Source organism: Podarcis cretensis (assembly GCF_951804945.1).
Source record: "Podarcis cretensis genome assembly, chromosome: 7".
NCBI lineage: Eukaryota > Metazoa > Chordata > Lepidosauria > Squamata > Lacertidae > Podarcis > Podarcis cretensis.
Window position 1 is genome coordinate 28521862 of NC_137176.1, and position 143239 is coordinate 28665100.

The 143239-nt window shown below is 42.6% G+C and overlaps 5 protein-coding genes and 1 long non-coding RNA gene across 10 annotated transcripts; 3 read left to right on the top strand and 3 right to left on the bottom strand.

Annotated features, from left to right (window-relative positions):
• Positions 1 to 10448: 10448 nt before the first annotated feature.
• On the bottom strand, positions 10449 to 23546 carry SSR1 (signal sequence receptor subunit 1). 2 transcript variants are annotated; one of them, XM_079983417.1, is made up of 9 exons: positions 23346 to 23546; positions 19757 to 19875; positions 18118 to 18205; positions 17724 to 17986; positions 16615 to 16691; positions 15611 to 15689; positions 14563 to 14656; positions 13888 to 13902; positions 10449 to 11870 (listed from the first exon to the last, which is right to left on the bottom strand). In XM_079983417.1, exons 1-9 carry the CDS (start codon positions 23431 to 23433, stop codon positions 11803 to 11805), a joined length of 891 nt encoding a protein of 296 aa, XP_079839543.1. In that variant the 5' UTR covers positions 23434 to 23546; the 3' UTR covers positions 10449 to 11802. The 2 variants fall into 2 exon arrangements, with proteins under 2 accessions (XP_079839543.1, XP_079839544.1); XM_079983418.1 differs by lacking the exon at positions 13888 to 13902 and having other exon boundaries at positions 23346 to 23544.
• Positions 23547 to 26266: 2720 nt separating this feature from the next.
• LOC307219524 (cancer-associated gene 1 protein homolog) lies at positions 26267 to 34207 on the bottom strand (the record flags this gene model as incomplete). The annotated part of the gene is made up of 7 exons (XM_079982784.1): positions 26267 to 26400; positions 28605 to 28647; positions 29787 to 29855; positions 32158 to 32228; positions 33091 to 33195; positions 34020 to 34115; positions 34202 to 34207. 7 exons carry the CDS (start codon positions 34205 to 34207, stop codon positions 26287 to 26289), a joined length of 504 nt encoding a protein of 167 aa, XP_079838910.1. The 3' UTR covers positions 26267 to 26286.
• Positions 34208 to 34429: 222 nt separating this feature from the next.
• On the bottom strand, positions 34430 to 47349 carry LOC307220832 (uncharacterized protein). Of its 2 annotated transcripts, XM_079984938.1 has the most exons (10): positions 46906 to 47349; positions 46547 to 46684; positions 44698 to 44794; positions 43324 to 43772; positions 42600 to 42803; positions 40576 to 41787; positions 39516 to 39638; positions 38568 to 38717; positions 35594 to 35704; positions 34430 to 34543 (listed from the first exon to the last, which is right to left on the bottom strand). In XM_079984938.1, exons 2-10 carry the CDS (start codon positions 46628 to 46630, stop codon positions 34445 to 34447), a joined length of 2529 nt encoding a protein of 842 aa, XP_079841064.1. In that variant the 5' UTR covers positions 46631 to 46684; positions 46906 to 47349; the 3' UTR covers positions 34430 to 34444. The 2 variants fall into 2 exon arrangements, with proteins under 2 accessions (XP_079841064.1, XP_079841065.1); XM_079984939.1 differs by lacking the exon at positions 46547 to 46684.
• Positions 47350 to 47860: 511 nt separating this feature from the next.
• RIOK1 (RIO kinase 1) lies at positions 47861 to 68708 on the top strand. Its single transcript, XM_079985013.1, has 18 exons — positions 47861 to 47999; positions 49225 to 49341; positions 50914 to 51112; positions 51590 to 51680; positions 53515 to 53584; positions 53669 to 53711; positions 54152 to 54244; positions 55600 to 55712; positions 55831 to 55911; positions 56363 to 56449; positions 57551 to 57688; positions 58545 to 58648; positions 60222 to 60328; positions 61728 to 61793; positions 62465 to 62584; positions 63762 to 63815; positions 66371 to 66520; positions 66801 to 68708. The coding sequence occupies exons 2-18, from the start codon at positions 49271 to 49273 to the stop codon at positions 66909 to 66911; spliced, it is 1698 nt and encodes a 565-aa protein (XP_079841139.1). The 5' UTR covers positions 47861 to 47999; positions 49225 to 49270; the 3' UTR covers positions 66912 to 68708.
• A 1698-nt stretch (positions 68709 to 70406) lies between these two features.
• Positions 70407 to 73893, top strand: LOC307220966. Its single transcript, XR_013841231.1, has 3 exons — positions 70407 to 70860; positions 72360 to 72436; positions 73298 to 73893. It is a non-coding gene; the product is annotated as an uncharacterized lncRNA (long non-coding RNA).
• A 20183-nt stretch (positions 73894 to 94076) lies between these two features.
• On the top strand, positions 94077 to 142192 carry DSP (desmoplakin). Of its 3 annotated transcripts, none has more exons than XM_079984884.1 (24): positions 94077 to 94754; positions 111450 to 111552; positions 113346 to 113494; positions 114287 to 114458; positions 116845 to 116973; positions 117735 to 117785; positions 118516 to 118677; positions 119222 to 119326; positions 120008 to 120103; positions 121098 to 121223; positions 121825 to 121977; positions 122719 to 122873; positions 123728 to 123854; positions 124288 to 124504; positions 125813 to 126024; positions 126881 to 127047; positions 127649 to 127787; positions 128733 to 128926; positions 130044 to 130206; positions 130552 to 130635; positions 131645 to 131752; positions 132550 to 132648; positions 134433 to 136727; positions 138804 to 142192. In XM_079984884.1, exons 1-24 carry the CDS (start codon positions 94537 to 94539, stop codon positions 142008 to 142010), a joined length of 8631 nt encoding a protein of 2876 aa, XP_079841010.1. In that variant the 5' UTR covers positions 94077 to 94536; the 3' UTR covers positions 142011 to 142192. The 3 variants fall into 3 exon arrangements, with proteins under 3 accessions (XP_079841010.1, XP_079841011.1, XP_079841012.1); XM_079984885.1 differs by having other exon boundaries at positions 94078 to 94754; positions 134433 to 135398; XM_079984886.1 differs by having other exon boundaries at positions 94078 to 94754; positions 134433 to 134930.
• Positions 142193 to 143239: the final 1047 nt, after the last annotated feature.

The following is a 143239-nucleotide window of genomic DNA, read 5'->3' on the forward strand; positions in this document are numbered from 1 at the left end:
TGTGGCAACACCAAGATAAGACTGGATAGAATTATGAACTTTGTTTGGACTGATTGGGACTGATTTGGACATTAACGCAGTAATAAGAAGATGATCTGAATTCCCCTTTGGATCTTGAAGTATGGGTTCCCCCAACAAAATTTAAAAATGTGGCTTTGTAATTCGGAATTTATATGATGTGATTTAATTTGATGTGATTGGCCAGTTAATAAAAATTATTTAAAAACAACAGCAACAACAACAACAACAACAATCCTTACAGTAAACCTGAGCACGAATATTAACCCGCATTGTTGGAATTAGCATTTCTATATTGCAGATGAGGGCTGAGTCTTTGTCCTTTCTTTCTTTCTTTCTGTCCTACTTACTTACTTTGGTAAAGGTAATGGCACCCCCGACCATTAGGTCCAGTCACGCATGACTCTGGGGTTGCGGCACTCATCTCGCTTTACTGGCCGAGGGAGCCGGCGTACAGCTTCCAGGTCATGTGGCCAGCATGACTAAGCTGCGTCTGGCAAACCAGAGCAGCGCATGGAAATGCCGTTTACCTTCCCGCCGGAGCGGTACCGATTTATCTACTTGCACTGTGTGCTTTTGAACTGCTAGGTTGGCAGGAGCAGGGGGGAGCTCACTCCGTTGTGGGGATTCGAACCGCCGACCTTCTGATCGGCAAGTCCTAGGCTCTGTAGTTTAACCCACAGCACCACCCGTATCCCTTACTTACTTACTTACCTACCTACGAAATGTGTGCCAGGAGTTTTGAACCACTCCCTCATATGTATCTGAGTCGATTCAACCCTCTACACCAGAATATCCAGGTACCGGAGCAACAGTCCCATGAAGAACTATTGCAATTTATCAGGGATGTATCTACAGAAACAGAGCAAAGGGACATTTATGGACATCATTCAAAATACTACATCTGAATCAAGCCTCTGTCTGGGTCTGTGGATACTTTCATTGAGGCCTAGGCATGTGTGTACACCCCCCTCCCCCAGTCCACTTCAGTTTCTGCGAAAATCTGCAACCAGCTGTCATCTGGTAAATGCAGCTACTTGTGGAGGAAAATAAAGTTAATTCTTTTGAACCAGCAGCTTCTCTGTTGTGAAGGCTCAGGCTGGCAGCATTTCTCAAGCTGCCACTTGGAGAGTACTTAACAATGGCTCGTTGTGGCAGAGTTTTGACAAACAGCTGCAGCAGCAGAGTCCGTGTGTGATTTTTCTTAACGCCCTGTTTTAGTGCTGGTACCAAGGGTCTCTTATGCCCCTGTGTAGGAGTAGGAAACTGAAGAAGAAGTGTGCATAATAAAACTTTAAGAACCTTTGAAGATATAAAGTACTGGGAGTTTAAGGCTGCAGGATTAGTTGGTGCTGCACTGGCCTTTAACCCCGACTCTATAAAAAGCTTAGATCTAGGTATAAATGTCACAACTCTTTGAAATACCCATCTTCACCATCTTAGTCCATGTTGTGGATCTAAATATGCACTTGTCTAAAACAGAAAAAATATGCTAAAATTAGTAATTTTAGTCATTAGTAATACGTGTCCTGCAATCCTAACCAACCTGATTCTGGGAAGACACACTCCTGCCATGCCACTTTCATCATGGCCACAGGCAGAACCTCCAGGAGAATGTTCGAGATCATGCCTTGCAAGTTTAGGCTTTCTGGTTTATGAAGAACCTGAGACCAGTGTAGGCTTGAGTGCCTAGGCTGGGTCTTCTCAGGGTCAGGATGCTTTGAAGTGCTGCCCAAAGTTTCTACAGGTTAAGCAGCTCAGTGTGTTTTTGGGTGGCATAGTTTGTTTGATTCTATTTTGCTACTGCAGGTGCTCTTTCGGAATTTGCCCCTTTCCTGAAGTGTAATTTGCTTCCAGATGGCGCCACTGTGTGGCAACCTCTGATAACACTGGGCAACATTTTTTTACTTTTTGAATGTTGTCTAGATTTCTACAACTGATTTAGGGTATTTTTGCACTGCTGAATCAGGAAATGGCATCCGTTTCTCTCCATCAGGTCAGGTTTTTGTGCTATGTTGATTTGAAGAAAAAAAACAGATCTTGTGACACAATTGATTACATTTTTGTGGCATTATCAGCTGATTTTTGTCAACACATATCATCCTAAATATGTTTTTAAGAGAAAAAAATGTTTTTCCAACAACATATATTGATTACCTGATAGAAACATTGATTACTGTAAACTGAATAGTGGGCATTGATAAAGGTAAGTACACGTAAATTGCATGTTGCTTCACCATTTTTCAAACTTCAGGGCTTGAACTTCCGTTTCTTGGAACTCCTGGAATGCTCAGTGGCAGGGAGGTCTCTCTTCAGAGTCCAACAGTAGTCAGCCATCATGACTGCGTCCCAGCGACCCTGATACCTGGTCTCCATCTCTTTCATGTCCTGGTGGAATCTCTCCCCCTGCTCGTCACTCATTGAACCCAGGTTCTCAGAAAACCGGTCCATATGTGAAAATAGGTAGTGCATCTTGACGCTCATGTTGCAGCCCAGGTTTATAAAAGCAGTCAGCATGTTGTTGACAAGTTCTGCGTAGTTTCTGGCCTTATTGTTGCCAAGAAAGTTATTCACTACCAGAACAAATGCCTTCCATGCTTCCAGTTCCACTTCGTTCATTGAGTTTCCGAACTCTGGATCTCTGATGAGCTGACGGATCTGAGGACCGTCAAAGATGCCAGCTTTCAACTTCTCCATGGTCAATCCTGGAAAAGCCTGGCACAAGTAAGTGAAGCAGTCACCATCCTTGTCCAGAGCCTTGGTGAACTGCTTGATTAAGCCAAGCTTGATGTGCAGCGGTGGGAAGAGTATTCTGTCTCTGTCCACTAGAGGGTCGTTGATGACGTTCCTTTTTTTGCAAGGCACCAATTCCTCCCACACAGGCCAGTCCTTCTTCGTGTAATGCTGAGCACGGTCCCTACTATCCCACGTGCACAGAAAACTTGGGTACTTGGTGAAGCCAGACTGTTGTCGCAACAAAAAGTTCACCATCTTCAGGTCAACACAAATAAACCACTTATGCTGATCATAACCAATTTTCTCCAGCACATACTTCACCGCTTCATAGATCTCCTTCAGTGTAGTTGAGTGAGCCAGGGGTATAGAGGCAAACTGGTTGCCGTTGTGTAGCAGAACACATTTCAGTGAACAGTCTCCAATCTTTGGGTTCGTACTGTGGCACTCCAAGCTTGAGCAGAAGCTGCACAATATTTACACAGTACACCAAGTCCTTCTCTTCCGAGAAAAAACGGAGGTACTCTTGATGCCTGTTGCGGAAGAAGCTGATGCGAGCACTGTCAGAGAAGAGGTTTTTTTTCTTCAATCTGCATGCCAACAGTTTGGCAGAGCCCTTTGACAATTCTTCGTGGGGCGGCTGCCCCATTAACTTAGTTTTGATCCCCCAACTTTATGCTTTGCCGCACCTATTTATGGAAGATTTCGAGGTTTTATGACTTCAAACTGATCCCTTTTCGACATAATCACCCAGAACTATCGGACCTGAATAATTCTTGTCATTAAAATAATCATTTCCAATCAAAACAATTATTCGACATGGCATTTTACCCCCACCAACTTCTTCTAAAATGCTCCACACAAGCACACATGTGAACAAAAACGTTAAAAAAAAGACATGTGGACATAGCTCAAAAACTTGACCTGATTGAGCAAAACCACTGTGATTTTTGGATTCAGCACATCAAATTCATCCTAAATCAACTGAAAAAATGCAGACAACAAATTTGTTGTTGACCAGTGTAATTTACTGTTTTCTGATTGCTTCTGCAAAATGCTGTTCGCAAGCCTTTTTGCCACTTCCTGTGGCCTCTTTTTAGTGTTGGGGGCACTATTTCTATTCTGCTAGTAGAGCTGTTCCTCTCCACTCGGGGAAACACAATGCTGTCGATCCCACTGCTTAATTTCTATAGCCAATATTGAGAAAACCTAATCCGCAACTGGACCTAACGGTCAGGGATCCCTTTACCTTTACCTTTTAATCAGTACAGTGGTACCTCGGGTTACATATGCTTCAGGTTACATACGCTTCAAGTTACAGACTCCGCTAACCCAGAAATAGTACCTCGGGTTAAGAACTTTGCTTCAGGATGAGAACAGAAATCATGCAGCGGCGGCGCAGCAGCAGCAGGAGGCCCCATTAGCTAAAGTGGTGCTTCAGGTTAAGAACAGTTTCAGGTTAAGAACGGACCTCCGGGACAAATTAAGTTCTTAACCCGAGGTACCACTGTATTAGGGGAACTTCTGCATGTTTCTCCTCTCCATTTCTGCCTTACTGCTACAGTTACAAAACAGTGTATTTTTTTTCTGATCCTGAACCCTCTCAGGAGTATTTGCACAGTGAATAGGCGTCTTCTTTTTTGCCCTTTCTCTACAGCAGAGGTCACCAACTTTTTGGGTATGTGTGCACATATAAAAATGTGATGAGTGAACAACCACCAGCTGCTCTCCTTGTACAGTGGTACCTCGGGTTAAGAACTTAATTCGTTCTGGAGGTCCGTTCTTAACCTGAAACTGTTCTTAACCAGAGGTACCACTTTAGCTAATGGGGCCTCCTGCTGCTGCCGCCGCGCAATTTCTGTTCCCAGCCTGAGGTAAAGTTCTTAACCCGAGGTACTATTTCTGGGTTAGCGGAGTCTGTAACCTGAAGCGTCTGTAACCTGAGGTACCACTGTACCCTGAATCAATTCCTCTCACCCCCACAACCTTGGTATTAAAAGTTGTCTGGATACACACACACTTCCAAGGGATCTGAGTCAGATCCAGCAGAATTAAAATGGATCCTCTTGAATTTGCATCATTTTACACAGCGTCTCCACACCCCCCCCGCCCCAACCACCTGCAGATTAACACTTGCTGTGGTAGACTGCATAATAAAAATAGCAGATTCAGTGCTTGCTAACACCACAAAAACACTGATTCAAAGCACAAATCCTTGTGATTTTCACATAGGCCAACAACAAAACTGCCAACAAATTACAGAAAGCACCCATGAGTACAGGTGATCTGCGATTTGATGGTGCTTTTGGGGTGGGGGGGGATTCGTAAGAATCCATGCTGCAGTATTGGGAAGGATTAGTTTCTTTCCAGGAAAAGCACGGCCTTGAAGGAAGGACACCTGGATCTTATGAAAACAATGGCATAGCATCTGTGCAATTACGGCAGGGTGGGGGAGAAAAATCATCTGGAAAAGGTCTCTACATTTAAGGGAATTAGATGGCAAGTGTCAGCAGATCAAAAGACCCAGCTGGCCAGTAGCTCATATGCAACAACGGCCAGAGGATGTATGTTGCAAAAGAGGCATTGCAAAATGAAGCAAGTCAGGCTTGCAAGTCAAACCAGCATTTGTGCCTCCAGCTTAAATATACTTGCACTATTGTTACGTACTCCAGTTTACCTTCTATAGATTTCAAGTGAAATGTGAGCCAGAAAGTCCCTTGAAGTCACCAGGAAGCCTTACACTTTTCCACATCTACACTACTTACTGTAGACCTGCCTCACAGGTCAATGTTTTCAGAATTACTGGGGAAATCTTCACAAATGCAAAAGCATCAAAATAAAAAAATGAAGCCTCTGCTTTTCCCAGTGCTTGTCCAATGTTTATTAGAATTCATATGGAGTGGATTATTTCCAGGATTTGAGCAAATCATCATCATCACATACTACCATGGCAAATATAAAAGTGAGGGATTCCAGAGGAATAGTGGTGTTAATTTCTAACAGAGGCGACAGACCTGTGGCTCATTAAAACCTAAAGTACCAAGAGATTGCTCCCCCAGCAATTAAAATAAATAGTTCCAAAGTACAGCAGTGTTACAGAAAGGCTGCTTTTAAAACCAGCACTAACCATCAAAATTACAATTATTCTGTGGGTTCAACACTACCGTTGTGTAGTATTTTTCTCTCCAAATAAGCATGCCGCCATTTGACCTGAAGTGTATGTAGAAGCTTTTCCTATATATATTTGGCTGGCCTTTTGAGTGGTCTGGTTCAGGGGTTTGTATTATTTGTTTTCCAATGTCAAGCTCTTTGTTTACTAAGATTTACTGGAGTCTAGGATTTCTATTACTGACAAGAACTTCAGAATCTACTTATAATGTGTTCTGGGGCCATTTCCAGTTGATGCAGCCATTTCCAGTTGCGGACAAGATACTTACAGTGGTGGGTCCAGCCATGTGCTGACTGGTTAGAAAATCAGCTGAAATGAGGTGACCAGTAAACGCTTCATTGTGCGAGGGTGTGGTGCCAGCCACACTTAAAAGAGGCAGTGGGAGGCTGCTGCTTAAAAAGCCCACCTTTGGTGTGACATCAGCCAGCTTCAAACACCCTTTTTTTTGGGGGGGGGGGGGAGGTGGTGGCAGAACCATTACTAGAGGACACTGATTTTCTGCATCTTAGTTTAGGCCTGGTTGACCAGATGGATGGGCCAGTAAACTGAATCCTTGGAAGATGTAGATTCTTGAGGCTAGGTGGTTCCCATCTTTGGAAGACAGGCTAGTTGCCTGTTCTGAATGGGACACACCCTTTAACACTTAGAGGAGGGGGAGTACTCCTGGATACACCAGTCAGTGGAGGACCAAATGGTCTCTGTTACTAGGAGTGCCGTTTACCAGCTTTGTCTGGTACTCCAGCTATGGTGGCATCTGGATTGGGGTCATTCGGCAACTACAGTCCGTGCACTGGTTAACCTCAAGCCTGGATGACTGCTCTACGCTCTTGTGTGGGACTGCCCTTGGGCTTGGACCAGAAGCACCAAAACAGTGGTGAGACTGCTAAAAGGGCATGCAACCACTTTGCTAAAACATCAGCACTGACTGCCCATTATACTAGGTCAAGCTCAAGGTTCTTGAGCTGATATACAAAGCCCTGAACTTGGGCCCAAGTTGCTTCAAGCGCCACCTGAGCCATTCTATCTGGTCTCTGTCATTGAAATGATCCAGGAGTGCTGTAAGTTGTCTCCCGTGCCACAAACGCCCAACTGGCCTCAACTAGAAGCCAGGTATTTAGTGTCCATGATCCCATGCTGTGAAAAACTCTTCCAGCAGAGATTTGGCAGACATCCTTGCTTCTGACTTTCAGTTGTCTCTTGAAGACTTTTTCATGGCAATAGACCGATGCAGCTGTTTAAACTTTTATTTTTAATTAGCCAGTCACCATGCTACCCAGATTTGATGATATAGGGGTATAAAAAACTATCCCAAAAGCTCATTATATATAAATGGTCTTTTGAACAGTATTGCTCCTCTCCCCCTGCCGTTACATATATTCCTAGCTGAGAGGTTAGCTTCACATGCAATTATGAATCGTAATACTTTCAGCTTCAGCCTCACTGCAAAAACTTAAGCATTTACTGTGACTTACAACATAACTGGCACAGTAACAGAGCATTCCAATTATATACCAATGCTTTATTGGAAAAAGGCTACACAAACTTAACTGAACAGGGCATGGTTTTCATAGTACTGTAATACTAAGATATAAAGATGTAGTTATATATCAGTTGCAGCAGAATTCAGGTTATCAGATATCCAAACTAATGAGAGCACAGTCTGCACTTCTGGCAAGAAATCCCACCAACCTGTCATTATAAATTACCGTAGGATGCTACTAGCAAGAGCTAGAAGACAGTTTAACACGGAGTATCATAGCTTAGTAAATGACAGGGAAGGTGGGTCTACCTCATCAAACCAAGTTTTACAATGTCATTGACATCAAGATTGCTGTAAATAATGTATTCTGCTTCAGTGCAGCACACATTAGTAAATGGCTAATTTGTTATCAACAGAAGTGGAATTTTAATGATCAGTATGCCTGGAAATTTGGTTACATTAATGAAGACCACTGTCCCGCATGCCAGGTTTGGCCACAATATCTTTGAGGCGTGACCAAACCTCTTCTTAAAAAGTGACGCTGAAGTTGTGTTTCGATCCACAACCTTGCTATAAGATGGAAGAACTCAGAATTCAAATTGTGATGAAGTCTGATGCCCCCACCTCAGGAACCTTCATGCGAGGTTTGCCAACAATATCTCAAGAGGTAGCAGAACTGATGCCAAAAGATGTGTGAAAGTGACATCTTGATTCAAAATGGCAGCTACCATCCAAATCTTGACTGCCACCCCCTTGTGCAAAATTTAGCGAGGATATTTTGAGAGCAGCCAAACCTATAGAGAACAGATGGCACAGACAAATCACTCCCCCAAACTAGATTTTGATGTGAATTATTTGTGAAATAGGAATTTTTCATTTCTTCCCTCTACTCTCCAAAAGTAGAGATTGACACTTTTTGTCAGTTATTAACAAAATACATTACTAGTAATGGAGCAAATCCTGAGTTTCAGACCTCATTTTTAACAGCCAACAACGTTCCAGGAATCTTACAACTTTGCACATGTTCCTAGTACTCTAAGGCAAGAGGAGCTGCCATCTTCTTCATAAGGAACCCAATCTCTTGATATTTGATGTTTGACAATATAGCTATTATATGCAAAGATTCTATGTTAGTATAGATGTGGGTTCTCCCCTGAGGGTATTAAAATACTGTGGCTGAACGTAGCTTTTTGCTGGTTCAGCATCAGGCTTTCTTTCTTTCTTTAAAGGAGTAACAGAACAAAATAGATTAGACTTCATTTTCACTTTGGCAAAAGTATTTTTAATAATGCGCTTTTTGACATTCCTGCAAGTTGCAAGGTACTTCAACTCAAGTTCCCTCAGAATGTTGTTTTTATTCTCTTAAACTTTGTGGAGTTTTTCCTCAAAACAGTAGATGAAGTAAACCTGTGTCTGCATGTATTACTTCTGAGTGCAATGAAGGCTGAGTGTTTTCTTCTTCACCCCTCAAAATTTCTATAAATAGAAAGCAAGCACATCAAGGAAAAAGGCTCTGTTACAATCTTCCCAACTTGTTTTTTTATGTGCAAATCTCTTTTTTCTTTTTTTTAAAAAGCAGCATCCAAAATAAATGGGGGAAACAAAATTAAGGTAAATATTCAAGCTACAATAAAGTTAGTTTGAAATAATTGTCATTTGTGCTTTAGATAAGTCCATGCAAGTTTAGGCCACATCCACAATTCTGAGTCACCATACAATTAACAGGAATTGTGCTGTTCACACATTTATTTGATTTGCCTTGCAGTGGGGCGATTGTGCTTTAAAAAGTTAATATGGAAAAAAGTTACCAGCTTTTTTGTGTGACATGTGGCTCATTCACTGAATGGATGGAAGACAACAGAAGTAGTTCTGAGCCACTGCAGCAAGACTCATTTGGACAGAATGTCAAACTGACTTTCAGAGTTCTGAACAACATTCCCACTTGCAGTAGCAGGGTAATGTACAAAACCAGAATAAAGCTTCCTAGGATTCCAATCTCTTGGGTAGGAAGGAAAACATGAAGTCAAATACTATAGACAATTAGAGTGTAATCAACAACAATATAGTAAAATACCTGTCATAAGGCCCAAGTCAGAATGCAAAGGTGACATGTATATCCAGTCACAGATTCCTCTCTTCCCCCATCCCAAAGTTGAGAGATTAAATACATCCTTAACTCTGTATACCCTCCATTACCTGTTTGCTGAATGTGACAAGCATGAATAATCCAAATTAGAAGATTGCTAATTGATGTTTTCAATGTTTAATAAAACTTTGTAACAGGATATTTGGGCCACATGTATTTTTTTGGGGGGGGGGGGAGATACCATATTAATTACTAATGCATAATAATTAAAACATAATGGTTTCCTGTTCAGAGCTCCATTTAATAAGCTGAAAGAAGAGCAAAATGATACTGCCAAATGTAAACACTGAGTATTTAAAAGTTATCCCTTCCATGTGGACTATTTCAGTGAAGGGGAACCCTAAATGTAAATGGCAGCACATGACTTTTCCTTTAAATATATATATATATATATATATATATATATATATATATATATATATATATATATAAACTTTAAACTTAAGCAGTAAGGTGACGTGCAAGTATTCCAATGACTTTGGCTTAGATATGCATCATAGGCGATCAAGCTATAATTATTTTCTGATGCAAGGAGGAAAGACAACTGAAAATGACAACTGAATTTCATGTACGAATGAGGCCTTTGAAGGTATACAACACCTTTGTTTCCAATCTTCCAGTCCACTTTCAGCTGCTGCATTTCAGGCTACCACTGGATGTACATTATTAACAATTGCAAGTTAAGCCAAAGAGATCAACATGACTTTAAATTAGGAAATTAACATACTTTTAGTTTCTCATCAAGTCAAACTTACTGAGGTTAATAATGGAATTGATCCTAGTTGGAGGGTTCCCTTCTGAGCAAAATGCAGAGCTGAATTTATCGCTAGTCATTTCTTTAAACAGGTAAGACATCAATAAGAGTTCAAAAAGGGAAAAAGGCACAAGACTAAAAAACAAACTTAATTTATGTTTTTACTGTCATTTTAGAACTTATTCTTTTGTATACAATCAAATATGGGAACAGAAGAGCACAATTCCACTGTACAGGTTGTAAGTTGTTGCCCAAAAACATGTTCATGAAAGTCAAACCTTGCATCCAGCTTTATCTAAGAAATTCAATGCATTTTTCTATCCATGATTGGGTTTCAAATGGTGGAAGAGTCCCTACAGTTATAATGGCCTGGTCTGCATGACACGCCAAGCCAAATTATAGCTTAATGGGACTGGAGGAACATGCAGGCTCCTGGAGAGGAGCTTACAGACTCTTTGCTCCTACTGCATCTTTTTCACTCACATATTGCGCTCAACTAGGCTTAGCTTATTGTCTGAACCAAGCCTTGTGGGTAAGCTTTCTTCCTGCCAACTCAAACTATGGCCAAGAACATACCTGCCCATGGGGTGGGTGTGGGTGTGCTACAAGTTACTTTGTAGGAGCCTGCCTGTTCCACTGCTCCTAGTAAACCATATTTTGACTTAAGAGTGTCATGCAAACCAGGCCAATGGTGAGGACCAATTTGCAACCATTTGAACTAGGCATTCAAAAGTTACCCAACTTGCTATATTCACCAGATCTGCTGACCAAGTCAAACTACTAACAATTTATACAGATGTACAGTTATTTTGCAATCAAAAAAAGGGGGTGATGAATGCCAAAGTGAGCACACAATTCATATTTCACAAGTGCAGCTGCTGTAGAAATCCCTTATTTGACACATATGTAAGAACATTTGGGATCTCAGACTCAGTGTGCGCTTTATGTCAAACAGCAGCAGCAATATTGTAAAAAAACAAACACTATACTGCTAAAAGCAGTTACACCGGCTTGTGCCTTTAGAATACTAGCTACACAAAAATGCGACTCAGTGCTTCATGAGAGGTTCCAACATGCGTACCGAAAAGGAGCTGCATACATGTAGCAAAGAATATGATAGATGACTCTGAGTAACAGATAGGAAAATGCATAAAGACCTTCTTTTATGACAGGATACAATCAGAACAGGGTAGGAAACGACACATTTGCATTTCTGACGGCGTCAGAAACAAAAGGTGTGCAGATGACAGATCAGCATAATGAAGAGACTCTAAAGGCACATTTCAGATAGCACAATGATTCTTAATTGTTTCTTTAAAAGGAATAAGAAGTGCATTGTAAGCAGTGTTCTCTGAACACAGCCAAATGCTTATAGTCCAAATGTTTTTCATAGTATTCTCCTCAGTCGATATGGCTTCTCAGCACAACTCCCAATTCAAGCAAAAACAAAAGGGAGGGGGTTGGATGGCTGGGTTAATAAAGGCTGACTGTACTAACAGTATTTACTCATCAGATCCTACTGATCTCTTCTGCGCCCTCTTCCGGGGCAGCCGTCTTGGGGAAGCTTTGTCTGAAGGAAAAGAAGAAGAAAAGTTACTCAATGGGATAAGTTAAATGAAATATTTTGGGGGCCAGGGGGAGAAAATTATTTTCTAATTTATTCCCTCAAAGAACGATCATGCAAAAGGCAGATCTGAGAAGCATCTTATATACGTTCTTCAGTTATGGACATGCAACTAGTAGCCTATTAACAAAGATGTTACTAAAACAATGCAAGATCAAAGCATTCAATCTCAGCTCTGTGATGACAATGGGTGGCTTGAACAAGAGTATTTTGCTCTATTTTAGTTTCTAAATATAGAACAGGTGTGTATCTGTTCTAAGGATGAAGGAAACATCATGCCCTACTTCCCTCTAGGCTCAAGGACAGCCAAATCAAAAACTAATATTTACATTCACAAGCTCAAGTTTCAGTATCTGTAGAATTCTAAATCATACAAAGTAGAAAGAATGCTAAGTATTCAGGCAGTAAATCCCCCAAAAGGTAACGATATCAGTCTCTTACGGGCAAACAAAAAGAGAACTATGGCACCTTACACTAACATGTTAGCAAAAGCCACAATAAGTAATAAGCCACAATAAATGTGTTAATCTTCAATATTTAATTAGTATTCAGTTTTCTAGATGGTTTACAAGTAATTGGCTGATTAGTTGTGGTGACTGAATTTTGCACACTGATTCGAACCACCTTTTGGTCTTGATTGCATACAGACAACCTTAATGGGGCAAAGCAGAAGTGAATGAATGTAATTGTGGGGTTCCAACTCTAGACCTAGTAACCTTACATCTTTTCTCAGCTCCCTGGCCATCCTCTAAACCTCCCTTGCTTCTCTAATGAATTCCTATCTATTCGCACAGCCCCTTCCACGTATACAACCCTTGTTTTGTCTGAGTCCTACTTTCCCCATGGCTCATTTCTTGAACTCGATGTCTCCACCATCTATTGTTTTCTCACATTCCCGTTTTTCAGGCCTCTGCCCACTTTGCAACATTTCCTCTAGCTAGTTTCTTGTTGAGCCTCCCTCTGCCCCCTTCCCTCACCCCCATAGCAGGCAGCCCTTCTGCACTTTAAGTAGTATAACGTTTCTTTTTTTTATAAAAAAGATCCCCTTCTCCATCTAGCTAGCTTGGCTCAGTTCCCTGTCACCTTTATCCTCTAAGCCTCATTCTTCAGACATTTTGTTTCTGCTTCTCAGTCAGCTCCCTACTCTGCAATCTTTCTTGAGCATCCTTCTTTCTCAGCAATCCGTCACCTATCTTCCCAGAATATAGCCTGTCCCTGTGTGGCCTTTTATTTCCCATGCACATTTGCAACTTCCTTGGCACTCACAGAGGTTGGCCTAACGTTTTAGCTCCTACAGCAGCTGGATATTGCACTCCACCACATCAACTCAGTCAATGTCAGAGGCTTCACTGCCACAAACACAGTACAATATATATTAGTAACTATTTGCCCCTTTATCAGTTAAAGCACCATGATCATGAAGTCCAAGCAAGCAGCAATCTTAATGTATTTTAAAAGCCCTCTAATGTGTTAATACTTATTTTCTATGCAAATTGCTGTTTAGCATCAATAGTTAGTATCCTATGCTATGGAACAAGTGATGTGACAATTAAACTTTTCTATCACATGTTCTGAAAATTGTTGGTGGTCTATTTTGTTTCTGGCAATCTGAAGAATGTAGCCACGGTTTCCTTTGGGAAATCAGGCATGTAAAGTAGATGACATCCCAGTAAGTGCAGATACCACTGAGTTCTGGTGACTGAACCATGTTAACAGTGTAACTAAGTTAGTATCTGAACATCTGCTCCCCCAAGATATGCAACAGTAAATGTACCAAGTGGGATTAACTCCAGATTTCTGTTGCATCTTCAAGATACTGGTGAAATCCTCCAAACCTTATCACTTTAACACCACATGCAATTATGTGAAGTGTACCAACTAAGCAGAAATGGGTTAAATGTGTAAGAACCTAATTAGTGCACAATATACATTTCAGAAGCCTCAACCCAATAAAGTGTCTCACCTCTTCTACTTTGCACTGAAGCCACAGGAAAAGCAAAACAGAAGAGACAGTAAAGATATTAGAAAAGTCCACAAGCATTTAAAAGATCTAAGAACATATTTGGACTAATTTTTGAAATCAGAAGTCACCAAGACGTACAGCTAAAGCTCCACAGCTCCCAACCCAACAAAAAACCCTGTACACTAGTCACAGAATTACAGTTTTGTCCTCGCCTAATGCTGTATAGATTCAGCAAGTATGCTTTTAACCAGTATAAGAAACAGTCAGTTATTTCACTATTGACTTCACCACTGATTTCAATATTATTGAATACTATTATCTTCTTCAAATTCATATGTTTTCTCAATTTTTGGTTGGAGTCTCATTGAAGTTTATAAAACAATCTAATAGTAAAGGAATAATTCTTTCTGGAAATAATTTCAAGTGAATCTGGCAGAGTAAAAAAAGGAACATTTAGAACAATCCCTTTTCTAAACAGTTAGAGGCAGGCATATTCAACACTGCAGTTAACATTGTGCCCCCAGATGTTGTGGACTACAACTCCCATATTTCTGACCACTGACATTCTGACTAGTGCTGATGGGAGTTGGAATCCAAACATCTGGAAGATATTGGTTATCCTTTTATAAGAAATTCATTAATGGACTAACAACCTATGGTAATATGGATACTTACTTATCTGGTTTAAAGTTTCTTGAGGAATCCAACTCATGTCAACATCATTCTGATTCGACGTCCCCATCTCTACTTTTTGAGCTGGTCTTTTTCTCTGGAAACATTAAGCACAAGATTTAATAAGGGAAAGAACTCCACTGAACTCCACTTAAGCCATTCAACTTGTAGCATGTTTTTGTGATCACAACAGCGGTTAACTTCAAACCCAAAGCTGCTGGCTTTACATTCTAGCAGCAGTTCTAATACATGGTGGCATGAGCATCAATTTCTTAAAACAGTGTGCATATTTTACAAATATTTAAAGGTAAAAATCCTAATTTGTGATAAATCTCAACATAACACAGATAATTTCAACTTAATTGATTGAATCAGTATTAGGGTGAGCCATAATCTATGAACCATTTTTGAAGTTATATTCCTGTATTCGTGGCAAATATAGTTGGTTAAGCCAAGTCAGTATGAAAAACGCATGTTGGGAGGATCAAATATAGGTCTGACATGTGGAACTCTTGCAAGACGTCAATCATCACATGCTGTACTTGTATCTGATCTTTTTGATGAAATGAAAAATGGCATTTTAGCCACTTTTCACTCTCAACTATGGCTAAGATTTGCTTATGCAGTCTTCTATTACAGCAACTCAACATCTGATCACATTTTACAACATTCTGTTTATAAGGAACTGTGTGCAGATGCAATCCAGTTACCTCCAGGTGCAAAAAGAATACCACTGCATGAAAAAAATCATTTAAATAAACAGGAATTGGCCTACGGTCTCTAAAGCAAATATTAGCTACACTTTTACTGCATGGTAGTTTGATCTTTGTGTAAAATTGCCTTGGATTAAGGCTTGCCTCAAGGAAAGCAATGTTCTAATATATGACATGATCTTTCCTTCCAGGTAGCCTATAGCAGTGTGTACAGGTTTCAGTCACCAGCCCATCCACATATTAAAGAGAGCCAGTTAGTTTAACACAGTGTATTGAGACCACAGTCTGGGTCCAGAGTAGCATCTATAACCGGAAAGATGACCTGCAGAATTTCTTACCTTCCTAGATTCCAACAGCTGGTGTAGACCAACAATGACAAGCAGGCTAAGTCCACCAAGGAACATATACATAAAAATCCTTGTTTAGAAAAAGGAGAAGAGAGGTCCAGTAAGCTTTCATTTCTTTAAATAGAAGAAAACTAAACAAATCATCCCTGAATACCTTTACCAGATTAAGTAGACAGTTGCTGTCCTAAAAATGAACACACACTCATATACCCATCCCAACATCAACCCCAACTATACTTTGTAGAACACTTTATGAAGGACTCATCTCTTGATAGGAGGAGTCAGATTAACCAACCAAGGGACACCAGTTTCAACTCAATAACTTTGGTGGGACAGCTAAGTTCTCATCTAGATAAATTCTCCCCACCCTAAGCCAAGATGATAAAAAGAAAATAAGAATGATCCAAATTACTGCTAAATCTTAAAGCCTGCAAATAAAACATGTACCTAATGGAGCTATGTGTGGGAAACAAAAAAATCCTCGTCTTTCATAGCACTGCAAAGCACTTATGAGTTACTACTCTAAAATCAACAAAGGAGATAATATAGACCTGCCTCGGTGTTGAGATCAGCAGAAGATGCCTTGCTGGTTACAGCATGGTGCTGATAATGCCAAGGTTGCATGTTCAATCCCTGTGCGGGACAGCTGCATATTCCTGCATTGCAGAGGGTTCAACTAGATGATCCTCAGGGACCCTTCCAACTCTATGATTCTATTAGAAGTTAGTGGGAGGGTGGTGCTTGAGAGAGCATTTTCTTTGGTGCCTTCTAGATTGTGCCTTGTCCTCTGAGGTGTGCCCACCCTCATTACTATACATGTTTTGTTTTTAGGTCAAGACACACCTTCCACAGGCCCTTGGGGGTGGAAGATGCTACACAGTTTAATTTAAGATTAACAGTAGATAACCTGTTCTAGGACTGCATGATGAAGGGGGGGGCAATAAAAGCCTATGAAAGAATTAATAAATAAATAGGTTATTGAAATTAAGTCTTACGTTTCACCATCTAATCCATCTTCCTTTTCAATAATGGTAACAGTCTGGTTGAAAACAGCATCTTGAAAGAAGTTTCCCTAAAATGAAAAATTCAGCAACGTTAAAGGCTGCCCAAGATAACAGATTCAAGCCAGTATGTGGCAGTAATGTTAATACAGTGGAACCTTGATTCTTGAATGGCTTAGTTGACAAACAAATCGGCTCCAAAAATCTGAAAACCCATAAGTAACTGTTCCGGTTTTTGAATGCTTTTCAGAAGCCAAACGTCTGATGCGGCTGTCAGCTATTGTTTCCGGGGCACCTGCACCAATCGGAAGAAACACATTGGTTTTCAAACGTTTCGGGAGTCAAACACACTTCCAGAACGGATTAAGTTCGAGAACCAAGGTTTCACTGTATATACCTCCAGGGATGAACTGCTTCTCAGCGCTTCGTTCTTGTCTATAATTTCCACTCACATTGCAAATCACAATACTCAGAAAGCTAGCTTACAGGACTCAGTGTCTTGTAGGCCTCAGGTTGTCAACACATATTTTCAAAGCTTTACTAGGAGAAAATGTCCACAACAAAGGGATGAAAAGCGACAACTCAAAGTGGAGTTTGTCTAGAACTTTTGAAAAGGACAAATAGTTACATTTGGAGATTGATGAAGCTTTTTACCTGGGTTTGGCAAGGTGAGGGGAGAGAGAGGAGGCGGCAAAATCATAAAGATAGTATATGTTGACCAAAACAACAAGAACAAAAAAGACCAACTCAGATTCAAAGAGTGTAAGAACATTCAGATATTGAGGAGTGTATAATGTTGTTGTGAAGAGTTACAAAAAGTAAAGGCAGTGTTTTAAAAAGCAAGACTGCACCTGTTCAAATCAGGGTCCAAGACATGAACTCTAATGTCTCCTTCCAAAACCACTCATCACAAACCTTAGACTATCATACTGGAATACTATCAAGGATTTGGCTATACCAGAACTTGCAGAATAGATACCCAAGCCTAAGCAAGATAAAAATGGCACACTTGGATAAACATCACTTAATACTCCTGGATAACATCAGCAAATGCCTAGTTTATCACTAAGGAAACCTTGCCAAGCTTCCAGGCTGTCACTCACATTTTGGTCTTTGTAGTTCAGATTGATAACCAGTCCAAAGGGGCGACCACCCATAGGCTCTGCAGGAATGAAGGAGTATTCAAATGTGGCCTGTCTCTGTGGTGGAACAACCGTGTTCAGAGGAAGAGCAGTGAAATTCTGAATGAAAAACTGGTAATCTTGAGGGTACCGGAACGAAGCATCTAGAGACTCCACAATGAAGTCTTCTGTACCCTTGTTAGTAAAGCCAACTAAAAACTTCACAATGTTGTTTGCTGGAAAATCTAGGAGGAAATTAGAAAACTGGTTAAGCTGAAATTGTGTGCACCACTCAAAACTTGCATAATGTTGCACTATAATTAGACTAAACTGATAAAGTGTGCTGGTCTGAGGTAAAAAGGAGGCCATTTTTTACCTTCTCCTTTCACAAACAAGATGGTTGTATCAGCGCTAGGGGATGCTTTCGGTTCTCCCGATAGATCTTCTTCCTCTTTCTCTTCTGTCTAATACAAGAGAATGTTTTTGAAAAGCCTATGACGAACAGTGAAGCAATGAATATCTGAAGTAAGACCACTATTGCAAAATCCCACATAAAAGCATTTCCATGCAAAAACATTAATGTTGCAATAAATATTTGGAATTTCTTGAAAACAATTATTAAGAGCACAATCCTTTGTGTGTCTGTTTGGAAGCAAGTCCCATAAGAAAGCAAAACCCCATGTGCTGCCTATGTCTAACAGGGCTCCTTTGGAAGGATGTTTGCTTGCAAGCTGGATTCATGTTTCTTTCTGTTTAGTTGAGAGAAGCAGAAAGAAGTGCAACCACTTAATGCAACATGACTGCTTAGACTTGGTTTCTCCATCTTTCTCCATGACAATTATGTATTTTTTCATGTTGTGAGCTGCCTTGAGTATGGTGTGAAATATGGAAGTGCGACATACAAATAAAATTATGTATGCATGTATTATGTACTCCAGGAATGGATAGGGAAGAGGGTGGGGAAGATGAACAAATCAGAGGTGAGCAACTTACCTTTTGTAAATATAGTAGGTATCAGAAAGCTAATGTTCATATTATCATGTAACAAGAGGAGGCCAATACACAACCTTACAAAACAGCTACCAAAACACCAAAATAGGTGCTTGTACACCAAACCACAACTAAGAACAGCCAGCTGCATGAAAAGCAGAAGTGGTCAAAAGTACAAAGTATAGAAAAGCTTAGAGTTACTAAGTAAATTATCAAATACACATTTGCTAATTGTGTCTAGGCAGTGATATTATACATAATCAAAACCAGCCTTCTGCTGTTGTAATATTCACTAGGATTGGTGTATTGATGGCAATACAACCATCAGTAAGATTTGCCTACAACTTGGTGGCAGTAATACAAACTGTGGCCATCAAGCATTGTACTTCCCTTTTGGGCTTTTGATATACAAGAGGGAACCATTCTGGAGGAGGGAGACCTGTAGTGGCAGGCTTAGGAAAGAGAACACCATAAGCCTAATGCAGTTATTTCAAAGTGTGACTCTTCCCTCCACAACTGCCCATGTGGTCATTCCAACCACTCAAAAAATATTCCCCTCCCCAATACTGTATACTGCTGCATTTCTATCCCTGCTACACATTTTTTTGACCAGCAGTACAGCTCCTTGGGTTTAGCAAAGGTCCATTTTTACTATATCCTACTTACAGTTGGAGCAACTCAAGCATTATGATTTGTGGATGTTCACTATGGCAGTTAACAGGGCCAGCCCAATTTCTCAGCGTGGCAGCCTAAGGACAGCTTGGAGGAGCAGTAGAAGTGGCCTCCAAGGAGCATGACACCTGTCCCCCTCTTCCCAGCCTCCTTTCCATCCCACCCCCTGTGAGTGGGCTATGGCAGGTATGCAGATGAGGAGAGGAGTGGCATTTTATGCTTTACCTCAAGAGCCAAACATCCTGGGTAGACTCTGACAATTGAGTACTCTTGATAACAGGTTATCTGCTGTAAAAATTGTAATAATGGACAACATAAGCTTGTGAAACAGAAACAAATACTTGTAGATGTACCAATTCTGTGGGTTCATCTTCTTCCACTTCAGCTTCATCATCTTCATCTTCAACGACTGTATCTTCAATAGCTTCTTCATCTTCTGTGGCATCTTGGGCAGCCACCAGCAAACTAGAACCTAGAGACAAGGTAAATGAAAAATTATTTTAAATGTAGGCAAAGTTATTCTCGTGTTTAACTTTGCTTATGAAAGCTTTCATTACACTTACTAAGTTATCAGTTTAGATAAGTTGTGAGTTGCATTCATGTCTCTAGTGAAAAGCATCACTAGAAGTTCGGTGTAAGAAGATCCAGAGTTTACTCTGATATTTATAAAGCAGTTGTCAATATTAATTTTCAATACCACCTAATATTGCACTAGGCACCATACAGATTAGAAACGTAAAGGCCAACGACACTGGCTTAAATCCTACCAAAATACATTATAGAAGGGACAGAAATAATTAAAATAAAGATTTCCTCACAAAGGTCTTTTTAAAAAAACTATTATTGCAAACACACAGAAGTCATCCCACGACTAACACCCTGAACAGAAGTTTAAAGTATGGGCATGTTAATTCAGCTAAAAAGTAGCAAGTATCTACTTGGCAAGGAAAAGGACCTCTAGTGAGCAGGTTAGGATCATGCAGAATATTTTCTACCTCACAGTGGGGTATATCTTAGCAGAAGCTACAACTGAAGTTGCACTATGGCAAGCTAGCAACTTTGATTTATTAAGGTTAAGAACTCTGGAATGTGGAGGTATGCTAGTTTGTATCAGCCCACACCAAGTTACACAATCACAGCCCATAAAGAGCTATTTGCTAAAATAGAGCATGACAATGCATGAAAGAGCTTGAAATAAAGGATTTTAGGACACCTCCTCCAAATGTATGGCAAATGCAACCCCTCTTTTTTTGGTCACGGGGAAGACTCCTAATAAAATTTCCCTTCCTTTCAGAATGTTACAAAAGGAAAGGTCTTAGTGCCATCAAGCAACCACAGCTCAAAAGTTTCATTACAACTCAGTTCAAGTGACTTCAAGAGAGCTTAAGATCAACATACTGGTTTAATTTAGCTGTCTGTTGAGCAGAAGCGTTAAACTAAATCTCTTAAATTGTGATAGCAGACTTTCATCACTAGGATTCTTTAGAGATTTCCTTGAAATGTTCATTATGCTAAAAGCACTATGGCAGACCACACAAACTTTTCCAAGCAGTAGCATGCTTTCAAGATTTCATGATCTCTCCTATATATTTGAGAAAGAATGATGATGTGGCATTATAGTGGAAAGGAGGGAGTGTATTCAACATCTGTTATCGCAGCCAGGAACTAACTACCAAGAACTGAGAAGTGTAATTTTCCAGTTATCTTAAACTACTAATGCTGAAAGAGAGCTACCCTGAATTTATCTAAATATTTTGAATGGGGGACAAAAGTGGAAATGCAAAGCAATTAATTTGTGGAACCAGCTCTCAATCAGAACACTTTGCTAAAAACACTAAGCACATGCTATTGCAACTGCATAAATTCTCTCCCATTCAACAAGGAATGTAGGTACCGTATTTGACTTTGTTCCAGAACAAAGAACACTAACTAAGAGGTTCAAGAAAACTGAATTGGAGCCAAGAGAAGAGACATGCAAAATCTCCAGAAGAGCTACGTTATAACTGATTAGGTCACAAAACCAAAGAGAAAACACACATGTATCTATGACATTGTACAAGAAAAAATGGTAATACAAAATCACTGCAAATGAAATTAAAAGAGTGCTAGTTTTAATCTGAAGCTAATAAGCCTATGCCAGTAAGCCCAAATGATATCTGTGTTGTTACTATGAGAAGGGTCATCCATAAAACTATAAGGATCTTTCCAATTGAGGCAAATATAATTCAAAGTGTAAAGTGATCCACAATGAGGCAACCCCCCACCCTTTCAAATGAACACTGGTGGGGTCTGAACTAGCAGTTACTAAGAAGGAAACATCTTGGGTCTGTGGTGGACAGCTCAATGAAAATGCTGACCCAATGTATGACAGCTGTGGAAGGTACTTGGCATGTGTATAATTAACCTTGGAAGACACGTGCAATATTTTCTGTGAAGTATACCTACCCCATAACCTTGATCACACCTGCATATCAATAATTGCCCTACATAAGATCACAAACTTGTATTCTACACTAGCTGCCCCTGTATTCCTTCATTTTGTACTCAACTACAACCCCTACCACAAACATTGTTTCAAAATCGAAAACAATCTACATTTACACCATCTGGTTGAGTTTAGAATATGTTGATTAATTACTTAATTAAACATTAATTGAACTCATTTGCTGGTATGATACACAAAATCAAATCTATGCTGGTCTCAATTTATACTGACAAGCTTCTTGAGCAAGGCCCTCCCAAAAATTACTTGACCTTGGCTTGTACTGCTACAGAAACATCCAAGAAACTGCAAGTAATTTGTATGATAATGCAATTTAAATGCTGTTATTGGATTTACTCAGCAAAAACATGAAGGTCTCAACCCTGACCATGGACAATCACAGGGATATGTTCTAAGTTGTCAAATAAACTCAGGAAAGTAATTTGATTCAATTCATACAGTTCAGCAGACCTCTACCAGTTCAGACACCCAACTTTTGAGATCCAAGCTCTCCACAATTTTATTAGCTGTGAAATCACTACTCAACAGAACCCAACAGATTTGGGGAAAACTGTCTTCAGTTACAGGCTCCCAAGGTTCCTTCAAGGAAACTTGGCTGAGCCCCTATGAATCCGGCACAAGTTTCCTCTGGGCACGAGTTTGCACTTTCTTTCCCATTCAAAGCAAGGATCTCAAAGCTGCAGCTTGTACACTAGTGCAACAAGTTGATCACGAGAACCTGAAATGTTATGATGCTTCCGTGTGAGTTGCCTGCACTTCAACTCACCCTCTTTTAAAGGGAACAAGAGAAACTGGTTTCCCGATAGCTGTCCATTTGGCAAAGGTTGCCAAAGCGTACCGAGCTTTTCGGCTCGCACGTCTCCAGGTGGGGTCAGAGGCCGAACCTGAACGCTGTGCTGAAAGTAAGAGGAACTATGTGTGATTTTCCTCTCTTTCTTCCCCTTCAGCAGCAGCCACAAGGAATCACAGCTGCACCGAAGGAGACACATGAGCAACGTGCTCCATTCCCACCGAAGGTAGAGTTTGCAGAGTGAAAAAGCGAAAATCCTCGCACAACCTCGGGCTGCTGACACGTGTCAGCTTCCGAGTCCCTCAAAAAGGAGGTTAACGAGAAATGTAGAAGTAAACGAAGCTACGACCAGCCAGCACCATGTGGCTGTCGGAGGTCTGGACTGACACGTCAGCCTAGCGAATAGGGGAGGGGGGGAGAGAGCAGAGGAAAAGGAGCCCCCCGCCCCACTCAGAAGCCTCCGCCCCCGCCTTTCAGAATTCACCAGCCGAAGCGGCACGCGCGAAGCCGCCTCACGCGCTGCTTCCATTTCAAAAAAGCACAGCAACGTTCCTTCCCCCCCCCCCGGCCCCTCAACCGCCGCCTCGCGTACGCGCGCGAGGCGGAGATAAAGCGGAGCCCCCGCTCGTTCTCTGTCGGTCCGCCTCACCTGGGCCGCTGCGGGCGCCGCCCAGAAGCAAGGCGGCGGGGAAAGCCAGGAGCACGAGCAGCAGCAGTTGGGGAACGGACCTCCTCATGGTAGCGGGCCGACTAAACGCCCTCGGCGGCAGTTACTACTTTTTCCTGCCGCGACGCAATGGCGAAAGGAGCTCATCCGGCCCAGGTCCCGCCCACCGTAACCCCGCGGCGCCCTCACGTCACCGCCCTGTCACGCAAGGCCCGCGGACTCCGCCCCTCTCCTGCCCCGCCCCCTCCCCACCGCCCAGCTTTGCGCGGAGGACGTGGCTTCCCCTGGAAGGAGGAAGGAGGGGCACGTGACTGCAACTTGGCTGGTTTCAAGCGCGCATGCTCCGCGCGACCAACAGCTCCTTTTCCTCGTCAGACTTGCTTTCCAGAGCGCAGGCGCGAAAACTTTTTACCGCGTGGAGCGCCTCAACCACGGGCTCTCTGGAGCGCACGCGTGGAATCCTATAGCTCGCTACAGACGAGCGGAATCGTGCAGTACCTTTGACTTTACATGCGGACGCTAGCGTGTCTCGTTGCGTGTCAGTACGAAAGGGATAAGAGCCTCAACCGGCGACCTTTTTAAGACACTGCCGTGGGATTGCCTCTTTCAAGAAACGCAATAATCAAAACCATTGTTCTTCCGCAACGTTTTGATACGCGATGCACCGATGACACAATGCATTGGATGTATACACCCCAAAATAATATTTGGAAGATTCCCTCCCACGCAAAAAAATAAATAAAAAATCATGCTCCTTAGGGTTTCAGTCGTGGATCTTTCCCAGCAACCACATTAGCAATGGCAAAGGATGGATTTTGGGATTAAGCAAGACTCATGGCCCCTGCTTGGTTCGATTGCAGTGGTACTTTTAATTAGTTGATCACAGTCAGTTATAGGTTTCTTTGTCCGTTCTCCACTCCCACCGCTTCACTTGAGCAGTCTTAAAAAAGAGAGACCCGTGACCCCTGTCAGCATTTAAATTTCCCTGTTGTGGAGGTGAGCAATGCATATGAGACAAGCAGGAAAACAAGCTCCTTCCAGTCGCGGGAGTGAGATAATGGGGTTGCTCCAGTGGGCGCCTCTTTACCTCAAAGAAGCACCCATATGAGCAGGAAAGAGATCCCCCCCTTTCCCCCCTGTAAACCGAGTGTTTTATTACACCGTGGAATGAGGAAAATATCCACTACTGCCATCACACAATCCTCTTCAGTATGACAGGACACAGAAGCATCTCCCCCACCCTACACACATGCCTCTTACGAAGTGAGAATCCCTTAAACAGGTTGTGGGGCTCAGACTATTATTATTATTATTATGGCAACAAAGTATCTTCCTTGTTTTCACATTGGCCCATTTTAGAAAAGATTGCCTTTTAAAACAACCCCAAACCAACATTGGCATACTCTGTCCGGCTGCTTCTGAAATTAAAGTACAGTGGTACCTCGCAAGACGAAATTCATTCGTTCTGCGAGTTTTTTCGCCTTGCGATTTTTTTCGTCTTGCAAAGCACGGATTTTGGAAAAGCTTCAAAAATCACCAAAGTCTTCAAAAACCTCAAAAAAGGCTACCACACCGCGTGCTATGAGTTGCTCCTCGAAGTCAAGTCGCAACTGCACCCCCTGAATGCACGGTTTCAAGAAAAAGGAAACAAACTTGCAAGACAAAGGAAACAAACTTGCATGACGTTTCCGTCTTGCGAAGCAAGCCCATAGGGAAATCCGTCTTGCGAAGCAACTCAAAAAACAAAAAACTCTTTCGTCTTGCGAGTTTTTCGTCTTACGAGGCATTCGTCTTGCGAGGTACCACTGTATAGTAAAATGACAAGGGTTTTTTCAGAAGTAGTACGGAGAGTTGCATTCTTCAACCTTTAATCTTTGTCTTTCAAATTGGTCCGGTCAGGAACCAACCACTAAAATTTTGCATGATTTCCCAACAAGTCCCTGGAAAGGTATTACTCGCAGGGGTGCAGACTTGGGCCCCAGGTTATTATGGGTGCCTCAGACAGCATCTCTGTGCTCTTGCGATGCCTTGGACATGACTTCTGGTGTTTTGTGAGGCACCAAAAGTTGCGTCGGCAACCCTGCAGTGCACCCACAACAACAAAAATTGTGGGTGCTTGGAGATGGCGCCCTTGATAACTCATAAGAAGCTGAAGACTATTTCAAATGCATTCCTGAACAAGTACCACACACATTGTTGTGGGATAAAAATTCAGTGGGGCAACTAAATAGAGCTTCCCAACCAGAGGTCCCTGAAATGCAAGCAGTGGATTACCGGTAAGTGTGCACACAATTGCAGCTTTAGAGTACTTACTTGGGGGTGGTCCTGTTTAACTTGAATGGGTCTGACTTTTGCAATTGCAAACTCGATTGCAAAACCATTTTAGTGAACTGTAAGCTCTAGGAGCCTTTTTTGGCTGAAGACTGGGCTTTTAAAATCTTTAAATAAATAAATAACTGCACAGTACTTGCCTCAACCCCAATTGGGTGTAAATTCTGTTGAACTCAGTGGGTCATTCCTCTGTGTATGCATAAGATTAAATTTCAGTAAATGCATTATTTGTTTTTCTAACTAGGTATTATTTCTAGCACTGGAACTTATTGGACAGCAGAATCTATGTGGATATAATACTGCATATTGGGAAGCAGATCTTGGTGTCTGGGAAGTAGAAGGTGTAAAACTTCAATGTACTTGGGTAGGTTAAGAATCAGAAATTTTGGGATCAAACAAGGTTAACTATTTCAACCAGAATTATGTGTTAAGACATGAAAAAGGTTTCATTCTTTAATTCACTTAGCAGCATCTTTGGAAAAGAATTCACTGTATTCAAACACACTTCAAACTGTTGTCTCCTAATAATAAGAAAATAACATTATACTCACAAACCAAGAAAAAAATGAAGGTTTCTATTTTTTAATCAACTTTAATATGTCATTTGTAAACCTACTTTGCTGCAGTGACAATGACAATCATACTTGGCATATTTAATTGTTTGTCCTTTAGTAACTAAATGGGTTCCACTCAGTTTTTGAAAATCCTGAAAATGGAAGGAAAAATATTACAGTTCAGATTTTCCTTCAATTTTAAGTCACTAAAGGTGATATCCAACTATGTTGCATGCAGAGTAGACCCAGTGAAATTAATGGAGTAACTTAACACTGGTTATTTCAGTGGGTATACTCTGAGAAGGCCTAACAGTGCAATCGTACAAGCTTACTCAAAAGAGAGAGCCCCACTGTTTTCAATGGAACTTACTCCCAGGAAAATTACACAGGATTACAGACTTAACGTTATATCTCTCTCTGTTTATATAATTTTGATATGTAATGCTGAAAATTGCAACGTGAGATTACAGATAATGATCCAAAGGAACTTAAAGTGCTTTGTTTTGTCTTATGCCGTTAACAGAATTAAGCATGTTTTTGACTCTTCTATGGAAATCATTTTATGTGGGACGCAGGTGGTGCTGTGGGTTAAAGCCTCAGCGCCTAGGACTTGCCGATCGAAAGGTCGGCGGTTCGAATCCCTGCGGCGGGGTGCGCTCCCGCTGCTCGGTCCCAGCGCCTGCCAACCTAGCAGTTCGAAAGCACCTCCGGGTGCAAGTAGATAAATAGGGACCGCTTACCAGCGGGAAGGTAAACGGCGTTTCCGTGTGCGGCTCTGGCTCGCCAGATGCAGCTTTGTCACGCTGGCCACGTGACCCGGAAGTGTCTCTGGACAGCGCTGGCCCCTGGCCTCTTAAGTGAGATGGGCGCACAACCCCAGAGTCTGTCAAGACTGGCCCGTACGGGCAGGGGTACCTTTACTGAGGCATCTAATCATAAGCTTGCATTTTTATTAAAGCTTATATGTTTAATCAGGGCTTGTATTTTAAGAATGAGTTTAAAAATGTTCTGTTTCATGCCAGGCAGAAGACCAGTTGCCTAAAAACCTTGGCAAGATGTTTTACTCCTAGACAAGGGGCCCCCCTGATTTATAGCAGAAAACAATTCTCAAAGTCGTAAAAAGGGAATTACAGGCTGACAGCCAAGGTTACACTGACCCTACAAATTAAGGGTGGATAAATAGTAAAATGAGCCATATCTTCTTCCTAAGGTTAAGAAGGTCAAGAGCAGTGAAAAAGCATCTAGCTGGCAGAAAGAGAACATTTTTGGGAAGACTTTTTCTAAAGCTGTTTGTTTCTTAAACTAAGATCCTTTTAAGATTTCTTTTCCTTGTAAAAGGTTGTTTATGTATTAAATATATTAGTTTAAATATAATTATGCAAAGGATTTAAGAAATGCTAGATTCTTATTTCATATAGTTGTAAGAGTTGTAACTATCCTGAAATTAAGTCAGCCACCAGCCAGGCCCCTTGCCGGACAGGGGACGCCAATCGAGCGCTCCTGATGTATGGTTGTCAGGCCTTTTGTTTGGAAACCTTCAAATGAAGGAGATCTCTCAATGTTGATGTGAACTCAATCCTTGACATATGCATAAGATAAAAATTCAAGATTAATTATCTGTTTTGGAAGGCAATAGGGCAAGGAGGGCAAGAGGTGAGCTGGTAATTAAGATTCCTTGTTGAGACACATGTAAGATATATTACTACTTATTTGTCATTTATAGATAGAAGAATATATAGCTTTTTATTTTCCATAAAAGGCAAGAGGAAATGGGTGTATCTTTTGTGATTGGTTCTAGCAAACAGCCAATAGGAATTTCAACCAGGCTGATTGGACAGAGGCAGCCACAGGAGGAGCAAGGGGGCTGGATTAAGGAAATATAAGTGCTGGCCAGAATGGCAAGAGGCCAGGCCAGAGCTTGGTAACCATATACCACTGTGCCTCATATTTATTTGTCTGACAAATAAATTACTATTTTAATTTCTCTATTGCTGCGTTGAATATTTCATTCCAGCTAAGCGTTAACCACAAGCAGGGTGCTACATTACCTTTACCTTTATGGAAATCAGTGAAAGATAAGTGCTTAACTTTGGACTGTGTCCAATATAATACAACCACACATAATATGCTATATTTTCTTAAAACATCTGAATAAAAATGATAATTCTTTATTTAAACATTTGCAGTCTGCCTTACGCTAAAGCAAAGTAGTTTATGACAGTGCTGTTCAGGGAACAGATGGCATTAAAAACCTTAGTTGGCCTGATAAGGGACCAGCATTACCCTTTCAGGAGCAAAATTTGGACCCCGGTCTCCAGTTGCTGATCCTTATTTAGGGCAATATATCTTGACTTACCCCCTGAATCCACATTTTTGGGAAAAATGAAGACCACCCTTGCCTGTGGAAACATAAAGAAAGTGCTCACTTAATGCTTCCCCACTTGAAAATGTAACGTCTGGCTCACTTGGGGAGTGAGACAGACAGCAGAGAGTAAAGTAACTGCCCAAGATTGAATCAATAGCCACAAGTACGCAGGGCTAACAGCACTGAGGACTAGATTAGATGTTACAGGCAAATACAGGCAATATAATCTCAAATATTCTTTTTTTTAACAGGAAACAGCAAGTGCAGAAGGTTCAGTCCCCCTTCCTCTATTTTCCCTAGTCCGATTGTCCTCCTGGCAGCATCTTTTCCTGTTTAAAACGGCTGTCATGGTACTGCTATGTGCAAGTATATGGCCACTATGGGTTTAATGGGCAACTTCAGGCAACATAATCGTAGGTGCGTTTTTCATGAAATACATATGCACAGTAACAGTAACGGTCTCGGTCCAGTATACCTGAAGGAGCGTCTCCTCCTCCATCATTCTGCCTGGACACTGAGGTCCAGCGCCGAGGGCCTTCTGGCGGTTCCCTCGCTATGGGAAGCCAAGTTACAGGGAACCAGGCAGAGGGCCTTCTGGGTGGTGGCACCTACCCTGTGGAACACCCTCCCACCAGATGTCAAAGAGAAAAACAACTACCAGACTTTTAGAAGACATCTGAAGGCAGCCCTGTCTAGGGAAGCTTTTAATATTTAACAGAGTATTGTATTTTAATATTTTGTTGGAAGCCGCCCAGAGTGGCTGGGGAAACCCAGCCAGATGGGCGGGATATAAATAATAAATTTATGATGATAATGATGATGATAACAGAACAAATGCAGGCATATTATCCACCTGATAGTTGAAGCCTGAAATTTATGTGATGGTACTGGGATTCAACATGTTGGAAGGTATGTGTAACTGTCCCAATACCCTCATGAGCAAAAATTATGAGAATTCCTTTTTTGTGTGCTCTGGAGGGCCCCCCAATATTAGCAGATGGGAGCTATAGTTAGGTGGTGGCCACATTTTATTATTTTATAAGAAGCACTTCAAGATTATGTTTACCTGTCTATGCAAGTTGTATGTAAAGGAAGACATTCGTAAGTTTGATAATAATGTGAGCACTTTCAGAACCCTCCTCTTCTTGAATGTGAAATATATATGAAGTTTACCTCAGCTTTCTGGTATTCATTTTGAACTTCTTAATTAAATCTTCCAAATCCTGGTTTCTTTTCTCTAAACTGCCAGTAAGAGACAATTTAACCGATTGGTACATTTGTTTCAGTTATATGCAGTATGTTCTCATAGAATTTATCAAGATATAGGCTGTCACTGCAATGACGACTTGCAAACTGCTATTCCAGTCTGAAACACATTTACTTGGAAATAAGTCCAATTGATGTCAATGCAGTTTGTGTCCAAGAAAAATAAAAAAATGTTTTGAGACTCGGGATACAAATACACTTTTAAAAGAACAGGCAGCTAAAGTTCTTGGTTTGTAGATAGATTTGCAATTTCACTTTTTCAATCCAAAAAGAGTTTCTTCATATGTGTCTGAAATTTGTATCTGAAATAGTAATGGAATTGTCATAATTTTGATTTCTTACCCGCCCTTTCCTAAGGGCTGAAAGCAACATCACATTTAAAAAATGATCACCCAGCAAACCCCAATAGAAAATATAAACTACTGCACTAAATGTGTGAAAACTCCAAATGCGTGCCTTGAAAGCCCGTCTACAGAAGAAGGTGTTGCAACACTTCCTGAAAGTCCTTTAGGTTCAAGTTTCAAAGATTCCCCAAGAGAAGTGAATTTGGGACAGTCATAAGATCACCTCTACATGCCTTTGCTGTTTCGATTTAATGCTGTGGATTGTACATGTATAAAGTTCACTTCCCACCCCCCAAGACTCTTAATGTGCCTGTGACCATTCACAAAATACCTGACTTTGCCACTTTCTTCTGGGTAGGAAGAAATGTGGGTTAAACCACAGAGCCTAGGACTTGCTGATCAGAAGGTCAGCGGTTTGAATCCCCACGACGGGGTGAGCTCCCGTTGTTCGGTCCCTGCTCCTGCCAACCTAGCAGTTCGAAAGCACATCCAGTGCAAGTAGATAAATTCGAAACCACGTCAAAGTGCAGCAGGAAGGTAAACGGCATTTCCGTGCACTGCTCTGGTTTGCCAGAAGTGGCTTAGTCATGCTGGCCACATGACCCGGAAGCTGTACGCCGGCTCCCTCGGCCAATAAAGCGAGATGAGCGCCGCAACCCCAGAGTTGGCCACGACTGGACCTAATGGTCAGGGGTCCCTTTATCTTTATACTTTACCCTTTATACTGAAATTAACGAATAACTCCCATTTACTATTTATTTATTTATCAGTCAGCATTTGTATGTCTTCATATAACATAAACTTCTCTGGCAGTTTAACAAATAAATAAATATGGAAGCCACGTAAAGGCAAAATAAGGCACAAAGCCACAAAATCAAAAGCAGCATAAAGAAAACAGAAATAAAACCACATCCTCAAAGTTAAAACACAGATTAAAAAACTGAGAGGCTCTTTCTCTGTCTTCTCTGGTTTTTCCTCTGTCATAAAGCACCCTTAGTGTGGGGCACTTTTGTGTGAGAGAAGGAACAGGGCAAGGATCTTTTTGTCACACAAAAGCACCTGAGGATGACGTGAAGTGTGACCCAGGACAATGCGGCTAAGGGAAAGTCCTGAGGGACAATTATTCTGTCCGTTATTTTTCTTCCTGTCACTCAATCCCAAAATCAATCCCTGGCCATTGCTAATGTGACTGCAGACAGAGGGACCTGGAGAGCGACCTTTGGCCCTCAGGCCTGAGGTTTCCAATATGGGGAAATGGCGTACTTAAGGCTGCTTCTTCCATTTTGTTTTCCCCTGAAACTAGCCAAGACTTGTTTTCATTCCTGTGGGATTTCAGACCCCCCATTTGAGAGGTTAATAAAATTCCAAAACGGTGGCAGAATTAAAAAAGGGGTGGGGAGAAAGGAAGTGTTGATCTATCTGTGACTCTACTTTGCTGAAAAGCACCCCCTTCTTACTGAGGCTTCCTTACACATGGATTGCGTGCCATGCATCATTTGCCACTGAAAATAGCGGTGTGGTCAGATGTGAACCTGGAACAAACTAAGCCCTGAGATCGCATCTTTAGGCTGCTTTCACACCAAAACAGCCCAAGTTAATTTGCAACCCCAGAGAACATTGAGCTGAACACACTTCCTCCTCAAGAAGCAGAGCAGCTATTTGATTTAGCTAGAGAGCAGTGACTCCACACGTCTCTCTAGTGGCCGCCAAAACTGTATCAAATGGGTGCAGCCATGTGCTTTAATATCAGCCCAGCATTTGGTTAGAAAGTTCCTAATCTGAAGTGGCTCTATGAAATACTGCAGTGCTAAAACACCTGATTACAAGATTTCATTTAGGTTTCACTCAGTTTTCCAAGTGCAGGAATTATCTCTTACTATGTGTTTCTGGAACATATACAACAGAAAAGCATCCAGAAGCAGTGCTATACCTACTCAGATATTTCTGAATTGGCTTGTTCAAGCCTTTTGTCAGCGCATTCAATAATTTCCTCATAAGATGTCACCTTTTAAAATAAAATCAGAAAATGATTTAGCTTAGTACAAAAGAGAAAACAGCCAGTGAAATCTCAGTTAAAGCATAACATTATCACATCTTTGATTGTATATATTTTATTAATTGTGAGCTGACTTGAGCACACTTGTAAATCCTGCCTTTTTGCAACATTATAGCAATACATAAATATCAGCATTATCACTGATCTATGGAACGTCATCCACATGAGCACTGCATACAGAAATCCATTTTTTAAAATCACTGCATATAATCCCAGTGAATCCACTGGGGTAATTAAATGTGTTAAATGGGCTGGAGGTGGATCTTACTGGTATGTTTACACTGTCACTCTGCACTATGACAAGGGTGGCACACATCTGATCCTGCAAGTGAACTGCAACTCTCCAAAAAGAGATTTTTACAGCTTGCATCTTTCCATTCTTTTGGTAATGAAAACAAGTTCTTTCCTTTTAAGTCATTTGCAACATTTTATTCTTTATTTTACTGCCAATAGATAGACAGTTTCTTGCTCTTACTTCTGAAAACTCTGTGAGTAAAATCTTTGCCAAGTTAAGTGTCTGTGATTTATTCTAGCCTAGGCATTTTTTTGTGGGGAATGTTTGTTCAAAGGTGGATGAAGCCCAGGTGTAAATCTAACCAAGTTTCTTGGAGCTTTGTTTCAGGGATGTCAATAGCTCAGTAAAGAGCTTCCAGACACATCTGGCCATGGTTGGGGTTGGGAGCAGAATGCTGGACAAGATAAACCTGCAACTGATCTAGCAATGAGTACAACTCCAGATTACAGTTACTATGTTTTGAAAGTGAATTGAGTTTTTTAACCTTGTCAGAGTAACATCAGCTCATACTCATACCTTGCATGTCAAGCTGCCCAAGTCCTTCTGAAGCTCGACAATTTCTCCAGTGAGCTTCTTGCATACTTCTTCTTTGGATGCCAGATTAGCTTCCAGTGCTTTAATCTTTCCAAAGAAAGAATGTCTCATTAAAATGAATGGATAAAACTTGGCCAGGTTGACTCATTTTAATGGGTCTACTCTGAGTAAAAGGTCATTGAATACCACCCATTATTTTTGTCTTCTCCAAAGTGCTTAGCACGTTACTAGGGCTAGTCATGTTCAGCAATAGATTAAGCCTGTCAGCACCAACTATTTTTCCTGGGATACATCCTGGGAGCAGCTGATACAATCAACACACCATCTCAGGAGTGTGCCCATTTTTTCCCCTTGGGAAATGAATGCTTCTTCAATGAAGTAATGGACTAAGGCAGGAAAGGGAATTGCCTCATACAAACATGTGCTTATAGGGCCATTTGTTTCATCCAGAAACTATTTAGTGTGGAAGTGCCTCTAGAAGTGCACCCAGGAGCTATTCAAAGCAAGCTTCTCTTGGCTCTTTGCTTATCAAATCATAGAACTGTAGAGTTGGAAGGGACCCTGAGGATCATCTAGTCCAACCCCCTGCAATGCAGGAATATACAGCTGTCCCACATGGGGACTGAACCCATGACCGTGGTGTTATCAGCTTCACACTCTAACCAACGGAACTATCCATTATGAGGGCTAATTCCTTTGGTGCTGTTTTGGGCTAAAACTGATCCCTTTGGACAACCATGAGGTGGCAACTATCAGGCATGTAACAGAATCGGGAACAGAATTCCCACGGATTTCTGAAAACCTTCCAAGGATTTAAGTCTTGCCAACGAGAACAGGAATCCTGGTTTTCTGGAAATGGAAGCATTTCATGGAAATGATTCCTGAACCCTCTTTCTCTCATATCTACTCACCTCAGCTTGGAGCTCATCAGTTTGCTTGTGGTATTCACTCAGTTTTGTTCTCAGAAGATCAGGCAGGTCTCCACCGTTTTCTGATTCCTCTGTAGCCTGTGAATAAATACCCATTCAGAACAAGGAATTAGCCTTTAACAGCACAACCCTAGTATGTTTACTTGGAAGTAAGTCCTGCTTACTTCCATTTGGCTTACTCCCTAATAAGTCTGTTTAGGAACGTATCCCATATTTGCTACTTTTCTTAGCAATAGCAGGCCTTTATTATGTATACATAGCAAGTCTACAGTATTTACCCCATGGTTAAGTCCCCCTAAGTATATAGAACTGCAGTCATATTAATGAAACTTTTTGTTTTAAATTAATGCTCCATAATACACAAAATCCAATTCTCCTTCTGATTTTCTTTTAATTTCTGTTCTTTTTCATAATATTGAACTCACCTCAGGATCGGGGTCTTCAGAAGCTTTCTCATTAATTATCAACTCCCTCATGGCTGCTATGTTTTCCTTGTGTTTCCTCAACTAAATATTTATAGTGATGAATTATAGGCAAGAGAGGGAAAGGGAAAATTGAACATATTTCATTCAGTTGTGTTTTGCTTCTCCGCAGACTTTCTTATTTGCTATACATATATCCCAAAGCAAAACTGACATATTCAAGAAGTGGTAAATTTTATTCATGTTAAATCACTATCCATCTTGCAATGGCACATTAATTGATCCCAGCAGACTGCTCCTGTACTTGTGGCAGGGCATGTAGTTCAGTTTATCGCTTAGTTTGTAAGAAATATGGGGATTGATGGTTGAAATGTGTTGTTTTTGTCCGTATGACAGAACGCAGAGGATCCTTATGAAGTTCACCTGCCATTGCACAGCATTCTCATGAACAAGACTCAGACGTACAGACCAACCTCCCATCGAGAATAGCTGTATGTGCCCTGAATTCATAAGTGGTACTTTATGGATTTACCATATATATTCTCTATCGTATTCAGACCACAGAGCTTTTTCTCAGAACATAACTATCAATCTCGGAGTGGCTCCAAGGAGCACACTGCAGCCGTCACTACCATTGCTACAGTGGCAGCAGCAGGTGGTGATTTATTCCTTGGAAGCTGAATCTGCTGCCCTGGTGGATCCTGCTGCCTGAGGTGGTTGCCTCACATTACCTCATGAATGGGCCGGCCCTACAGAGGGGGCATCTGGTGAAGGGCCTCCAGTGATGGACACAGGGTCCGGATATATTCAAGTTAGGAGAAGCATTCTGTTAGATATCGGGGTCCTGAGCCATATAGAGCTTTGCAGGTTAAAAATAACACTTTGCTCCTGTCAGTAGTCTTGCCGCTATATTCTGCCCCAGCTGCAGTTTCCAAGCTGTCTTATGGTTTTATTATTAGATTTATATACCCTTCATCAAAAGATCTCAGGGCGGTTCACAAAGTCTCACAACACAGCACGTTTAGAAGATAATTAGCTATTTTGACATGGGGGTTAAGGACGACAGGAGTGTTCTTACATATGCAAACACAAAAGCAGGGTGTAACTGGAAGGGAAAACAACCAGTGCCCCTACCTCTTTCTCCAAGCTTTTCTTTTTAAATAACAGGCGCTGCATTTTCCCCTTCACTTCAATAACAGTTTCACTTTCTGTGGAACATTCAGCAATTGCCTGATTATCTGTGTCCTATCAAACAACAGTGACATAAAACAAACATTGTTTAAACTCCAAATGGACACCAATTACTTTCCTAAGAATTAATGCATCACTTGTAATAAAGTGAATTTCTAAACATGATGGTTGTAGAGCAGCAATTCCCTGATTGTGTGCTGGAGAGGAAGCCATTGGGCTGTGAGAAAACGGTTTGCATGTTTCAAGAAATAAGTCAATCCAAATATTTCAAGTTTGACCCCACAGGAAGCTGTTCTGCACACAAATCGCTCCCCTGGTCTTGCCTTCTTCCTGGTAGGAGACATGGCTAGATGCTCATGCAGAAACAGACAAAATGGACTCTTTTGAGTAAAGTGATTCTTACTTATAGACAGACTAAAGGGATGCCCATATGAACCCACTCCTGCATTTACTGGACACATGAAGGAGTAGTGGGAATGCAACTACTGGCCACATCGCTCCCAAATCATTGAGCATTGACATTAACCAGAAGCAGGACATACAAGTGTACACCTGTATGCATGTTCAACTGACCAGCTGTCTTGGACAATCATGGCTCAAAATTGCACAGAGAAGCCCGACACAATTGGTCCTGCACAGGGTCCCTTTTTCGTAATGCAGAAGACACAGCTGCTGGAGAGGCATGGCCAGCAGACATGTTAATTTCAGGGGAGGATAGCCAGTGAGGGCCTTCCTTGTGGTCCCCTCAAGCATTCACTGAATGCTTGAAGGATTTCATAGTGACACCCCTTTAAAAAAAGAAGCCCTTTTGTGGGCAAGGATGAAGCGCAGCTCACAGTCTGAATCAGAGTTGAAGTGTGCCTCAGCTATCGGAAGTTTAGGTAATAGGTAAAAAAAAAACCAGGGGAAACCTTGTAAACATCACTGAAGACAGCAGGGAAATAAAAGGGTGAGATTCAGAGAAAAGGAGACACATTTCAGCCATTGGTTTCAACAGAAGTTTTATTGAGTAGTGAATTTGCTCTGTAGCATACATTCTTAGGATGGCTAACACACAAAACCAAGGCAAGACTGGGTAGCCATTTCCATCAGGGAGAAGCAGCGAGCGGCCTTGTCTTTAGAAGGAAGGCGGTCGTTCTTTCCCCACTGCTTTTCAGAGTTGCTCACTCATCAGTTGTTTGTTTCCTTAGTGTACTTCCAGACGTACTTGACCTGGCAATCCACATGTGGATTATGGTGATCCCTATTCTGACTACTGGGAATCCAAATCAACTAGCAAGATATACACAACGGACACACCAAGCATTATGGCAACAGGTGAGGTGATAACCAGCAATGGCAACAGGTGAGAGTGCACCTCTTTGTAGAAGTACTTCTTCTCTCACTTCCTGTTCAGTGCTACCAGTGCCAGGGGAGGCGACTCTCTGGAAGCACTCCGAGGAGTAACATAGATCCACATAACCCGATGGAAAAGAAGTTCCTATTTTCCACTGATTCCTATGTGAGACTGAAGAATGTAGCCACATGTGAACCAGGGTGTATAATTCCTTGGAAGGAATCAGATTCATTGACTGCTGAGGCATGGGTGGTCTACCATGTAAGGAACACTATTTCCTATAGAGAAATGCTACTGAACATTACAACACGGTACAGCATGGCACTCTTCTTATCCAAGTATCTCCAACAGAACTCAAGAGTTGTTACTCAGTTTGCTTCGAGCTGTGATTCCATTCTTTTTAGAGCTGGAAAAAAATCTTACTCAGCTGGTTTAGAACAGGGACTTGATGTTTTCTGAAGTTTTTTTATAAAACGATGGCAAAATGTCAGGATGCACCCTGCTATTTGAATATGTCACCAAAGACGCTAATAAGCAACTGATGCTCTGCATTAAATACTTCCCCTTGTTTAGTCCTGTGGGAAATGTGAATTGTAAAGACTTTCCCATACACTTGACTTCGATGCTCATGGAAATTTAATGTAATTTTAACGCAAGCTATTGCTTTGTGTACTAAATAACTTTGCCTGTACCGTTGCAGGCAAAATATAAAAGCACACCCATGCCCAGTCCACACCAGAGATTATGCTACACATTTGAAGAAAGTACCATACACTGCACTAACAAAGATACCTTGTCATGATTGCCTGAACTAGCCCTTTGCCTGCAAAGGTATTTTCATAATAATGAGGGATGGAACCTTGGCATTTACGAAGCACAAAAAGTTAGTGGGTAGTATACAAAAAGGATGGGGAAACTCGCAAGTACACATGCAGACATTTAATTAAAACCTAAGTGTATACCTTGCTAGTTATTTGTTCAAAGTGCACCACTAGCCACAGAGAGAGCAGGAGGACATAACCAGGTGTTTCCTATGTGATCCATAAAACTGGGAGGCACATTTAAAAGTACCACAATCACTGCGTACACAAGGACTCAAGGAAGAGCACACAATAAAATACAAATGTGGTCAGTACTGTTTCTGTCTGATGTACTGGTGTGAACAAAATCATGGTTGGTTTGGGAAGGCTACCCTTGCAGGCCACTGCTCAGTTTCCCACCCTCTCTGAACCCCTGCAACAAAACAAAACAACAAAAACAACAACCCAGACATAGAATGCTGCATTTGTGTCATGTCTAATAGTTAATGATTTAGGAGCCAGAGAAGTGCTACTTCCTAAATAGTAACATCCATGTGATCTGCCTGCATAATGGTGACGGAAGAAAAGCTGGAGGGAAGGGAAACATAATAAAGACTGATTTGTTTTATTGGCAGAGTTGAAAGATCCTTTATTTCAATCTTGTTGGAAATATACAGTACAGTGTATACTGGGTGACGGGCCGTTCTGGATGGACCATAGAATTCATGTTTTAGGTGCTATCAATGTGGCTATTGAAAAGGGCTGTGGTATTTTGCATTACCTGGCAGGTAAGTAATCCTTCTGCAAGAGCCAGAAGACTGCAGATTTTTGACAAGAGGTGAGATGCTTTCTGGACATAAGGAGAATTGAAATGGTCTTCTTCACTGTGGAGATCTCTGATGGACAAAGCTGAATGCATTGACTTCATGTTCTGTTTTGACAGAGGATACAGTGAGGTACATTAGATTATAATAAAAGAAATAAGAAAACAGGTTGAACATAGAATATCGGCACTGTAAACCTATTTAAAAGCATTATGGAAGCAACATATATTATGGGGTTTTGATTGCCTACAGTAGACTTCCTCAACCTCAGCCCTCCAGATGTTTTGAGACTACAATTCCCATCATCCCTGACCACTGGTCCTGCTAGCTAGGGATCATGGGAGTTGTAGGCCAAAAACATCTGGAGGTAAGGTTGAGGAAGCCTGCCTTACAGCTATGGATGGGGGGACGGGGACTTAAGCTTAAAACTTGTGTTTCCTCCAACCCTAAGTTCAATATCTTATTTAAAACAAACACCAGAACAAGAAAAATATATATAAAGATCTCTGCAACAAGTATTTTTAACATAACAAGCTACTCCAAAATCATTGCCATCTTTTGTCCAACTGCCGCTTACTGTTCTTAATTGTATGAACATTTCCAAAAGTATGTTTTGCTTAAAAGTAAACATTCCAGGAGCTTAAAAGGACATACCAGTTTAAATGCATGTTTATGATTTTTTAAAAGAGAAAATAGGCTAATATGTCATCCTTCTATTTTTTTTTTTTTTTTTTTGGCTTTCTTTTAAAATGGAATGCGCTTCTTACTACTTCCATTTGGAAAAGGGTGCAATTTTGACAGAAACTGAAGGCTGAAAGCACCCACACGTGTGCTCAGACAAAAATTCAAAATAGTAATGATAAAGCTCAGGGGTGTTGCCCTTAATGGTATAAAACTGGGCGTACCAAAAGAAACCTTCCCAGAATGTGCATGCTCCACTCAATTATTTCTTCTTTCTTTCTCAACTCTTCCCTCTTTAATCCAAGTTCATATCTGAGAATCTGGATCATTTGGGAATGCAGCTGCTCCTAATATGAAGAGAGTGCGAGAACATCAGCTTAGGTTATTCGTATATCCCTGAAAACAAACACTCATAATTTGTCAATCTTCACATTCACAGTTACTGTTAGGAACGATGTGACCTGGGGGCGGGGGGACATCTTCACTACAGAGGAGAATCAAAGCAGGTTTGTGTTGTACCTGAATTTTCCCTATGGCCAACATCCTTCTATAATGTTTACTCACAACTAAGTCCCATTCTGTAAAGGTTCCTTTCCAATGTTATTTAAACATTTCCTGTTTTCTAGTCCCATTCATTTCATTGCCTTTTGTTGGTGACACTCCGGGAATTAAGTTATAAATAGTCTCTTGACTACTCCAATGTTAGTTTCTGAGCCTGGAGTGGGGAAGGCTTTAATTTCCCTGCACTGGAATAATGAGAGGAAATCAGTAATTAACCTTTATCTTCTGTTCTTGTTCCTATACTCTTATCTTGGGGCAGGAGGTCACCAACAAGGTCTGTGCGTCTTTGTGGCCAGGATGCTCCACGGAACTGGCAAGGTCATCCATTGCCGTCACGGACTGATAAAGGAGAGGGCTTTGAGGACTTGTTTATACAGCTGGCTTTCTGTTTATACATTGATTCAAGAGCTCAAGTTAATGCATTTTAGAAATGCTCCCTTGGAGGAGGAAAATGAGGATTTTGGGTCCTGTATCAGACTGGCTGCACAGAAACCCATTCCTTCCCCCTTCATCAACATTTTGGAATACCTACTTCTCATATTAGCAGTGTACTTCCACTAACCCTGATCCTGTAACAGGAACAGGATGGAGCAGGGAATCTTGCCACAGGGAATGGAGTGAGAAAGAGAAAACTTGTTTGCTCCTTTAAAAGTATGTGCAAACCTTTAAAAACACACACACACACAATGTGCTACTCAAGAATTTTGAGATAGCCTTGTATACCTTCAGTGTCTGTGGCTCTCTAATTTGTCTGCACTGCTCCTTCCACCTGGCAGACTCCAGCTGCAAGAAGCGATTCTCCTCTCTGTTCTTTGCCATCTCCTCCTGCAGCCCGCTCGCCTCTGTTCTGAACGCACAGACCTGCTGTTGCATTTTCTCCATCTCGGCCCTCTCCTTCTCAAATTCCGCCTGCAGGAGTTTAATCTGAGCAAGCAGCGTATTGTATCTGCAGCCCAGCCCTTCCCTTTCTGCCAGCCTCTCGTCCTTCTGCCTCTGCAGTTCTGCCTCCAAGGACAAGGAACGCTTCTGAGCATCCTCACTTTCTCCCCTCAGTTTGTGCAGAGCCAACGTGGTGCTGCTGGCTTCACGCTCCAATTTTTGTACGGCGCGATTCAGTTCTTGTACCTCTTGCTCTTTCTTGCGAAGAGTGCAGTCCAGCTCCTTACACTGAGCCATATATTTGACCTTCTCTTCTACCTCTGCCTGGTGCTTTTCTTGAAGAACTCTGTAGTCTGCACTGAGCTTTTCCAACTGCAGCACCAGAGCTTTCTTCTCAGACTCAAAGTCCTGGAGATCATCCTTAGTGTTTTCTGAAGCTCCCATCCTGCACTTTGGGCATCCCTCTGCCTCTTCCTTCTTCCCTGTGACTTTGCCCATTGCTTCTATGAGATCAGCAGTGTTCTCCTTCAGCTTCCTGATGGTGTCAATAAAGTCGTGCTTCATGAAAAAGTCCACCTCCTGCTCTTTAAACCTTTTCGCCAAAGAAACATCACAACGATAAAGGTCCATTACTTGGATCTGTTGCCTCTTTTGGCCTTGCTCTAGTGCCTGGATGATTTTGTTCAAATCCGTATCTCCTTCCTCAAGAAGGAGTTTCTCAATTTCTTTGGTCTTCTCAGAAAATATACTGCCATACTGAAGACCCAAGATATGGGGCAGGTGCTTCTGCTGGTCCAGTTCTAAGTCCTTAATGACCTTGCTGAAGTCCATATCGCCTTCTTGAAGCAGCAGTTGCTTTGGACTAAATTCCGGGGTGTTCCAGAGTTTGTCTGAAGCTCCATAAGGACTCAAGCAGCAGCTCTTTGTTGAATGGGTTGAGGAAAGAGCTTTGTCGCCTCTGTCCCCTTGTGTAACTTCTTCTGCCATGAAGGAGGACTTCTCTGAATGGAGAGGTGAAGGCTCAGCGTTATGCTCTCCTTCGGACACATTTTCAACCTGTATCAACACAGATCATGTGACAAGCAAAGATTTAAGTCAAAACGTCATGGGTGAAAAGTAATTTCTATGAGATCCGCTTTCTGTAACAAGCGGACTGACGTACTGTAAACTGTTGTAGATGCTACTTGCACTCACACACTCCTTAGTTTCGTCTACCAAGGTATGCAAGCTGGACAACTGTACAGATTGTTTGTGGTGGACATGAGCTAAAGTCCAACAGATTCATACTTAATTTCTTGGCAGTGCCTTAGTACTAAAAGTTGCTTCACACATGTTTTACATATCATAATTTAACCTGGGATGGGGAATGTTTCTTCTCTGGGTGCTTGCTGCCTTGACTTACAACACAGGAAGGTGTTTTGCAGAGTCAGTCTATGAATCCATTTAGCACAGTTTTGTCTACTCCGACTGTCAATGGCTCATCAAGGTTTCAAACGTAGTTCTTTCCGAGCCCTGCTTCCTGACATCCTTTTGCGGGGGGGATTTTAAGTGGGATCGAAACTGAGACTTTCTGAATGCAAATCATGCCCTGTGCTATTAAACTACAGCCATGTGTACATGACTCCACTGAAAGCCATAATATTTGATGTGATCATCTGTGGGGTCACATCAACTATTGCTCACTCGTACTTTCAAGTCATCAAGTGGTGAAAGTCAATATAGAACCAATTCTCATTTAAATTAGATCAAACTATGAATTTTATTTTTATTTTTTACTGATGAAGCTGATACTACTGCCATTTCTCATGGTTGCTTTTTCTATGATCAATTCTGCAATATTTATTACATTATAAATTTTAAAATCTTACATTTTCTGGTAGAAGTATGCTATCGTCCACTTTCTCTTTGCTGATGCAACACGCTATATTGCTCTTGAGACGTTCTTTTAAATGTCTGTTTGACTGCACCAGAGTGCGAATGTAATCTAGGTTTTCATCCACAGCATTTGGTAAAACCGTGAGCTCAGAGTCCTGGAAATCTTTCGTTGATTCGTTGTGGTGCCCAGTCTCCATCTGTCAACAAGAGGGATTCAAAGCTGGTTCATTGTATCGGAATGAAAATATACTACTACAACCATATCTTTGCCAGACACAAAGTTCCAAGTCAAAAAATTTACAGTCAAACCTCAGTTTTCAAATGCCTTGGCTGCCGAACAATTCGGAAGCCGAACGCTGAAAACCCAGAAGTAAATGCTTCCGTTTTCAAATGCACCTTGGAAGTCAAACGGCTTCTGCAGCACATTTTTCCATTTTCACCATTCACTCTGCCAATAGCCCTTTGATTTTTGAACGTTTCGGAAGTTGAATGGATTTCCGGAACGGATTTCATTCAAAAACCGAGGTTCGGCTGTATGTACATCCCATATTTCTCATTATAAAAGATCATAGAAAGAGTACAGAGCTTGGACCTCCTGGAAAGGGGTGAAATCTGACGGCATTCTTTGAAAAGGGTAGCTAGGGTATCTACTTTTTTGGACTTAAGAATTGACACCACCATCCTTCCCATCTACAGCACAGCTAAAGGAAGGCGTACCGTATTTCCGTCATCTGATGCTTTTTCAATCGCATTTGAGCCATTCCATTGGACGATTAAGTTTTCATTAGCCGCACACACATCTGTCTTCAGTAAAGAACCTGTGGGCTGTGTGAGAAAACTTGACACAATGGGCGATTCCTTAACAATGCAGTCCAATAAGGACTCTCCCATGATAGGCACACCTGATGTTTCCACCAGTAACTCCTCCGCTTGCATGGCATTTTCGGCTGTGACTTCCTGTGAATCTTCTGGATCAGATTCTTCCCCCGTTCTGTACCATTCCTCCGGCCAACCCTGAATCCTGCACTGTTGCTCTGATTCTCCTTGGTCCAGTAATCCCTCGTTGGATTCCTTCCACTCAGTAATAAAGGAGGAATCTTTCATTATAGGGCAAGTTCTTAGTGTCCTCAATGGCGACATTTGTTCCTCTGAAGCATCTTCAAAATCTGCACGATTACAACAAAAAATACCGTCAAATTCACTGAGAGAACCGGTGGTACTTTTCAGGTGTGCAGGATTAAAGGTGCTTCTCCTGCTCTCCGTAAGGCAGGTTCTAAAGTGAGACAGCAGTTTGAAATTCTCAATCCAGTGATTTAATCCAATATTGCCTCTCATCTTTTTGGGGGACCGCATTTGTGATTTTTATTTTTATTTTTTTAAAAAGAATAGTGCTAGGTTGAGCAATGTGGACTAGTAACAAACTACTGAGGCTTTGCAGTGCTAGTGCCTCTTTAATTAGAAGCTTTTTCACAGCTTGTAAAATTGTAATTGTTTCCTTTCCAGGAAAGGATGCAGCATTACTGAATTGTCCTTAACTGGCCTTTAATTGCTCTATTTGCTTTCCCTGCCAAAGAAGGATAATTATTGGTTTTCTCTTTGGAGCCAAAACAATTGCTTTTTGCTTTTTTAAATTCTACTTTTTATGAACTAAACTGATGGGCAGTTAAGGGGCAATTTAGAGACTACACTGGAAGACTTCTAAAATATAGGACACTATAGTAGGATCTTGGTTGTGAGGAGATATATTGCCAAGTAAGGCAGTGGTATTATTTGGGTTGCCAACAGCAATCTTACATTAGATGCTCGAGCTACTCTTGCCAACAGGAGGACTATCTTAACAGAGCAATGCTTTGCAATCATTTTTGAGACAGTACAGTTCAGCACTGTGGTACATATCAGGAATTTTTACATGACCAAGCCTTACCTCTTGTATTAGCCATGCTAATAATCACTGTCATGTATAAGAGAATATTTCCATAACCAAAAGTGCTCATATACCTGCTGCGTCATGTGAAAGAAGGGATCAGGCTAGTCATTCAAGAGTTCAAGCACCTATTGCTTCATTTGATATAGTTAAGAAGAGGCACATACCATATGTGAAATCTTCAAACATCAGCTCAGAATGATGGTCTTCTTTGTAGAGTGTGCAGTCAAGTCCACTTTTCCTCATTGAATCCTGCACTTCATTCTGGAATAATTATTTTTTTAAGAGTCGTTAATAACCTTTGCAACTGACACGGGGTTTAGGACATCAGGACCTCAACAGCAGTAAAATGAGCTGCCCTTGAAAACTGTTCAGAATCTTCCAACTAGTTCATAATGCACTGACCAGATTTTTTTTTAAAAAAATTATTAAATTATACACATGCATACACACTTACATAAAATAGCATAATGCATACATAATAAATATATATAATAAAGAAACAACGGCAGAAGTTGAGAGTAAAGAGGATGTGAAGAGTCACTGAGAGGAAAAATAGTGGCAGTTTTGAACAATGGCAGAGGTTTGGGTGGAGTGAGCAGGGTGTGACACTGAGGGGAGTGTGGAAGCTTGAAACAGAGTTTGAGTACAGAAGAAAGAAGATGCTGTGCTGCGTTATCCTTTTGATGTCAGCTTCTGAGTTGTACTCGTCTCTGCTATTTCTACTGGTTAAAAGTTATTTGTTTTTCAAACCAAACCAAACCCAGCGTTCCATCCCTGCTTTACTCAAACCTCTGTTGTTGTTTAAAACCACCATTTTCATCTCAGTGAAAGGATCTCAGAAGAAGGATAATTATTGGTTTTCTCTTTGGAGCCAAAACAATTGCTTTTTGCTTTTTTAAATTCTACTTTTTATGAACTAAACTGAGGGGCAGTTAAGGGGCAATTTAGAGACTACACTGGAAGACTTCTAAAATATAGGACACTATACAGTGGTACCTCGCAAGACGAATGCCTCGTAAGACGAAAAACTCGCAAAACGAAAGAGTTTTTTGTTTTTTGAGTTGCTTCGCAAGACGGATTTCCCTATGGGCTTGCTTCGCAAGACGGAAACGTCTTGCAAGTTTGTTTCCTTTGTCTTGCAAGTTTGTTTCCTTTCTCTTGAAACCGTGCATTCACTTCGAGGAGCAACTCATAGCACGCGGTGTGGTAGCCTTTTTTGAGGTTTTTGAAGACTTTGGTGATTTTTGAAGCTTTTCCAAAGTCTGTGCTTCGCAAGACGAAAAATCGCAAGACGAAAAAACTCGCGGAACGAATTAATTTCGTCTTGTGAGGCACCACTGTAGGAGGATCTTGGTTGTGAGGAGATTCGCCCTTGGTTCACCAGGGGCAAACGAAGGCGTCGTGACACCCAGGGGCTACGTACGACGCATGCGTCGTACATAGCGACGCCGCATATGCGCTGTACATAGCAGTTTGCCAACGGCAGCACTCCAGCACTGTACAGACGGTGCCAGGATCCTCTGTAGTGGCGACGGAGGGTTCCCACCGCCGTCCGTACGGCACTCAAGCGGTGCCAGTGGCTAACCGCTATGTACAGCACATGTGTGGCGTCACTATGTACAGCGCATGCGTGCAATGCCGCACATGCGCTGTACGTAACGGTTTGCCGCCGGTGCTGGGATCCTCTGCTCGCAGCTGCAGTCGCGAATGGAGGGTCCTCCACATATAACGGCACGATGGCTGCTCGTGCCCCCGCAGGGTGTCTTCTTGTCACCCCCGCAGACATGGCATCCAGGGTGCACCACCCCCTGTTGCAATGCCACTGGCCTTCACCCCGCTTTACTCAAACTTGAGACCTGCTCAGTTGGTTTTCGTACATGTCCCCCCGCCCCCCCGTCTCCTCTCCTCATAGACTTCTAGCATATCAAGGGCAATAATGGTGGCTACAGCCCAAACAACTACATTCCTAAGCTGCCAAGAGAGAGTACAAGTGATGATTCAAAGAGCACATACTTGGGAGATCTCTGAAGCTGTGCTGCAGCTTTCTAGGTCCAAATAAATGTTGCTGGTGGAAACAGGGTTTACTGCTTCACTCATGATAGTTAAAGGCTCCCAGATGCAAAAAGAAATCCTCCTCTGATGTGCCAATTCCTAAAGAAACATAAGATTATTTTCAGTACCTTAGACACGGTTAAAGCATCACACGCAGCCTAAAACCTATGCATGTCTACTAAGGCATTAAACAAAGCTGAGGCGATTTTACGATTGCACAACGGTTCATTCGCACTGGGCTGCGCCGCCACAACAATGCAGGACAGGCAGAAGTAATTAGAAATCAACCAAAGCAAAGGTCTGAATGCCAAATTGCTCACAGTTTTCCGGATCCATGGAGATCGCCCCAGGTTTCTCCCGAGAGGAGGCTGCAACTTGCTTCCTCGATGCCCCGATCTCCTCTGAAGGGGCTGTTGACAGTTTCTTGTTCGTAAAAGCGCACGTGGCCGAAGGCGCGCCAACGTCACAAAGAAGCTTAAGCCCCCGCAACCGCTCCATTTGCAAATAGGAGAGGAGAGAGCGCAGTTTTAAGAATAAACACCGCATTTCTCTCGCCGGGCATAATGTATGCAAGCGCAACCCGATCCTCCTTATGCTTCCTTGGAAGTCCTCAAGTTAGGCTCCTCCCCCATGTGTAAAGTGTGCAATCGGACCAACTGAACTCCGAGAAAACGTGGAACGGACCAAGCTGTCAGTTCCGGAAAAATAACGAAGGATGGGATCCCCTGCCAGTCCCTGCGCTCAGACGAGCCGCCTAGGATCGACACAGGGCTTTGGGTGCCATTATAGCGGAATAATAAGAACATAAAGCGAGCCTGCTGGATCGATGGCGCATCTAAGTCCAACATCCTGGTCTCATAGTGGCCAAGTGGATGCCTGGGGCAAACCTGCCAGCAGTTTAAGGTGGTGGTGGTGGTGGTTGTTGTTCCGCCTTTCATCAAAAGATTTCAGGGCGGTTGCAATCCCAACCCCATTTACCCGGGAGTAAGCCCCACTGAATTCGCCCTGGCTGACGGATTCCAAGCAGACACGTGCAGAAAAATTCTTGAGTTCAGAAAAGAAATTAAAAGATTCAACCGGGAGCCGGACTGGGTCTTATCAGAGCGCGCATCTTCCTAACTCCGGATGTGTTTGCTGCATCGAAGTGCATCTTGCGCAAATGGTTCAGGGGCTATGCGATGCGCGCGTCCGCCCGGCTCTCCATCCACCCCTCTCCACGCCGAACCGAAACTCCTTCCCTCCCTCCGTTGCACCGGCGCCGGCTCCGATCCTCTTCGCGATCCTCCCCTTCCCCTCGATTGGGCAGGCGCCGGCAGCGACGGGCGCCCGGATTGGCGCGAGGGAGAAGGGGAGGAGGAGAAAGAGGGCTGGGCTGAGCCCTGCGGAGCCGGGCAGCGTGTCGGCGGAAGGAAAGGTAGGCCCGGGCAGCAGGAAACGGGCGGCGGGGTGGGAAGAAACAGCGGCTAGGGCGCCGGGGGAAAGGGAGAGGAGGCCTGGCCAAAGGGGAGACGCAAAACTGGAGCGGGGCTTGGCGTGGACCTTTGTCCGAAAGCAGCGCTCCCCGCAAGAGGCCTGGGCAGCCAGTGCGCTTTTGCGCTTCTTCCCTTGCTGGCTGCTGCGGGCGCCGCGTTGGGGACCCCGGAGCAGAGCCTACAGGGGTTAGGCGCGTACAGTTTCGGACCTGGTTAAAAGGCAGGCCGCCTCCTATAGTTTGTGCTACCTCCTGAGTAGCCGGAGTTGAAGTCCAGCCTGGCGCGATCTTCTGTAGGATGTACACGCAGGATATTGCTCTGTTGAGACGTATAATTTCCACGCTTCGTGCGAGTCCCCAGGCGGGGTTGTAGTCAAGTGTGCTGTGTGAAATGATCTGGAATAGTTGCACTCCTGGTTCTGCGCTCTATAGACTTAGTTGAGCAGTGTTTCTCAAACTTGGGTTCCTAGCAGTTGTTGGATGGTGGGTAAAGGTTCTAATCTTCAGCCTGCCAAACACTGGAGATGGGTATTTGACTGGTTTAAAAGGGTTATGGTCAAATAATGGTCAAGTTCCTTAATGGCACCACCTCCAGATGACCTGTTTATACTGATTTGCTTGCACAAATATTATTCCAAGTTATGAAGTTTTTGCTCTGGCTTCTTAACAGTTCTGCAACAGTGAGCATTCGCTCTAATTTGCTTCTGGAGTATTTACACGTCTTCCCATTGAATTGGTTCCTCTCACACTTCCCAGTGTAATTTCACCATCCTTTTCCTATTCTCAGAAAATCTTGTTTTTGTTTTTAAGGGATTGGACAGAGCACTTCAATCCGCTTTAATTGTTCAAGCCTAAATTCCCAGTATGTGCTTGAATCCTTCCTTCCAGAGCAAGAACAATTGTTTTTATTTCATTTATTTACTATTTCATCATTCTTAGAACCAACCCTTCCTCCCATAGGGAGGATGGCTTACAACAATAATAAAAAGCTAACAATGCTAAAATCATAATAAAACAGCCTTAATACAACAATCGGACAACAATCAGTTATGGAATATTGTAACAGGTTGAGCCTACTACATGGATGAGTACAGCATGCACACCACCCACCCATTCGCAATATATAGTGTGTAAAACATTGTCTTATTGTACCATATATATTTTACAGGAAGTGGATCAGGGTTGCGTGCATTGGAGATCTTCTACTAGCCGCAATGAATTACAGGGTGAAAATTATGAGCAAAATAGTTCCTGGGCAATTTGATGATGCGGAATCTTCAGACAGGTAATGGAACAATAGAATTGTCAAAGTGATTTTCAGGTGGTGTGAAAGAACAGAGCTCCACAGAGTCATCTTTCTGGAGAGGCTGTTTGAAGTATGGGGAGAAAAAGAGAGTAGCAATGTGATGTTGACACAGAAGAGCAGCAGAACATTTGGGGGTATTTTTTCCTTCCTTTTCCTAACCCAGTTTCCATAATGTACCACATTATGAAATGTGATTTTGTCAAGGGTATGTTTCTGGTATGGACTTCCTGGGTTGCCTTCAGTTATAGGCAGTTTTTACAAAAGCTGCCGTATCCTGTTTACAGTATCCAAGGCCTAATAATCAATCGTGCTTGTACTTTTGTTCCCAATTCCTCTTGCTGGATTTCTCATGCATCTCCATTGATACAGAGAGGGGTATCTATGATCCGATAATGTTATTTATAAGACTTTCAGCTAATTCACTTACCAATAAGGGAGATGCACAGAAATTTAGACCGGTGTGGATAAGTAGCCGAAAAACGTAACTGTCACCAATGCTGTTCTTCCCAGTAGTCAAGTGCCAACCTTCACAGTAGCTACTTTCTTTTAAAATGCAGATCAAATGAAAGTAAGGGAGGGGATGGAATCCAACAACCAAAGAAACACTGAATCTTACTACAGTAAAAAAAAAAAAGGTTGCAAAGCTGTATTTCTCTTTTTTATTGTCTACGATATCTGTAATAATAATATACAGGATAAATCTATTTTGTTTCTGCCTACTTGCAAACTAAATTGAGTTATAGCAAAAGTTCAGAACTAATACACCCTACTTCAAAATTTCATCGGTTTCAACACCACCAATAGCCTTCTTCAGAAATTGCTCGTGCACATACAGCATGCAGAAGAGGCTGTTGGGTCATCCTGCCTGCCCCTGACACCCATGCGCTCAGTGTGGGTGTCTGCAAAAGAAAAGCATGGACACATTGCTGCAAGACTGAGAACCCTCTTCACGTAAGGTTTCCAGTTGTGTGAAAGCATATTCACATAGTTGATGTGCCTAAGCCCATCTTTTACAGATGTGGGCATTGGAGGCATGGCCATAGGAAGCTGCCACATACTGAACAGGATCATTCATTCCTCTATCACAGTATTTTCTACACTTAACAGCAGCAGATCTCCAGGGTTTTAAACTGGGACGTTTTCTGGAGATGCCTGGGATTGAACCGCAAAGCGGATGCTGTACCACTGAGCCTTACAGTCCTTGCAGAGGCATTCCCTCACAGTCTTCCAGGGGCAGGGTTTGCTGAGCATGAACCTTGGAAAGGCTTGCAGCTCACCTTGATACTTGTCCCCCTTCTTGTACACAAGAGGGGCAAGGGGGAATATCCCAGGTGTGACACTGAGCCTCAAGGAAGCTTGGAAGATAGTCAGTGAACTTACCTGGGACGGCTAACAGCAAAGCAGCAATTAATCTGTGCTCCAAGGTACTATTTCAGTATAATAATAATACTGATGATTATGATGACGACAGGGAGCTAGTTGTACTGTGTTGCTGGCTTTGCGCAACTTGATGAGTTTACTAAATACGTGCTTTTAAAATACATACGTTAGCGAACGCACACAGGCTTCGAAAGCAGCTGAAGAGGAGAAGGCGGTCTTTATAACGCAGCAGCCACGTTTGTGTGAGGAAGCAGACGAGGGTGAATTGGATGAGAGTGGCGAAGAGGAGGACGACAGCGATTGGGACTGGGACGATGCCATGGGGAAGCTCACGAAGCGAAATCCGTTATCTGCAGGCAGAAACACTCAGGTATGTTCAAGGAATGTGTGGCTTGAGGGTGTCAACTTTTTGTTGCTCTTAAGTGAATTTTTAGATGGCCTCAGGTTTAGATCCTAGCTACACCTGGAGGGATGATAGGAATTGTAGTCCAACAACCTTTGGAGGGAAGCAGGTTTCCTATGCCTGGACTGGATAACCTCCAAGGTTCCTTTCAACCCCATTTTCTGTAACTCTTTAATGAGGGATCTGGAGTGAGTTGCAGCATTGCACGCTCCCTCTTCCTCTGGTGCAAATATACCCCTCCCTCCCAGGCATAACCATAGTTAAAGTGTTTATCAGAGCTTGACTTCACATGCTGATTGGGCTTTTGTACCCAGGTGGATGGTCTGTGAAATTTGCATGAGAAGGGATGGGTTGTGCAAGCATGGTGTCCGGATTGTATAGCTCTGATTATGAGATCGGGAGTATCATTGTGTGACAGGGTTTCTTTTTTTGTTTTTGTTTCAGGCCAATAAGCAAATTCCTAGCTGCAACGCGGCCAAAATGTCCACTCCTACAGATAAGGCCCTAAGAAAGTTTGAGAATAAAATCAATCTAGGTAAGAGCAGTCATTCTTGTTTTCTAGAAATAGGTATTTGCTAAGGACCGTGCCGTACAGCCATATTTGCTGGGTTGAAGTTGGTGAATCCATGTGTGTCACACTCCCTGATATAACTCATCAGCATGAGTTTAAGAACTGTGTTTCTCAGGCTCTGTGCTCCTGCCTGCCTACACCTTTGAGAACACCCCCCCCCAGCTCATGCAAGGGGGCACAGGACTTGATCAGCTGTAGGGCTAGCCGATGTATCTCGGTGGGGAGGAAGAAACGGTCGAGATACATTCCAGAATCAGAAATATATCAGCATATCATGGTATTTAGCTGCTGATATTTTTTTTTATTATTATTATTTTACTTTTAAGTTTGTAATCATTCATCTTGTTTTTATTATTGCTTGTAAGCCGCTCTGAGCCCAGCCTTGGCTGGGGAGGGCGGGGTATAAATAAAAAATTATTATTATTATTATTATTATTATTATTATTATTATTATTATTATTATATATCACAATGCTGAAAACCGGCCCTGCTTGAAAAGACTATACAGTGGTACCTTGGGTTACATAGGCTTCAGGTTACAGACGCTTCAGGTTACAGACTCCGCTAACCCAGAAATAGTACCTCGGGTTAAGAACTTTGCTTCAGGATGATAACAAAAATTGTGCTCCGGCAGTGCGGCAGCAGCAGGAGGCCCCATTAGCTAAAGTGGTGCTTCAGGTTAAGAACAGTTTCAGGTTAAGAACGGACCTCCGGAATGAATTAAGTTCTTAACCCGAGGTACCACTGTACCGTAATGGTAACCATTGGGTGGCCGCGGTGGGGGGGGGATTAACTTGATATTTTTCTTTTTAAGCTATTCTTTTTTAATCATATTTTCTGTGTAGCACATGGCACACTATAGCTGTCATAGGACAGGGATGCTGTGGCCCTCCAGATGTTACTTGACTACAACTGCCGTCATCCCTGATGATTGGTTACACTGGATAGGGTAGATCAATGTTGCGAGTCCAACAACATTGGGAGAGCTACAAGTTCTCTCATTCTGATACAGCCCATTCTCTGTCTGCATGACAGCAGGTATCACTGAACCCTCCTCCATTTGCAGGTTCTGCATCCCACAGCACACCCTTAGTTACTTCTGGAGCAAACCTTAAGTTCCTTTGGCCACAGGGAGAGAGAAGGAAGTTATTCGTACCAGATTTCTTCAACACCCCAGTATATTCATGGCTATGTGAGAGCAATGTAATAGACATCTCTTTTGTGTGCCATTGTCTGAAACCTTAGGAGGGTGTTGGAGGAGTCTCTGAGAGTCTGGCCTAGTTCTCTGTATTGTTCACTTCCTGCTGAAACAGCAGGCCTGAAACTACAGTGGTACCTCTGGTTACTTATTAATTTGTTCTGGAGGTCCGTTCTTAACCTGAAACTGTTCTTAACCTGAGGTACCACTTTAGCTAATGGGGCCTTATGCTGCCGCCGCACCACTGGCGCACAATTTCTGTTCTCATCTTGAGGTAAAGTTCTTAACCCGAGGTACTACTTCCGGGTTAGCAGAGTCTGTAATCTGAAGTGTTTTGTAACCCGAGGTACCACTGTACTTGCATTTAAATGATTTTTGGACTAAAAAGAAGCTGAACGTAGTACCTTGGTTGTGGGTAATGGCTTTATTTTACAAACATTGCAACAAGGACATTTTTCTTGATGTGTCTTGGATAAGGAGCATGATGTATTTTCAGGCTGCAGAGTCAGAAGCTAGTTTTAAATTGAGAGGTGCAGGTAGGTGAAAGAGGAATGTATTGGTGTTAATTTCCTTATATGTGTGTGTTTCCCCCTCTTCAAGACAGGCTACACTTTGCTGACTCTGTTATAAATAAAGTTACTGAGAAGTCCAGGCAGAGAGATGCAGAAATGTAAGTAGTGAGGATGACCCATTTGTATTTCAGTATTATCCAAATGAAGCATAGTGGACCATGAAATTCCTTTGTTTCCACTAGGTACCGGGTGAAAGACAAGTCAGACCGAGCGACAGTGGAACAAGTAAGTCACACAAAGTATCAGACAGTTGCAAAAAAAAATCTCTATTTAAATAAAAATCAAGAGTCCTCACCTTTTTAAAAAAGCTAACTGACGTAATAAAATGATTCAACCACATTTACTCAGAAGTAAGTCCTGAAGAATTCTTTGGTGGGTGTCCATAGCTCTAGTTTTTAGTGTGCTATTGTCTTTCACTTTTGCTTAATATTGGTATTTACTTACTCCATTTTAATCAACCATTTTTACTGTGATTTATTGCTTGGACTAACATAACACTTAGCTCCTAAAAAAACCAATGCTCTTAGCTCTCTTTGTGTTTTTATTATTTTTTATAATCTCTTATATGCAAGAATTAGGCAGGACCAATAAATGCAAGAGAAAAGTTTCTGGACAGCAGTTCCAAATAATGCCATTTCATAGGGCTGTTTTGTTGCTTTCCTGAGGTTCTGGATCCAAGGACTAGAATGATTCTGTTCAAGATGCTAACCAGAGGTGTCATATCGGAGATCAATGGCTGCATTAGCACAGGAAAAGAGGTTGGTTTCACAGCAAAAAGAGCCAGCTATAGTAAGCTGTTTAGTCTAATGGTTTTAGACCAAAAAGAGGGTCCCAATTAAACACACAACACATTTTCAAAATATAAATAAAAACCAAATTAGTTCAAACTCAAGTTATTATATAAGCGGCAGACAATTATACAGTATAAGCATGCAAAGACAATGGAGAGGTTGTACACTACACTAAACAATGTTTTAGTCTTACGATGGTGAGCTGCAGTTGTGTGATTTCTTCCTTCTACTTTCAATCAATGCTGTGAGAAGATTAGAAGCTGAATCCTGGTAATTGTAATACAGAACATAATGTAATCCAGCCTATGAATTCTGAGCTTTAAAAATAATTACCTTTTGGAGGGTCAGATCCAGCTTGCAAGCTGCCAGTTAGAAGTCCCTGTGCTAGATGATTGATCTTATTTACCGTATTTTTCCGTGTGTAAGACTAGGTTTTTTTCCTTTAAAAAAATGTCAAAAATTAGGGGGTGTCTTATACACGGGGCTATCTCCCCCCATTTTCTTAAATCTGAGTCCCCCCAAAATAGGGGTCTTATACATGGGGGCGTCTTATAGATGGAAAAATACAGTAATAAGTGGGTTTGGTATGTACAGCAGTGTAGCAGAACAGGATTCATTTCGTCAGAACTTTACATCCATCTTTATTATTTTCATAAAAGGAATCTTGTTCTGTGTGCTTCATTCAAATTGTGTGCATCATTGGCTCCATGGTTTGCACATGCATGCAGAAGTATGCAGGTATGCCCCCACCTGCCTCTTCTGTTCATGATCCAAGTGTTTGGGGACTGAAAATGTAAACAGAGATGTGGTTCTACGCAGGTGCCTTCTGGAACAGGGCTGCACAGGTACAGTGGAACCTCGTGTTACGTACCGTCCTCCTTGCGAACACTTCGGGTTATGAGCTCTGCTAACCTGGAAGTAGATGCTCCAGGTTGCAAACTTTGCCCCGGGATACGAGCGCAAGTTGTGTGGCGGCGGCAGCGGGAGGTGCCATTAGCAAAAGCACAGCTCACTTTAAGAACGGTTTCGGCTTAAGAACGGACCCCGAAACGAATTACGTTCGTAACCGGAGGTACCACTGTACTGACCTGTTAGCCTTGTATTTTGGTCTGCTTAGTCCTTAATAACCTGTTTTTTGTAGACCAGGTAGGCAGTAGAACCTATTGGTTTCTTGGGCTGCCTTTAGCTTGGTGGATTAAGTAGACTTTTGTAATCTTAAAACTATGGGGTTTTTTTTTAGCAACAGGGTATTTATCCTTGAATAAAGATCAGATGATACATACCTTGATACATTTTTGTTTTGCCCATTTGCAATTTGCTAGGCTAATGTATATCATGCCAACACAGCAAATGGAGAGAACAGAGCCATAAAGATTTATAAAACGTCTATACTGATGTTTAAAGATCGGGATAAGTATGTGAGTGGAGAGTTCAGGTGAGTCTGAGATTTAAATTTTTACTTATGTGTGCAGGCTTACTTGACGTTTTCCATAACAATAATTTCCATGCTGGGATTTTTTATAATTACATTTGCCTGTTGTTGTTATCTCAAGGTTTCGCCATGGCTACTGTAAAGGAAACCCAAGAAAAATGGTCAAGACGTGGGCAGAAAAAGAAATGAGGAATTTAACAAGGTGACCTTTTTCAAACATTTTGGCCAAGACTTTGTTCCCATACGCCAGCTTTCATCAACCTGGTGTCGTCCAGCTGTTCCAGCCTACAACAGCCGTCAGGCACAGAGAGTTGTAGTCCAGAACACCTTTGCAAAGGCTGCTATGCTCCATTTTGTAGTGGATCAAATGAACATTTTAATGGGCTCCCTTGGGAAATTAAAATGGAATCCTAGGGTTTCAAGAGATGAGAATTTTGCTAACCCCAGTCCCTTTTCCCATAGATGAACATTTCCATTTCCCCACAAGCCATTCCTACCTTTCTGACAGATAAATGGAGTCTTTTTTGTGCTATAACTATTAATGGGCCTTTAAAAAAAAACTTAGAACATTTTAGTAAGTGTTACAAGTGTTTTTTAAAAAGCCCTTCATGCTGGATAGTATCATTTTGGGGGGCCTTTTTTTTTTTTTGTAGGTTACATACAGCCCAAATTCCATGCCCAGAACCTATTATGCTCAGAAGTCACGTTCTTGTTATGAGCTTTATTGGCAAAAATGACATGTAAGTATACTCAGAAACTTTGTTTGTGTTTGTGTATTTTTTATATATAAAGAAATCACTTTATTAGCAATTCAGTCCTGTATCTAGTCAGAAGCAAGTCCATAGCTCTGTTATTGAGTTTTCTCATCTATCTATCTCAAAAAAAAATGCTCTTTTATTGTCATGTAGTTCAGACAGGGCTGTCTCATCATTGCTTTGGGGGGGGGGAAGCCTAAATAATAAAAATCTGAAAGCAAACGGGGAGAAACATAATATAATTAGTTAGATGCGAATAACTGATGTGAATACAGTGGTACCTTGGCTTTCTAATGTAATCCATTTCAAGTTCTGAAATGTTCAAAAGCCGAGGCGCAAAGGGTGGTCTGCAAATTTAATAAACAAATATGAAAAAAATAACATATGCACTCAGTGGAGCCGTGTGGCATGTTTGACTTCTGAGGCGTGTTAGAAAACTGAAGCGTTTACGGCATTTGAAAACCAAAACGTTTGTCAAAAGAGACGTTTGAAAACCGGGGTACTACTGTACATACTTGATTAGCTTACCCCACCCATTGTATAAGCAAATACAAAAGACATATGCGCAAAGGAAATGAGAGAGATGTCTACTGAAATAAAACAAATAGTGATAATAATAGTAACTGTGATAGATATATAGAAGACGCCATAGAAGGGAAAAAAGGAAAGAAGAAGAAAAAAGTAGAGGAAGGGAGGGGAATAGGTGTGTGTTTGTGTGTGCATGTGTGTATAATGCAGTGGAGAGTTATTCAGAAGTCAGGTATTTGAAAATAGGTTACAAGGGGAGGTGTTGTCTTTGACCCTTTCTTCCAGTAGCTTATGCCTCCGTATACCAGTCTCTGAGAATTGCAATTGGGGAGAGTGCTGTAACACTCTGGTCCTGCTTATGAACTTCCCATGGGTGTCTGGTTGACCATTGTGGGAAATGGGACGTTGGACTCGATGGGCCTTTGGCCTGACTCAGCAGAGCTCGCATTCTGTTAGCCAAAGTGGGTATGGTATTGGAGAAGGAGGAGGACAGCTGTTGATTATATTCTGGTGTTTTTTGTTCTCTCTCTCTATCCCCCCCTTTCCTTTTGATCCAAGGCCTGCTCCATTGTTGAAAAACGCCCAGTTCTCGGAATCCAAAGCTCGGGAGTTGTATCTGCAAGTCATACAATACATGAGAAGAATGTACCAAGATGCCAAGCTCGTTCATGCAGATCTCAGTGAATTTAACATGCTGTATGTTTTAAAGAAGCTGAACGTTGATACTTCTTTCATCCGTATATGTTACCTTGCACAACTCTGTCCTGGAGCTAGGGTGTTGTCCTCCTGGCTCCACAGCCTGTGAATTTGAAAGATGATTTGTGTCATTGTTACACAAGAGCTCTTTAAAAATTGGTGCCGTTTTCCAATAAAAAACGAAAAGCTGAATTTATCCTACAAAATGAGGTCAATTGTAAATGAGCTTCTATTCTCCTTTTTTCCTAAAACCATTTTGGGGGTTCAGTGAAGGTTGGCTATCTTTCTGCAGTATAAAAATAAATATGTAGAGCAAGAGATGCAATTGGACTTAGATCAAGCATCTTTTGCCATCCTAAGATTCAGGTGTTTGACATGCTCCTTCGGCTCTGTTTCCAAGGTTTCCCTAAAGTTAAAGCCTTGGTCAAGTATCTTTTATAAGTCTATATCCAGCTTTTCATGGATCTTAAAGACACCTCTGGCATCTGTGCTTAGATTCTCCTGCCTTTCCTTCCTTGGTACGAAGGCTTATGGCAAGAAATAGGAAATGAGATTAAGAAAATAGCTAAAACGCATTGATCAGCCTTGTATCTTCTGATCTGCCCTCTGCTTTCAAGCAGAAAAAAATAATAAAATAATAATAATTAAATGCATTCTTATTTAAGTAAACAGAACAAGCGTAGGGCATACAGTGGCCATATTTCGCAGAAATGACATGTGCTTTACATTAGCTGAAATTCTAATGACCTCCCTCTTTCACCCTAAGTGGTAGAACGTTCCGTAAAAAGTCCCTAGTAAACTTTCAGAAACAGCAGTACTAACGATAGTGCCGTGTTGCTTATTCCCACTTCTCCAGGTATTACAGTGGTGAGGTATACATCATAGACGTGTCCCAGTCTGTGGAGCACGACCACCCACATGCTTTAGAATTCCTGAGGAAAGACTGCTCTAACATCAATGGTGAGTTCCAGCCAAGAAACATCAACATCCTGGATATCATGAATATTTTTGTGTGCATGATTTAATCCTCTGTCACTTGACAGATTTGCATGCATGGATCTGATCCCGATTGCTCATACATACAATTTTGAATGGGCGCTGGTGTAAATTTTCCTGCAAGTTAAAAATGTTATTGAGTTATCTCAAATTATATTTCGACTCGGATATGCTTTGAAGATTGGTTGCTTCAACGTCAGCTGTCCAGGATAACTCTTGAGGACTCCACCAAATAACAGAGTTATTCTGGGGGCCACCAGGTGGCGCGTTGGAAGATGGCTGATAATAACATCTCTCTGACCCATACGAGGTAATTAAGGGGCTGCTATGGGAAGTATGCAGTCTTCCTCCCCCCCCCCCAGGAGATGGGGGGGCGCTGCCTTGCCAGCGGTGTTCACAATGCACCCCCAGATCCGTGAGATGGGGGTGCTGAACACTTGGCACGAGCCCTCGGTGGAGTCAGATCTTCCTGACGCTGATTCCAATCAGCGCGTGCTGGTTGCTTCAGCTCGGAATTATAATTGGAAACAAATGATTGGAAATGAAGCTGAAGCACATACATCAAGTAATGCTCGAGGATAAGACTGCTGATTAATGGATCTCTGTGACCGGGAGTGACGGATGGATAAGTAAATCTTCTGATGAATCACCACTAGGAGACTGTATGTATGGAACGAAGGGGGGGTGAAGGAAAATCTTTTTTTTCCTCTTTGCACGATGTGATATTAATAACCCTTCACCCCAGATAGAAATAAGATCGTTGCGTTTTTATTAAACACAAGCAGGAATCCAAGAACTGTGTGGGATGGATTATAACAGGATAGAGGATTGAACGGTGAGAAAGAGGAAAAATTTTATGACGCAGTTAAAAAATGGCATCTCACCAAGACAGGCTTGCCGGAGAAAGAAGGACAGGGGGGAGGAGAATCAGGATTGTTCGAAAGAGAAGGAATGTTGGAATGCAAGCTTGACCTGACAGAGCCTCCTGATTCATTTGATTTATTTGGCAAGCCTGAGAAAAGTAAAGGACAGACCGAAGATTAATTTTGTTTATGGAAGTGTTGAACAGAGGCTGTTCCTGAGCGATATGATCTTTGAGGAGTACAAAACCCACACAGAGACGCCTGTTTTCAATCTGCTTGTGAAAATCATCAGAGATCGCAAAGAAAGGAATATACGATAACAACAACAAGAGAAAGAAAGTAATAAAGAACTATCCGGATCGAACTGGATAGAACTGTCTAATTAAAGCAGTAATATAAGTGATTCTTGGACTTTGTCTGGAGTTTTGGACTCGTGCGGAACTTGATGTATGGGTACCCCCAACAAAATTTAAAATTTGGCTGTATAATTTGGAACTAATGTGATTTGGATAATGTGATGTGATTGGCCTGTTAATAATTTTTTAAAAAAATAATAATAATAATAACAGAGTTATTCTAGTAATTTTTTATTTTACAAGAGTTCAGATACCCAACACTGCATTTGGTTTGCATAGGTGCTAATATTTTACGTCGCCTTTGGTCCTTTCTGGCAGATTTTTTCCGGAAGTACAATGTTGCGGTGATGACGGTGAGAGAACTCTTTGAATTCGTTACAGATCCATCTATTACAAATGAGAACATGGATGCTTACCTTGAAAAGGTAAAGCTTTAGAGATTTTGCCTCTGTGGGAAAGCATTAGGAGGGAAGATACAGAATCAGCTCTCTTACAATTCTTTTTTTATAAATGAAAGCTGATTTAGCTATTGTGAATAGCAACGATGTTGTTTTTGCAAAGGTTTCTGCACCCTGCTATAGATACGGAAGTATGATATACATGCACTGCTAATCAAATATGAAGGGTGAAAAAAAAAGTGTCTGTTTCGGTCCGTTCCCACAAACTCATAACATCTGCATTCTTGGTCTAGTAAGGTAAAGGTAAAGGGACCCCTGACCATTAGGTCCAGTCATGGCCGACTCTGGGGTTGCGGGGCTCATCTCGCTTTATTGGCCGAGGGAGCCGGCGTACAGCTTCCAGGTCATGTGGCCAGCATGACTAAGCCGCTTCTGGCGAACCAGAGCAGCACACGGAAACACCGTTTACCTTCCCACTGGAGCGGTACCTATTTATCTACTTGCACTTTGATGTGCTTTCAAACTGCGAGGTTGGCAGGAGCAGGGACCGAGCAACGGGAGCTCACCCCGTCGCAGGGATTTGAACCTCCGACTTTCTGATTGGCAAGTCCTAGGCTCTGTGGTTTAACCCACAGCGCCACCACTAATTCTCAAACTTAATCTTCCCCAACTTGGTGCCCTCCTGTTATTTTGGACTACAGCTCAAATTATCCCTGACCTGGCTGGGGACGGTTGGAGCTATATAAGGTTGAAGACTTAACCACTCAATTCAGTCAGTTGCTTATTTGTACTGTATTCTTCTACTCATATGGCATATGGAGTGGCTTTACAACATAAAATGCACAACAGAAGTACAGCATGTACATTAAAAATGCTAATAATAAGTAAAGGTTTTTTTAAAAAATCAAATGTAATATGAAGACAGCAATAGTCAAACCTTTAAAGGATTACTGTATAAGTCTGTAGAAAAAGAATAGGTTTTAAGAGGCAATGAAAAGAAGGCACAGAGAATAAGGTGTTTCCGCATTAAGACGTCCCAAGCTGATTTTAAAGCATGGGAAGTTCTGTATTGGACGTGAGAGTTGTTAAGGCAACCAGAACCTGGACAATTTAGAGCTTTGAAGGGCAAAATTAGCAGTTTTAATTGAGCCCAGATGAAAGAGGCATTCAGTGAATTTGAGAAAGAATAAAGAGTTTACATGCTCTGGACAAAAGTCTGGCCTGCACATTTTGGACCAATTCAAATTTCCCATCTGTTTTTAAAGGCAGTCCCTTGTAGAAAGCCTATTCTGGGATAGGGACAGCCCCTCTGGGAGAGGTAGTGGTCACTGAAATAGGAAGAGCTATTTTTGAGGGCTACGTGGAGAGCATTTAGGTCTTGGTGGGCTTTAAGTCACTGTTAAAAGTCTTGCATTATATCCTGTAGGCAATGGAAATATCGTGTGAGAGGACAGAGGAGGAAAGGTCCAATCAGGATAATGTGGATGAAGAGGTAAGCCAGAGCCTGGATTTCCTCCCCATCTTCTGTATTTGTTGTGTCCCTTCTGTGAAATGTCCGTCAGTACTTTGACAATGTTTTGCAATGTTTTTATTATAAATGTTTTTACAGTATCTAAATGTCCATGAGATGAATCACCTTGCAGTCTTTCTCTTTCTACGCTTGAGTGTTTCCACCTGTTCCCAAGGGGCCCCTCATGTGGACTACAAGATAGTGTTCCCACATCATGCCAAACCATGGTTTCTCATGTTGTTGTCTGTGTGGCAAAGTGGTTACCACTAACCACGGTTGGTTTCACAAAAGCCAGCATTAACCACAGGTTGGGTTGTCAAAACGAACCATACTTTGTGGGTCCAGATGGCACTACAAGCTGTCATGGCTTAGCATGATGTGGTAATGTGACCAGTGTAGGAACACAGTGATCACAAATAAGGTTTCTAATCACGCCAGCTGCTAAATGTGTTGATATAATTACAACAGTTGCTACTGGCCAAATCTAGGCCACCTGATTTCCATGTTGTTTGTCCACGTAAACATATTCCTGAGAACCAAACTAGACATAATGTCAGAGGTCGACGATTTTTGCTGATCTAGTCATATACTCTTTATTAAAACTTCGGCATTGCAGAACTGAATGAATGTTTGTGGTTATTTCGTCTTGTTAGGTGTTCAAGAAAGCGTATATCCCAAGAACTCTGACTGAAGTTAAGAACTACGAGAGGGATGTTGACATAATGATGAAGCTGAAGGAGGAAGAGACAGCCTTAAATATGCAGCAAGATAATGTAAGTATCCTTGGACTATGTGGAATTTGAGGTTGCACATACAGTGGTACTTTGGGTTAAGTACTTAATTCGTTCCGGAGGTCCGTTCTTAACCTGAAACTGTTCTTAACCTGAAGCACCACTTTAGCTAATGGGGCCTCCTGCTGCTGCCGCATTGCCAGAGCACGATTTCTGTTCTCATCCTGAAGCAAAGTTCTTAACCTGAGGTAATATTTCTGGGTTAGCGGAGTCTGTAACCTGAAGCGTATGTAACCTGAAGCGTATGTAACCCGAGGTACCACTGTACTGACCAGAACATGGCACAATACACTGTAACGATGGTAGCAAGCTTGTAATAAAACAGTGTTCCTAAAGGAAACCTCTCAGTCTTTTCTTCCTCTATTTAAAGTACCACAATTACAGCCTCAGTTGGTTTCAGAAATGGTAGATTATTACTATAAAAGGGATGGTCATGTATGTAAATACTGGGACAGGTTACCTAAGGGACAGCCTCATACTATATATCCCTGCCTGGTAATTGCTCCTCAGATGAGGCACTGCTGAGAGTAATGTGTACGCCAGAGTTACGCTTAGTTTGTACTAGAAACTGGGGCTTTTAGCATTCGCGCTGCAGCCCTCTGGAATAAGTTACCAACTGAAATCGGACAAGTGCCTAACATCTTTACTTTCAGACATCTACTGCAAACGGGTTTTTTTGGTCTATGAAAGCATTCCCTGAAGGGGTGACACAATCATTCTATCAAATATTATTTGTTTATCTTGTAATAAGGTTTTTCGTTGTTTGTAGAAATTGCTTTAGTTTTTGTAAAGACTTTGTGATTTTTGTGTCTGTTTTATCTCACTTGGACACTGCTTCAATGGCTTGAGGCTATGAATCAGTTTATAAATCTGTATGCATGCATGAATAAATGCCTGTATTCACAGAACAGCAGGGTGTTAATGGGCACACTGAGTACTTGATGCAGTGATCAGTGCTTTGTGTCAACTGAGCCAATGTAATGTAATGGGTAGGCTGAGGGACATAGACTGGAGACACCCAACTTCATATTGCTGCTTCCCCAAAAGGCTCATTGAGAAGGATTACCAGGATAATATATATGAAGCCCTTGGACATTTGAAAAGTGCTATATAAATGCAAACGTTTATTCTAAGTTTCTTATATTTATTTCCTCTGCAGATTCTCTACCAGACTGTGACAGGGTTAAAGAAGGATTTATCAGGTGTCCAGAAAGTAAGTAAGAGATTGTATTCTTCCGTGTGTAAAGATCACTTTGTCTGAAGCTTCTCACAAGATTGAATTTGCATTGTTTGTATGTATTACTGTACTTTTCTTTCTATAACAGCAGATTTTTTTCTCCTAAAAAGTAAGGGGAAATGTCTGTGCGGGTTATTGAGCAAATGTGTGGTCCCTGGAGCCGACTGGCCCAAGCGCAGGGGCAAAAATTAGGCAAAAATCCAATTGCGCGAGAGAGGAAGCTGTTGCTTTCCTGCATTCTGCCTCAGGGTCTTACTGCCCACCCGCTTCTGTTTCGGTTGCTGTTTGCTCAAACTGAACAAAGAGCAGGCAAATCCCCTCCCCTCCAGGCAAGCAGAGGGGAAAGGAAAGGATCATGTCCTTCATGCTCCGGTGCTGCTGTGTCCAGGGAAGCATTTTAGGGACTCGCAGGCAGCCGGAAAACATGCAGGTGGGAGAGAGAGAGAGAGAGGGAGGGGTGGCTGGGTGGGGAAAAACTTTTGCCTTCCTTTCCTCCCTCCCGTTAAACCCCTCTCCTGCATTCTTAGCCAGCTGCTTCTCTGCACACCCCTCTTGTGCTCCTTGTCCCTTCTGTGTTTTTCTTTCCCTCCCCACTTAAAACGTGGTTACAAAGCATGGATCCACATGGATCCTCAGGATCTTTGCATTGGGTCACCCCAAATTCACCATCAGATCACATTACATGTCCATGGCTACAGCCTGCACCAAAAAAATCACACACCCACTGTCGCCTGGGGCTGCAATGGTGCAAAAACGTGGTTACAAAGCATGGATCCACATGGATCCTCAGGATCTTTGCATTGGGTCACCCCAAATTCACCATCAGATCACATAGCATGTCCATGGCTACAGCCTGCACCAAAAAAAATCACACACCCACTGTTGCCTGGGGCCACAGTGGTGCAAAAACGTGGTTAGAAAGCAGAGATCCACAGGGATTCTCAGGATTTTTGCATTGGGTCACCCCAAATTCACCATCAGATCACATGTCTGTGGCCACAGCATGAGGCACAAAAATGATACATCCACTGTTTCTTCAGAATCCCCCCCCCCCTTTTTTCCTCCTCTAAAAACAATGTGCGTGTTATGGTCAGGTGCGTGTTATAGAGCGAAAAATACGGTAGGGAAATATGGAATGTTTTGTTTCTATTAGCTGAAATATCCTAGTCTATGGAATCATAAGCTCGTGTCAAACATCATATCAAACAGTACACAATCAGCAGATGATGGCTTAGATCTGTTTGTCTGCCTTCATTTTCCCAGCCCTCGGCTTCATAAATCCATACTTTCCTCTCCATAGTGCAGCAACCTCTGGAGGTAGGGCTGTGGTTTGTGATTTGTCACAAATGAGTGACACTGACTAGCAATGGTTTACAAACCCATTTCAAGCCGTAGTTTGTAAATTCAGACATATTTCCAAACCATAGCAAACCTCCCTTTCACCATGAATTGGCATGCCGTTGTAGAACTGAAAGAAGCCTTGTGAGTTATCTAGCCTCTTCCTCCGTAAAAAGCAGGATTCCCTAGTTTGATATTGGAATTGTTCTTCCAAATCTCCAGCTTTTCCTGAGAAGGTTGTACCCTTGCCTAATTAATCTCCAAGTTTAGAAATGGTTACCTAGTCTCCATCCTAAGGCTGCTTTGCTGTCACTAGAATCAAATTGCATATTGTCTTTACAGTGACCTTTTAGCTACTAGAACAGTTCTTCTTGTGGTGATATATAATACCTAGTTTGCTTGTTCACGTTTATTACTTGATTACTTTATGCTTGATGATGCAACTGACTTCACAGGAAAAAAAATCACTGTGTTTGAGGCAATGTGAGCGGATACAAAAACTTGGCTGTGAGGGTAGATTTGTGATGGTTCATTGATGCTCCATGTGTTCAGCCAGCTGTTGAGGCAAGAATAGGAAACCTGAGGCTCTCCAGATGTTGTTGGGACTCCCAGTTCCCATCATCCCTGACCATTGGACATGATGGCTGGAGCTTATGGGAATCGTAGCCCAACAAGCGCTGGAGGGCCACAGATTCTTCATTCCTGGCTTAAGAGTTAGCTTAGAGCAGGGTTTCCCAATATTGGGTCTTCAGCTAGTTTTGAAATACAACTCCCATCAATCCTAGCTTGCAGCTGGAAACCCAAGTTTGGGAAACCCTGGCTTAGAGTACCCTTCCCCAATGTAATACTCTCCAGATATTTTAGATTACAGTTCCCATCAGCCCCCTGCTAGCATGGCTAGGGGTAATGAGAGTTTTGATCCAAAATATCTGGAGGGCTCCAGGTCGTTATGGGTGTATATATATTTTTTCTCTCTGAGGGAAAAGTACAGCAATTGTATAAATAGGTATGTGAAGAAAGAGAGAGTTCAGCAACATATCCTTTGTGAACTTACAAAAACAATTACATTTAAGTGAGAACGAAGAAGAATTCTCTAGAATTTGTAGTGCATCCAGCGTTATTTCCTGTGGAGCTTTTCTTGAAACTTTGGAGTCCAGAACTAGAACAACGCAGTTATGTTGTCTGCCTTTTAGGTGCCTGCTCTCCTTGAAAACAGAGAGGAGGCAGAGTCTGATTCAGAGGACAATGACAGTTCTGACCATTCAGAGTTGGGCTGCAAAGAGCAGGAAGAAGAATCTGTCCATCCTAAAGATCGACCTGCTGAAACCAGCGTGGATAAAAAGGTTAGTTGTTGAGATGCATCTTCCGTGGCGGAGTGTGTGCTTTGTGCGTGCTAAAGATTTCAGGTTCAGTCTTTGGGATCTGTAGCTAGGGCGAGGGAGAAACCTCATCTAAATGTCTGGAGAGCCATTGCTGAGACAATACCAGGCTGGATGGGGCCAGTGGCATTAAAAACCCAATTACGCAGCATTAAAACATAAACATTCATAAATAAAACCTGTAATATTCTATGAGTCCACTTGGTCACTTAGGCCTATTATTCACAATACTCTCTTTTTCCAGGAACGGAAGAAGATAGCCAAAGAGGCTCAGAGAGAGAAGAGGAAAAACAAGACCCCAAAGCACGTGAAGAAACGGAAAGAGAAGACTGCAAAGATGAAAAAGGGCAAATAAATCATGGCTGCCATTTCGAATGGGCAGCCTTAGCCATTCGTGATTTAATGGGTCGCTGTTTCGATAGTAAAATAAACCCCATGGGCCATTTATTGTGGTGGCCACCAAAGGAACAATGTGAAAGGGACATACTGTTACAGGTCACCGAGATTTGCTTGTGTACCCATGCATATAGTCTATAGCTCACACCAGGAAAGTCTTATTGGTGGATAAATAAAAACAAATGGAATCCTTTTAAGGCAGTTGGCCAGTCCAGAGAAATTTACGCAAGTTATATTTTGCAGTTTAGTAGTGTGAACAGCCAGAGCAATGCCAGATTCTTTTTTCATGCTCCAAAGCAGATTCACATGCATATGTAAATAATAATGTGTATAGGGAGGAATATGCATACTCATGAATTAAAACTAACCGTTACATTGGAACTGCTGCAGTTTGTCTCGTGCACAGCGATGAAAATTGTCTACCCATTCATCATAATCCACAGTATTGATGGTGTGCTGGAAGAGGGTAGGGAAGGAAAACAGCCAAGCTTGGAAAGGTGGTTGATCATCCACACTCTTGGCTGTGTCTGGATTTGTGTTGGCCTAGAATGGGATGGACTATGGGAAGGAACAGCAGTGCATATTGCAGTACCTCGTTCCTGTCATTCATCAGCAAGTGAAGGGTTAAAGAGTGGGATCCTCCTCCTGCCTGATGGGAGAAAACGAGCAAAGCTCTACTAACTGGACAGCTAAATTAAATCCTCGCCTTCTCTTTTGGAAATGTGTCATTTATTTCTCGATCGGCTTGTGACACTTCAGTGACCTTCTTCGGACATAATAGTAAGCCAAATTATAGCTTACTGTAGCATAAGCAAATAAGGTGTGCTGATGCAATGAGAAAATCATGACATCTTCCATGCTCCTGCTGCACTGCCAGGAAGTAAGCCATGGTTTGGCTTAGTGTTACATAGGAACTTTTGGTCTGTTTGAGAAACTACTATATAATGCTATGGCAAACCATGGCTTTGCTTCTGATAGCATGGCAGCTGTACAGGAGGCCAAATGGCCAGCATTTTCTGACTTGATCGTTCATGGTGAAGCATTTGTGCTAATCTGGTTTAGCATTATGTGCAAACTGGGCCAGTGATACTTGCTTTTGTGTTTAATTCTTCTGTGATAAATTTTTGTTCCTTCGGCTTCCTGGTTGTTAGAAGTACAACCGTACTTTGGTTTTCAAACGCCTTGGGAGTCGAACGTATTGAAGTGGTTGTTCTGGTTTTCGAAAGTTCTTTGGAACCCGTATGTCCAACACAACTTCCACGGCTTCCGAAGCTTCCTGCAGCCAATCGAAAGCTGCGCTTTGGTTCCTGAACATTTTGGAAGTCGAACAGACTTCCAGAATGGATTCCATTCGACTTCCAAGGTACCACTGTACTTGTTCAAATGGTAAAACTTGGAAGAGCAGCTTTTTCCATCTTCAGTGAGAGTGGATACGTGCAGACTGAAGATCTGTGATACTTAAGAGCAATAATCTATTTGGATCTCGTTGTGCAAGTGTTACCATTTGTTTTCAAAATATTTGAAATCAGAGTTCAGAGAACAAGCACTGCTGTGTTGTTTGGGGCACAATTCTGCAGATGTGCCTACAGTGTTTAGGCTAAACAAATGCAATGCAAACTATAGCTACAGTGGTATATTTATCTGGTTCGGCCTTTTAAGGAGCCAGAGTGCTCAAGCAGCTGCACACAATAATGTTTTATATACCTTACCGATGGTGCCCTTCTGTTTTAAAATAAACCTGAAAATATTCTCTGTATGGGTACTGAGTCTACAATTAGAGGGCTAAATAAATTCATGGGCTACCAGTTGCACTGTGGATTCCAATAACGAATTCAATCCCAATAAATGTTCATTTTTTTTAAAAAAAAAAACCCTCTTTGTTTTGCTGTAAAATATGAATAACACTGCAGTTGTGAAGTCAAACAAAATAATTGCTTCTGAGATGAGGGCTGAGCCCAATAACATTAGTTTACGCCACTTTTAAAATAAAAAATAAATTGCAGAACAGATAGCCTAAAAACCTTTGAATAATGCAAGTGCCATCATGGACTAGATTGTTCACATATTCCAGAACAGTTGCAGTGCTTTCAATGAGACTGTCCTGAAGTAAAATGGATTGTGTCACAGTCTACACTTTCATGCATATTTGGTGTGATATTCCAATTCATAGGTGCCAGAAGCAAACTTTCAGTCATTTCCCAACAGTAAAAGAAGCTTATCCTTTTTAATGTAGCATTCATTCATCAAAATACTGCATCATCACCAGCTTCTGCACACAAAACTAGCTTTGCTGGCTTTTGAATAAAAATCTAGCGTTTGCTTTAATGCTTAATTGGAAGCAAGGTGTTCACACATGTGTCAGTGGTCTTAAATCAGTATTTCTCAAACCTGGAGATATACACACACATACTATTTTAGTCTTGGGTGTACTGAGCCTTTTCAGAGAAATGTGCCTCTGTATGATGTACAGCTGACAATTGGTATGCAATTCACCTGCAATCAGCAGAGACTTGCCTTCTGAGCCAGTAATAGATGGTTTAGAAGCCCTCTAAATCGGGCTTTTGGAGGAAAAGCACTATTAATTTCAGAGAGTGGAGATAAAAATGTCAGGAGCATCTCTCACTCGGTTCTTTTGAATACTCGCAGAACTGTGGGTAGAAAACAAAGCTCGGGTCATGTTCCTGGAATCCACCGGTTCCGTGTTCTAACTTGTGTTTTGCGGAGTGCCATTGATCCTATATACAGTAGTACCTCGGGTTACAGACGCTTCAGGTTACAGACGCTTCAGGTTAGAGACTCCGCTAACCCAGAAATAGTACCTCGGGTTAAGAACTTTGCTTCAGGATGAGAACAGAAATCACGCGGCGTGGCGGCAGCGGGAGGCCCCATTAGCTAAAGTGGTCTTCAGGTTAAGAACAGGTTCAGGTTAAGAACGGACCTCCAGAACTAATTAAGTTCTTAACCCGAAGTACCACTGTACTTCCGCGTTGCTAAGCCTCACTTCATTTGATGCGATGTGTGCACTTAATTGTACACAGCGTTGCAACCAGTTTGCATCATTTGAATGTTCAGCCCCCTCTTAGAATTAAACCAGGTTTTTATTCACTCTTCCACTTCACCTCAGCAACCACAACTTTTTAACAATTTACCTGATTGTCATAGGCTACAGGGAATGAATTGCAGAGGAGTACAGTGGTACCTCGGGTTAAGAACTTAATTTGTTCTGGAGGTCTGTTCTTAACCTGAAACTCTTCTTAACCTGAGGTACCACTTTAGCTAATGGGGCCTCCTGCTGCCACCGCGCCGCCGCTGCTCAATTTCTGTTCCCATCCTGAGGTAAAGTTCTTAACTGTATTATTGGTACTGTATTATTTTTGGGTTAGCGGAGTCTGTAACCTGAAGCATCTATAACCCGAGGTATCACTGTATATGGAATGTCCTCTAGATAAGTAGGTCTGGTGGAAGAGGAATAGTTCTCTCTATCCCACTTCAGGAAAACTGCCTGATTTGTATATTGGCCATGAAGGGAGTATAAAGTTCCCTCCAACCAGGCTGGCATGGAAATACTGTGGGCAAAGAAAAGAGGGGTGGTTTGCTGTTTTTCTCTGCTAGCCTGCTTTGCGTTTCTGCACTGGCAGAGGAGAAACATAAAGTTTCCTCAGCTGTCGGCACAGAAACCAAGCCTGCTGGGGCTGCTGCAGGAAGAGGGACAGAGCGATCTGTTCCTTTGCTGCAGCCAAGCACAAAAACTAGGCTAGCGAATGAGGGGGAAAGTGACCCACCCCTACAAGCCATGCTTGGGAGAAGACATTTTAATTATCAGCTATACTTTTCACAGCCTCTAGAGGGAGCCTCAACTTCATCCTCATAGGACAAAAAGGACTAGAAATAGGTACTGAGATTAGTAAGTTTTTTGAAAAATAATATATAAAAAGGTACCAAATAAGGAGGGCATAAAAGAGGGTTACTTTTAATGTAAAAAACATTTGACATGGCACGTCCTTTGTAGAAAGAAAGGAAAAGAATATATAACCATTTGCCCCACCTTATTTAATAGGGCTTACACCCTAGTGTGTTTTAAGATTTCAGGCTTAGTATTTTGTTTTATTTTTTATTTTATTTTTCTTGATTACAGTTTCCTTATTAATTAGTACAGTATCCGCTACTACTAATCTAACAGCAGGATTCAATAGCTATTTTATTCGGCCTTCACCCAGAATTGTTGCCTCTACTTGCAAGAGCCCTGAGGTACCATAACAAGATGGCGGCTGTGTTGCCTCATGCTCTGCATCTTTGCTAACCCCCTTGCCTGCATTTCTATGCTCTCCTGATGTGGCTGACATGATTCTCTATTGTTTACTGCGTAGGCCAGACTTTAAATCAGTCAAAAGTTTCAACACCTTCCTTCCAGCATTAGAGTCTGGGGTCCTGCGACAGCTATCCTCTTGTGTCACATGGCCCAGCTCCAAAACGGTTGACGGCAACTTTAAAAACCTAGGCCAGTTCACGTATTTCTCCATGTTGCCAGTGCCGCACCATGCAAGCAACAGTGTGCCCACCAGTGCCTACAAAAAGGTCTCACTAAATAGCCCCTTGGTCACTCACAACGTATGGGAGACTGTTTGCTTTTTCTGCTCGGTTCTTGTTTGCGCTGGCTCAACATCGAACATGGCCCCATAAACAGGCCCACATTTCAATGGATGCCAAAATTCAGCACCCACCATCCCGTCTGTTTGGAACGAGGAGAGGTTCTCTGTGACTCTGGCTCACTGGCTGGGGATGCTTTCACAGTTTTGTGGCCCCCTCTCTCTTTCTGCTCTTATGTGGCAGCCGCTTGGTGTTATTCCACATCCCCACAGAAGCCATTTTATGTTATAGCATATCCTTGCACCAGCCCATTTGGGACTGGTGTCTTCAAAATCCCTAATGCACCCATTGCCAAGAAAGGCTGGTGACCTCCTGGACATTGTCAACCAATTACCGTATTTTTTGCACCATAACACTCACTTTTTTCCTCCTAGAAAGTAAGGGGAAATGTCTGTGCGTGTTATGGAGGGAATGCCTACGGGTGGCATGCCTACAGATTTTCCCCCTCTAAAAACTACGTGCGTGTTATGGTCGGGTGCGTGTTATAGAGCGAAAAATACGGTACTTTATACTTTCCAAATGAATGTATTAGGATGTGCCGCTTGAAATTGGTTACCTGGTTTCTGGAAGGCCGCATTTTAATACTCATAGACTTCAATGGTTTGATTTAAAGCCACCTTTTACTTATAGAGGAAGCAGGCACGAGAAGCAAAGCAATACTCCAAAATAAGCAGAGTTGCAATGGTACTGATACCTGTTGGATATTTCATATATATAATGTGTTAATTCCTCATCCTTTTTTTATTTTTTTATTTTTTAGCCTAAGACATTGCAAGGCTCACACCATCCCATGACAGTTGGCAACTAACTGCAGAGATTATAAAAACAGGACAAAAAGTAAGTTATTTGTTGGCATATGAAAAAGCTGTTGCCCCACGGCAATGACAGCACATGCTTTGGCTGAGTTATTTTTTCCATTGATCTATGCATATGTGATGAACATCTGTTTGCCCCTCTCATTTCTCTCTCTCAGGTCTTCTGTCTTCTCCTTTCTCTCTCTCTCTCAGGTCTTCTGTCCTGTTTCTTTTGGTTTATGAAAAGGGCTGGTCTTAAGAAGACCTGACTTTTGCAATTTAAATAACAGTAAAGAATAGAAATGAATACTCATGAATGTCAGGATAGGTTAATATTTTCAGACGATACCTCTCTCTGGAGGAAGAGAATAAAAATGAAAGTGTGAGCAGATCATTGGTTCATTTCTAAAATTAGTGATGTTGGAGCAATTTGAGAAGCTGCAGCCTCTGAGCTACATGTGCCTCTCCCAAGCCTGAGGAAATGTTGTGATATTTTTGCTCCCAGCATGGCTCTTATGCCTACAACATTTGTATGGGTGGCATAACTTCAGCAGGTAGATTTATCTCTTTGCTGTCAACTATATATTTTGAGAATTGGTTTGTCTGCCCATCTGTACTCTATGAGTTTAGACGCCTAATGGGATATCATCACCAAAACTCAGCACGATGGTTCCTGAGGTAGGGGCAGTAGTCTTCAATGGCATTTGGACATCGGCTGTCATTTTGAATCAAGATGGTGGATCGAAACATGACTTTGATGTGACAGATCCAAACTCACAAACTGCATTATCCATTTAAAAATCACAATATTTGTTGGTTTCTATGAATTCCCAGCCAGCACCGGGCACTGCCGCTAGTATCTCTAGGACAAGAAAACTTTCACCTACCTAATTTCTCTTGTCAGGGAGAACTGCTCAATTTGTGTTTGTTGTGCTCAGGGGCCCTGTCAGGAAAAGGTGGCAACTCTCACCAGAGGACACGTACCCTTTATGACTTCCTTTCTTCATTCAACTTCTGCCAAACACAATACAAAGTCCAAGTTTTGTAGACTGGAAATAAGACCGCTTCATTTGTTTGTCATCTCTTTCTTTATGGCTGCTGCACCTTTAATAGCAGCCAGGGTCACAGAAACATAGCAGGTGGCACCTCTACATTTCTGTTTGTTAGACTTGCTGTTGAACCCCAAGGAGCAGAGACACTGCCAAAGATGACAGCCCTAACCCTGTGTTGTGGGGGGGGGATCCAGGTTGCAGTCCTCTACTCACTTGACCTGGGACTTCAAGACCCACGGCCAATGCAGTGGGGCTTAAAAGGGACCCCTGACCATTAGGTCCAGTCGTGGCCGACTCTGGGGTTGTGGCGCTCATCTCGCTTTATTGGCTGAGGGAGCCGGCGTACAGCCGGGTCATGTGGCCAGCATGACTAAGCCGCTTCTGGCGAACCAGAGCAGCACACAGAAACGCCGTTTACCTTCTCGCCGGAGTGGTACCTATTTATCTACTTGCACTTGGACATGCTTTCGAACTGCTAGGTTGGCAGGAGTAGGGACCGAGCAACGGGAGCTCACCCCATCGCGGGGATTCGAACCGCCGACCTTCTGATCAGCAAGTCCTAGGCTCTGTGGTTTAACCCACAGGCCACCCGCATCCCTTGCAGTGGGGCTTAGAAGCATATAAATACAGTGTTAGGCTGTGATCTTGTACACTACAGTTGGGAAATATTTTTCAGCCCAAGGGTTGTATTTCCTTTCCAAGGGCCACATGCCAGGGGTGAGCATAGTCAGAGGCAAAGGTGGACAGAGCAACAAATGCAAAATTGACCTTTGTACAATACACTAGTTTCTACACCATGTTTAGCCAACATGATGCCTTCCAGATGTTTTGGGCTACAACTCCAACCATCTCTTGCTACTGGCCATGCTGGCTGAGGCTTATGGGAGGTGTAGGCCGCAAAATCTGGAAGGCTACCATGTTGTCTGCCTCTGTTCTACATACACTCAAATGCCCCACTCCATCAACCACTCAGACAGAGAGCCCTGGATCCCCACTGTATACCTTATATGGGAGTAAGACCCACTGAACTTGGTGTAACTGATTTCTGAGTAGATATTCATAGGATTGCATTATTAGTGGGGAGTCATTGTTAAGCTGAGGGCTTTTTCCTTTCTTCAGCCGGAGCTCACAGGAGCTCAGCTCTGGCACCTCTCAGGTGGGAGTCAGTGCCACTTTAGGAGAACAAGGGAGAAGTTCATGGTGAGCCCTGGCACCTCTTTTCCTAGAAAAATAGCACCGGTTAAGCTGTTCAGTAATTTCCCTCCTCATATTTCTTTCAAAGGAATACAGTGGTACCTCTGGTTACAGACACTTCAGGTTACAGACGCTTCAGCTAACCCAGAAATAGTACCTTGAGTTAAGAACTTTGCTTCAGGATGAGAACAGAAATTGTGTGGTGGCAGCGGGAGGCCCCATTAGCTAAAGTGGTACCTCAGGTTAAGAACAGTTTCAGGTTAAGAACGGACCTCCAGAACGAATTAAGTTCTTAACCCGAGGTACCACTGTACTCTGGTGGAACACTGAGATTGTCTAATAAACTGTTCCCTCCATGTGAGAAACTGAAGAATCATCACATTCCTTACACGATAGGCAAGAGAGGATGTTGGAACTGAATCAGAGGAATTAGATCTCTTGTCTCAACTAGCAGGCGTATCTGCCGAGATAGTAAGATTATGTGTACCTCCCTCCTCTTTTTCTCACATGGAGTGGACTCTGTAGCCGCAAGTGTAGAAAAAGTGGACTTGTAAAAAAAGAGAGAGAGAGAGAGAGAGAGATGCTTCACCTTTGCCACACTCCTTTTGTGATTAAACAACATCTAGCTATATCCTGTTTGGCTGTGTGTGTATGAAAACCTTGTCTTTGCTCAGCTCCATTCTGAAAGTTAGAAATGGAGGCTAAGGTGTTTTCCTCTTTAGCTGACATAGCACACTCAGGATTACACAAGAGCAAACAGTAGAGACTAGCCTGCTCTGGCAAGTGAAGTAGTGCTCCAACAAGCCCCAGTCTGCCCTTAGTGGCCTCCACATTTCTGCCTTCTTACCTGCCTTCAATCCAGGAGGTGGCACTGGTTATCAGGTTCCTCCTTCTAAGTCTCAGCCTTTGCCACTATAGAACTCAGTAGAGAGGACTGGGCAAAACTAGCATTAGACAGCTTTGCCTGTCATTGGCTCTGGCTGCACCTACAATTGGCCCCTCCGTTTTGTGCCCTACCAGTCTCAATACGTAAAAGCATACTGGTAACTAATTGGGACTAAGTCATCCTGAGTATGAACTCTTCCTGAAGGACGTAAGCGCTTTGCTGGATCAGCCCAGGGTCCAGTATTGGTTCGCAATACCCCCAGCAACCAGTAGACTGTAGGTGGTCCACTGGAACCAGCGAGTATTCCGAAATGTTTTCTGACTCCCTCAGATCTGGGTGTGAGCTACGATCTTGGACCGCTTTCCAGATCTTCGTGTTCCCAGCGGGTTGTTAGTTTCTTCAGACAGGCACAGGCAAGTCTGAGGGAGGGAAATGTATTCCTATATAAAGTGAAACCTATTTTTCCATCAACGCTTTGGTGTAGCTCCGTACTTGGGTGATATAAACTGAACGTTTTCATAATTAGCAAAGGTGGCTTTACACTAATCTGGCAAATTTCATCCCAAATATATAACCATAAGTGGAAGAATTCCACCTAGGAATTCTATTCAAACAAATTTTTACTCAGAGTAGACTCATTAAAATTAACAAGTCCATTCATGTTACAGTATTAGGTGACTACAACCCCCAGTATGGAAGCATCTACTGGAATGTATTTGGGATCCAACTGTTCAGTGTTTTGAGATTTGCCAAGACCTGTCAGTTCTACAAAGAATACACAAACACACACACTCCATTTGTTGTGAAAAGATACCTGACAGTCTCTGTTCATTTATTCATTGACTTTTTCTGATTGCAACGGAAGGAGCTGGTGCAATACAGCTCTTAATAGGGATGGATGGATCTGCCAAAGTTTGTTTCTCCGAGTTTCTGGTTTCCCCTGCCTTGAATTCAGTCCTCTGCAGTTTCACAACAATTTGTGATAATAATAAAAACCCTTATCAAAACTTGACAGCGTTTTAGTGCAGATGTCTATTATACACTTTTTTTTGCACGCAGTTTTGACTAACGCATGCGTTTTTGTAAGCAATGTTGCATAATACAATGCATTATTATTATTAATATTTGTGTTGCTGGATTCCATCTCCCAGCCACCATGGCCAATGAACAAGGATGATGGGATCTATAGTTCAACAGGCATCTGCAAAGCCATAGGCTCCTCCTCCTTGTTTTATAGTCACCATCCCAGGCTTAGAAAGGCTGTTTCAAACTCCTGGGTTGCAAAAGTCACCATAACGTGAGCTTGCAGGAATATCATGTTAGTAATAGGTTTCCCCTCTGCAATGCTTTAGCCACATACTCATCAGAATCACCCAAAACTGTGCAGAGCTCCAGGCCTAGGCGTGCCCCCAGCTATGTTAATTGCTGAAATGAAAGTTGCCGCCTAACTGCTTTTGGGCAACACTGGATGAGCAGGTAAGGCAGCCTGAGCACCCGTGGAAGGTGTATCCCACACCACACTCCTTATGTGGCTTGCAAAGACTTTGATTTATGAAAAGCACTCACATGCACCATAGCTAGGTTTGGAAACCACTGTGTACTTATGAAGTTATTGCACATAACAATATATGCCGCCCAATAACAAAATTATCTGAGTGACTTAACCATAAAAGAAAGCACAAATATATATCAAGCAGAAAATAAGTATAGTGGTACCTTGGAAGTGGAACGGAATCCATTCCGGAAGTCTGGGTTTCAAAACATTTGGAAACCAAGGTGTGGCCTCCTGCAGCCAATTGGAAGCCACACAAGTTGCGTTGGACGTTCGGGTTCCAAAAAAACGTTCACAAACTGTAACACTTACTTCCGGGTTTGCAACATTCGGGAGCCAAAATGTTCGACTTGCAAGGCGTTCAGGATCCAAGGTATGACTGTATAGCAAGAACAAAACCTTTCAACAACAGCAATAAATAGATTGAACAGGTCTTTGATTTAAAACTAAGGTTTAAGGAGGTTTGGGGAAAATATAAAGGTCTGCGCATAGCACCCAAAGACTGCCAAGTGGGTTCTTCCTTAGGGCAGATTATTCCACAGATGGGGTGCCACTTCTGGGAATATTTTTATTCCCCAGACATTTTCTGCACCTTAGACATATGTAAAGAACTGAGTTACTAAACAGTTAGTCCGTATTCTTAATGCAGATTGTTATGTTGCCACCAAATATAGCTAACATGCTTGTTTTTCTTACGATCTTCCTGATTTAAATGTATAGAACTGTAAAAATAACATTTCTAAAAAGTAAGCCATTTTACTTGTTTCAATAAAATGCCAGCAGGCCTGTTTCCATACCTATGTTTCTAACAAGTGCACCTACCAGGCATCTGGATTTGGCTTCCGTTCCCTACTGGTGACAAAAGCACATGCTGTTTGACGTGCAACATGTCAAGCAGTCCTAGGAGAGAGATTTGAAAGTGTGGGCTTTCCGTGAACAACCACCATTCTTGATGTTTGCTACATGAACATGTTGTCCCCATAAATAAAGTTTATAGTTCTCCATAAGTAATAAACAAGCCTATTATAGCAGGAAATCTACACATTAGGTTTTTTATCACACATCTAAATGGATGCCTGTTCATTTCTCGACAGGGGAGCCAAATGACAGCAAAAGCTGTTTCCTTGAAAGTGCAGCAACAGCTAGCTTTTATGTACTTGTTTGTGGCTGAGGCCGACACAGTAAGACCTTAATCTGTGTTGGGGAAAATTGGTGACTGCAGTAAATATGGGCGTGTGGGATGCTACTCCCACATTGACACAGAGCCCAGTAGGTGAGGCAGGCGTAGGAAACAGCACCAAGGTCTTTTGCAAGCCCAAATGCATCAAATTTTAAAAAGTGTCATTTGTCAAGAATGAAGTATGGGCACAATCAGTGTTTGTTATTGTTCTAAAACAACTGGAGCAAACTAGGAAGTTAGTTCTGCACAAGTCACATTATGCTAAATAGATTGCAGCAACCCGTTTTGTCAAAAGCTGGGTGCTGCTATCAAAAGGCTGTTGTGAGATTAGTGTATGCTGTTGCATGCTACCCCAATCTTCGAGCTGTCGGGGTGATGTTACAGGGGTTCTAGGTGCGCTTATCCAGTTTTCGTGTTTCCTCTTGGAAAATGAGGAGACTGTGGTGTTGTTATGATAGCTGGTTTATTTACACAGATATACAACCTGAGCCCACGATGGAGGTGCTCACAGCATTAGCACTCCAAGAGCATCCTGCTTCTCCCATAGCTGCAGCCCTGGATTTTTATTCTTATTTTTTTAATCAGCCATAGCTCTGACCCTCTCTCTAGCTTGTACATTTTACAGCCTGTCAGCTTTACAAAATTGCAACCTTCCCCCCCATCCCATCCCAGCTCACCGTTCACAGGATTCTATGGAGAAGTCATGTCTGTTAGTGCGATAAGAGTGCTTTAAAAATATGGTGTGGATTAGGCCTAGACGAAGGCAAACTTCTTGAATAAAAATGTATAAAACAAACTGGGAACTGTAGTTTGTTAAGGGTACTGGAAATTGTTGCTCTCTGAGGGGGAACTACAGTTCCCAGGATTCTTTGGAAGACGTCTTTGTGCTTTAAATATGTGTTGGATGTTTTTTAAAATTATGTTATGGAGCAGCCCTAAGAAGAGAGCTTGGAAGAAACTAAAGGCAGAGAGTAAAAGGGTGTGTTCTGTCACCTTAATGACTAACAGATCTGCAATGCAGTCCTGGACATGTCTACTCAGAAGTAAGTCCAGTTGTCTTTAGTGGAGCTTACCGGCAGGTGGTCTAGATAAAGTGGGACTCTAGCATCTGAAAACTTCAGCCATAATAAATATTTTAGTCTTTAAAGTGGCACAAAACTCTTGTCTTTTTACCAGCTACCTATTTGTATAGCTAATTGCTCCTTTCAGTCTGTGAAAACTGTGTCTAGGTCCGGTCATGCTCTGATTCCCCAACTCCTATTTTTCATTTTGACAGCAGAAACTGATCCCCAATTCACCCCATGAAACATCACCCTGAATTTCAGGTTTCTGAGTAGCCACCGTGTCTTGATTTGAGACTGTTAACTAGAATGTGCTATGGTTTTAATCTCATTCTCAGGCTCTCCTGTGTTTATGTAGGAAAGGTCACAGAGAGCAGGCAGTGCCGAGGCAGAAGAGATTAAGCAGACTACTTCATGGGTGCATCAAAGGAATCCCTAACACATCTTTCTGTTTGCAGACTCACATATATATTACTCATTTGGATTACAGCTACTCCCACTATTGACCAGAGAAAGCCTGGGTCTTTAAACACATTTTTCAAAGAATGGAACTAATTGCAAACACTTCATTTTCAAAAAAATATACTGTAAATTCTCTGTACTATTCTGTCTGGTGGTCAATATGCAAGAGTGCCCATGGGACTTTTGGTCCTTTTGCATGAGCACAGAATATTAGGACCAATGGTTTGATTTTATTGTCGACCATATAAAAAACTGCTCTCTCCCATCTTTCTTCCCTCCAAACCCTGCTGGGTGCTCTGCTCACAATATGTGTTGTCAGGTATGATCATTGCTGCCATGGGCCTCTCCATGAAATCATCTGAATGTGAGTTGGTTATGAGATCCTCACCTCACCAACCTGAAATGCCAAGTGCCTGAGCCAAGTGCCTTGGGAAGATTTCATTTTAAAGATGAGATGTGATAGCATCAGCAAGCAGGCACCTACTGGTGCCACCTTTCCCCAGCCTCTTACCAGTACCAGTGTTTGCAGGTGCTGAACAGAACACACAAATGACACTGTGAGGGTTGCAATTCCCCCACTTGGCCCTGCCCTTTTGCTTTTAGCAACAGCTCGACACACCCACAATTAGCAGGTGAAACTCTCCCCACCACTTATCTCCATGCTACCAACAACTTTGCTCGGATATTCAGTCTATGCATGTTGGTCTCCCACTAAAGGCACAACTAAAAGCTTAAGACCTAGGTATTTACTAGGCTGCCACCACCTACTCCCCTTTACATCAGCCTCATCCTTGAGATAAAGGGAAGACTCCCTCTCAGCTGTGTTGCATTTGCGGATGGTGGTGACACGCGAGATGGAATTCTCTGCAATGGCACTCCAGTTGTGTAACACCTTCACTGATTTGGTTGACGCCAACATTGATGGGTTTTAACTGTCTGAAAAAGCTACTGTCATTTACTGAGGCTTTTGGCTAAGTTGACTGGAGGAGATGTTTTGTTGCTCTCTGGCGCTGCGATGCAACTTTGATTTATTGTTGTCACTGTGGTTTGAGTTTATTTTTAAAAGATTGCTTTTTTATTAATGCATTATATTGTACTCCACTCTCGGATTAATTTTAATGAAGAGTGGGTTATAAATCACCCCCCAAAATAAATGAAACTTTAGCAACCTTGTTTATTGGACAGACACGATCCAGGGTCTGGGGAATAGTTAAGAATGAGCACACTGAGGATGAGCAGAGGAAATGGGAGCAATGCTCTTCATATAACAACCAGGAAGCATTGAAGCAAGACAAAGGGGGAGCATGGGAGTGTACGTACTTTGCATGCAAAACGTCCTGGGTTCTATCTTGCCATATCTTGTTAAAAGGACTGGATAGGTAAGGTGATTTGATGTGGAAAAAACACTGCCTGAAACCCTGGAGAGTAGACAATATTGAACTACATGACCCCTGATCTGCTGTACCAAAGGGATTTGGATGGAGAGGAGGTGCCTCTGCTCAGTTTTCTCCAGCCCCACAAGCATTTGGTGGCAGGGGAGCTCTACCATAGGTAGGGAAGCCCTGACACCAAGGAGCACCCCAATGAGCCTGCCCTAACAGTGGGGAGAAACTACTGCCAGTGGCTTTCTTACTGGCAGTTCAGGCACCAAAGGTCTTGGTGGATTCTTGACAGATCCTGATGCCATCCTACAATGACAGTGAGTCTGTTCCATGTCTCCTCACTGTGTCAGCCTGGGAGTTAGTGCAGCAACAGGGCATTTTTTCCTGTCCCTCCACAGTCTGCCTTGACCTGTACAAGTGCTGGGGCTGTAGGTGTGGCAAGGCCTGCTGTGCTCCATCAAGCTCCACCACTGCCAGCCAGGGGTTGAGGTTGCACCCTAATAGCTTGACCTGTTGGAATCCAGCTTCCTATGATGTAAAAGCAGAGTTCCCAAACTGTGATCCACAGAGGCAGAGCCATCAAACGTCTCCCTGCGATGCAGCTATTAAGGATACAGGAGTACCTTGTGGTCAAAAAAGTTGGCACATCTCTATGGAATGGAGGGATCATCTGCCTTGCCTCTGCTTCAGGCTGAGCATCAACACATACTATAACTTGGAAACCTGCAAGATGAGTCGGAGTGACTATTCAGACACCCTCAGGGAGAAGGAAGATGAAAGGTACAAGTGAACAAGCACTGATTGGTTTAATTTTACATTTACCTACCCCATACTTTCCTGAGCAATTCCTCTCACTTTAAATTACATGAAAGAATGAACAGTATACAAGGTCACAATATACAAGGTCCTTTATTAAATGCTTAATTTTATATCCTGCTCGGCCAGTATCTCACCAACATAAACAGACTTTTTGTTGTTAGCATCCATCTATCTCAAGAGAAAAAGGAGTGCCCTCCCACGGGGCAAGTCAAACCACTGTGTTAGCAGCACCAAAGTGACTTCCTAGGGGCGCAAACCTGGGCAATGTGTATGGGCTGCCCAGGAGACAAGACTCCTCTCTTGACCTTGCTGATGTGGTCCAAAGGAAAGCAGGGCAATATGTTTGGCACCGGCTTGGCTGCAGGAGTTGCTGGAAGAAGGCATACAAGGCACTCTGGATTTATGTAGGTTTTACTCTTTAGCATTTTCTTCTCCAGAAGATAGCAGGCCACTCAAAGCCATTCCTGGGGTGTGGCTGCTCTCGCAGGCTGACTGAACTCAGAAAGCACCTCTGGAAAGTCAGTATGAATCCAGGGGTGGGATTTCAGTGTGAAATTCATCTAAGTGACTGAGGAACCCTTACCCTGTTCCAGGAAAATTTCCTGATGGCCAGACCTCACCAGACACAGAAGATCCACGATTAGATCTTCAGTGATGTTGTTTTTCACTTGCTTAATTTAAAGCTGCTTCAAGGGGCTTCAGTTTTGACTGAAGAAGTGGCTCTGAGTACTTAACCCATTTCCCTGATGTAAATTACACTCCCAAAAATCATGAATTGCTCTGAAACAGAGGGGGGAATGCAGGTACCTATACCATGTCTATATCCCCCCCCCCCCATTTTTAAAATAAATATTTCAGAGTGGAAGGTTTTGATATGGGAAATGGCAAAGGGCATCATTGCTCGGATCAAAATCCAGCACAGCTGCTTTAAAATGGGAAAGAAAACTCCCAAATATCTGATCATCTTGTGTGGTTGGCCCTTAAGCCTTTCATGGCACATCTTCTGCCCCAGAGAGGGCCAAAGGGCAGTGGGAAAGAAAAGCAGCTGTACCAACTGCAGCTGCTGTACTACCAGTGTTGAATTTGAGGCTAGGGTGGGGCCTGCTGCTTAATTTCCAAAATCAGAGGTGCTGATGGGGGAAGAAGGCTCAAGTCTTCCTGGAATGAAGGATGTCTGCTAGCGTAGCTATTCTTTTTCAGTGTGGAATGGCTGCTGTGTTTACACAGTAGTGCTGGAAAAGAAGCCACATGTGCTCAGATATATTTCACTTTTTTAATCAATATGTACACACTTTAGAGCTGAGCTCAGACCCAAAAAACAGGATCAGGGGCAAGCCAGTCAGGACTTTGCAAGCAGGTGGTTTTATCCTTAAGGCTCTGTTATTAAGACCCTTTTGATTTTCATGGAGATCCCCAGTACAGAAGCAGAAATAGATACCTTCTTTTTGATGCAACACTTAAGTACAGTCACCCTGTCTATGTTGGCTTCCTATGGGCAGATGCACACCATACATTTAAACTGTATTCAAAGTGCATTACTCCCCCCTCCCCCAGTAATCCTGGGAACTATAGTTCCCCCATTCACAAAACTACTATTTGTAGTGCCCTTAACAAGTTACAGGTCCCAGGATTCTTTGGAGAAAGTCACGCCCTTTAAATGTGCGTTGAATATGCTTTAAATGTAGACCATGCATCTGCCTGAAATGAGAGGCAAATCATTTATTGATCATGCACATCCATGTTTATTTTGTCTGTGCTACTGAGCCACATGTACTTGCACATTTCTGAGTAATGCAACTGATGGAATATAGGACAAAGCTGGACCCATAGGGCATAAACTGTATTTGCACTTATTATTTAGAGGTTCTGTTGCTCACAGAGAGTCATGCTGTCATCAAGGGCAAATGTTTGTTTTATGATGTCAGCACAGATAAAATGACATATGCTGATCTCAGTGTCTGCTGAATCTAGACTGTCTGAAGCTCATGAATGAACGTTCCTGGCTTTGTTACTCTCTGGTAAACCAAACAGGAAATAATAAAAATAATAATTAATAAACTTTTATTTGTATCCTGCCCTCCCTGGCCGAAACCAGGCTCAGGATGGCTAACATCCTGCTTTTGGGGAATGAGTTGAGGGCATCAAAGCTTCATGCATCATGACATCAAAGGTCTCTGGCCAATCAGTACAATGCACAGCTGGTTTCTGCCCCAAAGATGTGGAATGGTTTTCCCCAAGCTCAGTCCTGAGGAGAAAATGGCAAATGTAAGGAGTGCAACCCTCACAGAAGCGCCACTGCTGAAAAGTATATAGCATGTACGCACCTTTGCCACGATGGCGACACCCTGCCTCAAACCTTCAGGGGGAAGCAAATTTTTATTTTATTTTGGTGATCTCCTATTTAGCCTAATCCCATAAATTTACCCTCTACATTTTTGCTGGAACCTTGGTGTCACTGTAAATCATGCCTCTCCCATTCTGCTTGTACCTTTATTAGCTTTTTCCGCACCTTCCACTTTTAATTGCAGAGGCTGATCTCCAAGGCATTTGGGGATCCACTCACAACTCCACCCTGCTTCATTGTTTGGTGTTATCTCATTTCTTCCTTTTCATTTGTGTTCCCCAAAATTGGTGGGGATTTTTTTTGAGGGGGGAGGAGCAGGGTGTCTGGAGCTGGTTGTGTTTTTCCTTTTAACAACAACAACAACAAAGATGTTTTCATCTTTATACTTTTTTCCAAGCTTTTTTATTTGACTTTTCTCCATGTCCCTTTGGTTAACACAGTACTTCGGTAAATTTTACAGATTAGTGCAGGGATTCCTATGGGTGGAGAACCTTTTCCAGCGGAAGGGACACATTCCTTCAGAGCAGTCTTCTACGAGTGGTGGTAGAACCAGAGGCAAAAGTGAGCAGAGCAATATCTTGTTAATTTTTACCTTTGCAAAGTAGGTTAGTTTCTTCACACTCGCAACATCCCTGTCTTCCATCTAAGCAAGCAGGGGTCAAGCACACATTCCTACCAGGCGAAAACACTAAAGGGGGGGGGTCCATGCAAAGTGTTGGGTGTGGCTTTGGTGGTGGTGGGGTGGCCTGGGGAGACTCCTGACTCCTGGGTAAAAAAGGTAAAGGTACCCCTGCCCGTACGGGCCAGTCTTGACAGACTCTGGGGTTGTGCGCCCATCTCACTTAATAGGCCAGGGGCCAGCGCTGTCCGGAGACACTTCCGGGTCACGTGGCCAGCGTGACAAAGCTGCATCTGGCGAGCCAGAGCCACACACGGAAACGCCGTTTACCTTCCCGCTGGTAAGCAGTCCCTATTTATCTACTTGCACCCGGAGGTGCTTTCGAACTGCTAGGTTGGCAGGCGCTGGGACCGAGCAGCGGGAGCGCACCCCGCCGCAGGGATTCGAACCGCCGACCTTTCAATCGGCAAGTCCTAGGCGCTGAGGCTTTAACCCACAGCGCCACCTGTGTCCCTGACTCCTGGGTAGGGATGGGCAAATATATCAACTTGGTTCTCTCTGTTTCTCATCTTTCCAGTCTTAAGCTTCTGGGTTTTTTTAAGTGCTCATGAAAATTCAATATCATTTCAGTGTGGATTTCTCATGATAGACACGTTTGTCTACAATGTTACCCAATACGCATGTGTTTGCAAAGCAATTTTCCATAACACAATTAATTTTTGTACAGTGTATCCACTAATACAGAGCTTTCCAAACTTTTCATGTTGGTGACACACTTTTTAGTCATGCATCATTTTGCGACACCATAATGCAGTTTTACTAGCAAACCGGAGGTTAAACTAACCCCTTTCCAGCCTCAAGAGGAACGCGGGGAGTGTTTGTGCGACACACCTACACACTGCAGCTGACACACTAATGTGTCATGACACACAGTTGGGAAAGCTCTGCACTAATATATGCATTTATACGCAAACTTTACACTAGCATATACATTTTTTTGTACACATTACTTGGCTAGAGAACTACACGGCAAATTTCAGAGAAGTGCAAATTTCAAAGGATGCATGTATTTCATTCAGTGTGCAACTTGTTTCAGGAAGTGCAAATTAGGTAAGTTCACCTTTAGATGTGAACTGAATTGGATTTCTTCCCCATCCTTATTCCTGAGTGCCAGATAGGAAGTCCTGGAGGGCCTGAGGTCCACCCCCACCCCCACCCCCACCCTGGTTTACTTCTCACTCTCAATCTACCTCTTGTGTTTTCTTTTTTCACCCTTGTTTGGGCGTAGCTTCATGGACTTCTTGGATGCTCTTCAAGGCTCCTTTGGATCTGAAAGCTCAAGTTTGGGCCGAGGATTCCATTTCTGGCTTAGTTGGTTTAAACTCCCTGCTGTTTTATCAATACAAAAAGGCACACCCAATGTCTAATTAAAACTGGAACAATGCCATAGATCAATTGGTAGACCAGTGTTACTTAAGACCAGGTGTTATCTCACACTTCTTTGTAGCTGCGCATCTCTTTGATCCTAAAATGAAACCCTTTGGGCATGGCAGCAACAAATTTAGAGAGTATTCACACTTTCAACCAGAACAACAAGAACGATAGTGAAACTACGGGCAGTGCGCTGCGTAGAATATATGTTTAAGTGTTCGTGTCTTGGGCATGATTTCTTAGCTAAAGAGAGTTAAGGCCTGTGAGAGGCAAGAAAGGAAGAAAAAACAGGAGCATTGACACTCCTTAGGGTAGGACCCACAGCTTGAGTATTAAAATGGGTGTGACTCATCCAAGTCTTTTTGTTCCAGAAGAAGCCACACCTCTTGGAAAAAGGTTCTGAGTGCCAGACAGAAAATTGCCTGTGCGAAAGATACCAAGTTCATGTTTGAACAAGCAGCTTTGTGGATTTCTGCCAGTAGAACACACACACACACACACACACACACACACACACACAGAGAGAGAGAGAGAGAGAGAGATTTTGTTGTTTGATTAATGTGAATGGGTCAATTGCTCTGTTTCTGCTAGTGGCCAGACCGCAAGTGACACCCAGGAGGAGGCGGCAGAGACTTGGACAACATTAATATTTCTTAATGACTTGTTTTCTGATGAGGCAATTCACCCGTAAAGGTGGAGTAGAGACCCAGTAGATGAGTGATGGGAAACAGTAGTTAATGCTGTCAAAATAGGAGGGAGGGAGGGAGAGAATTGTGAGTTGGCAGAAAGAGAAGCATATTGAGCTACAGGGCCTCTCACTGGGGATCTGTTGCCTGTTTGCCTCCATATGCACTGGCTCCGTACTTGTAAATAAAATACAAATATGCCCAAAGTCATCAGTGTATTTTTGGACACTCTGCAAACAGAGGCAGTCCAAAATGGGAATGCAAACAACACTGAGAGAGAAAATGACATTGTCACAAAATGATCCCACTTAATTGAAGACATAGATAGGCTGTTGTCTTGATGCCCCGCTTCTGAGCTTTCTAGAGGCATCTGCCTGGTAGCTGTCAGAAACAGAATGCTGAACCTGATGGATGCTTGGTTCAATTCAGCAAGTCTTTTCTTAACTTCTTATGAAACAAGTCATGGGCGCTGTTCATAGGAGCCAACTCCTAGGGGCCGAGTTCCCTTCAAAAATCCCCTAAAATATTTGACCCCCCAAGTTGCTGGGCATTGTCATTCAATTGTGCAGGGTGGAGCTTTTATTCAAGTTGGCACCCCAGCGCTGTTTAATTTTCCAGTGGCGACCGGGAATCGGAAGATCCCAACTTTGCAAAGCAGTTCTCAAAGTTGAGTAGTCCAGATTTTCCTCTTTGTAAAAGCAATCATTTCTACACATCTATCCACTAACAACTTGGTTAGCCTGCAATGGGTCCATACCTTCCCATACATACACACTTCGCTTTAATTAAAAGCTACACAAGGAAGGCGTGTACACATGCCTTTGATGTTAAGGAAGATAAGGATTTAGGCCTGGCAATCCTTGGATATTCTTAGGGAAACCTCTCACTATGGCTCCAGCATGAGTACAAGCCTCTTAGGCAGGACTGATTCACAATTCTTCTTATTCACTAGGAACACTTTTTCACAGTACTGTATTGCATGCACCTTCTCCAAACCTCCTGATCTTCCTGAATGGAAAGCACCATGCTGCACGCACACACACACACCCTGTTGTGTTGGCACCATCTCTGCAGTCTCTGATCCACATAGGTGTTGCAAGAGGTTGTGCATAGATGGGAAAATTCCACCCCCTAGACAAGAATTGCCAGGAATCCAGTACAGGCAAGAAGAAAGAAGAGTGAAATGAAACTGTCAGCTAAAAGGCATCTAGAGAGCCTATGCAGGCACCAAATGGCCAAAGTAAGCACCAAGTGGTAGATCTGTGATCAGATTATTTTTATTTCTTTTCTTTAAAGTATTTGCAGAGCCTGCTAGCTTGAACAGTGGAAGGGAGTTAACCATTTCCTTAGGTCACTGCCTTGATCCATTGGGGCCACTCCAAGACACCACTCTTTTTGCACCACTGCAGAAAGCCACATAGCTACCTATGGCAGCAGTGTATTCTTGCGTGTCTATTTATGATTATATTTTAGATTTTACAGCACAGAAATTCATCCTTCGTCAAACAATTTAGTAAATATATCTGAGGGTTAGCACTTGCCCAGAAATGGAACTGGACTCAGGGTGCATTGGGTCACACCATACCAAGAGAATAGCTGCAAAATTATTGCAGCCTGAGGATGTGAACAAGCTACCTGAAGAAGCGCAGTCAACCATCTACCCCCTTGACCCCTGCCCATCTTGGCTTCTTAGAGCTAGCAATCGGAGGACTGACTGGGTGGGTCCAGGGTGTGATTAAACAGAGGGTGAGGTACCACCTGCCTTTAAAGAGGCAGTGGTGAACTCTCTCCTTAAGTGGGCTTTTTTGCACCCAGAAGTGCTAAACTACTATCGCCCTGTGGCGATCATCTCTTCATTGGGCAAGATGCTGGCAGTCTAGCTTCATGCACGCTTGGAGGAAAGTGCTTATCTGAAGTCTGGACCTAATCTAAGTCTGGCTTGAGGCCCAGGCATGGCACTGAAAGCGCTTTGGTCATCCTGGCTGATGACATTTGTTCAGGAAAGATGGCGGGAGAGTGACTTTGCTCATTCTCCTAGACATCTCAGTGGCTTTCAATACGTGGTTCTGCTCCTGCCTCCATTTACGGAAGAGGTAGTTATGGCTTGTCTAAGAACAGAAAGTAAGGTCCTGACAGAAAGATTTTTGAATGGGGGACTTTCCAGTTCAAAGCTTATAAAGCTACAGCCCTGTGCACCCATACTTGGGAGAAAGCCTGAGTGAACACAGTGGGTCTTAACTTCCAAATAAGCATGCTTAGGATTGTACCAACTATTACTGCCAGTACAGGTAATGTTTATAATAAAGGAGGGTTTCAGAAAGCCCCCTTCAAAGGGAAGGAAGAAAGCATAGCTTCAGTGGAAGGAGAAGTTACTTCAAGCTTCTCCTTCCACTGCCAGAAGCTGGAACTGAAGCACTCCCTCCTAATCGGTCAGATCCGCAAACAGTATTTATGGCAATATCCCACAGCCTCCTTCACACACACAGCCACATGGCCAAGCGATGGCTCCAACTCCCCTAATTTCCTTTGTTTTGTACATTTTTATGAGGTAGACCACAGCTTATCTTGTCTAATTCTCAGTAGCCTATAGCCTATACCACAGTGATTTAACAAGCATTTATCGCAATGTTTCTAAATGTATTTTTCCCCCCCACTGACTGTGACAGAGTCCAGCATTTATAATGCAGGGAATTGTTCAAGAAAATGTCAAGGACAGCAAGTAATTAAGCCTGCTATTTCACCGTCAGAAAAGCCTTGTGTGAGGCAAGTAACATGATCCACTCTTGTCTATTGTCTGTGGTGCCAGCTGCGCTGCCTTACTCCACCTGAAGCAAAACTGCTTAGGCATTTCAAGTTTTTCGGCTGAGCTGTCCATCAGGTCTGACAAGACTGAAACTTCACTCACCACACCCTCTGTGAGAAACATTCTGGGCGCTTCATGGAAGCAGCCATGCAGTCCTATAAAGGTTTTTGAAATGCTCTTTGTCTTGTGCGAAATAACTCATAACTGAAGACGTCCTGTGCAAAGTACTTAAAATAGTTCTGTCAAGGATGATGTATTTGGGAAGGAGCTATGGACAGAGCCACCTCGCTGAACATGTTCAAGATGTAGAAGGACTGGATGAAGTCTTAATTTGCTCGCTTACCTGACTTGGATCCTGACACCCAAATTTCTTCCACGGGGGTCTCAGAAAGACTTATTCTGAGGTGGTCTGCCATACTGAGCGAGGAAGATCAGCATTGTTTAGTAAAGTTGTTAGGCCTTTCTCACCACCATGAGAACATTGCCATGCACACGCCTTCTGTTCTGTGAACCTGACAAATGACAAGTTATTTCAGCTGTATCTACTAGAACAAAAACACGGGTAATGAAATTGCAGGATTCTTCTTTTAAAAAAGACACACTTCTGACTCCCGCTGACTTCAGTAAGTCTCCTCCACTGAAATTCAGTGTTGTGTTTAACAGGGTTGTATTGAAAGTATGATTTCCTATTTTTCAGTCCCGAGGACATTATATAATTGCGGCACCACCACTGAAAGGGCCTTCTCCATGGTGGCCACCTGTCTAGTCTAATCTAGTCTAGTCTAACCTAACCTAACCAATGAACCTGGAATAGGGCAGGTATATAGAAGAGGGGCAAGAGGTAGTGGTGGAACTGGTGGAAGATAACTTCCCATGTAAGTAAACGTCTTCATGAAAATAGAGCAGTGCTATTTGTGCAATTTCCCCTCTTAAAAATGAGTGTGAGGTGCGAACATTGCACATTTCCCCATCCATTGTGCTTTCTCAACGCTTCCCTTCTTCCAGCGGCGAATGTATGAACTAATGAACAGAATGGAAGCACATAAGAAGGCAGTTAGTGACTGAAAGGATGCTCAACTTTACAGAGGACAGCCCTCTATCTGAAGGGTCATCCTGTCCAATTTAAAGAACCATAAGAAGAGGAAATGGAGACCTCAAAGATGTCTGTCAACAATCAGCATATGGCAGGTACCCAGGCCACCTAGTTATAGTGATCCACATGGTAGTGAGATGCACTGTATTTTTATTTGAATTTTAGTTATTTGTTCTACAAGTGCATCTATCCATATAAATCTGTGCATGCAAATTTTATTTAAATTTGTGTAATGCACTGCCTCTTTTTGGAGCGAAAAGTTAAACCTTCCCTTATCCAGCTCCACGTCCTAATTGAATCCCTCCTCTCCCAGTGTCTGCCATTAATGTCTATGGGTTAATGGATCAACTACATTATGTCTACTTTAGCTGCTAGTCTTAACATTTAAATTACATAATCAGCATTCACACACTTTATCAGCCGTTTCAGCTAACTTGTTTCACCACTGACACTGTTTTCTTTGTACTCTTACTGATACTCCTACTTGAAAATGTAATTAGTCAGATGCAAGTGATGCTACATGGTATTCATAGTGGGCAATTAGCTCACTGATTAAAAGATGTTATTATCATTTCATTTACATATCAAATTACCGTAGAGGCATTTCGCATCTACAGAGGCAAAAATGGCATTCGGAATTTAATTTCTAAAATGAGACTTGTCTATTCTCAAACTCAAATTAGAAGTAATCCCTATTCTCAAATTCAAGTTAGAAGTAATCCCTTCCCATTTTGCCTAATTTCAGATGTGAGTGAGGCAGGCTGAAGTCTGTCACAGGAAAGCAGTTTGCACATGGTTTCTGTGTTTTAAATTGCAGCACCAGTCTGATCCTTACACCTATTTTCAAGGAGTCCAGGAAGAATGCCAAATAGCCAGATTCCTTTGGATCTTCACTTTGATGCACCTTAACTACTACCTTTTTAGTCAGGGTCACACAATTTAAAACAATCATTAAAATACTAATGCAATAGCAATAGTGCTTAAATTTTAGCACAATTTTAAAAAACTGACTTAAAAAACCCCACACTGATGAAACCGTGTCCATAGGCAAAATGGTTAATGTCTCACTAGGGTGGACAGAACAAAGGATGGAACACGCACACAGAATTGCTATCCTGGCTGAAATGTGAAGTCAGCTGCAATTCTGTATGTAGCTTAAGAGTGGAAGAGTTAGGACTGGGCAGCATTCAAAGCTCAGTCTGGAAGAACTCTTGTTTGTAAACATCAGCTCAACCTCTGCAGTCATTTTACCTCTATTGTGAAGCAAGGCCTCTTGAACATCGCACTTTAGTATGTAATTCAGTTTTCTAATACGGTCCTTGCCTAAGGGGTCAAGGGAGGTAACACCAGCAGAAAACAAAACAAAATAAACCACACACAACAAAGGCAGTTACCCAATTAAATGAACATTATTCACTTAGAATTAAGCCTAGGATTTGGATGCCAGTATAAAGAGAAAAGTTTAACGGCTCTTCCACAAAGGTTCAAAAATCTGACAGTCTTCTCAGGAAAGGGAATCTGTTACAATATTATCAGCAACTACAGAGAATGACTTTTTTTGAGCACGTTCGGCTTTAACTTGGTGCGCTTAGACTTACTTGGCCTTAAAGGTCTTTAAGAGAACTTTAATAGTTGGTATAAGAAAATGTGTCCATCGGTTCATAGGAAGTAATTGTTTTTCGAATGATTGTACTGTGATTTTACTTCTTTTTGCTATTAAAAATTAAGCAAACTTTAAGGCATTAATATGGACATACTAAAGGGGGTGGGGCATCCCTGGTCAAGCATACCATTTTAAAACAAATCACACACTCCATACATATACCCCAGACACAACCTGTTACCCTGCATTAACTCATATGGAATAACTGGAGCTGGTTCAAGGCCCTTAGCTGCCTGATCCGGAACAGTAAATGGTATTTGGTCAAGGTCAAGGGAAGGTACATATTCCCCTCCTTTGGAAGGAAGAACTGGATAGACATGTAATAAATAAAGTATTGGGGTAGGGGCCAGGTAAGCCCCACCCTGCACAACTGATCAAATGACGTGGCACATGTACAGTACACCATTCGAAAGGCAAGGTTCATCAACTTTGTGATGATATATAATGAAAAGATGTTCAAAATAACATTAGTAAAAAAACCCCAGAAGCTTTTCTGTTGGGATTTATAGGGACAGAACTACCCAAAATGTATAGAAACATATTCATGTATGTGACTACAGTGGCAAGAATGTTACTTTCCCCAAAATGGAAAGAAGCAGTCCCAGCAAAGGAAGAACAGATACAAAAACCTATGGAATATGCAGAAATGGCAAAACTTGCCGGAAGAATAAGAAATCAAGATAACAAACTTTTTATAAAAGAATGGAAACGGTTTACTGAAAGTTTACAGATAAATTGTAAACAGATAAAAACATTGGCAGGATTATTGCAATAACCTGCAGCTTCATAAGAAGATGAATAAATGAACAAATTAAGTTAATTTGGATATGCAGAAGATATGAAAAATAAATTTAAGGAACCGCAGAAAGCGGGGAAAGGAAGTTAAGTTTTGAAATGTCAAAAGGATTGTAAAATCGGTGAAAAGGATAAATAAAATAAAAAAACTTTGGGGGGGCGGTCCCCTCGAACATTGGGCCCCTAGGAGTTGACTTCCTACGCCGACCGGCCGGGAAAGAGGGAGGTTTTCTCCCACGGAGCTGCCGGGCACAGCCCAGCCCCCTCCGCGCGCCTTCCCCAGGCTCCTCGCCGCCCAAGGTGGGGCCAGCCGGGCCTCGGCGCTTTCCTTTCCTCCTGCGCGCTAAGGACGCCTGAGCTAGCCGGGCGTCGGCTCCCTCGCCTCTGGGCTGGGCCCAGGTAAAGGCGGAGAGAGAGATGTCAGGAGGGAGGGCGGCCCGACACGCAGCGCTGTAATGAGGGTCCCCCAGTCGCCGGGGGCGGGGGGCGGGGGCCGGAGGGCGGCGGCGGCGGCGGCGGCGGCTCCCCGCCCAGGCTTGCAAGTTGAGCAAAGCATCCCCCAAGGTGCGGCTTGGCCTCTCCAGTGCCAGCAGGGAGGGGACTGGCCGGTCTCCTCCTCTTCCCCAGTCCCCGCCCGCCGCCACCATCTCCAGCAGCGCCGCGCCTTCGGCTGCCTCCTCACCTGGACGCCGCCGCTGTAGCTCAGCACCACCAACACCTGCCTCTTTCTCTCTCTTTCTGTTTTACTTTAAAAGTTCCTACCTTGCTCTTCATTCGACCCCTCCCTTCCCCTTCGGATCCCCTTCCCCTCTTTAACGCCCACCCCGGCCTTTGACCTCCATTTTGCCTCACCACCTTTGCACGCTTTCTCTCTCTCTCTTTTTTTTTTTGGACTGTCGCTTTTGGGGTTGCCTGCCCGGAACTAACTCCTTGAGGACTTGCGCCTTGCGAAGGCCGCTTGCTGCCGGGCGTTGGAGGGAGGGGAAGAAAGCGCACGGGACAGAGCGCCAGAGGGGAGCAGCCTTTCGCCCGCCAGAGAAGTTCATGCTTTTGTTCTGATCTGTGTGGGTTTCCTTTTCTGATTCTGAGGCAGCCAAGTCTGAGCCAGCCCAGCCGCCAAGATGAGCATCAACGGATCCCACCCCAGGATCAACACGGTGGGGAGGATGGTCAGAACCGACTCCGGGCCGGATATGCGCTATGATATTAACAACCATGCGATGCTGAGCGGCGGCGGAGGTGGAGGAGGAGGAGGAGGAGGGGGAAGCAGCCATACCCACACTCATAAGATGTATTACATCCAGAAAAACTACGGGGACATGAGCTCGGAAGGCTACACGTAAGTGCACCCAGTCTAGAGGTCTACCATCCAGATTTTCGTCTTTTCCAGTTGCGCACGCGTTAAGGCGCGCATTTGTAGCTCGCTGTTGCTAATCCGAAGCGGTTTATGGAATGGTTCCCACCCTTGATTGCGATCAAAGCTCTCTGAATGTGAATAATAAATCCATCCATTCATTTGATGCCGCCCCTCCCCACTTTCCACATTGCACTTAATTTATTGGTGGAGAAGATAGTGGTTGCATTTGGCAAAGCTATTTCCTCGGGGGCCTCTTTAAAAAAAAAAGTGAACGCGCGGCGAAGTTGAGAACTTTTTGTTGCTGGTTCTCTTCAGGTTCTGTGTTTTGAAGTCTGGCTCAGTTGCTGTTTGTTGTTGGATTTTACAGCGGGGGTGGGGAGAGAAGGGGCTGATGAGAACTTTTTGCAAGTGGGGGGTGGGGAGGAGGAATGCTGGGGGTTTCCACCAGTTATCTCAGCCCCATTGAAAATGTAAAGTTTCATGGCGGCTCTTGTCCTTATCTCTTACATGCCTTTGGCTGATAACCTCCTGGATGAGTTCCAGCTAAGTTTTCCCAGATAAGGATTCTTTGCAGTAAAAGAGACTTCCTTTGTGAGTGGGAGTTGCCAAAAATCGAGGCTGAGAACGTCTTCATCCTTACCCAGTTCTTTAAAGTGATACAACTGCTGAAGGATAATTAAATGTCGCTAGCTTTCCCATGAGAAAGACTTTTGATTTATTACCCCAGAAAGAAAAATGTGTTGTTTTCCTGTTCAGAAGGCACTGCTGTTTACAAGATAACACGCACCTGTGAGCAACTTCACACATTACATTTCCTATGAAGCTTTTAAGTGCACCCAAAAGGTATGCCACAAATGTTTTCCAAACAAGCGTATCAGATTTATCAGGGAGCAGTGACTGGCCTCAGCGTCTTGTGAATTGTGCAGTCCTTCACATGTGTAGTTCAGTAAACATGCATGTAGTGGGAAGCTGTAGACATTTGTGACTCAACGGTGCACATACATGCAGGTTGTGTTATTTCTTAATGTGGAAGTGCATTCTGTAGAAGGAAAACATTGACATGTGAAACATTCCTTTGTCTTGCTTTATTATTTACATTTGATTGGTTTTCATTTAACTGTGGCTCATAATGTGGTTTCAATGGTGTGGTTCAGCTGTGGAAGAGGTGGACTAACTGATGGGAGTGCTCTTCTGAGCATTGCTCTTTTTACTGAGTCTGATACCATCCCACACATTTTACTTGCAGATTAGAAGTTACCAACTTCTGAGGAATGTGTTTTGCAGTTCAAGTTCTCAGAAATTTCTTTCTCCTTTCTTTTAACAAAGGCCAACTGCTTTGCTTAATGAGTTTCAGCAGATTTTTTTTTTTTTTTAATAGCTGGGTTGTAGTTTGTTAGACAGCTCAGAAAGGACTTTTCCTCTGCACCATGGACACCTCCAGATCCGTGTTTTACTACTGAATTGTTGCTCTTGACACAATCATCATGCACTACTCATGGATTGGTAGGTCCAATGCTACCACTTCAATGCTCTCAGCAGGAGCTAAAATGCCACAAAAGGTGGGGGGAGGACTCTCTTTGCTATGCTAAATTAGGGGGTTTCAGCAGAAGGTTACTGGATAAGTACTGGAAATAAAGCAGGATGATTGGCAAAACTTTTCCAGGTACAAATCCAGGTTGCATGTGGCTGCTCTGATTAGCACCATGAGCTCAAATCATCATGAATGTGCAGTAAAAATGACACCTGGAAGCTATTCCAGTAATGGTGCCACATTGGTGTGTGGTGTTCTAGGAATGTAAAATTCCCAGAGGAATGTAGATAAGCTGCTATAGGAAACCAAGGACGAGTTGATCTGTCGGCATGAATGATAAAAATACAAGTTCACAGTCCACCTTGCAACGCAGCTGTTTACTTTTTCGGAACTTGGGCTGGACTTTCTGTGTGGGCGTGTATCCACAGGCAGCTGGTAAAACAGCACACTTGTTTTCAAGTCCCCCTAATGTGTTCTGTGTTTGAAGAATCATTCCATTCTCATCCCCACCCTGCCTCATAACCCTCGGCACTTTATTTCTTCTGCTTTGTTTATATTGCTTCTCTCTCTCCCCCCCCAATTCCCCCAAGAAACTGGGTGTAGGCAGCTTAGCAGGGCAGCTTCACATATATTTTACCTATTCATTCGCAATATTTATATACCACCCAATGACAAAAAAGTTCTCTGTATGGCTTATAAGCATACAATAATGCAAAGTGACAACAAATCCAAAACAGACTATAGCAGCAGAGGATAACATCAGAACAAGTGATCTGAAAAGGACTAAAATTTTATTTTGGATTAAAAAGCCTGGGAAAATAAAGTATTCACCTGATGCTGAAAAGACTATAATGGAGATTTTACATACATTGTTCATGTGCAATATATCGAGTTTGAACCACGTCATACATCAGAACAGTTGCAGTTGTGTATTTTTGTGTGGAAGCAAATTGAATCAGCATTTGTTGGTCTTGTAAAAACTCCAGTAGAAGTTTTGTCTCAGTGGTATACACTCAGAATGTATTTGCTTAAGGCTAGAAACCTAAACTCTTCTTCAGGTTGGGACAAATAACCTAATTCATCCAAAATTGTTACTCCCCATTTTACAGATGGGGAATGGAGGTTGAAAGAGATCTGCCTTAAAAGTACTCAATGAGTGAGTTAAAAGTACTGAGTGAGGATAAATGGGGTTAAGTTCCCAGTCTATTGAAGAATGCTTCATGCAATCATGCCTTTCTCTTGATAACAGCAGCATCTAGTGGGAGATATGCCCGTGTGAATGAAATCTCACAAATGAACACATGGGTAGAGCTTTCATATGTTACATCACCACAAACGCAATGTTTTTCAGTGGAATCAGTTCATACATTAAGTACATAAGCTATGTGCACCAGTTCTAGTGGTACAATTCTGGAGCATTCTGGGCCCAGTTCTCCCCTTCTAATATTAAGCCTTAATGACCTTGGAAAATGTGAATAGGATTTCCTACATATCTGGACATTCAACCACCCCAGGCTAGCTCAGCAACAGCTATGCAGAGGCAAGATAGTATTTAGCATCTGTAGTACAGTCTGTGATCATGGGCAGGCACTCTTGCGGATGTGGAAAATGGCAGCAATGCAGTAGGTTAAATATTTTGCCAGGCTGATGAATTTCACCTGTTGGATTTTTACCTGTCATGTAGCTGTTAAGTGCACAGGAGCCCTGAAGGAATTAAACCTGGTAACCATACACAGGATTCCAGGAACTTTCCCTCTCCATTGGAATTAATACCATGATGCTTACATGGGTGTTGAAAAGTTCAGGGCTCTATAAGTATAGGTTGACTTTAGCAGTCACGGTTCTTCATCTCATTATTACTCTTCCTTTTGTGTAGGACTGAACAACTCAAGGTGCTCTGAGCTGCTCCATCATTTTTTTCCAGTGTGCTGCTGTTGCATATCAGCTCCTTTGTGCTTGTGTGGCTGAACAGGGCCACCATACAAGCCTGTTGATAAATAAGACTTCAGTCCTAACTCCACATACCATGAAATAAGCTCTGTTGAATTCAATAGAACTTGCTTTTGTACTTTTTTCTGTTGCAGAACTGGAGACTAAGTTTAGGGCTGCTTTCCAAAAATTTAGCGTCTTGCAGAACTTTATTTCAGAAAGTTGAGTTACTTGTGAGTATAATTTGGTGCCTAAATTCATAAAGGAATGCTGGCTCTGTATTGTTTCAAAAGGATCTGCCCACTTGTTTGTTAATCAGTGATTTACTAGTTAGAACTGCACATAGTATTGCAAGTTTTGCAATGTCTTGCTTTCTTGTATTTCACAGGTTAAACCTTATCTGGGCCCAAATTGGAGTCTGATTACATGGCAGATTTACACCCTTGTCAGCTCAGCGAAAGCTGCCAGCAATTTAATTACTATCCTATGTAACCTCAGAAGAATGTTTCAAGATAGACCCAGGACTAGAAACCTTGCTTTTGTCTTTAGTGACAGCATAGCTGATCCATGAATTCATCCCATGACTTCCCTTGCTGAAATTAGTTCAGATTAGATTAGTAAACCTGGTAGCAGAGGAAGTGCATTAGGCAATAGAAGGCTGTAAAAACAATAACTCCTATCTTTCCAACAAGTAGTGATTTTCCTGAAAAGCATGCAGCATTTCAGAGGAGCACTTGCTAAACACAGAATTCATTGCATGTTTTCTTTATTTATCTTTGTTCCCTTTTTGCCTGCAAAAACGTCTGAAACCTTGCACCCTTCTCGGATATGAGTCTTCAGGATCAGGCGTTTAGCCCATTTATTATTTTTTTATGAACTGCATCCAAACAGAAATACTGCTCTCTGTGTGTGAGTGAGAGAGAAAGAGAAATATGGAAATTTAAATGCAAAAGTGACGATACTTCCATCTGAGTTTCAGCATAGTTACCTTTGGGGCGGAGTCTTTGTCCTGCCAAGGCTTATTCTGTCGCCCTTTGTTCATTTTATTAACTAGTACCTTGCTCAGGTAGCATTGCCAGCCTCTCCCTGCCCTGAGGGCTTGAGCAAGCTGTCTCTGTAATGTTCCCAGCTTCTGTAACCCTGGGAACTGAGGAAGAGGGTGGTTTCTGTGGAACATCAATTGACAGGGAATTACACTGCTGTCCTCAATTGCCAGCCTGTTTCTGCAATTCAGTTTTTTTTTTTATAACACCCTTAGCACTGTTTTAAACCAGCAATCCCTTTGAATTGTGTACACTGCAGAGCACAAAAGTTAAAGCTACTCCCAGTAGGTTTGAGATAAACCAAAGGTCTTTATATACCTCTAGCGCAGGCATAGGCAACCTCGGCCCTCCAGATGTTTTGGGACTACAACTCCCACCATCCCTGACCACTGGTCCTGTTAGCTAGGGATGATGGGAGTTGTAGTCCCAAAACATCTGGAGGGCCGAGTTTGCCTATGCCTGCTCTAGTGGTGTTGGCTTCTGTAACTACAGGGTGGTGGTTGTCTCCTGTCGACACACAGTCTTTGCAAGTATTTACTCGATGAACATCCGCAGCACTATGCTATTTGTACAGGTGTGTGTTGACGGGGGGTGGGGCGGTCCACATATTTATTTTGCTCAGATCTTTAGCCAGTTTGATGCAGGATCCACAACAGTGATGCTGAATGAGATAAAAATGATGGTGCACCATGTGATAGAGTAGTGTGGTCCATGGATCATTGATGGGTCACAAGCATCACTGAGGAAGTCTGTGGCATGTCCTCATTTCAATGTCCGTATTGTTTTTTAATTGTATTTCCCCCTCTGCTCTGCAACTTCTTCCGTTTCTTAACGTTGCATGCGTTTTAATGGTGCTGAAATTAGAATTCTATGGAACGCAAATTGCAATACAATAAAATGCAAGGAGCAATAAAAAGACAATTTTTAAAAATGCACAGCATCTGGCACAGCACATTACATTTGTGACAAACACCATTGTAATAATTAAGAGGTCCACTAAGACCATCAACAATTTCCAGGCCTCCGTTGGGGGAAAACTTTGGGAACCACTGTGATAGAGCATTGGATAATCATGATGATAAAACATGTCTGCTGAAAATATTATGATTCTGTACTTATTACTTTTTTAAAAAAAATCCCGCCCTGCCTCATGTAGTTCAGAGTACTCACCTATTTTCTCTTAACTACAACCCTGCAAGATAAGCTAAGAGATAGTAACTAGCCTAATGTCACCTATTAGTTTTGCTGGCTGTGTGGAAATTTGAACCTGGGTCTCTCGAGTCCAAACTCTTAACCACTACATCCCTCTCACAGCTTCCCCTCCTCACCACCCCAGACCCCCCATTTAGGCTTGAAAACATCTGTCTATTGACACCAGCAGAAGGTATTTTCAAGACTAATTCCAGCATGTAGCTTCTTGATCTCTTTATCTGGTGCTTTTATAACAGGATGGCCATCTTCAGCCAGGGGGTTTTCTCCATCATGCTGTTTGGAGGTACAGAGGTTTATAGAATAATTTGCATGCGTTATCTTAGAAATTCTACCAGTGACATATACCGAGGTCAAGGTTATTAAGTAGCTTGCATTAGAGAGTTCATGGCAATATTTACCTGGGGATTTCCTGCCTCACAATTCGCACTCTCAATCACCATGTTACCACTGTTCAATACACACACACCCCTGTAACTGTTTCCTTTAAAGTTTGCCTGCGTAAGGTTTCCAAGTCTATGGTACCTGCATTGATACTTACGATCATAACAGCCGCTTCAAAATCTGCTGTAGCAAATGTCCTTCCGATGTAACTTGCACAGGCAAGTCGGAATAGCAGACTGAACAGTCATGCAAAGACCAGAATTGCAGCTTAATTTTAAAAAAGAAATTGGGATCTTCCTATGTCTCTGTTTTCAGAGCCCTGCCCTGTGTGAATAAATACACCAAGTCTCTTCTTTGCTAATAAAGGAAGGCTGCCACCCCATCATGATATCCCAAGTTGTGCATTAGGAGTGTCCTGTATATGCCGTGACTAATGAAATGATCACACGATAAAAAGCAAAGAGCAGAATCTGCTTGCCAAGTACACTTCAATTGTACAGAGCTAATTATCGCAGGTGGGTTAGCTCAAGAGAGGGAGAGAGAAATGATAATAATAAAATAAACCCACTAGAAGCAAAGAGTGCTGCAACACAGTGAATCTTTAGTCATGAGGAACTGCAAGAGGGATAAGCCTTTCATTAGAAAAATGGGTGAGGCCTCTTTGCCACAGACTCTGGGAGAGCTGCACATGAAGCATTGTCAAAAAGTTGGGTGTGCTGAGGCAGCATGCTTGATGCCCAGATATTGTGTCATTAACTGTGTGATAATTCTCTCTTAAGTCAAATGATATGGGGTACAGAGTCCTAAAGGAGTGAAGCCAATGTGTCATAGTGGAAAGGCTGCAACACAAAGAAGTCCTGTGTTCAAATCCCTGTTCGGGCCCAGTGCAGATTTTTAGTCTGCTACTCTCTTAACCATGGATCAGAAGTAGGTTGTGGGCTTGTATAATTCTCCTTTTAATCACCATTAGCACTATCGCTAACCATGGTGAACACTTAAAAAGGTTGTTTCTTGATCAAGGTCTTGCATTGCCAACTTTAACTCTCATTTCAAGAATTGATTGAAAGATAGTTAGCAATGGTTTGCATGTAATGCTGAACCATGGTTAAGGAGAACAAAGCAAGGGAATTAATGCTGGAGAGTGACTATGCTAGGAAAGTGCAGGGAACGTACAGTGGGCGATAACGCCACTGGATAATCCCTGGGAAGATTAATGTTTTGTTTTGCTGTTACGATTCTCCAAAGCTAGGAATGGGCAGTGTTTTGTGTGACCTCAGGCTGTTAGCATTTTAAAAAGGAAGTAAAGTTCTTTAAGATTGCAGAGACAGGTTTGCCTTATTTATTTATTGGAGCAATTTATTAATTGCTTCGTGTGTTTTTTTGAAGTGGTATGCAATGTATAAAAGGTATAAAATTTGTAATTATCCAAATAGCCTTCAACCTATTAAAAAAAACAAGCAAACAGGCTGCTTGGCACATTCCTGGGTTAGTTTTGAAAGGGACAGACATTGGATCTGTCTTATTTGTGCCATTTAACCTTTTAAAGGTTTAAGAAACAAAACCAATGGAAACCTAATCATAGCAGCATTCTGCAGCTGGTGCAGAATGGATGTGTGAACGCTTTCAAAATAGTAATTACTAGTGGGGTAGATTTACACTTGATTTTCATTTCTGTGCAAGTTGCATTCAACCACAGTTGTAAATGCCAACAAAAGTTTATTCTGGGGTTTAATCTTTTTGGTGGGGGAGTATCCAATCTTGGGGGCAGTGAAGTTCACAGTTATGTATGTTTAAGGTTGCTTTGGGATTTAAAAAAGGATAATAGGTGTGTGATGGATCATGGCGCTGTGAACAATTGATAACTGGGACTCTTTCAGAACATCTCCACCAGCAGATGTTTTGAAGTAGGTATCACAGCTGATTTAGACCGGTGGAGCGTGGGTAGGAAACGTGGCAAAGATAGGGATTGATTGAAATGGGATTTGCCTTCTTCCATAGCATAGAATCATGGCATTGGAAGGGACCTCGGGGTCGCCTAGTTCTGCTCCACTGTCGAATAGCTCTTATCATCAGAAGATAATTTTTAATCAGATGTGTCTGACAGGTACTTTAGAGGAGAATCTTGGCAGACCTTAGAGCAGGTATAGGCAAACTCTGGCCCTCCAGATGTTTGGGACTACAATTCTCATCATCCCTGATCACTGGTCCTGTTAGCTAGGGTTGATGGGAATTGTAGTCCCAAACATCTGGAGGGCTGAGTTTGCCTGTGCCTGCCTTAGAACCTCGCAGTGGGACAGAGTACATTGTATGGTACTTGACAAGAGAGAGGAGTCCTGTCCTCAGTGATCCATGGCGTTTCCCCCAGCTATTTCTATTCATTTCAGAATCAGAGCATCTCCTGAAATGTTCTATACCTCTGATCTCATATATTTACCCACCTCAAGACAGTGGTAATACGTTGCATCAATATACAGAAAAATTAATGCACATAATAACTGCTTAACTCCCTTTTCCTCTATGCCTCGTAGGCTGCATTATTTCTTTAAGGGCTACCACGTGTAATTAATGTCAGAAGTTACTGTTGCCTGCATTATCTCCAAGTGATGCATCAGTGACTGTACAAAGTCCTTCAATGATTTAATCATGGCATACAGTATTCCCCGCCCCCCCCCCTTTGCATCTGACTTCTTTTATCCAGCGTGCCTTTCATTGTAATCCCATGCTTGTTCAGACAGGTTGGTTGGGAGGTGAAAATAGAAAGCACAGTTCCTTTTTTCACATGGGAGAATTGCTTAATTATTTAAATATGAGCAATAAGAAGTCACAACTAATTCTTGTTATGCACGTGCGCTCTCTCTCTCTCTCTCTCTCTCACACACACACACACACACAGCTTATCTAAAAGCAACACTTAAAAGAAGTTTTTAACCATTCCTAAAATTTAATAGTAATCAAGAGTTTTTCTTGTGGGGCCCCACCTGAGTAATACTGCCCAGAGGTTTCTTCCTAGGGTGGTGTAGAGTTGCCTGCACACCCCACCCACATCCAAGGAAGGGTGTGTTTCTGGGTAGGGCTCATAGGCAGCCATTTAAGAGTTTACAATCTAAATAATAATAATTAGGGCCAGCTACCGATCAGCCTTTGTGTGAAAGCGTAAAAAATGAGAGGAGTCCTTATTCCCATTTACCTCAAACTCAAACAGACTCCACTCAGGGTGGAGCAACTGTATCACATCTGTGCATACCTGGGCATGCATTCTCACATGCGCACACTTTGCTCTGTCCTTTCCATACAAGTTGGACAACTTCTGTACATACAGCTGAATGAATTTGGCTATGCACACTCATGTTAGCTGCCTCATGCAGTAAGCCCAAAGCACTTTGCTGAGCTAGGCCCAAGTGTGGAGCAAAAAAACAGTGCTTTTTTGTGAATACTCTTTCTCTGTGACACTCAGGATGCATGGACCATTTACAAAGGGGGACATGAAAAATCTGACAGGTGGCTGTTGCTGAAATCAACAGCAAAAGTTGTTGATTTGCAAACAAAAAATGACACCTAGCAGTTCGAAAATGCATGCAGGGAGAACGGTAGGAAATGAATATTTTCATTATTTCAGCAGAGATGTTTCATTTACTCTCTTTTTTCCCCACAGTGCAGGAGACTGTGGGCTCCTCTGTGCATTCAAGGAGGGGACGTACACAAAATGAATCAAAAGCTTCCTTTGCTTTCTTCCAGTCCCTCGCCTGAATTCTGGGCCAATAAACGCCAGTCTCTTATCTGAATGCTGGATCAACAAATATAGGTGGTCCTTCCCATAGTGCCCTTGCTCTGAGCTGGAGGGAACACAATTTCCTCAACAATAATTGCGAGCAATCTATCCGCAAAGCCTCCTGTCACCCCTTGATTGATTTCTACCTACGCTTTAGGAAGCATTCCTATGAACTTCACTTTATGACTCACAGTGGCATCAAGGTACATTATGGACACTGGTAGGGTTTACGTTTCCATGGGAGAAAATAGGTGGCTGCTTGTACTCCTTTGGAGGTTCACAGACTGCTTTGGGGATCCACCTCTCTGCTTTTTCTCTTCTGCCTCCTTCAAGGGCTTTGTCTAAAGTGGGAGGATGGGCATGAGAAGCATATAGACTGGAGAAGGCATCAGCAGGATGTACACGAGGTCAAATAGGTGCCATGTTTCTCTTTAGAAGTCTTCTCCATTTGGCCTGGAAGGCAGACTTGACAGAGCCATGCCCACCTGTGCTTCACCTGGCATCTTACGATGCCATGCGTGGAACAGGTGAAGCCACGACGCCCAGTTCCAAAAGAAGAATCTGGAAGATTTAGGAACCCTGCTTGAATATGTCGTTTCTGAGCTTGTTTCCTTTTTCTGTCACCCTGCACGGCAACAAGGCAGCAGTGTTAGAAACTGGCATGGAAAAGCTAGGAGCCAGAGGGCTTCTGGGACCTGGGTTGTGGGCGCCGAAACAGAATGTCTAGTCGCCACGGGGGCAGTCGGGTAACAACACTTTTTATTTATTATTTTGATATGCATGAACTAGTACGCAATTCACGCAAGTGACACCTTGTTAATACCACATTTTTAGCAGAAACTGTTAGCATTTTTAGCAGAAATTTGGTGTTTACAATAAAAATATTGGTAAAGTACTTCAGTTTTCAAAACACTCTGCTCTTCATTGTTGAACTGTTTAACATATTGTCTCTCCTTAACACATACTTCGAGACTTTGAAGCACATACATTTCAGTAATCCTTGAGTGTCAGCCAGGTGCAAAAAATGGCACCCAGACTTTTTGAGGTGCTCGCAAATGGAGAATCTTTAGGCGCAAAATGCTAATTTCAAAGTCTGAGTGCAAGTGTCAAACCTAGCAGTTGCTCAGACATCACCTATTCACCTTTCCCCAACCTTATTTACCGTATTTTTCGCTCTATAACACGCACCTGACCATAACACGCACATCGTTTTTAGAGGAGGAAAACAAGGGAAAAAACATTCTGAATGAAACAGTGGATGTATCATTTTTGTGCTTCATGCTGTGGCCACAGACATGTGATCTGATGGTGAATTTGGGGTGACCCAATGCAAAAATCCTGAGAATCCCTGTGGATCCATGCTTTGTAACCACGTTTTTGCACCATTGCAGCCCCAGGCAACAGTGGGTGCGTGATTTTTGGGGGGCAGGCTGTAGCCATGGACATGCTATGTGCTCTGATGGTGAATTTGGGGTGACTGAATGCAAAGATCCTGAGGATCCATGTAGATCCATGCTTTTTAACCACGTTTTTGCACCATTGCAGCCCCAGGCAACAGTGGGTGCGTGGTTTTGGGGGGGCAGGCTGTAGCCATGGACATGCTATGTGATCTGATGGTGAATTTGGGCTGACCCAATGCAAAGATCCTGAGGATCCATGTGGATCCATGCTTTTTAACCACATTTTTGCACCATTGCAGCCCCAGGCAACAGTGGGTGCGTGATTTTGGGGGGGGCAGGCTGTAGCCATGGACATGCTATGGGATCTGATGGTGAATTTGGGCTGACCCAATGCAAAGATCCTGAGGATCCATGTGGATCCATGCTTTTTAACCACATTTTAAGTGGGGAGGGAAGGAAAAACACAGAAGGGACAAGGAGCAGGAGAGGGGTGTGCAGAGAAGCAGCTGGCTAAGAATGCAGGAGAGGGGTATAAGGGGAGGAAAGGAAGGCAAAAGTTTTCCCTCACCTACCCACCCAAGCCAGCCAGCTCGCGCGCTCTCTCTCTCTCCCTTCTGCATGTTTTCAGCAGCACGGAGACACTCTGCTTTCCCCTCCACTTGCCTGGAGGGGAGGGGCTTTCCCTGCTCTTTGTTCCGTTTGAGCAAAGACAGCAAGGAAACAGAGGTGGGTGGGCAGTAAGACCCTGAGGCAGAATGCAGGAAAGCAGCCGCTTCCTCTTTTCAGGTTTCCCTTCTAGGAGACGCGCGGTTTGATTTTTGCCTGCTTTTTTTTTTTGCCTCCACTCGCACTATTTGGCTCCAGGGACCACACATTCGCTCAATAACACGCACAGACATTTCCCCTTCCATTTTAGGAGAAAAAATCTGCGTGTTATAGAAGGAAAAATACGGTATTCTTTCTATAGCTGTCCATACTTGATTTTACAATCTATGCTGGCTAGTTCTGGAATCACCCAATACACACTCACACACCCAACAGACTCATAGTGGCTTTGGAATTACAGTTGTGCCTTGGTTCTCAAACAGAATCCGTTCCGGAAGTCTGTTCAACTTCCAAAAACTTTCGAAAACCAAGGCACGGCTTCCAATTAACTGCAGGAGCTTCCTGCACTCAATCGGAAGCTGCGTCAGATGTTTGGCTTCCCAAAAATGTTCACCAACCGGAACACTCATTTCCAGGTTTGCGGCGTTCGGGAGCCAAAACATTTGAGTCTTAAGGCGTTCAAGAACCAAGGTACAACTGTACAGTAATGGCTAAGTGTGGCACCAGAAATAAGCTGCAGTGAACTTCAAGTAAATATACTCCTCCCCTCTTCTCTCTTCCAGCTGAGAGATCAGAAGCTTTCACTTGTGCATTTGATTAGCTGCAGTTTAGTGTTTCGTCCAAACCGTGAAAGCCAGTCACTCAAAACTATGGTTTGTTGAAACTTTGTTGCCCAAGATGTGAATTGACGTGTTTCAGCAAACCAGATTTTCTCCGGACTCAAACATTATGACAAATTGTGTTTAATAAAAAATGCAAGTGGAAGCTTCTATCGCTTCATGGTTGTACCAGAGGAGGAAGGGGGGGGGAGGCCTGTGCTAGCCTGGGGCTGTCAAATGTTTTTCCCTGTTGTTTATTACTATGTCTGAAAGCAAGCAGTATCACTGGCATCTGTGACAGTAGCTTAGAAGACACTTCTTTTCATATGATTCACACCCTTTTTTTGATGTAGTGACTTTGCCGTATCGGTTCTCTGTGTCGCGGGTTTCATTTGCGCACACCCATGTGTGGTTAAATCTGGAACTTGCCACATGAGAGCAATCTATTGAAAAATACCCCCACAGCAACATAGTAAATGCTAGAGTTCCACTGGTAAAGGGCACATCCCACTGAAATGGTCACAATGCAAAACTGATGTAGAAAAGCCAGGCCTTGGGAAAAATGACTATAAACTTATTTCCAAGTTCAAGGCTGAATTACATATGCATGTGTAACAGCACGTGATAATGATTTTGGGTTGCACTCAATGCTAGTAGTCAGAGTTGTAGTCAGAGTTAGGGTGGATTTGATTTAAATCACGATTTAAATCACTAGTCAGTAAGACTTGATTTAAATCATTTTTTTTACAGAAAGACTCATTCTTGCTTGCATAATCTTAATAATTACAACCAGATGAAGGTTTCATTTTTGAAATAATAAATTTTCAGAGTAGTTTTTACAGTTATATCCAAAAATTCTGATTTAGTTATACTATTAGAAATACATAGACAGATAATTATGTAATTATTGTGAGGTTTAATAAATTAACTGTTTATATTTGGACAACTTTTCTGCTGCACTTTATTGGAAGGAGAAAAATAATCATTTCCTTAATAACAATTTAAACAGTTTATTTAACTAAAACAATAACATTATAGCATATGTATCCATGTTTGTTAACTGATGTGGTTAAATGATTTTTTTTTTAAAAAAAAAACTTAGACTGAGTTTTAGCACACATGAAAACTCAAAACAAATCCTTATTTCCTGATGAATAGCCTTTGTAACTTTGTAACTTAATAATGTAACTTAAATAGAAAACTATGTTTAGAAAGATTTTTTCTCCAAACGCATTTTATTTTAAAATCCGATTTAAATAAAAAAAATCCAATTTAAATCAAAACTGATTTAATTTTTTTAAAAAATCAGATTTTATTAATTTTTTTAGAAAAATCACCACCCTGGTTCGAGTAGACCTGTTGAAATTAATGAACATGGCTCACTTAATTTCTGTTTCTTTTTTCCTACTCCTTTACTTTGTTCGATCATACATAAGAGCCTACAGTACTTTAAATTTGGAGGGGTAGCCCTTGCTGTCATACGAAGAAAGTATTTAGAGGCTGCAAAGTTTGCCAGATATTAAAAGTATTGTGCATTTGAACAGCATTGGCTATTTTGAATATTGCCAGTTGTCACTTGATGTTTAATTCATTGCTTTATGAACTTGCATGTAAATCCATAATCACATTGAAGTCACTAGGTGAGCAGTACACATGCTGACTGTAATAATTCACTCATTAAATTATTATTATTATTGTTATTGTTGTTATTGTTATGAGAGAGCTCTTGAATCTGAGTGCCCAGGGTAGAATTTAGCTTACGCTGCAGAAAATAATCAGTACAAGTGAATGTACTTAGCCAGCTGGATTAAGCTTGGAAGTTTGTTGGTTTACTAAAGTATCTGTTTTAATAGAGGTGCTTCGATTTGGGAAGTGCCTGAGCTTGTTGGGAGAGCTCTGATGCCATCAGCGAGGTGTGGCTCCTAGTTTGCAGCACCTCACCCATAGACAACTAGTGCAGGCTTGCACCTGTGGCTGAATGCAGCATGACCAAACACTTGCAAAGCAGCCTCTCTCACACAGCTATCCTTTGTGTATATTCTATATAAAGCGGCCTTTGAAGCAGAACACCCCTTCCTTTAACAGGGAGGTTGTTTCAATCTCCACTTTGCTCTGCTCCCCCAAAAGCAGGCTGCAGCAGTGGCGGGGTGGGAGTTGAGAAAGCCCCCATCTCCCTGCTGCTGCCCCTAAAATAAGTAGGCAAGGGACTTTAATCTGCTCATCTGTTGATGACCAAAGATGAAATCCTGTTGTCTAGGCTTTGTGATCCTGTTCGCTGCTGGGAACAGAGGAGTGAAGGATTAAACCCTATCCTTCCAAACCATCAGCTGACAGAACCAGTGACGTCAGCTGGTGGGTGTTTGGGGGAAATGGCCTGGTGAGCTACATTCGACAAGCCAGAGGTTTCCCAACCTGGTAGCATACATTTTTAAAAACAAGTTATCCAAAGCTTGTAGTCTCTTCTCTACTGTACTGGTACATTTTACCTGCATAAAAGGAGATTTTCTAAGCAGACTACATTACTAAGCTGTTCCTGTTAGAAGCACAATTTCCAGAATGTATTTTTCTGCCTTGAAAGTAATAGAATCATAGAATTGAATAGTTGTTTAGTCTCACTCCCTGCAGCAGTGCAAGAATCTCTTGCCCAGCGTGGGGCTCAAACACATGAACCTGAGATTAAGAGTCTCCTGCTCTATTGACAGAGCTATCCCAGCTCAGTCTTCCAGTTGACAATACAGAATTCCAAAAGATGGTTTTCTTGGACTGTTATCACTATGGAATCATTGTGTCTAAAAAGACAGATTAAGTCTCAGTACGGAAATCCTCTGATTATACTGAACGTGTTTTGAGCTCTTAGGAATACTTACAAATGGAAAGAACCACATTATTGGGTTCCAAACAGGCTTTCTGAATCCACTCTGATCCCTTCTCCTTGGACGTATATAATCCCAAGCTCCCAAACTGTTTCTGAATATCATGTTCAGGATAGGATCTGTTTACCTGGGAATACTGTTCTGGATAAAACTTCAGTAATGGCAGAAGTTTACGTTCTTCTTCTTCTTTCTTACTACAAAACCTTGTCATGCCTGGGCCCTTAGGCGCTGTTACATAAAAGGTGGTTGGCAATACCCTCACCAAGATGCCACATATATGAATCTGGAATAGTATCTTGTTTTGTAGATTGGTTGAGAAAGCAAGGTCTGTATTCTCTGGTTAAATATCCATAACAGGTTCAGAATATCAGGTACAGGCTTCAGTTTGAGCATTTATCATCATCATATCATCACCACCATCAGTGCTCTTAATGCTTTGTAGTACAATGTAAGTGAACCACTGTCCCAATATTCTTTTAGCCTAAATTTAGACAGTTCAGAGAGGAGGTAACAGAGGAGTTGGCCAAGGATAACAAGGGATGGGTATAAAATCAAATACAGTGGTGTGTGCTTTGGCTTCATTTGAAATGAGATCTTAGTCCAGATTTCACAGAAGAAGGAGGGATTTGAAGGAAGACAGCTGGTGTCATATATAATTCTGGAGGAATTTACAGAATGATGGGCTAGAAGGGAGAATGGACTGAGCAGTTTTGCACTTGAGTATTCCAGCTGTCCTGGTCTTCCTGTGTGTTTCTAGGCTAGACTAAGAATGTCTGTTTCATACACCATTTATCCTTGTGTTTCTTTCATTGGCAGAATGGTAACCACAAGCCAGTATTTATTTATTTTTTACTTAGCTCACATTCCCACCGTGGTTTTTATGAGGCTGCAGACTCAGCATTGTAACTCTTTTGTGACACACACACACACACACACACACACACACACACACAAAGGAGGGGCAAGTGTATCAAGGAGAATCTCTGTGAAGCCACACAGGTTACAACACTTTAATTTGAATAAGGTGTGCTGCTTGCCTTTGGAAAATGCATTTAAAATCCATGATTAATTACATCTGTGTGATTAATTCTCGGCCTCTCTTTCTCCTTCCTTAGCCACAATGGAACCGGCACAATGTCCAGGCGTCAAAACACCATTCAAGACCTTCTGCAAAATTGCTCTGATTGCCTCATGCGTGCCGAACTCATAGTGCAGCCTGTAAGTTTCATTCCATCCCTGAACCTATATGAATGTTAACCTGGGAGATTCTGTTTCCCCGTTCTGAATGAGCAAGCGAAAACACAGAACTCGGGAAAAGTGCTGCAGAACAGTTTATTTCAGAGGTCGCCTGCTTTTTAAGACTTGTGTGCATTTCTGGCTTTTTTGAATAAGTTCTGTGGGTACCAGTCCCTCTGGTCACTTCTTTCCCTGCTCCCCCGGATCAGCTGCACTCTTGTGAGATGGGAAAAGATAGCAAGTGCACACAAACGTAGTTTCATTTTTCCAAGGTAGAATTCAGTAGAATTAACCAGAGTAGAAAGTGTCATCCTCCAGTTCAAGGAGAAAAAGTATGATCTTCTGATCAAAGGAGTATTTGGGAGTCGGGGAGCTCAGGGGCTTTGTGGGCACCAAGAGGATGCTTCAAGGGTTCCGTTGCACCCATGTTGGTGACCCCTGGTTTATTAGGAAGGAAGGAAGAGAGGTTCTGTAGCTTAGTGGTGCAGCACGTGCTCTGCAAACTCGAAGGTTCCAGGTTCAATCCTTGGTCTCTCCAGTTACAAGGGATTAGCTAGCAGGAGATGTAGGTCTTTTGGCTAAAGACACTTGAGAGCCGATACCTATCAGATTAGGCAATGCTGTGCTAGATAGACAAATGGTATGTTCTGGTGTAAGGCAGCTTCCTGTAAAAAACATACCTAACTGTCCGAATATTGGAGAGAGAGAGAGAGAGTAGGCAGTATGACTATAATAGCATGTACATTTATTTACACACTCCCCCAGTTCATCCCAAGGAAAGAGCATATTAATGCCTACTGGTTCCTGTATACACACACATCTTATAAACAGTCTCAGCTCCATGTTGAGGTCTGCCTTCTTGCTTGCTTGCTCCTCCGCTGCTGGTGCTCTGCCTCTTCTTTTTCGGGATTCACTGTTTTGACAGCTTACACTTTCTAGGACAGCTTTCTAGGTTGTTTGCAGAAATGCCTATTAAGAAAACGCCCTCTTAGCTGGTAGAACATAATCTCAGAAACAAATCTAGGAGGAATGAAGTGGCCATCCAAGCGGCCACTTACCAGGGAATAAGGTTGGGATTGACTTGGTATATAAAACACAACCCAATCTTGCAAGTGACTGTTCAGGGGGAATGATTGCCACTTGTCCATCTGGCCAATTGCTCTCTACTTGGATAGGCCTCAATTCTCCAAGGAGGTCATGTCTTGCTCTGCCTTAGCCAAGCTGCTTTTGAGTGGCTATTACCACTGGCCTGTAGTGAGACCTTATTTAACAGAGAGCCTTGCTATGAAACCTGCAAGTGCAATTTGTTCATTCTCCTTCCTGGCCTCAGATGTTGCTAGGCCTTTAACAAACAGCGTTTCCTTGTAATGCTACCATCCTGGTGTTGAAAGGAAGGCAGGAATGAACAAAGAGTTAATGGGCAAAAGCTCCCAAGCACCTGAGTGGCTCACACAGGACAGCTTCCCAGGAGATTGTACCCAGCAGATCCTTCTTTAGACCACGCTTGTCACTTGTTTCTGTACCTGCTGTAGTCTAGGCATAATAATAATGATAATGGATAACAGCAACGATAAATAATACGCCACATATATTTCAAATATTAGCTGTTTCATGGGTTTCAGTGCATTACCGACAGAAAACTTGCAGCATTAAAAAAACTGGAGTTTAGAACATCCTACACACGTTGCGTGTTGCTGTCACATTATTTTTGTGGAGGTGGTGGGGCTTTTGAACTAAATATGGTGATTTTTGTTTGTTTGTTTCCTTTCACTTAGGAGCTAAAGTATGGGGATGGTATCCAGATTAGCAGGAACCGAGAGCTGGAAGATTGCTTTGCTCAGGCAAACGAGCACATGGACATCCTTGATGGGCTGATCAGAGAGATGAGGCAAATGGGGCAGCCCTGTGAGCTGTACCAGAAAAGGTATTGCAGTTCTGTTTTTGTCTCCTGGCCTTTCCCCATAGACGTCTAGTTACTATATGTGGGCTTACCTCAGTTTACACTTAGCATAGTCCAGGCGCTTGACTCTGCCTCGTATTGAATCAATAAATAGATGCCCATGAATTATACGAGGAGGTTTGTACCAGGTATGTGCTCTCGTGGAGTCAAGTGGTCCTTTTCATCAGGCGTACCAAATGGCAAGCCATTCAGTACTACAGTAAATAGTGGCGCTGCATACCTGTATTGGGAAATTTTTAACGTTTGATGTTTTATTGTTTTTTTTATGTTCTGGAAGCCACCCAAAGTGGCTGGGGAAACCCAGCCAGATGGGCGAGGTATAAATAATAAAATTCTCCTCCTCCTCCTCCTCCAGGACTCTTGCTCATCTAATGAGACTGTGTACCTTGAATTTTTAATACTATTTCATTCTGTGGAACACAAAGCATGGATTTCCCACTTCCATTCCTATTGTTTTCAAGCCAGGAATGTCACGTTCATTGCACTTATTTAAAAAAGCGAAACAAAAACAAAACTGCAGTGAACAGTCTTAGTGAATCAGGCATCTAGTGCATTATCCCTATATTCCACCATTGCTATTACTGGATGTTACCCAGTAAGTTTATAGTGCTGGGGGGAAATGGAGGACTTTATCCCATATTTTTCATTACAAGCTTATGGTAGCTCAGAGCCTGCAAATGTATTCCCCATCCTCCTTTGCTCCATCTCTTTCATCTTGTAGCCCCTTGACATTGTTCTCCTTCGTTGTCCTTTCAGATTGCTTCAGCTTCAAGAGCAGATGCGTGCCCTCTACAAAGCAATCAGTGTACCTCGTGCCCGTAGGGCTAGCTCCAAAGGTGGTGCGTTTACCTCCCAGAGTGGATCGGGATGGGACGAATACACCAGGCGTTGCACCACAGAATGTCTGAACTGGATGAGGCAGCAGAAGGTAAAGTGTGCTTCGTGCTCTGGCTTTTGTTGAGAAAATGGAACTGCATTTTTCTCCCCTCCACCGCCAACACCACACCAGCCAGTTCTCGTTCTGTCAGTTCAGGGAGTGGCAGGGGTGTCTCCCTGGTTTCCTGTCGCCGGCGGTACTGTGGCTTGCTGGGAAGGGTGAGGTGGGGAGATTGGTGCAGTGCAGACACAGTGACAGAGCCATTTCAGTGCTCCTGCCAAGGTGTCCCTCCCGGTAAGCCACAGCGACAGGACTGCTGCGAGGCAGTCCCCTTCCCATTGTCTGCTCCTGGGCACGGCACTTTGCATCCTCAAAATAAAATATCAGCAGGAGTCAAGGGAAAGTAAGCCAGCCCCTTTCTCTTGAGTCTGTGTTTTAGAACCTTCTGGACGCACCTATTGCAAGCTCAGAACATTCACCCAAGCACGGCAAAGATTAACTCTATGTACACAGTGCATTGCTACAATCACCCTATTTCAGCATAAAGGAAAGGGGTGGGGAAAAATAATGGTTCAGACAATAACTGAAGGGGAAAAAAGAATACAGTGGACAGAAAAAGAACCGAATGAAAGATCTCATGTGGCTGGCAAATAAGAAAATGGAAATGAAAACAAGAGACCTGCAGATATGGCAATAAGGCATTTGCTAAAGGGGGTTGCAGTTGATTTTTATGGAGTGGCTTCTTTAAGATGACTGTTTGAATGGCAGCATAATTTCCCTACCTGTTCTGCAAGGGAGCAGGCACCCCTCCTATAGCAGCCGCCTCCGCCTAGGAAGCCCTTGCAGCATTTCAGCTGTGCCAGAGTCCAACTATGGTCACCGTTTACCTACCGTAAATGTGAAATGCTCTTTCCAAACAAAGCAACGTCACCTGCATAGGGCAGGAAGCAGGAGAGGATGACACACACAATCACACTATTGCTACATACTCTGCAGGTACAGAAGGGGAGATGGGGCCTCCTTTTAAGTCCCTCCCCAAATACCTGCCATGTTGTCAGCCCAATGTGAATAGGCTTCCTTACCTAGTTGCCTTCCAACTTTCTTATCTTACCTTGACCTTCTCTGGCTTTGCGTTCTGTCTGCAGAGCCCAAGTTACAGCATGCCAAAGAAATGTGATACGTAGGGAAGCCCTGCCGGTAGCTTTTGTTTTCTTGAAAGTGTTTTGTTTTACTTCCCTGTCGTTTTGGAGATAGGAAAGCCGTGGGCTTCGGACCTGGGTTGGGTTTCTCTGGTGGGGCTGGGAGCTGGAAATGAGTCACCTTTTTCGTTCACACGCATTGACAAACGTTCATTCTTGCTGCTGCTTTGATGGCTTTGGCTCACAGCGAGCTGAAAAAAAGAAGGAATAAAGTTCTTTTTTTCAGATGGCCGACAGCCTAAAATGGCTTCGCTTGCTGGAGCCATTCCAGCTTCGCTTAAGCACAGGTGTGGCTCAGGGTGGTGTCTGTGGTAGCATTACTGCTGTGCTGAATCATAATTAGTTCTTTTTAAAAAAATAGCAGCTGATACCTGATTTTGAAGGTAGAAGAGAAATATCCTACACCATTCAAATGGGCAGAGCTTTTTCTGAAACACAGCTCAGCTCTCCCAAGTGACTTTCTTGCCCAAGGCTGTTTAGCGTCTCCCTTCCTCAGTGCACTGTCTGCAAAATGGGAATCTGAAGAGTTGGCATGTGAAAGAACGGGATAGGGCACACTTCTTAATACTTCACGTTATCAGTACTTAAATATTAAAAGCAACGGTAACACATCCTAGCAAGGACTGTGTGTGTGTGTGTGTGTGTGTGTGTGTGTGTATGTGTAGAAAGAGCTAGTTTCAAGTTCCAATTATTACAAATTTTCTTAACTTTACCATTTAGAAAATACGAAAGTTTTTCTGTCATGGTGTGCATGGAGCTGAGGGCTGCAGAGCAACAAGACATGGTGCACAAATTTAATAGTATTTGGGCGATTGCTTCACTAATGTGGCTGGAAAGGGTGGCTGGGTGGAAATTAATCTTCCCTCTAAAAAGGTGGCATGATAACTTGGCTCCTGCTGGTCCATAGCTACCTGCAGATGCCTTCTGAAGTTCTTTGGTGCCTGCTCTACTGTGGCTCCTAAAGGTAGTTTTATTCTGTTACCTTCTCCCCTGCTTTGTAGAGCAGAAAGGGACATTGGGGAAGGCTTTAGTCTTTTCCGATTTGCACGACTCCTGTGAAATAGTAACCCCAAGCAACTATAACCCAAGCAAGGATAACCACCTGGTAACAGCCAAACTATGTCTTCCTTGCAAAGCAGCGCTATATACCTTTGCTTGTGCACCATTGTTTTAATTTTGCTTCACATCGGCACCTATATAAAAAAACCACTAAAGAAGATGTGCATTCTTCCTTTCAGTCTGAAATGGAGTTAGTAAAATGGGGATTTGATGCGGCAGCTATTGAACAACAAATTGCCGACCACAGGAGATTTCATAATTCCATTGGAGACTATCGCTGGCACTTGGACAAAGTCAAAACTGACCTGGTAAGATACTGATTCTGCTTCCTTGATTTTTTGCATCACTGCCTGTTTTAAATTGCTAACTGGCGGTTTCACATCTGGTGAAATATTTGAAAGAGCCCTGTTTTAGCACTGCTGTGTTTTGCTTATTCAGAAGTATTGGTGCATGAAAGAGCATTCTCTCTCTCTCTCTCTCTCTCTCTCCCCCCCCCACTTTGTATGGTTGTAAATGAGTCTAACTTGGGGTCAGCAGCAATGTATCTAGGGGCCTCCATTACACATTTTGGTATTCTATCAAAATATTTAAATATTTACACCCACTCCTTTCTGCACTCTTTCTGCCTCTGTTCTCTTTTGGACACTTCCTGGGTTGGGGACCCTTCAGCCCTCCAGATGTTGTTGAAATTCAGCTCACATCAACTCCAACCAGCATGGCCAGTGGTGAGGGATGATGGAAGCTGGAGTCCTTCAACACCTGGAGTGTTGCAGGTTCCCCATCCCTGATCTAAAGCACGCTGTGTTTCCCATTCAGGTTGGCGTCAAGCCCCAACACGGTCTCCTTTGCCACTTCTGCTTGTCCTTTGGTTGCCAGCATTCCCTTGCCCCTTCTTGCTGAGGCATGTGGCCATTGATTGTGGCTATTTGTGATATAAAGAAGCTCCCTAGGAAACTGACTGTACAAATTATTCCATCTTAAATTTTGTTTCTGCAGAGGCCCCCTTGGTAAATGGGTCAAATTTGTAAGCTTGTAGAAGATCTTTATCTTTTTATTCTTTTGTCCACAGCGTGAGAAGGCTGCTGTTCATCAGCTGGAGGAGGAATATGAATATCTTCTGGTAAGCTAAAGAACAACTGAAATTCCGAAGGCCTTGTTATGTGTGATTTGCCTTCTTAGCTGTGGAGCATCCTTTGAGTCAGGGAAGACAACTATGGATCCCACGAAGATGAAAAGTGCAGGTTCAGCCCAGTCATGGTGCAACTTGTCCATTCTTAGCTTTTATTTCAACAATTAATCCTTAATTATAAAGTTGCATCTAAAAACTTGTGGACAATACTTGCTGAAGTATCTCTGCATGGCAACTTACCCATGTCCATTACAGTTGTACCTTGGAAGCTGAACAGAATCCGTTCTGGAAGTCCATTTGACTTCCAAAATGTTCGTAAACCAAAGTGTGGCTTCTGATTGGCTGCAGGAAGCTCCTGCAGCCAATAGGAAGCCACCTCAGACGTTCAGCTCCCAAAAGAATGTTGGAAAACCGGAACACTCACTTCTGGGTTTCAGTCGTTCGGGAGACGATTTGTAAGGGAGCCAAGGCATTTGAGATCCAAGGTACAACTGCATCTGCATTTTTTAAAAATGTTGTCATGAAGCAGAATGCAGATTTCCCCTCTTTTTTTTTTAAAGTGCAAAGTATCCCCAGCCCAATTGGGGGCAAAAGAGCATTGGGTGTGTAGCCATTTGCTTTCCAGAGCTCTGTCTTGATCCCTCTGTTTTGTTCCACAGTTTTGTTTGCACAATAAACTTTGATCCTTAAGTCTGAAGCTCATTACTTTGATGTTTTGTAGAGATTCTCCTTTGAGAGAATGGATCAGTTGCGCCAGCTGCAAAACATCATCCAGGCCACTAGCAGAGAAATCATGTGGATCAATGACTGTGAGGAGGAGGAGCTTCTCTACGACTGGAGTGACAGGAACACCGATATTGCCCGGAAGCAGGAGGCCTTCTCTGTAAGTTACGCTAAGACGTCTTTGTTCCGACCGGCTTTCCCAGGTGGATAAATGGATCATTACCATAAATGTAATAAATAAAATAAAATTTACCATGACTGTCTACCTTGTTACAGTTTCAGTCTTTTTTAAAAATGTATTTGCTGGCCTGGGGTTTGAACTGTTTTTAATTATCTTCGGTGTAATTCTCCTTGAGACAGTTGTTCAGAAGGCAATTAATGAATCAGTGATGATGATAATACTTTGTGTGGTAGGAAAAAGGTATGAAGGATCTTTTGGGTGCTTGATTCAGTAAGGCTGTTCTTGCTATCATATAGCACAAATTTAAGTCTGGAAGTTTTGCAGGCCTATAAACGTTATGCCACGGTATAAATATGCTTGATTGTATTAGTCCCATTGAAATTAATGGGCTTGACTAGCTTCATTCAGTTACAAACCCACTAACCTTACTATATGCTGGTGATATGACCTTATATGCATTCAACTTTTACTGTCCTTCTTATTTTAAGGTTGGCCTTAATGCTTGTTCCTTTTCTGTATACAGAAACGCATGAGCCAACTGGAAGTTAAGGAAAAAGAACTCAACAAGTTGAAGCAAGAATGTGACCAACTGGTGGTCAACCAGCATCCTGCCTCAGACAAAATCGAGGTATATTTTTAACTTCCTACCTTCTTGCTCTGCTCTTTTTTTCTGGAGGGTGAGATACAAAGGTTCCACAGAAGTGAAAGGTATTGCAAATCAGATCTTGAACCTTGACATTTTTGGTTGATCAACAAGAGTCAGTGTTAGAAACAATGCAGGACGACTTGCATGCTGATCACGCCACAGGTGTGACGATTCAAAGGCTGGTTGCTCTGGTTGTGTGAGTGACTGTTTTATAGCCCTGGTTTACAACTATGCTTAAAGATTCCACCTAAACATTAGGAAGAACTTCCTGACAGTAAGAGCTGTTCGGCAGTGGAATTTGCTGCTAAGGAGTGTGGTGGAGTCTCCTTCTTTGGAGGTCTTTAAGCAGAGGCTTGACAACCATATGTCAGGAGTGCTCTGATGGTGTTTCCTGCTTGGCAGGGGGTTGGACTCGATGGCCCTTGTGGTCTCTTCCAATTCTATGATTCTATGGGCCACTCTTGGTGTTTGAAGTGGAGGGCCAAGTTTTCCTGTCGGTTTTCCTTTAAGCAAGTCCAGTTCCTTTAAGCCAAGTCCTGTTTATCGTCTCTTCCTCACTCCAAAGCTGTTTTAGGAAGTTTTGAGAGGTTTTGTTGCTAGCTAGGTAAAAGAAATGAATGGATGGAGGATGAACTCTGATTTATTTACTCTTTAAATATATAGGCCTACATGGATACACTGCAAACTCAGTGGAGCTGGATTCTCCAGATCACCAAGTGCATTGATGTTCATCTCAAGGAGAATGCAGCATACTTTCAGGTGTGTGCAGTCATAACGGATATTAGAAGCTGAATCCCAAGCAACAGCATTTAAACTCTATGTTTGGTTGTATAATTTTTTGGGGGGAGGGGGGAGAGGATTCACAAACATGCAGTATCTTGCACTCCAACTATTAGTAAGTAAGAAACGGCAGATTGTGAGTTTAGCTTGTAGTAAGGAAGGCTTGCTAAATAAAGCATCTGAAATTGGATTGAAGGTAATAGGCTGTCTTTAGTTACAGATAGGTAGCCGTGTTGGTCTGCCATAGTCAAAACAAAATAATTTTTTTTTTCCTTCCAGTAGCACCTTAAAGACCAACTAAGTTAGTTCTTGGTATGAGCTTTCGTGTGCATGCACACTTCTTCAGATACCTGAAGAAGTATTCAGGTATCTGAAGAAGTGTGCATGCACACGAAAGCTCATACCAAGAACTAACTTAGTTGGTTTTTAAGGTGCTACTGGAAGGAAAAAAATTTTTATTTTGTTTTGAGGCTGTCTTTAGTTTAGTTTCCTTCATTTATTCTTCATATATCCATACTCATGAAAGGGGATTGTATTCATATGTTCAAGTGCTGCATTTCCTATTAATGCCTGTTAGTCCAGTGTAGATTTTACGAGTTCAGCATTACTAATCTCTTAAAAGTCTGTTGGATCCTACAAGACTACCGAAATCTCATTCAGGGCCCACTGTTATCATTATGTACAAAAAGTACACTTCACAACTTTAATTTATTTTACAACATTTGTGTTCTGGCTTTTTCTCCAAGGAGTTTAAGGCAATATAGAGGGTTCTCCCCACTTCATTTTATCCCCACAACAATCCTGTGAGTTAAATTAGACTAAGAGAAAGTGACTGGCCCAAAGTCACCCAGTGACCTTCATGACTGAGTAGGGATTTGAGTCCTGGTCTCTCAAGTGCTAGTACAACACTCTAACCACTATGCCCCACTAGTGTGATTAGATAATCATATGTCTGTGTGTTTTTTATGCATAGTTTTTTGAGGAAGCCCAGTCAACTGAGAGCTATTTGAAGAATCTACAGGATTCCATCAGAAAGAAGTTCATCTGTGATAAGAATATGTCCCTGCAAGTTCTGTTGGAGCAGATCAAAGAGTTGGAGGTATGGTTGCCACTTTGTTTTGAGATCCCACAGTTTCTTTCAACTTCAGCAGGACTAAGCCCATAAGGGCAGATTTCCTTGTATATGAAAGATACTGTTTTTGAAAGACAGGCAACATGAAAGCTCATTGTGGCTGTTTGAAGCCGTTGCATGAGGAAAATGAGAGGTGTTAAGGAGAAGGTCTGGGGGAAATTGCAATTTCCAGGTTTTCTTGTCACGTTGATGCGATTAAAAATGAGCAGTCGCTGCTTTGGTCTATTTCACTGAGTATATTATGCTTCATATATTTGGGACTGCTGCAGCATTTTATGTACTCAAGCAGAACTTCAGAAACTTCAGATGGATTTTTTAGTTTTCTTTTCCTCTGTTATTGATTGCAGAACCTCTAATTTTAGAGTTTATAACTCTTAAGAGTTTATAGAACTCTAACATATTAACTCTGATTTTCTCAAAATGTTACCACTGAAGTCTACCAAGATACTTGTCTTAAATTTGAAGATAATCTGGATTTGACCGATAGCAAATGCAGGTCTGTGTTAGTGAATTTGGTTCCTTGTTTAGAAGTATTTTTTGCCATGACAAACTTTCTCTGTCTTTCTAGAGTGAGCGAGAGAAAATTTTGGAATACAAGAGACAAGTGCAAAATTTGGTGAATAAGTCTAAGAAGATTGTTCAGCTAAAGCCACGGAACCCTGATTACAAGAGCAATAAGCCAATCATTCTTAAGGCTCTGTGTGACTACAAACAAGATCTGGTAAGAATCATGCTATTGATTAATTACTCAACCGTTGATCGTATATATTTTACATTTATTGGCAATCCCATCCCAAGCACCTGAGGCAGGCTACTATGTAGCTTCAGTTAAAATCTGCTTAAAACAGACCAAACGTATTGGATGATAAATAATCTGTTCTAGTTTCTTCTTTACTGAAGCTGCTAAGCAGGTGCTCAGGTAGAAATGTCTTCAAATGTTTCCAAAGATGCATGGAGTTGAACTCCATTCAGATCTATTGCTTGGTATAGCCCTCGTAGGACTATGCCATTCCTGAAGGTTGGGGAAACTGCATGCTTGAATGAAGTATGATGTGTTCTAAGTGCTACAGAGAACACCCTGTGATTGACCCATCAAATGGTAGATTACGGTGTTCTGCATCACACCTCTGAGCAGAGAGGGCAACCCCAGTGTATTGTAGTAGTTTAGCCTAACAATTTTTACATGAGGTTATTTTATGCATATATATATATATATATATATATATATATATATATATGTATGTATGTATGTTAATAGAAATGCATGCCATCTTCAATCCCGTACATCTAGGCCTCTGGGTATCCAAGCCTTTTTTATATGTGTATTCAGACCTATGACTAAAAGTTTTCTAGTCCTAGGGAGGATTCCAACAAATTGCAGCAACTGAAAACTACATCCTAAGTATTTATGTTGTCCCAGTGTGTTAATGCCGACAGTCGTTTTTTCCTGCCTTTTCCATAGAAAACCATGCGCAAAGGAGACGAGTGCATTTTGAAAGACAACAGCGAACGTAGCAAGTGGCATGTGACTGGGCCAGGAGGAGTCGATATGCTGGTGCCATCTGTCAGTCTCATTATCCCTCCCCCTAATCCATTAGCTGTGGATCTGGCGACCAAGTGAGTTATTCATAAAACCTGAAGCCATATTGCTTGGAAAAAAAGTGTGAGTTCTTCCCTAGCTCTGTATGTTGTGTATCTTTGATTGGGTCAGAAAAGGGCCCAGTTACATATAACAGTGTAACTGGGTGGACTCTGTGCACCCATCTATATATTATTTATGGATCTCAAGGGCAGCGAGTGTTTTGAGTGGGAAGTGCTGGCTTTTGAGCAAGTCTATAGGGAAAGGGGAACCTCTAGGTGTTGTGGGACTCCAACTCCCATCATCCTGGAGCATTTGCCATGTTGGCTGATGGGAATGAGTGTTCAAGAACATCTGGAGGACCAGAAGTTCTTCATCCTTGCTATAGAATGTCAGTCTCCATTGTGTTGCAACAGGAAATCTTTCTAGAGAGTGGGCTTTCCCCACCCCTCAAGAGCCCATTTTGCAGCCTTTCTCCCAGATTCTAAGCCAAGCTAATTCTGACTGGAAACAAACAAAAAAAAAATGGTTTAATTTAATTCAGATTCGTTTTAATTTGTGGTTATTCAGTACAGATTAAATATGAATAGGGTTCTTTCATATTTATTTATGTATTCTTTTGGGTTAAACGAGGTCACATCATTAGCTGAATGTATCCAATATGGTATCCAACACACTTTAGCCCTGCAGTTTGGGAATCATTGCACAAGGAGCTGACTTCTAGCTGTCAATGTGCTGCATTGAAAAAAGTCCACATTTATATTGAAAACACTTGCATTTTCCTATTTGGGGTTTTGAGCCCTTATCTGCTCAGGACGCTTGTCCTCTGGTTGACTAGGAGACACTGATGTTGCTTTTCGAAGCTGAGTTAACATCATTCATTGCCCCTTAGGATTGAGCAATACTATGAGGCCATTATGGCTCTCTGGAATCAACTCTACATCAACATGAAAAGCCTGGTGTCTTGGCATTACTGCATGATTGACATTGAGAAGATAAAGGCTCTGACTATTGCTAAGGTGGGTGTTGAAATGACTTCTATAAAGTTAGACCAGGAGCTTTTTTCATAATCTTTGCAAATGTGCGCTTTTCCTAACTTTTGAGCACATATATAATAAGACTTGGATATATGCATTCTAGACTTTACAGGGGCTGTCTGCCTTTTCTCAAGCCTTGTTTGTACTGATAACGTGACTGGCAATTCTGCAGTCGACTCTTGCTTTTGCTGACCAAGACTCTCCCTGTTTCCTTTTATTGGCTCATTCCATTGCAAGCAACCTTAGGCTCTTCATTCTAACGTAAACCTCTACGGTTAGCTCATTTTGTCATTGTTAATCCTACAAATATAAATAACTCTCCAGAATGCCCCTCTCCTGTAGTCATCATTCTGGAGGATTGCATCAGCTTTCTTTGGCTGCTTTTCCTTAAATTGTTTCTTCCTGTTCATTTCAGCTGAAGACCATGCGCAGAGAAGATTACCAGAGAGTAATAGCTGACCTGGAGATTCATTACCAAGAATTCATCAGGAACAGCCAGGGCTCGGAGATGTTCGCAGATGAGGATAAGAGGAAAATCCAGACTCAGTTCTCCGATGCTCAGAAGCACTACCAAACATTGGTCATCCAGCTGCCAGGTCAACACCAGCAGCGTCCGCAGCAACCAAATCAAGGTCAGCTTTCCACAAGAGTGGTAGTAACCGCACCGTCTGTTGCAGGGTGTAGTCGTGCTTCACCTTGGAAGCTTGCACAACTTGCAACCCACTGAGCCAAATGCAGCCCACCAACCATGCATTCAATTCATCAAGGGTGCAGTCAATTGTGTGTCCCTCTTCCATGTCTGGGACTGCAGAAATAGAGGAATGTCAAATACATGCTGGGCCAACAGATACTTGGTGAACTGCATTCAGCTTGACACATAGTAACTTGACAGACAATTAGTCCGTGGTTCCTGAGTTTGCTTGTTGTCCTCTTCCCTCCTCACTGCTTCTTCCTTTTGTGTCATGCCTTTTAGACTGAGGGCCTTGTTCATTACTGAGTTTATGTAAGCTACTCTGGGAGCTTCAAATCTAGTTCAGTATGGTCTGCGCTGACTGGCAGGAACCCCAGAGTTTCTGAGACTGTTCTCCTCCAGCCTTACCTGGAGATGTCAGCGATTGAACCTGGGTTCTTTTGTACACAAAGCATGTGATTCACCACTGAACCATAGCCCTTCCCCATAGCTTCCTCATAGGTAGGCCTCCGCTTCACCAAAAGGCTCAATGGGTACACTTAACCAAATAATAGCACACTTGATGTCTGTGTGTAGGTGATTGGGTGGTGACCGCTATAGGCAAGCACATTTTAATCACCTAAAAAAGCCTTTCTCCACTGTGGGTCCCCAGATGTTGTTGAACTACAACTCCCATCACCCCTAGCTAGCAAGGCCAGAGCTCAGGGATGATGGGAGTTGTAGTCCAACAACATCTGGGGACCCACAGGTTGAGAACTGCTGATCTGGAACATGGGTAGGCAAACTAAGTCCCGGGGCTGGATCCGGCCCAATCGCCTTCTAAATCCAGCCCACGGATGGTCCGGGAATCAGCGTGTTTTTACATGAGTAGAATGTGTCCTTATATTTAAAATGCATCTCTGGGTTATTTGTGGGGCATAGGAATTTGTTCATTACCCCCAAAAATATAGTCCTCCCCCCCCAAAGTCTGAGAGACAGTGGACCGGCCCCCTGCTGAAAAAGTTTGCTGACCCCGATCTAGAACCTCACGTGGCACACGCCCAATCACTTGCATGTTCTTTTGCCAGGTGATGGGGCAGGAGAAATGAAGGCAGACTTATTCAGCAGTGCATACAAGTTGTTCCCTATCCACAGCGCATTGTTTGCCATGACGTCACACCACCTCGATTCACAGGGGTTAATTTTCTAAAAACCGAAAACTGACCCACTGGTTGTTTTCCCTTTTTTTCTTTTCTTTTTTTTAAACCAGTCGTGACAACTGAAGTCACTCACCTGGGCTCATCCCAGCAAGTCCAGAATCAGAAGCAGGAGCTAGAGAAGCATGAAGCCTGGATGCTTATGGAACTCCAGAAGCTTCGTCGCCAAATCGAGAACTGTGAGCTCCGCATGGCGCAGAGAACCATCCTTCAGCCAGACCAAGGGGCCTCCCAGAATCTGTCCGTCAGAATCAACGAATTAGAGGTACTTGTTGATTTGCACCGGACAGGCGTAGCATGGTTGTGTGTGGTTCAGACTGAATGAAACTCTCCCAAATCCTCTTGATTCCCTCTTTTTCCACTCTTCATATTCTTAAGAAGCACCAGCAGTGCCAAGATGAATTGATATCACTAGTATAATAACACTGGTGGCATTTGTGGCCAATCTGTTGTGCAGTGAGGTCATGAGATGACGTCTATCTATGCTAGAGCAAGTATTACAGCAGCTACTAGGAGAGAGACCATAGCTCAGTGGCAGAGAGCCAAGGATCAGCTAATATGTGACACGAGAGATCTGCCTGAGACCTGGAGGGCAGTTGCCCGTCACTAGAAAATACTGAACTAGATGGACACAACATTATCACAATAAAACACCCATCAGCTCCACTTGTTTATAAGCAGCGCAGCACATTTAATATCAGTCACTGAGAAGACCCTGCCCCTGTCAGTCCTAACAACTCTCTGGCAGACTTTTAAAAAATACGCATTTATCTCATCCAATCAGAATTTCTTAGCTTGCAAAGATGGCCATCTTTCACAGCTGGTGGATCTGGTCCCTGAACAGTATGTGTGTGCGGAGAGCTTGAAAGGATAGTAGGAAGCTTTTGGGGATTTGTACTAGAAGTTGCTTATTATGGGATTGCATACCAAAGAGAAAAGTGTCTGAACATCTCTTTCAGTCCTTTTATTTTCTTAAACATGAAACACATGTTCTGTGGGGCAAGATAGATGATACATCAATTGCAGGTTGTTAATGTGATCTTAAGAAGTGTGTGAGAATAAATAACATTTCTTCTCTCTCTCTCTCTCTCTCTCTCTCTCTCTCTCTCTCTCTCTCTCAGGGTATACAAAATGATTCTCAGGCAATAGCGGTCGCTCTCAATGGGCAGAAAGATTATCTCCCCAGGTTTAGAGGCTCTGAAAAGTATCTCTATTTGCAGTCTGAAATAAGTACCTTGTTTCAGAAACTGGAAAATATTAATGGGGTCTCTGCTGGTTATTTGGACAGGTAAGGAAACAGACAAGCATGGTTATTTTTTAGTGATTAGTGCTTTTATTTAATCAGCTGCATGTTTTAAGGATTTAAATCCAAAATACACCCGTAACTGTTAATATTTTAAACTAAGGTAACTCTAACCAAGGCAGTCCAACTTCTTCAGCAAAATAAGCTGTACAAAGCAGCGTCATTTATGCAGATGCCTAGTTTTCTAAACTGTTGTTGACATCCATCCATCTCGAGAGACGATGGGAAAGTGTGCCATCAGGGGTGAAGTCAAACCGTAACGCCTGCTGTAGTTGTGGAGACTGATAGGAGAGAGACATGTTTTATTGCACTTGGGGCAGATGAAGGCGTCCAGTTTCGTTTTCTATACCTATTACTCAGTTTGCATGTGGAACAGTTTGTGTGCGGGCTCAAATTTCCTTAGAATCGACTGGCGACCAAAACCAACTTCATAGAGCAATGCTATGCCTGTTACTCAGAATTAAGTTCTGCTGTGTCCAGTGGCACTTACTCCCGAGCAATGAGGGGTGGAGAGAAAAGAGACTGAAAGCAAATGATCTTTTCCCAACCCTGCATATGACTTTCTGATGGCATTGTTTTGCTATAGCTTGAATGCGCTGAGGTCCCTGCTCCAGGCAATTCTCCAAACAGAAGATGTGATCCGAGTGTTCGAAGTCAGACTTACAGAAGAGGATACTCTTTCTTTGGACCCAGATAAAGTGGAAGCTTATCGAGCCTGCCTGAAGGTAAGAGAGAGGGTTTTATGTATATATCGGAGATTGAGCCATGAATTGGTTACTCACAATGTCTTAAAGACTTTGTGCTGTTTTTAAATATAGGGGGGGAAAGCTTAATGTTATAATACATTTGTATATTACGATTTATAATTTGGTCTTCTTCCATAAATTAACACATTCTATTTCCTATGAAAAAATAATCCAGTTTATGATTGTTTGCATTCTCTAAATATTGCTAGATACAGTGGTGCCTCGCAAGACGAAATTAATTCGTTCCGGAAGTTTTTTCTTCTTGCGAGTTTTTCGTCTTGCGAAGCACGGTTTCCCATAGGAATGCATTGAAAATCAATCAATGCGTTCCTATGGAAACCGCCTTCAGACCAGGTCCGGGGACAGTCTGTCCCCCGACCTCTTCTGAAGGCTGGGGGGGGGGGCAAGGGCTTTTCTTCCCACCGCCAGCCTTCAGAAGGCAAGCTCCGGGGACAGGAGGGCTTTGCTGCCGACCGCCAGCATTTTAAGATTGCCCCGGGACAGCGGAGAAGCTTCCCTGCTATCCCGGACCGCTTTTAAAATGCTGGCGGTGGGGAGCAAAGCCTTTCGGCCCCCGCCGGCCTTCCTGGACCTCTTCTGAAGGCCGGAGGGGGGCGACAGGCTTTGCTCCCCACCGCCAGCATTTAAAAGAGGTCCCCGGAGATTTCCCTATGGGCTTTCTTCTTGCGAAGCAAGCCCATAGGGAAATTTGTCTTGCGGAATGACTCAAAAACGGAAAACTCTTTCGTCTTGCGAGTTTTTCGTTTTGCGAGGCGTTCGTCTTGCGAGGCACCACTGTATGTTAAATTTGATCATATGCAACCTATTCTGCCCTTTCTTGCAGCTGTCTGGATTATGTTGTGGTTGTGTTTACTTTCTGGTGAGATCTGAAGATAGATTATTCTGTTGCTTATTTTTTTCCAGAAAATGAAAGGAGACCTTAGTATGAAGAAGTCGCTGCTTAGTACCTTGGAGGCAGAGCTGCAGAGGGCTCACCAGGTCCACTCGCAGTCTTGCCAGGCGTATCCTCTCCACGATTTAGATCTTGGAAAGTTCACTGAAAAAGTCGGGCATCTCACAGACCGTTGGCAAAGGGTGGATAAGCAGATCGATGACAGGTTTGTTTGTGATTTCTAAAGAGTAAACTTCAAATCAGGTGTTCAGTAAGCTGTAGACCTCGTGTACACATCAATGCTAACCATAGCTAATAGTTAAAGCTGAGGCATCTTGCAAAAATAATAATTTAAAACTTGACTTTCTAGTTCCTGTAATAGTTAAAGGCACCAGGGAGATCAGCTGAGCCTTGACAGTGGTTTGCATTTTTGCTGCTCTAGATTCATAACTCTCTAGCTTTGGGGCTGTGCCAGCTCTTCAGCCATAGTTAAGGAGGTCCAGGTTAACATTAGGTATGGTTTGTAAACCAGCCACAGACCTTGGTTGATGAGTGACTTTTAACCATACTTAATAAGCCAAAGTTAAGCTGCTGGGCTGGGTTCATACATAACACCAAGTCATTTCCAGACTGAACTGATGAGTGTTTGACTTAAGATCGTGGTAGCTGAAAACGTGCTTCGCTAGGAAACTACAGCTACTTCTATGAAGATTCCAGTTTATATGTTATGTTTAGAATGGAATGTCACACAGAATGTTGGAGGACCTTCCTTGACCTTCCAGCAACTGAGTTGCTGCTGTTTACGGGAAAGGAGAGGGGTTGAGGTAGAATGCAGGTCAGTGTGGAGCAAACACACTGGCAGGAGCGCTGGATTGGCTCTGCCAGTGTGTTTGCACAATTCTGACCTCCCTGCAGCTTCACCCTTCACATTCTCCCTCCCGGTAAGCAGCAGCAATTCAGCTGGTGGGAGGTCAGCTGAGTGCCATTGCTTCACTGAGCTATCCACTACTGGCTGGTGGCTTTTAAAGCAGAAGGCTTTTATGTTGGCATACGTTAATCTATATTGCAGCTGTTGCATGGTATGCAGATATTGCATGATACGTACATTAACTTGGGACTTTTTGAAGTAGCAAAGTGGATCTCTTTCTGTTCTTAGGAAGAGGCCGTGGCTCAGCGGAGGTCATATGCTTTGTGTATTGGTCCTAGGATTAATTCTGCTTGCAAAGACCTCTATCTCACATCTGGAAGATTGCGTTTAATCATAGTGGGCAGCACTGGGCTGCATAGGCTAGTGGTGTGAATTAGTTTAAGGCAGCTTCATGTGTTGCTACTTTGTCTTACAGGACCTGGGATTTAGAAAAACAGGTGAAGCAGCTGAAAACCTATCGGGATCTTTACCAGGCTCTGAATAAATGGATTTGTGATGCCAGGCGCCGGCAGGAAACTATTGAAGCCATGAAGTTGGGAGATGTTAGCACCGTCATGAGATATCTGCAGGAGCAAAAGGTATTGTCTTGCACTCAGTGTTGCAAAGTGTTTTCCCTAAGTAATTTGGCTGATGTGAAACCAACTTAGATTCGGCGAAGTATTAGGAGTTTGTGTCAGAATCCCTGCTAATGCAATAATGATTAAGGGTGCAAGTTATGAGCTTGATGTCCTGATTTCAAATCCCATCTCAGCTAAGCTTGCTTTATACATCTTTGTCACCACAATTGTCTCTTGGGATCACCATGAGAGATATAGTATCATCAGTGGAGTGATTGACAAGTGTTGCCATTTTCCTGAACCAAAAGAAGACATGACAGCTAGAAATCTGATAAAATTAATATTGTGGGGTTGGCTTTTTTGCAGAACTTACATGCTGAAATCACAAGCAAACGAGACAGAGTGGAAGATGTGATGAAGAATGCAGAGGTGTGCTCAGCTGCAATCAAGGTACTGTTATTTTTGAACATTCCCCTAAGAATATATCTTTTCCTACAAGAGCTTAATCCTGCAAGGCTCCCCTCTCTCTTCTTAATTCTAGACTAAATCCTTCTCACCCCTCACACACTCACATTTCTCAGCACAATAGGCTTGGTTACTGGGCAAACCAAAGTTTACAAGATACAGATTCACTGACAGCCTCTGTATTTCTGGAAGTGTATCCATGGTAGTCTGGCTGGTCCAAAACTTCCAGGGCAAATTTGGAAAATCACAAATACTGACAACAATCTGAGGTGGCTACGCCAAGGGAAAGAAAATATGCACAGGATTATCTTGTGATTTTGTTTTTATTTTTGTGTTTCTAGTAGTTCTGTTCAGATTGCTGTACTGAGCATACTTCTAGAAAGCATTTGAAATAGAAAAAATCAGTGGGTCTTATTCCCAAATCATTCTGTCATACCCCTGTCTGGTTTAATCATGGGGCTGATTTTTGGAAGTTTAAGACATGTTATTTAAACTCCATTGATCTGCTTGTACAATAAATCCTTTTCTGTTGCCTTTCATTCAGAGATTTTTTAATGCAAGTTGTGGGAAAAAGTTTCTCTATCTTTCCACCATGTCTGGTTTTAAATGCTTTTCTTATTATTTTTTTAGCAACTACTTTCTCTTCTGACCCTCTACTGTACTGATTCTTAAAATCAGGATTTGGGGTTTTATTTATTATCTGTCTGTCTAAAACACACTCTTCATTACAAGTGTAGTTCCAGAGCAGCTTGCAAATTTAATACATCACACAGGGACTAAAAACAAGGGAGATATTTACGACCAGCCAGCTAAAATAAACATCAACACTGGCACCAAAATTCCACCAGAAATCTGGGCAGATAACCAGGTCTTCAGCTGATGTCAAAAGGTTGAAAGAGTAGGTTATTGCCTCCCTGCAGTCTGAAAATCCAGGTCAGGAGGCATATGGTGGCTGTCTTTACAAAATGAATTGTGTTTTCTTCTCCTTCTGCAGGATTACGAACTGCAGGCTGCAGCTTATTGCTCAGGACTGGAGACTTTGCTGAACATTCCCATTAAGCGCAGCATGGTCCAGTCTCCTTCGGGGCTAATTCTGAAAGAGGTAAGTGACAATAAAGTACATTTTCATGATAATTTTGCACTAGCTAAAGTCATCCAAGGGTACAAAACATCCGAAAAGGGAACCACCGCAGACCAGGAAAAGTTGGAAATTCAACAGGTGCAGGAAACAGGTTCATTGACGCCAACGTTATTAAGCATAATGTATTTCAAGCAAATCAGAATCAGAAATTAAAGAATTAAAAGAATCAGAAATTGCTTGCATCTCTTGTAACTTCTTTAGGTACTCAAAAGGAGCTACTAACTCCTATTATGGTAATGTATCTTTTTGTCGATGCGGGTAGCTCTGTGGGTTAAACTACAGAGCCTAGGGCTTGCCGATCAGAAGGTCGCTGGTTCGAATCCCCGCGACGGGGTGAGCTCCCTTTGCTCGGTCCCAGCTTCTGCCAACTTAGCAGTTCGAAAGCATGCCAGTGCAAGTAGATAAATAGGTACCGCTCCGGCGGGAAGGTAAATGGCATTTCCGTGCACTGCTCTGGTTTCACCAGAAGCGGCTTAGTCATGCTGGCCACATGACCCTAAAAAACTGTCTGCGGACAAGTGTTGGCTCCCTCGGCCAGTAAAGTGAGATGAGCGCCGCAACCCCAGAGTCGTTTGCAACTGGACTTAACTGCCAGGGGTCTTTTACCTTTATATTTACGTCAGAGTCAATCTAGAATTAGGCTGAAATTTTATGTTAAAATAATAACAACACAAAAGCTCAGGCCTGTTGATGCAGACGAAACATAGCGTTTGGGATAGGTTGACAATAGATTGCTTTTTCCCTCCCTCTCCACGCAGGCTGCCGAGATCCAGTCTCGTTACATTGAACTTCTTACAAAATCAGGAGACTATTACAAGTTTTTGAGTGAAATGTTAAAGAGCTTGGAAGATTTAAAGGTAATATCCCTCTTCCTTCATGTATTGTGAATTGTCCAGTTCCTAGGTTTTTTGTAAATATTTTTGATGCTGTTAATAATACCTTCATGCAATAATAAATAACATTCTAAGGCTACACTTCTATAATGGAAACCTAATTTTCTTGCTATACACGAGTCAGCTTTTTTAGTCTTAAATTTGAAGCGTGCATTCAGCAGATTCCTACAATACAGCCTTTTGTGGACCAGACCAATTTAGACTGCAGATAGAGCCGATTCCTTGTTTGAACACTGTTTCCCGTAAAACAAATGCTGCTCCCTGCACATTAAAAAATGGGTATATTAGGAAGATTTTAAAGTAGGTTTCCTGGATATGTTAGTTGTTTAGATGCATGAGGCTTTTTTCCCCCATGAGGCATCCTTCAAGAAAGTGATGGGCTCATCTGCAGTTTGAAGTTGTAATAGCTACTATCAGATGATTTGTTGCCTGTGTAGATTGATTCCTGGTTATTCCTGTTACAGTACAGGAATGAGCTACTATCAGATGATTTGTTGCCTGTGTAGATTGATTCCTGGTTATTCCTGTTACAGTACATGCAGGGTGGATAAAAAAACAATGATTTAAAAAAAAATTGGAAAAAATTGGATTTTTTAAAATTTTAATCAGATTTTTTTGATTTAAATTGGATTTTTAAAATAAAATGTTTTTTGAGGAAAAAATCTTTCTAAATATAGTTTTCTATTTAAGTTACATTATACGCCAAAGGCTATTCATCAGGAAATAAGGATTTGTTTTAAGTTTTTCATGAAACCTTCATCTGGTTGTAAATATTAAGATTATACCAGCAAGAATGAGTCTTTCTGTAAAAAAAATGATTTAAATCAAGTCTTACTGACTAGTGATTTAAGGCAAGTCTTATTGACTAGTGATTTAAATCAATTTGATTTAAATCAAATCCACCCTGAGTAGATGTGATTTTTCATTTTAGCTTCAGTCGTCACTCCCTCAAGTTTGGGACCCCTGAATTTGGTTTTGCACCAGCTTTACATCGGGCACAACCTGAATTTAAGCATGGCTTTGGATGCCCAGTCTTGGCCATTGAACACATGAAGCAATAAAAACAGGATCCTGAGAATGTACAGAGTAATGTTCAGTTGCTGTTAAGGAACCAGTTTTCATTCACATATTGAGATTAGTGTGCAGGGCATCCAAGAGGGAGAATAGTATTTAGTGGCCGCTGTGAGCATTAGTGCCTTCCCCTCTTTTTCCTTTTTGTATAAATTGGCCTGTTTGTGGACACCTGGTTTATGCACAGATGTTTTCTATTTGGTCCAATATTGGTTCAGACATGATATGCGATCAACAAGTTTCTTTATTTCAAAAAAACATTTTATATCACGCCTTTAAAAATGTTTTCCTAGGCTAACAAATGTGTAAAAACCAGAAAATGAACCCCAGAGCTCTGGTTTAAGTCTGCTTTCAGAGCTTGACATAGAGTAGCATATATTCCTCGAGATCCAATGTTTTCTGGTGCATTAGGACTTTTGCACTGAAAACCATGACATATTAAAAAGGCCTCGTTGAGAATGTCAAGAGTCTTGTCCATTATGGTTAACAAGAGAATGTGAAGTTTTTAAAATAAAATAAAATAAAATAAAATAACCAAACAGCGAAAGGGCATTTTATTAAAATTAGCTGTAGAGTGGTGATTTTTTGGGGGGTGTGTGTGTGAATGACTAGCATGCTGTTGGTCAAAAATGGTTACGATAGGTAATTTTTATCTTTCATGCTTTCTGAATCTGCAGATGAAAAGCACCAAAATAGAACTATTGGAAGAAGAGCTGAGACTAGCCAGAGATGCCAATTCCGATAACAGCAATAAGCACAAATTCCTGGAGCAAAACCTACAGAAGTACCAGTTGGAAATTTCCCAGCTGAAGGCCAAACTGATGGGTTTGGAAGAGATGAAGAGGCAAGCAGAGTTGGATGGTGGCTCTGCCAAACAAAACTTGGACAAGTGCTATGCTCAAATAAAAGATCTGAATGACAGAATAACAAGGCTGACTTATGAGATTGAAGACGAGAAGAGGAAAAGGAAGCTATTGGAGGACAGATATGACCAGCAGAAGACTGACTTTGACCAACTGCAGAAGACAAGGCAGAATGAGAAAGAAAGCCTTGGTTGGCAAAAGATAGAATCTGAGAAAGTCATCAAGGAGAAGGAGTACGAGATAGAAAGGTTAAGGGTGCTTCTCCAGGACGAGGGGAATCGGAAGAGAGAATATGAGAATGAGCTGGCTAAGGTAAGAAACCAGTTTAATGAGGAGATGAGTAATATAAAGAACAAGTATGAAACCGAGATTAACATTAAGAAGACCACCATCCACCAGATAGCATCCCAGAAAGAAGACGATGCCAAAAACCTCCGAGCCCAGATTGATAAGCTGCAGAGAGAGAACAGAGATCTGAAGGATGAGATCATCAGGCTCAATGACAGCATTTTGGATGCTACAGAGCAGCGGAGGAGAGCAGAAGAAAACATTCTTCAGCAGAAGGCTTGCGGCTCGGAGGTGGCTCAGCAGAAGCAGCAGATCGAGCTGGAGCTAAAACAGATCATTCATCTGCGCAACGAAGACAACGCGAGGTACAAGCAAGCGCTTGAAGATGCTGCTTTGACCATCCAGGACAAAACCAAGGAGCTTGAAAGAGTAAAGATTCAGCTGCAGGAAGAGGCTAAAAGCCGATGGGAACTTGAGAATGAATTGGCTAAGGTAAGGAACAGTTATGACGAGGAAATTATTAGTTTAAAGAACAAGTATGAGACTGAGATTAATATCACAAAGACCACAATAAATCAGGTGACACTGCAGAAGGACGAGGAATCCAGTAATTACCGAGCACAGCTCGACAATGTCGTGAGAGAAAATAGGAGCTTATGTGAGGAAATTAGGAGACTGAAGAACACTATAAGTCAGACATCGGAGAACCTTAGACAAGTGGAAGAAAATGCTCACCAGCAAAAAGCCATTGGCTCTGAGATCTCGCAAAAGAAGCAGCAGCTTGAGATTGAGTTAAAACAGACTGTCCAGAAATACTCCGAGGAGACCATGCGTTACAAGCAGTCTCTTGACGATGCTGGGAGGACAATTAAGGACAAAAACAAAGAGATTGAAAAGCTGAGAAAGTTGCTAGAAGCAGAAACAAACCAGAGGAAGTCTATGGAGGAGGAGAATATCCGATTGCAAAGAGTCCAGTACGATTTGGAGAAAGTAAACATCAATGCCACAGAGACCATCAGCAGGTTGAAAGTCCAAGAGCAGGAACTGGGACGGCTAAAAAGCGAATACGAGAGGCTTGCCCAGGACAAAAAAGGGAAAGATCAAGAAAGCACAAGGCTGCAGGGCACAATGAAAGAGCTGCAGCAGCAGAAACGCAAGCTGGAGGAGGAGCTTAGTAGGCAGGCTAGAGCCATAGCAGAAGAAAGTGCCAAGAGGAAGGAAGTGGAAGCAGAGTTAGAATCTATGAGGAGGTCTTACAGAGAGCAATCTGTCAAGATCACAAACCTTACTCAGCAGATAGAGGAGGTCTCGATGGTCAAGAAAAGGAGTGAAGATGACTTGAAGCACCAGAGAGAGGTGCTAGATGGTCAGATGAGGGAAAAGCAGAGATACTTGGAGGAGATAAGGAAGTACACTTCAGAGATTGAAACCTTGCGCCGCCAGGTGGTCCAAGAGCAAGAGAATCTAAAACAAGCTCACATGCGCAACGAGCACTTGCAAAAGGCTATTGAGGACAAGAGCAAAAGCCTCAATGAGTGCAAAATAGAAATCGAAAGACTTCAGTCTCTTACCGAGAACCTTACAAAAGAACACTTGATGTTAGAGGAAGAGCTGCGTAATGTGAGATTGGAGTATGATGATCTAAGAAGGGGCAGAAGTGAAGTGGATGAGGAAAAAAATGCCACAATTATTGAACTTAAGAGTCAACTACAAACAAGCAGCAAGCATACCCTGGAACTTCAGGGTCTGATAAATGGTTTACAGAAAGAAAGGGACAATTTGAGACAGGAAATTGAGAAATTCCAAAAGCAGGCTATGGAGGTATTCACAAATATTTGATCACAACTTTACTGTCCCTCAAATAATTCAACACCAAATGCATTTCCAACCAATCATTGGACCCTAAATTTATGTATATTGGTTTTAATTGATTCCTTTTTAAATTTGATATAAAAATTCCAACTGGCCTCTAAGTGCAGGTCTCTTACAGGCATTTGATTGGCCACTGTGAGAACAGGATGCTGGACTAGATTGGCCATTGGCCTGATCCTGCAGGCTGTTCTTATGTTCTTAGCTTTAGGCCCAGATTTGGGTCGCTTCTAGACTAGTGCAAAGGAGATATAAATCTTACCTAGCATCTGCTTTTGTTACCTTTGGTGCTTAAAAAAAATATTTGGGTGATATGTCATTCCAGTAGAATTTAGCATTTTTCCTATGGAAAATTGGTCAACTCTTCATCATCCTTAGAAAGGAGCAGGACTTTGAAGACCAGGCCATATTTCCGAAACCTGTTCTTACAGAAGCTACCCCCTGAAGTTCAGTTACTCTTGACATCTCAACCCCCAAAGAGGGTTATACAATATGTTATTCATGAAGTTGCATATTGGAGCTTATCCTTATCTCCTTTGCTCTTCTCATTCTTTATTTTGCTGTAGGGTAGTATATGTATATACATAAATACATACATGAATACCTTAAAAAGTGTACATATGCAAAAGTGTATACATAGTTATACTGGTGTTGTATATTTGGTATACATTTTATTGCTGCTTATGTACCTGTATATTGTCTAAAATGCACATTATACATAATTATATATGTGTGTTTGTATGTGTGCATGCTATACATGTCACTGCTTTCATTTCTTTCTTAAAAAAAAAGAAAGAAATCTATGAGTCACAATCCTGCACAGAGAAGAGCATACTTAAGCCTATTGACATTGCCTCAAGTGTGCTTTCTTCTGTGTTGGAGTCTGCCCATTTTGCCTAGAAGCTTGGGCTCATAATTTTCAAGTAAAATGATAGTTAGGTTTCCCTGTCTTCGTTTACTAGGAGCAACCTATCAGGCATTGCTACAGTTCAGCCTCAATTCATATCAATTCACTCCACTCATTGAAATGAATGGAGAGCCTACCTTAAGCAATGTTTGCTGAACTATATTGGTTTGCTAGTGCAAGATTGGTCCACAAGCAGTATTTTCCTCAGTGGGGTATCTGTTTGCTCTCATTGTCCCCTCCCCACACCTGTAATTTACACGCACATTATTATCTATGTACTTTCATTCACTCAGATTCATCACATAAGATACGTGATGGAACTTTATCCATTAGTCTAGCTGTAGTCTCAAAATAAGCGCTTTTTTGAAAGAAGAAAAAGATTGTGGAATTAAGTAATTAGTTTTTTGGTTTTGGTTTTTTTTTTTTTTTTTGTTAATGTGGGTAAATCGGCTCCAGGTAAGATCAGTCTGGATTTGATGTCGTGATACATATGTTTTGTAAGCAGAGCAAGATGAAGGTCCCCTTTCAGTAGACACAAGATTTTATCAGAGGCAGTACTGAAGTGCAGGCATCCCAAAATACTTAGCTTCTGCTAGACTACTGTCAAAATTAAGACTGCATGTCATATATATGTACAGGTGAGAAAGGGAAAATATTAAGCACTGACAGTACAATCCACCCCAAGCTAAGTATTTTTAATTCCTGTTGATTTCAAAGGGAAGAGATAGGATTGTGCTGTATGCAAAAGACTGCAGTCCTATGCACGCTTGCCTGGGAGTAATCCCCATTTAATTCTGTGGGTCTTACTTCTGAGTAGACGTGTAGGACTGCGCTGTTAAACACATGCTTAATCTTTCCACTGAAACTGGCAGGACCCCAGTTTGCTGGGTCATGCCCCAGAATCTCCTGTTAGAATACTTTTTAGCCCATTTCTATCAGTGTACTGTCCTGTATTAATAAAACAAATCCACAGCTGCATCCAAAACATCATATTTATTACTCAGGGCCATAGTTATCCAGTACCCCTTATAGGATAGGTTGAAGTATAGGGAATATAGGATGTTAAGAAGAGGCACTAATTTTCTCCTTGTTTATTTCTTTCTTTTAAAAAAAAACCATAGACATCCCATAGGATCCAAGAATCCAAATCCCAGTATACTCATATTATGCAGGAACGAGAAGCGCTGCTGATAAAAATTAATGCCTTGGAACAAGACAAAGCAAGGTTGCTGAGGTTGGAGGAAGAGCTGAATCGGGCCAAAGGCACACTGGAGTCAGAATCCCGCTTGAAAATGCGGCTGGAGAATGAGAAGCAGCAAATCCTGAACGACTTAAATCAGTGGAAGAGCCAATATTCCCGGAAGGAAGAGACAATCAGGAAGATTGAGTCCGAGCGAGATAAGAGCGAGAGGGAGAAGAGTGCCTTGCTGATAGAGATTGAGAGGCTGCAGGCAGAGATGAAGAGGGTTGAAGAGAGGTACCGTAGCCGCTTGGAAGAGACAAGCAGAAAGAGCCAGTCGGAGATGGAGGCTGAGCGCCTGAGGTTGCAAAGGGAAATTGAGAAACTGAAGCAGCGCCCATATGTGGCCAACAGAGTCACCCAGACAGAAGATGACTTTGCCATTGACCCTTCCAAATTACTCTTCAATGGCCTGCGGAAAAAAATAACTGCTGTCCAGCTGTACGAATGCCAGCTGATAGACAAGTCCACCCTGGATAAGCTGCTGAGGGGGCAGAAATCCGTGGAGGAAGTTGCTGCTGATCTCGAACCCTATCTCAGAGGAGCTGGGGCTATAGCCGGGGCCTCTCTTAGCCCTAAGGACAAGTATTCCCTGGTGGAGGCTAAACGGAAGCAGCTTCTCAGCCCAGAGAACACCGTCTTCCTTTTGGAAGCCCAGGCAGCCACCGGAGGTGTGATTGACCCCCACCGCAACGAACTTCTCAGCGTGGACAGTGCAGTCGCTAGAGACCTGATTGATTTTGATGACCGGGAGCAAATCTACACCGCTGAAAAGGCTATCACCGGATTTAAAGATCCCTTCTCAGGGAAAACCGTGCCTGTGGCACAAGCCATCGGTAAACAGCTTATTGACAGGGAGACCGGGATACGTCTCCTTGAAGCTCAGCTGGCTGCGGGAGGAATCGTTGACCCCATCAACAGTGTGTTCTTGCCAAAAGACATCGCTTTAGCTCGTGGGCTGATTGATCGAGACCTGGTCAGATCCTTGAACCAACCTCAGAGTTTAAATAACTTAATTGACCCGATCACCAAGAAGGCCATAAGTTACACGAAGCTGAGGGCGAAATGCAGAATCGAACCACACACTGGTTTGCTCCTCCTTCCTGTGCAGAAGAGAAGCATGTCATTCCAAGGCATCAGGAAGCCCATTGACATTTCTGAGTTAGTAGACTCTGGCATCATTCGGGAGTCGACGGCAAATGATCTGGAAAGTGGAGTAATCACGGTTGAAGAAGTCAGCGACCGAATCAAAGATTTCCTCCAGGGCTCCAGCTGCATAGCTGGCATTTATAACGAGGCCACCAGAGAGAAGCTTGGCATTTACCAGGCCATGAAAATAGGTTTGGTTAGACCAGGAACAGCTCTTGAGCTTCTGGAAGCCCAGGCAGCCACTGGATTTGTTGTGGACCCTGTGAACAATTCACGACACACGGTGGAAGAAGCTTACAAAAGAGGCCTAGTTGGAATAGAATTTAAAGAAAAACTCCTGTCTGCTGAAAGAGCAGTCACTGGGTACAAAGATCCAGAAACGGGAAACATCATCTCCTTGTTCCAAGCAATGAACAAGGAACTCATTGAGAGAGGCCACGGGATTCGTTTGTTGGAGGCCCAGATAGCCACTGGTGGGATCATCGACCCAAAGGAAAGTCATCGGTTGCCAGTCGGCACGGCATACCAACGTGGCTACTTCGACAAAGAGCTGAATAACATTCTCTCTGATCCCAGTGACGATACCAAAGGCTTTTTTGACCCCAACACAGAAGAAAACCTGACCTACTTGCAGTTGAAAGAAAGGTGCATAGTCGATGAAGGAAGTGGGCTCTGTCTCCTGCCCCTGAGAGAGAAGAGGAAAGTGGTGCAGACTTCGCAAAAAAACACCCTCAGGAAGCGCAGGGTCGTCATCGTAGATCCAGACACAAATAAGGAAATGTCCGTCCAGGAAGCGTACAATAAAGGCCTCATAGACTATGACACTTACCTGGAGCTTTCTGACCAGGAATGCGAATGGGAAGAAATCACTATAACAGGTTCAGATGGGAGCACAAGGGTAGTGCTTGTTGACAGGAAAACGGGCCACCAGTATGACATCCAGGACGCCATTGACAAAGGCCTTGTGGACAAGAAATTTTTTGAGCAATACCGTTCCGGGTCATTAAGCCTCACTCAGTTTGCAGACATGATTGCTTGCAGGAATGGCGGTGATGAAGTTTTCAGACACGAGTCCACTCGTTCCCCTACGGTACTGAGTATCAAGAGTTCATCTATCAAGCTAAAGAGCAGCTCGGGCTCCGGCTCCGGCTCCTTTTCTGAGTCCCTCGAGGAAACGAGTCCAATCGCAGCCATATTTGACACAGAAAATTTGGAGAAGATCTCCATTTCAGAAGCCGTGCAACGGGGCATTGTTGACAGCATTACTGCCCAGCGTTTGCTGGAAGCGCAAGCTTGCACGGGAGGCATAATATGCCCTGTCACAGGCCAGCGGCTTTCCCTTCAGGAAGCGGTCGCCCAAGGCCTCATTGACCACGAGATGTCGACACGGCTGAAGCCAGCTCATAAAGCCTTCATAGGGTTTGAAGGCATCAAGGGCCGAAACAGAATGTCAGCCGCAGAGGCTGTGAAGGAAAAGTGGCTTCCTTACGAGGCTGGCCAGCGCTTCCTTGAGTTTCAGTTTATCACCGGAGGTCTTATTGACCCCGAAGTCCGTGGGAGAATAAGTACCGAAGAAGCCATTCGAAAAGGGCTGATTGATGGCCGGACAGCCCAGAGGTTACAAGACACCAGCAACTATGCGAAGATTTTGACCTGTCCCAAAACAAAGCTGAAAATCTCCTTCAGAGATGCAATGAATCGTTCGATGGTGGAAGACATAACTGGGCTCCGGTTACTGGAAGCTTCTTCGGTTTCATCCAAAGGCATCTCCAGCCCATACAATGTCTCTTCGGCACCAGGTTCGCGCAGTGGATCCCGCAGTGGATCCCGCTCAGGCTCGCGCAGTGGATCGAGGAGAGGAAGCTTTGATGCAAACACAAATGCCTCGTATTCTTATTCCTATACAACCGTCAGCAGCAGCAGCTCGCTTGGGCGCTAGTCATTAGCTAGCTAGCCTATCTGAATTTAGCATGGGAAGCATCTGCTGGGATCTGTATTCCTTCTTTGTTTTAACAAACAGAAAGAACTGGTTGTTGGTGATATTAGCACTTGCTTGGGTGAAATAGTTAAGCTGCAGAATAGAAGCCAAACCCAAATGCCAATAAAATAAATCTTTCTGGATGGGATGCTGTGCTTCTCCATACATGTATATATATATACAACTCACTTGCATGTGTGCATGCTTTCTAAATGTCTTGGGTGCAGACTTCTCATAGTAAATGGAGGAGGCAAGTTCTCTCTCTGATGTTGGTGTGCAAGCATCTTTTCTCATGTATTTAGCATTTGCTTTTGTTCCCTTCAAATAGTCATGCATGGCCACAAACTATTATCCCAGGCTTCATATTGTTTTTTATCAGTGTTGATGTTTTTAAAGCCACTTTTTTATCAATGTGGATGTTGCACTGCACAACGGTGATGGTCTGAAAACCCTCTCCAACAAATGTTATTCCCAATTGTGCTATGCTATATTCTCATTTGGTCACACTGCTTTTATTAGGGCTGATTTATTAGAATGTGCCTTTTCTTTTGCTGTGGCCAAACATTTCTATTCATTTTTTGCTTGCGTGTAACCCGGGTAATACCATGCAGGCCCATCTGTGTAACATTTACTATTCTGGCAATAAAAAAAAATAATTAACCACCTTTGATTCCTTTGTGGTAAATATCTTGACATTAAGTGTTTGTTTTGCGTGCATGCTTGGCAGTGGCTAAACTAGCTGCAGTAGTCGACTGCATAGTGAGTACTGCGAAGTGGAGGTTCCCTTAGTCTCACGTTTAATGGCTGCTTCAGATCTCAGCTGTAAATATCTGTGGTTGTCAAGGAGGCTAGGCACTTTAAATTCATGGTGGGAATATGATCACTAGAAACCATGGAAGTGGATGGGAAGCCATTGCCAAGTACATTCCAAATTTCTTCTGGTTTCCTATCGGAAGTAACTGGTGAGCAGTTTTCTAGATCTACACCTCCATTGCTAAATGCTGAAGTACAGATGTGGAGAACTGCATCCATTCATTTAAAACTTACTTGATCATAGGAACATAGGAAGCTGCCTTCTATCAGACCAGAGTATTTGTTCTATCTAACCCAATACTGACTGCTCTGACTGGCTGAAGTGTCTTTTCCATCACCAGAGCCTTAGGCAGAGGTCTTCTCCATTACCTACCATC

Coding starts and splice junctions, on each gene's coding strand:
- SSR1 (XM_079983417.1), bottom strand. CDS start 23,433: ATGAGGAGGTCCGTTCCCCAACTGCTGCTGCTCGTGCTCCTGGCTTTC. Junction 19,876..23,345: donor CGGCGCCCGCAGCGGCCCAG/GTGAGGCGGACC, acceptor CCTTGTCTCTAG/GTTCTAGTTTGCTGGTGGCT. Junction 15,690..16,614: donor GATGGATTAGATGGTGAAAC/GTAAGACTTAAT, acceptor TTTCTAAACAAG/GATTTTTATGTATATGTTCC.
- LOC307220832 (XM_079984938.1), bottom strand. CDS start 46,630: ATGAGTGAAGCAGTAAACCCTGTTTCCACCAGCAACATTTATTTGGAC. Junction 39,639..40,575: donor GAGAGCCACAGACACTGAAG/GTATACAAGGCT, acceptor TCTTCATATTAG/GAGCAGCTGCATTCCCAAAT. Junction 35,705..38,567: donor AAGGATTACTTACCTGCCAG/GTAATGCAAAAT, acceptor GTTGTTTGATAG/GACACAGATAATCAGGCAAT.
- RIOK1 (XM_079985013.1), top strand. CDS start 49,271: ATGAATTACAGGGTGAAAATTATGAGCAAAATAGTTCCTGGGCAATTT. Junction 57,689..58,544: donor CTCAGTGAATTTAACATGCT/GTATGTTTTAAA, acceptor CCACTTCTCCAG/GTATTACAGTGGTGAGGTAT. Junction 62,585..63,761: donor TAAATATGCAGCAAGATAAT/GTAAGTATCCTT, acceptor TTTCCTCTGCAG/ATTCTCTACCAGACTGTGAC.
- DSP (XM_079984884.1), top strand. CDS start 94,537: ATGAGCATCAACGGATCCCACCCCAGGATCAACACGGTGGGGAGGATG. Junction 94,755..111,449: donor ATGAGCTCGGAAGGCTACAC/GTAAGTGCACCC, acceptor CTCCTTCCTTAG/CCACAATGGAACCGGCACAA. Junction 121,978..122,718: donor GTGACTACAAACAAGATCTG/GTAAGAATCATG, acceptor CCTTTTCCATAG/AAAACCATGCGCAAAGGAGA.